The 144,179-nt window shown below is 46.7% G+C and overlaps 1 protein-coding gene across 1 annotated transcript; it reads left to right on the top strand.

Annotated features, from left to right (window-relative positions):
- Positions 1–25,756: 25,756 nt before the first annotated feature.
- HEATR6 (HEAT repeat containing 6) lies at positions 25,757–142,040 on the top strand. Its single transcript, XM_069756424.1, has 20 exons — positions 25,757–26,046; positions 43,628–43,735; positions 56,911–57,051; positions 59,760–59,872; positions 78,369–78,483; positions 80,375–80,476; positions 82,595–82,729; positions 84,450–84,730; positions 101,954–102,131; positions 102,239–102,445; positions 114,714–114,813; positions 116,066–116,424; positions 116,583–116,705; positions 117,320–117,406; positions 118,833–118,967; positions 125,922–126,044; positions 126,363–126,487; positions 128,629–128,725; positions 132,500–132,704; positions 140,815–142,040. Exons 1-20 carry the CDS (start codon positions 25,780–25,782, stop codon positions 141,345–141,347), a joined length of 3,534 nt encoding a protein of 1,177 aa, XP_069612525.1. The 5' UTR covers positions 25,757–25,779; the 3' UTR covers positions 141,348–142,040.
- Positions 142,041–144,179: the final 2,139 nt, after the last annotated feature.

The raw sequence follows: 144,179 nt of genomic DNA, 5'->3' as shown, positions 1-144,179 counted from the left end.
ACATATACACACTCTAGAGGGAGTACAGGTCCCAGAACAACAATATTGCATCAGACGTACCACGCAGACTCCCTCTGCGACACATATCGGCCATTCACAACACAGCCAGTCACTGTTTCACGACGATTATCACAATAGATTTGCATCCATGCACATCCTAAGGAGCACTCACAGCGCCCCCTAGCTGTCACAGGGGTCACTGAATCACAAGGCTTATGTGGACTCCGTTCAGTCACCGTGGGAGACCCCACAGTTCATGGAACATTACAAGCACCAACAATCTGTATAGGTACCTGATGGGAGCTCCTGCTCCACCTGCTGACTCGTCAGTCCACTCCTCCGGGAAAGCTGCCTCACAGGGATCACCAACTTGCCTGGGCGGCATATCTTAGTCAGTCCAGACCCTCCGAAGGATGGGAGCTTCCCCTACATAGACCATCCAGAATCATAGTCTTTCTGTGCGCTATTCAGAGATCCAGTCCTACTCCCAGAACCTCCCAACACCCCACCATGTGCTCTTCAGGAAGCCTCCTCCCAGGTCTTCCAACACAGGTTGCCCAGTGTGCTATTCAGGAAACCTACTCCCAGGAAATCCAACACACTGGCATCTCGTCCTCACATGAACCGCACATGTGACCTGTCCAGGTGCTATTCAGGACCTCGTCCAACACCCCAGGCATATGACCTGTCCAGGTACTATTCAGGACGTCGTCCAACACCCCAGGCATATAACCTGTCCAGGTGCTATTCAGGACGTCAGTCCAATACCCCAGGCATATGACCTGTCCAGATGCTATTCAGGACATCAGACCAACACCCCAGGCCACCAGCAAGTCTAAAGCCCCACCATGTGCTCTTCAGGACTCCTACTCCCAGGAAATCCAACACAGGTTGTTCAGTGTGCTATTCAGGACTCCTACTGCCAGGAAATCCAACACACCAACATGTGACCTGTCCAGGTGCTATTCAGGACCTCTGTCCAACACCCCAGGCCACCAGGTCCAAAGCCCCACCATGTGCTCTTCAGGACTCCTACTCCCAGGAAATCCAACACAGGTTCTCCAGGACCTTCCACTGGAGCCACACAGGAACATGTGACTAACACCCTGGCCACATTATATACCCTTAACCACTCCCCTGGGTGGGAGTGTGGATGTGTGGCTAGTTTGTCCCACCCATCTCACACAACTAGTCTAGTAAGTCTCCCTTACAACTACACCATACATATACACACTCTAGAGGGAGTACAGGTCCCAGAACAACAATATTGCATCAGACGTACTACGCAGACTCCCTCTACGACACATATCGGCCATTCACAACACAGCCAGTCACTGTTTCACCACGATTATCACAATAGATTTGCATCCATGCACATCCTAAGGAGCACTCACAGCGCCCCCTAGCTGTCACAGGGGTCACTGAATCACAAGGCTTATGTGGACTCCGTTCAGTCACCGTGGGAGACCCCACAGTTCATGGAACATTACAAGCACCAACAATCTGTATAGGTACCTGATGGGAGCTCCTGCTCCACCTGCTGACTCGTCAATCCACTCCTCCGGGAAAGCTGCCTCACAGGGATCACGAACTTGCCTGGGCGGCATATCTTAGTCAGTCCAGACCCTCCGAAGGACGGGAGCTTCCCCCACATAGACCATCCAGAATCATAGTCTTTCTGTGCGCTATTCAGAGATCCAGTCCTACTCCCAGAACCTCCCAACACCCCACCATGTGATCTTCAGGAAGCCTCCTCCCAGGTCTTCCAACACAGGTTGCCCAGTGTGCTATTCAGGAAACCTACTCCCAGGAAATCCAACACACTGGCATCTCCTCCTCACATGAACCGCACATGTGACCTGTCCAGGTGCTATTCAGGACCTCGTCCAACACCACAGGCATATGACCTGTCCAGGTACTATTCAGGACGTCGTCCAACACCCCAGGCATATAACCTGTCCAGGTGCTATTCAGGACGTCAGTCCAATACCCCAGGCATATGACCTGTCCAGATGCTATTCAGGACATCAGACCAACACCCCAGGCCACCAGCAAGTCCAAAGCCCCACCATGTGCTCTTCAGGACTCTTACTCCCAGGAAATCCAACACAGGTTGTTCAGTGTGCTATTCAGGACTCCTACTCCCAGGAAATCCAACACACCAGCATGTGACCTGTCCAGGTGCTATTCAGAACCTCTGTCCAACACCCCAGGCCACCAGGTCCAAAGCCCCACCATGTGCTCTTCAGGACTCCTACTCCCAGGAAATCCAACACAGGTTCTCCAGGACCTTCCACTGGAGCCACACAGGAACATGTGACTAACACCCTGGCCACATTATATACCCTTAACCACTACACCATACATATACACACTCTAGAGGGAGTACAGGTCCCAGAACAACAATATTGCATCAGACGTACCACGCAGACTCCCTCTGCGACACATATCGGCCATTCACAACACAGCCAGTCACTGTTTCACGACGATTATCACAATAGATTTGCATCCATGCACATCCTAAGGAGCACTCACAGCGCCCCCTAGCTGTCACAGGGGTCACTGAATCACAAGGCTTATGTGGACTCCGTTCAGTCACCGTGGGAGACCCCACAGTTCATGGAACATTACAAGCACCAACAATCTGTATAGGTACCTGATGGGAGCTCCTGCTCCACCTGCTGACTCGTCAGTCCACTCCTCCGGGAAAGCTGCCTCACAGGGATCACCAACTTGCCTGGGTGGCATATCTTAGTCAGTCCAGACCCTCCGAAGGATGGGAGCTTCCCCCACATACACCATCCAGAATCATAGTCTTTCTGTGCGCTATTCAGAGATCCAGTCCTACTCCCAGAACCTCCCAACACCCCACCATGTGCTCTTCAGGAAGCCTCCTCCCAGGTCTTCCAACACAGGTTGCCCAGTGTGCTATTCAGGAAACCTACTCCCAGGAAATCCAACACACTGGCATCTCGTCCTCACATGAACCGCACATGTGACCTGTCCAGGTGCTATTCAGGACCTCGTCCAACACCCCAGGCATATGACCTGTCCAGGTACTATTCAGGACGTCGTCCAACACCCCAGGCATATAACCTGTCCAGGTGCTATTCAGGACGTCAGTCCAATACCCCAGGCATATGACCTGTCCAGATGCTATTCAGGACATCAGGCCAACACCCCAGGCCACCAGCAAGTCTAAAGCCCCACCATGTGCTCTTCAGGACTCCTACTCCCAGGAAATCCAACACAGGTTGTTCAGTGTGCTATTCAGGACTCCTACTGCCAGGAAATCCAACACACCAACATGTGACCTGTCCAGGTGCTATTCAGGACCTCTGTCCAACACCCCAGGCCACCAGGTCCAAAGCCCCACCATGTGCTCTTCAAGACTCCTACTCCCAGGAAATCCAACACAGGTTCTCCAGGACCTTCCACTGGAGCCACACAGGAACATGTGACTAACACCCTGGCCACATTATATACCCTTAACCACTCCCCTGGGTGGGAGTGTGGATGTGTGGCTAGTTTGTCCCACCCATCTCACACAACTAGTCTAGTAAGTCTCCCTTACAACTACACCATACATATACACACTCTAGAGGGAGTACAGGTCCCAGAACAACAATATTACATCAGACGTACTACGCAGACTCCCTCTACGACACATATCGGCCATTCACAACACAGCCAGTCACTGTTTCACCACGATTATCACAATAGATTTGCATCCATGCACATCCTAAGGAGCACTAACAGCGCCCCCTAGCTGTCACAGGGGTCACTGAATCACAAGGCTTATGTGGACTCCGTTCAGTCACCGTGGGAGACCCCACAGTTCATGGAACATTACAAGCACCAACAATCTGTATAGGTACCTGATGGGAGCTCCTGCTCCACCTGCTGACTCGTCAATCCACTCCTCCGGGAAAGCTGCCTCACAGGGATCACGAACTTGCCTGGGCGGCATATCTTAGTCAGTCCAGACCCTCCGAAGGACGGGAGCTTCCCCCACATAGACCATCCAGAATCATAGTCTTTCTGTGCGCTATTCAGAGATCCAGTCCTACTCCCAGAACCTCCCAACACCCCACCATGTGATCTTCAGGAAGCCTCCTCCCAGGTCTTCCAACACAGGTTGCCCAGTGTGCTATTCAGGAAACCTACTCCCAGGAAATCCAACACACTGGCATCTCCTCCTCACATGAACCGCACATGTGACCTGTCCAGGTGCTATTCAGGACCTCGTCCAACACCACAGGCATATGACCTGTCCAGGTACTATTCAGGACGTCGTCCAACACCCCAGGCATATAACCTGTCCAGGTGCTATTCAGGACGTCAGTCCAATACCCCAGGCATATGACCTGTCCAGATGCTATTCAGGACATCAGACCAACACCCCAGGCCACCAGCAAGTCCAAAGCCCCACCATGTGCTCTTCAGGACTCTTACTCCCAGGAAATCCAACACAGGTTGTTCAGTGTGCTATTCAGGACTCCTACTCCCAGGAAATCCAACACACCAGCATGTGACCTGTCCAGGTGCTATTCAGAACCTCTGTCCAACACCCCAGGCCACCAGGTCCAAAGCCCCACCATGTGCTCTTCAGGACTCCTACTCCCAGGAAATCCAACACAGGTTCTCCAGGACCTTCCACTGGAGCCACACAGGAACATGTGACTAACACCCTGGCCACATTATATACCCTTAACCACTACACCATACATATACACACTCTAGAGGGAGTACAGGTCCCAGAACAACAATATTGCATCAGACGTACCACGCAGACTCCCTCTGCGACACATATCGGCCATTCACAACACAGCCAGTCACTGTTTCACGACGATTATCACAATAGATTTGCATCCATGCACATCCTAAGGAGCACTCACAGCGCCCCCTAGCTGTCACAGGGGTCACTGAATCACAAGGCTTATGTGGACTCCGTTCAGTCACCGTGGGAGACCCCACAGTTCATGGAACATTACAAGCACCAACAATCTGTATAGGTACCTGATGGGAGCTCCTGCTCCACCTGCTGACTCGTCAGTCCACTCCTCCGGGAAAGCTGCCTCACAGGGATCACCAACTTGCCTGGGTGGCATATCTTAGTCAGTCCAGACCCTCCGAAGGATGGGAGCTTCCCCCACATACACCATCCAGAATCATAGTCTTTCTGTGCGCTATTCAGAGATCCAGTCCTACTCCCAGAACCTCCCAACACCCCACCATGTGCTCTTCAGGAAGCCTCCTCCCAGGTCTTCCAACACAGGTTGCCCAGTGTGCTATTCAGGAAACCTACTCCCAGGAAATCCAACACACTGGCACCTCGTCCTCACATGAACCGCACATGTGACCTGTCCAGGTGCTATTCAGGACCTCGTCCAACACCCCAGGCATATGACCTGTCCAGGTACTATTCAGGACGTCGTCCAACACCCCAGGCATATAACCTGTCCAGGTGCTATTCAGGATGTCAGTCCAATACCCCAGGCATATGACCTGTCCAGATGCTATTCAGGACATCAGACCAACACCCCAGGCCACCAGCAAGTCCAAAGCCCCACCATGTGCTCTTCAGGACTCCTACTCCCAGGAAATCCAACACAGGTTGTTCAGTGTGCTATTCAGGACTCCTACTCACAGGAAATCCAACACACCAACATGTGACCTGTCCAGGTGCTATTCAGGACCTCTGTCCAACACCCCAGGCCACCAGGTCCAAAGCCCCACCATGTGCTCTTCAGGACTCCTACTCCCAGGAAATCCAACACAGGTTCTCCAGGACCTTCCACTGGAGCCACACAGGAACATGTGACTAACACCCTGGCCACATTATATAGCCTTAACCACTCCCCTGGGTGGGAGTGTGGATGTGTGGCTAGTTTGTCCCACCCATCTCACACAACTAGTCTAGTAAGTCTCCCTTACAACTACACCATACATATACACACTCTAGAGGGAGTACAGGTCCCAGAACAACAATATTACATCAGACGTACTACGCAGACTCCCTCTACGACACATATCGGCCATTCACAACACAGCCAGTCACTGTTTCACCATGATTATCACAATAGATTTGCATCCATGCACATCCTAAGGAGCACTCACAGCGCCCCCTAACTGTCACAGGGGTCACTGAATCACAAGACTTATGTGGACTCGGGTGCAGTGGGAAATTTTATTAGGTTAGAGGAGGTTATTAAGTTTTCTGTCCCTGTTAGGTCTTTAGAGAATCCTCTTTTTCTCGCTTCCGTAGACGGAAGACCTCTGCAAGAGACTGTAACTCAAGTTACGCAGTTAGTAGAGCTTCAGGTAGGGGTTCTTCATAGGGAGAGAATTTCTTTTTGTTTTAGCCAACATCTCTCATTCTATTCTTCTCGGCCTTTCGTGTTTGCGGGTCCACAAACCCTTCTTAGATTAGCATAGGGGCAACATTCTTCGTTGGGGAGATTCCTGTCGGACTCGTTTTCTGCTGCCGGTGCGTCCTGTGGGTGTTCCCTGTTCCTCTCCCATTCCTTCCGGGTTGCCCTCTGTTTATTCTTCCTTCGCTGATGTTTTTGCCAAAAAGGAGGCGGAGACTCTTCTGCCACATCGACCCTACGACTGACCTATAGACCTCGTTGCTGGTACCACTCCTCCTAGAGGAAGAATCTATCCTCTCTCTCCTGCAGAGACTCAAGCTATGTCAGACTATGTTCAGGAGAACCTCGCCAGAGGCTTCATTCGAAAATCTTCGTCTCCAGCTGGGGCAGGTTTCTTTTTTGTGAAGAAGAAGGATGGTACTCTCTGTCCTTGTATTGACTACAGAGGGTTAAACAACATTCCTGTAAAAAATAAATACCCATTGCCTCTTATTTCAGAACTCTTTGACCGCCTGAGTGGAGCACTAATTTTTAGCAAACTTGATCTTCAGGGAGCCTACAACTTGGTTTGAATATGTGCGGGGGACGAGTGGATGACCGCATTCAACACTCGGGACAGTCACTATGAGTATTTGGTTATGCCATTTGGACTTTGTAATGCTCCCGCTGTGTTCCAAGAGTTCGTCAATGATATCTTTCGTGATTGCCTCTATACTAGAAAACACAAAAAAGCACAGTAAAACCAAAAACACACTGTTGCAAAAAAATCACAGTGGACAGCAAGTGCTAGTAAAAAGATGGAAAAAAAACAGGGTATTTGGTTGATACGTTTTTTGCAAAAAATGTATATTAAGCCGCTCTACCAAACGTCAAGGTATACCCATATCAGAGCAGTCCTAACTAATGTATGTAATCGCTATCTGATGTATTTAAAACCTGGTCATATGTACAATACCTGTATGAGCAGGATTCAGAAAAAGAATGTACATGTGGACACGCTGGACAGAACGGCTCCTGTGCGCACAGCTCAAAAAAATAGGGGTGGAGGCCTCCCCAGTCTTGTGGACACAATAAAACAATTCTATGAAACCAGAACAAATGAGCTGCGCGTACAGTGAACAAGCCCGTAGAGACATGTTCACACTACCAAGAGACTTGAAAACACAAAAAAGCACAGTAAAACCAAAAACACACTGTTGCAAAAAAATCACAGTGGACAGCAAGTGCTAGTAAAAAGATGGAAAAAAACAGGGTATTTGGTTGATACGTTTTTTGCAAAAAATGTATATTAAGCCGCTCTACCAAACGTCAAGGTATACCCATATCAGAGCAGTCCTAACTAATGTATGGAATCCCTATCTGATGTATTTAAAACCTGGTCATATGTACAATACCTGTATGAGCAGGATTCAGAAAAAGAATGTACATGTGGACACGCTGGACAGAACGGCTCCTGTGCGCACAGCTCAAAAAAATAGGGGTGGAGGCCTCCCCAGTCTTGTGGACACAATAAAACAATTCTATGAAACCAGAACAAATGAGCTGCGCGTACAGTGAACAAGCCCGTAGAGACATGTTCACACTACCAAGAGACTTGAAAACACAAAAAAGCACAGTAAAACCAAAAACACACTGTTGCAAAAAAATCACAGTGGACAGCAAGTGCTAGTAAAAAGATGGAAAAAAACAGGGTATTTGGTTGATACGTTTTTTGCAAAAAATGTATATTAAGCCGCTCTACCAAATGTCAAGGTATACCCATATCAGAGCAGTCCTAACTAATGTATGGAATCCCTATCTGATGTATTTAAAACCTGGTCATATGTACAATACCTGTATGAGCAGGATTCAGAAAAAGAATGTCCATGTGGACACTCTGGACAGAACGTGCAAAAAAATCACAGTGGACAGCAAGTGCTAGTAAAAACAGTGTGTTTTTGGTTTTACTGTGCTTTTTTGTGTTTTCAAGTCTCTTGGTGGTGTGAACATGTCTCTACGGGCTTGTTCACTGTGCGCGCAGCTCATTTGTTCTGGTTTCATATAATTGCCTCTATACTAGTATCGTGGTCTACTTGGACACATCCTCATCTTCTCTCCAGATTTATCTTCTCATCGACGAGACGTTCGCCAAGTCTTACTACGTTTAAGGAAGAATCATCTCTTCGCGAAGATTGAGAAATGTGTCTTTGAACAGTCTTCCGTACCTTTCCTGGGTTATATTTTCTCTAAGGATGGCCTGAAGATGGATCCTGAGAATGTGTCTGCTGTTCTAAGTTGGCCACGTCCTTCGGGAGTAAAGGCTATTCAGCGATTTCTTGGCTTTGCTAATTACTATAGACAATTTATCCCTCATTTCTCCTCTTTGACTAAACCAATTTCTGCTCTGGTCCGCAAGGGAGTCGACCCTAATCTCTGGCCTCCGGAGGCAGAAGCTGCCTTCAAAACCCTCAGGCAAGAATTTGCTTCAGTACCGGTGCTCCATCGACCGGATACCAATAGACCATTTATTCTTGAAGTGGATGCGTCCTCTATTGGAGCTGGAGCAGTACTTTTACAGAAGTCTAACTCGGGTCGATTAGTCTTCTGTGGGTTTTTCTCTAAGGCATTTTCTCTTCCTGAGCGTAATTATGCCATTGGTGACAAGGAATTATTGGCCATAAAATTGGCCTTGGAGGAGTGGCGGTACCTCCTTGAAGGGGCTGTACTTCCTTTCATTATTTTTACGGATCACAAATTCTGGCCTATGTCCAGTCCGCCCAAAGGCTGAACCCTTGACAAGCCAGATGGTCCGTGTTTTTCGGACGTTTCGACTTCGAGCTACATTTCTGACCTGGAAATAAGAACATCAAAGCTGATGCTCTGTCAAGATCATTTCAACCTCTGGATGAAGAGAAGAGACCAGCGCATATTCCTGATTCTGCTAAGATCGTTTCTTTAGCTCCCCTGGATGTGATCACTCCTCCTCCGGGAAAAACCTTTGTGTCAAATCATCATGACAAGATGAAAGTTTTACGTTGGGGTCATTCTTCCTGGTTCGCTGGACACATTGGGGGCAAGAAGACTCTCTCCCTGATTTCTCGCCATTATTGGTGGCTGTAACAACCCTGCTGGCGTCACTGCATGGCCTCCCATCCCCCACCTGCATTACACTCAAACTCACTTCTCTGGGCCTTGTGGCGACTTCTCTCTGCGGCCAGCTCCATGCTGTGTGCCTCATGTCTGCTGTTTGCTCTGTGCATGCTCTGTCTGTGTGCATAGAGGGGCGGCGCCAGCAACTCCTATTTCTTATAGAGACTGTGTGCACCTTGCTAAGGTGTCCCTGGCCAATTGCCATGAGGCTTCCTGTATTTAAGACATCCCCACCCATTGGTGGGGGCCTGTGCAACTTACTCCTTCAGTCAGTTCTTAGCTGCTGAAGTGCCAGGCCATGTCTCTGTGACTCTTGTGTTCCGCCACCCAGGAGGGCGTTGTACCCTGGTCTGTGTCCTGTGTAGCCACCGAGTGGGGCTTAGTACCCTGGCCTATGTCCTTGTATAGCCACCCAGTGGGGTTTCGTACCCTGGCCCATGTCCGCCACCCAGAGTGGCGTCGTATCCTGGCTTGTGTCCATGTCTCTGTGCCTTGTCTCGTTCCTGACTCTGTCTTAGTCTAGTCCTGTTCCTGTGTACGTTTATATCCCAGTCTTGATTTCCTTTCCCTGCTGTGCGTTCTCTGTGTCTTGCTTTGCTCCGCTTTCGGCTCCGCTCTCTGCGACCTTGCTTTGCTCCTTGCTCTGCATTCTCTTACCTAGCTCTGCACTCTGTGTCTTGCTCTGCACTCTGACCGTGCTCTGCACTCTGTGGCTTCGCTCTGCGGCTCCACTCCTTGCGGTTCTCCCTGGCTCCGCTCTTTGCGGTTCTACTTCTCCTGCTCTTGGCTCCGCCTCCAGCTCTTGGCTCTGCCTCGTGTTTCTACACTTGGCTCCGCCACCAGCTATTGGCTCCACCTCCTGCGTTTCTGCACTTGGCTCTGCCTCCTGCTTTTGGCTCCGCCTCCGGCATCTCTGTTATTGGCTCTAGCTCCTGTGCTTTCGCTCTGCATCCGCTCTTGCGGTCTTCCTCTACCTTTTCTTAAGTCCTCCTGTCTGAACAGGTTCTTACCTGTTTTACATACCTGTCTGCAGACCGGTCCGTACCGGTTCTTCCAGTGTACCAGCCTTGTCCGCCTGTCCTGCCAGAGAGCCAGCTGTACCTGCCTGCCTACCAGAGAGTCAGCCGTGCTCGCCTGCCTGTGTCTCTGTTGTACCCGTCTGTCTGCCTGTGTCCCAGCTGTGCCTGCCTGTCTGCCAGAGTGCCAGCCGTGCCCGCTTGCCTGTCTATGTTCCATTCCCCAGTGGGATCAGCAGCCACAGCCAGACACCACCCTGGAGTGGTACCTGGTAGCTTCCTATTGCACAAGTCTGACATCACCATCAGAGGCTCCAGCCAACACCAAGGAAGCTACTTAGTCACGCCCCTTCCAGGGAAGTTTGGTCTGTGGTCCAGTGGGGACACCCCCCCCCACATGCCCGCGCCAACCAGTCTGGGCGCGAGCGTGACAGTGGCCTTCGCTGCGCCAAGATGTCCTGGATTTCGTTGCTTCCTGTTCCTCGTGTGCTAGGAACAAAGTTCCTCGACAGCTTCCTTCGGGATCACTGCATCCACTTCCTGTGCCTTTTGTTCCCTGGAGTCATATTGCGATGGACTTCGTCACCGATTTACCGAAGTCTTCTAATTGCACTGTAATTTTCCAAAATGGCTCACTTCATCTCTTTACCTGGTTTACCTTCTGCTCCTGATCTAGCGAAGATCTTTTTACATCAAGTATTTCGACTTCATGGATTCCCTCAGCATATCGTGTCCGACCGAGGAGTTCAGTTTACCTCTCGTTTTTGGAGAGGTCTTTGTGGACTTATGATGGTATCGTTGGATTTTTCTTCTGCATACCATCCCCAGTCCAACGGTCAAGTGGAGCGGGTAAACCAAATTCTCACATCTTATCTCCGCCATTTTACCAATGCTCATCATGATGACTGGGTGTCTCTTCTTCCCTGGGCAGAATTCGTCTATAATAATCACACTAGTGAATCTTCGTCTAAATCTCATTTTTTATTGTTTTTGGGCAACATTCCGGCATTCCTCTCCCTGTTCTCCCCACCTCAGGTGTACTGGCGGTGGATTCCTTGACCTTGGAATTTTGCAAGATTTGGCAGGAGGCTAAGGAGGCGCTTGAGAGGGCTAGTAGCAGAATGAAAAGGTATGCTGACAAGAGGCGTTTAGATGTCCCTCCGTATCGTCCTGGCGATAAGGTCTGGCTATCCTCTCGCTACATTAGACTCAAGATTCCCTCTCAAAAGTTAGGTCCACGTTACATCGGTCCCTTTCAGATTTCTAGTCAAATTAAGGCTGCCGTCACACTAGCAGTATTTGGTCAGTATTTTACGTCAGTATTTATAAGCCAAAACCAGGAGTGGAACAATTAGAGGAAAATTATAATAGAAACATATGCACAACTTCTACATTTATCACCCACTCCTGGTTTTGGCTTACAAATACTGATGTCAAATACTGACCAAATACTGCTAGTGTGACGGCAGCCTTAATGATGTAGCTTACAAGTTTATGTTACCCGCCTCATTACGCATTCCTAACACTTTTCATGTATCGCTCCTCAAACCCGCTATTTTTAATCATTTTCATTCTGCTCCGTCGCGTTCTCATCTACCCATTTCTTCCGATGCCTCTTTTGAAGTTAAGGATATTCTCGCTAAGTAAACTGTTAGGCTATGTTCACACATTGCGGTTTTTACCGCGGAACCGCGGCGATTTTGCAGCTGCGGGTCCACAGCAGTTTCCATAGCGTTTACAGTAATATCTAAACCCTATGGAAACCGCTAACCGCTGTGCACATGCTGCGGGAAAAACCGCACGGGAATGCAGCGGTTTACAACCCGCAGCATGTCACTTCTTTGTGCAGAATCACAGCGATTCTGCACCCGTTGAAATACATTGATCCGCTTACTTCCTGCATGGGGCTGTGCACACCATGCGGGAAGTAAGCGGATAATGTGCGGGTGGTACCCGGGGTGGAGGAGAGGAGACTCTCCTCCAGGCTCCGGGAACCATATTTGAGTAAAAAAAAAAAAGGAAAAAAAAAAAATCATGATATACTCACCTCTGAAGTCTCAGCGCTGCATGCGGCCGTCCGGTCTCAGGTTTGCTATGCGACCAGGACCTGCGGTGACGTCGCGGTCACATGACGGGTGACGTCACGAAGGTCCTTCTCGCACAGCATCTTTGGAACCGGACCGCCGCCTGCAGCGCCGAGGAGATCGGGACGTCAGAGGGTGAGTATATGATGATTTTATTATTTTTAACATTACTAATGATGCTGCATATTACTGCATATGCAGCATCAATAGTAGGGGTAAATCCTGCAGCGGAACCCGCAGGACAAACCGCGATAAATCTGCAGGGATAACCGCAGCGGGTTTGCCCTGCAGATTTATCAAATCCGCTGCGGGAGAACCCGCAGGGACAGGACGCTATGTGTGAACATAGCCTTAAAGGTAGGACTTTTCATTTAATTGATTGGAAGGAGTTTGGTCCCGAAGAAAGGTCTTGGGAACCCCTAGAGAATATCAATGCTCCTGTAATCTTGAAAAGGTTCCTTTCCAGTTTTAACCCCTTTACCCCCAAGGGTGGTTTGCACGTTAATGACCGGGCCAATATTTACAATTCTGACCACTGTCCTTTTGTGAGGTTATAACTCTGGAACGCTTCAACAGATCTTGGCGATTCTGACATTGTTTTCTCGAGACATATTGTACTTCATGATAGTGGTAACATTTCTTCGATATAACTTGTTTTTATTTGTGAAAAAAACGGAAATTTGGCAAAAATTTTGAAAATTTTGCAATTTTCCAACTTTGAATTTTTATGCCCTTAAATTACAGAGATATGTCACACAAAATAATTAATAAGTAACATTTCCCACATGTCTACTTTACATCAGCACAATTTTGGAACCAAAAATTTTTTTGTTAGGGAGTTATAAGGGTTAAAAGTTGACCAGCAATTTCTCATTTTTACAACACAAGTTGTTGTGCCATTTGTTCTGAGCACGCCGATACCCCACATGTGGGGGTAAACCACTGTTTGAGCGCATGGCAGATCTCGGAAGAGAAGGAGCGCCGTTTGACTTTTCAATGCAAAATTGACTGGAATTGAGATGGGACGCCATGTTGCGTTTGGAGAGCCCCTGATGTGCCTAAACATTGAACCCCCCCACAAGTGACACCATTTTGGAAAGTAGACCCCCTAAGGAACTTATCTAGATGTGTGGTGAGCACTTTAACCCACCAAGTGCTTCACAGAAGTGTATAATGCAGAGTCGTAAAAATAAAAAAACATATTTTTTCACAAATATGATCTTTTCGCCCCCAATTTTTTATTTTCCCAAGGGTGAGAGAAGAAATTGGACCCCAAAAGTTGTTCTGCCATTTGTTCTGAGTATGCCGATACCCCACATGTGGGAGTAAACCACTGTGTGGTGAGCACTTTAACCCACCAAGTGCTTTACAGAAGTTTATAATGCAGAGCCGTAAAAATAAAAAATCATATTTTTTCACAAATATGATCTTTTCGCCCCAATCCAGTTTTTTATTTTCCCAAGGGTGAGAGAAGAAATTAGACCTCAAAAGTTATTGTGCCATTTGTTCTGAGTATGCCGATACCCCACATGTGGGAGTAAACCACTGTTTGGGCGCACGGCAGAGCTCGGAAGGGAAAGAGCGCCGTTTGACTTTTCAATGCAAAATTGACTGGAATTGAGATGGGACAACATGTTGTGTTTGGAGAGCCCCTGATGTGCCTAAACATTGAAACCCCCCACAAGTGACACCATTTTGGAAAGTAGACCCCCTAAGGAACTTATCTAGCTGTGTTTTGACAGCTTTGAACCCCCAAGTGTTTCACTACAGTTTATAATGCAGAGCCGTGAAAATAAAAAAAATTTTTTTTCACAAACATTATTTTTTAGCCCCCAGTTTTGTATTTTCCCAAGGGTAACAGGAGAAATTCGACCCCAAAAGTTGTTATCCAATTTGTCCTGAGTACGCTGATACCCCATATGTGGGGGGAAACCACCGTTTGGGCGCATGGCAGAGCTTGGAAGGGAAGGAGCGCCATTTGGAATGCAGACTTAGATGGATTGGTCTGCAGGCGTCACATTGCATTTGCAAAGCCCCTGATGCACCTAAACAGTAGAAACCCCCCAGAAGTGACACCATTTTGGAAACAACCCCCTAAGGAACTTATCTAGATGTGTTGTGAGAACTTTGAGCCCCCAAGTGTTTCACTACAGTTTTTAGCGCAGAGTCATGAAAATAAAAATTTATTTTTTTCCCACAAAAATATTTGTTTAGCCCCCAATTTTTTTTCCCAAGGGTAACAAGAGAAATTGGACCCCAATAGTTATTGTCCAATTTGTCCTGAGTATGCTGATACCCCATATGTTGAGGTAAACCCCTGTTTGGGCGCATGGGAGAGCTCGGAAGGGAAGGACCACTGTTTTACTTTTTCAACGCAGAATTGGCTGGAATTGAGATTGGACGCCATGTCGCGTTTGGAGAGCCCTGATGTGCTTAAACAGTGGAAACCCCCAATTCTAACTGGAACCCTATCCCAAACACACCCCTAACACTAATCCCAACCATAGCCCTAACCACATCCCTAACCCTAATCCCAACCGTAAATGTAATCGAATCCCTAACCCTAACTTTAGCCCCAACCCTAACTTTAGCCCCAACCCTAACCCTAACTTTAGCCCCAACCTTAACTTTGGCCCCAACCCTGACCCTAACTTTAGCTGTATGATTTACATCTGTCAGCCAGCATAAGTACATGTGGGGGTTGCCTGGTTGCTAGGGAACCCCCACATGTAATCAAGCTGGCTAACAGATGTAAATCATTCAGCTGTGGTAAGGAAAACTAAATCTCCGAGCACTAAAAAACACTCAGAGGTCACCCGAGCGTGCTCGGGTGACCCGAGCACCGAATATATTCGCTCATCACTAGTGATGTCCTTCCTAGGCACTGCAGGGTACTATAGGCCCTTCGTACAGAACTATAGTAGCCTGACAAAACCCTTGACGTACCTCACCATGAAGAGGCTACCCCAGTCGACTGGACAGACAGCTGTGAGGTGGCCTTCCAGGCTTTGAAAACAGCCCTGTGCAACTCTCCTGTGCTAAAAGCAGTCGACAGCAGTCGACTGTTCCAGGTGCAGACCCACGCCAGGGAGTTTGACCTCGGTGCTGTGCTCAGCCAGGTCGACTCGGGGAACCAAGAGCACCCCGTGTTGTACCTGAGTCGGAAGCTTTTGCTGAGGGAAGTGGCCTATTTCACCATCAAGAAAAAGTGACTGGCCATTCCTCCGTAGCGCAGTCCAAAAGGGGGATGTGTCAGGAAATAAAAAGAATTTCTTATTACTTCAATTACACATACAGTGCGCTCAGCTGCAGTTTCCTCTGCCTGCATGTGCCTGTGTGCGATTTCCCCTTTCCCCCTCCCTCCCCCCTGCTATATAGCTGTAATGTGAGACCAGCGTGCCAGCAACCTTCACTGAGCAGTTTATGGCTTTAAGCTGAGAAAGGCAGCCATAGTATCATGTCTTCTTTTGTTCCTGTAGAAACTTAATAGTAAGGCATATCTCGACCCCAATTAGTGACAGAGATGTGAAAGTTATATATTTGGTATGTGCGACAATAGGGATACACGCCGGTGCGTTTTCTGAGCCCAGCGCCTCGCAGGGACCAAGAGACGGATTGCAGTTTAAGCGGGTTATATATCTACAGTGGGGCAAAAAAGTATTTAGTCAGTCAGCAATAGTGCAAGTTCCACCACTTAAAAAGATGAGAGGCGTCTGTAATTTACATCATAGGTAGACCTCAACTATGGGAGACAAACTGAGAAAAAAAAATCCAGAAAATCACATTGTCTGTTTTTTTAACATTTTATTTGCATATTATGGTGGAAAATAAGTATTTGGTCAGAAACAAAATTTCATCTCAATACTTTGTAATATATCCTTTGTTGGCAATGACAGAGGTCAAACGTTTTCTGTAAGTCTTCACAAGGTTGCCACACACTGTTGTTGGTATGTTGGCCCATTCCTCCATGCAGATCTCCTCTAGAGCAGTGATGTTTTTGGCTTTTCGCTTGGCAACACGGACTTTCAACTCCCTCCAAAGGTTTTCTATAGGGTTGAGATCTGGAGACTGGCTAGGCCACTCCAGGACCTTGAAATGCTTCTTACGAAGCCACTCCTTCGTTGACCTGGCGGTGTGCTTTGGATCATTGTCATGTTGAAAGACCCAGCCACGTTTCATCTTCAATGCCCTTGCTGATGGAAGGAGGTTTGCACTCAAAATCTCATGATACATGGCCCCATTCATTCTTTCATGTACCCGGATCAGTCATCCTGGCCCCTTTGCAGAGAAACAGCCCCAAAGCATGATGTTTTCACCACCATGCTTTACAGTAGGTATGGTGTTTGATGGATGCAACTCAGTATTCTTTTTCCTCCAAACACGACAAGTTGTGTTTCTACCAAACAGTTCCAGTTTGGTTTCATCAGACCATAGGACATTCTCCCAAAACTCCTATGGATCATCCAAATGCTCTCTAGCAAACTTCAGACGGGCCCGGACATGTACTGGCTTAAGCAGTGGGACACGTCTGGCACTGCAGGATCTGAGTCCATGGTGGCGTAGTGTGTTACTTATGGTAGGCCTTGTTACATTGGTCCCAGCTCTCTGCAGTTCATTCACTAGGTCCCCCGTGTGGTTCTGGGATTTTTGCTCACCGTTCTTGTGATCATTCTGACCCCACGGGGTGGGATTTTGCGTGGAGCCCCAGATCGAGGGAGATTATCAGTGGTCTTGTATGTCTTCCATTTTCTAATTATTGCTCCCACTGTTGATTTCTTCACTCCAAGCTGCTTGGCTATTGCAGATTCAGTCTTCCCAGCCTGGTGCAGGGCTACAATTTTGTTTCTGGTGTCCTTTGACAGCTCTTTGGTCTTCACCATAGTGGAGTTTGGAGCCAGACTGTTTGAGGGTGTGCACAGGTGTCTTTTTATACTGATAACAAGTTTAAACAGGAGCCATTACTACAGGTAATGAGTGGAGGAAAGAGGAGACTCTTAAAGAAGAAGTTACAGGTCTGTGAGAGCCAGAAATCTTGATTGTTTGTTTCTGACCAAATACTTATTTTCCACCATAATATGCAAATAAAATGTTAAAAAAACAGACAATGTGATTTTCTGGATTTTTTTTTCTCAGTTTGTCTCCCATAGTTGAGGTCTACCTATGATGTAAATTACAGACGCCTCTCATCTTTTTAAGTGGTGGAACTTGCACTATTGCTGACTGACTAAATACTTTTTTGCCCCACTGTACATCGTGTTTACACTTAAAGGAAAACCCATGATGTGGGGAGCATCATGATCATTGTGTCGTCTTTCTACGAGGTTTATACGCCAAGATATGCGGGATGATGGTTTTTCATATCCTCAAGAAAGAGGAGTGCATTCTATAGCTCTGCCCACCTCATGAGTTTATCCATGGGGAGAGACCCTTAGTTTTGGGCAAAGGTATAAAACTATATTTGGGTCAGCGGGGTGGGATGATAAAGATATCCTCCTTTTGATCCGTGACATATTGGTGTGAGCGGTGGGGATGATAAAGTTATCCTCCCTGTGATCTGTGAATCCTATAGAATTTACTTTGTGCGAAACATACTGAAGCATTATGAAATATATAGAGGAGTTGAGGAATAAGTATCATTTGATCAGATTGACTCTACCTGCGACCGACAGAAATAGCCTCTTCCAGAACCCAATCTTCTGTTGAAATTTCCCAAGCAAAGGAGTCAGGTTGAGCCGCACATAATCTTCTATTTTAGCCGAAATCACAATACCCAAATATTTAAACTCATGAACCACCCGTAAAAGAATCACAGAGTCTAGTGTCAGAGGAACTGCCACATCCAGGGGCAGCAACACAGACTTGTCCCAGTTAACCCCTTCCCGACCCATGACGCCACATAGGCGTCATGAAAGTCGGTGCCTATGTGGCGTCATGGAAAGATCGCGTCCCTGCAGATCGGGTGAAAGGGTTAACTCCCATTTCACCCGATCTGCAGGGACAGGGGGAGTGGTAGTTTAGCCCAGGGGGCTTCACCCCCCCCCGTGGCTACGATCGCTCTGATTGGCTGTTGAAAGTGAAACTGCCAATCAGAGCGATTTGTAATATTTCACCTAAAAAACTGGTGAAATATTACAATCCAGCCATGGCCGATGCTGCAATATCATCGGCCATGGCTGGAAACACTTATGTGCACCCACCCCACCCCACCGATCGCCCCCCCCAGCCCCCCGATCTGTGCTCCACTCCCCTCCGTCCTGTGCTCCGCTCCCCCGTCCTCCTGTCCGCTCCCCCCGTGCTCCAATCACACCCCCCGTGCTCCAATCAAACCCCCCCGCACTCCGATCACCCCCCCCGCAGAGCGATCCCCCCCGTGCTCCGATCCACCCCCCCGCACAGCGATCCCCCTACCCCGTGCTCCAATCCACCCCCCGTGTTCCGATCCACGCCCCCATGCTCCGATCCACCCCCCCGTGCTCCGACACCCCCCCGTGCCCTGATCTCCCCCCCCCTTATACTTACCTAGCCTCCCGGGGTCCGTCCGTCTTCTTTCCTGGGCGCCGCCATCTTCCAAAATGGCGGGCGCATGTGCAGTGTGCCCCCCGAATCTGCCGGCCGGCAGATTCGTTCCAGAGTGAATTTTGATCACTGAGATATAACCTATCTCAGTGATCAAAATAAAAAAAAATAGTAAATGACCCCCCCCCCCCTTTGTCACCCCCATAGGTAGGGACAATAAAAAAAATAAAGGATTTTTTTTTTTTTCCACTAAGGTTGGGGCAAGAACTAGGGTTAGGGTTAGGGCTAGGGTTAGGGGTAGGGTTAGGGGTAGGGTTAGGGTTCGGGATGTGCACACGTATTCTAGTCCTCTGCGGATTTTTCCGCAGAGGATTTGATAAATCCGCAGTGCTAAACCGCTGTGGATTTACCGCGGTTTTTCTGTGCATTTCACTGCGGTTTTACAACTGCGATTTTCTATTGGAGCAGTTGTAAAACCGCTGCGGAATCCGCAGAAAGAAGTGACATGCTGCGGAATGTAAACCCCTGCGTTTCCGTGCAGTTTTTCCACAGCATGTGTACAGCGGTTTTTGTTTCCCATAGGTTTACATTGAACTGTAAACTCATGGGAAACTGCTGCGGATCCGCAGCGTTTTCCGCAGCGTGTGCACATACCTTTAGAATTAGGCTATGTGCACACGGTGCGGATTTGGCTGCAGATCCGCAGCAGAGTTCCATCAGGTTTACAGTACCATGTAAACATATGGAAAACCAAATCCGCTGTGCCCATGGTGTGGAAATTACCACGCGGAAACGCTGCGTTGTATTTTCCGCAGCATGTCAATTCTTTGTGCGGATTCCACAGCGTTTTACACCTGTTCCTCAATAGGAATCCGCAGGTGAAATCCGCACAAAAAATACTGGCAATCCGCGGTAAATCCGCAGGTAAAACGCAGTGCCTTTTACCCGCGGATTTTTCAAAAATGGTGCTGAAAAATCTTATTCGAATCCGCAACGTGGGCACATAGCCTTAGGGTTAGGGTTGGGTTGGAATTAGGGTTGTGGTTAGGGTTAGGGGTGTGTTGGGGTTAGGGGTGTGTTGGGGTTAGGGTTGTGATTAGGGTTACGGCTACAGTTGGGATAAGGGTTAGGGGTGTGTTGGAGTTAGAATTGAGGGGTTTCCACTGTTTAGGCACATCAGGGGGTCTCCAAACGCAACATGGCGCCACCATTGATTCCAGCCAATCTTGTATTCAAAAAGTCAAATGGTGCTCCCTCACTTCCGACGTGTGCCCAAACAGTGGTTTACCCCCACATATGGGGTACCAGCATACTCAGGACAAACTGCGCAACAATTACTGGGGTCCAATTTCTCCTGTTACCCTTGAGAAAATAAAAAATTGCTTGCTAAAACATCATTTTTGAGGAAAGAAAAATGATTTTTTATTTTCACGGCTCTGCGTTGTAAACGTCTGTGAAGCACTTGGGGGTTCAAAGTGCTCACCACATATCTAGATAAGTTCCTTGGGGGGTCTAGTTTCCAAAATGGGGTCACTTGTGGGGGGTTTCTACTGTTTAGGCACACCAGGGGCTCTGCAAACGCAACGTGACGTCCGCAGACCATTCCATCAAAGTCTGCATTTCAAAAGTCACTACTTCCCTTCTGAGCCCCGACGTGTGCCCAAACAGTGGTTTACCCCCACACATGGGGTATCAGCTTACTCAGGAGAAACTGGACAACAACTTTTGGGGTCCAATTTCTCCTGTAACCCTTGGGAAAATAAAAAATTCTGGGCTAAAAATTTATTTTTGAGGAAAGAAAACGTATTTATTATTTTCACGGCTCTGCGTTATAAACTTCTGTGAAGCACTTGGGGGTTGAAAGTGCTCACCACATATCTAGATAATTTCATTTCGGGGTCTAGTTTCCGAAATGGGGTCACTTGTGGGGGGTTTCTACTGTTTAGTCACATCAGGGGCTCTGCAAACGCAAGGTGATGCCCATAGAGCATTCCATCAAAGTCTGTATTTCAAAACGTCACTACTTCACTTCCGAGCCCCGGCATGTGCCTAAACAGTGGTTTACCCCCACATATGGGGTATCAGCGTACTCAGGAGAAACTGGACAACAACTTTTGGGGTCAAATTTCTCCTGTTACCCTTGGAAAAATAAAAAATTGCGGGCTAAAAAATCATTTTTGAGAAAATAAATTTTTTTTTTTATTTTCATGGCTCTGCGTTATAAACTTCTGTGAAGCACTTGAGGGTTCAAAGTGCTCACCACACATCTAGATTAGTTCCTTTGGGGGTCTAGTTTCCAAAATGGGGTCATTTGTGGGGGGATCTCCAATGTTTAGGCACACAGGGGCTCTCCAAACGCGACATGGTGTCCGCTAATGATTGGAGCTAATTTTCCATTTAAAAAGTCAAATGGCGTGCCTTCCCTTCTGAGCCCTGCCGTGCGCCCAAACAGTGGTTTACCCCCACATATGGGGTATCTGCGTACTCAGGACAAACTGGACAACAGCATTTGTGGTCCAATTTCTCCTATTACCATTGGCAAAATAGGAAATTCCAGGCTAAAGGATCATTTTTGAGAAAAGAAAAATTGTTTTTTATTTTCATGGCTCTGCATTATAAACTTCTGTGAAGCACCTGGGGGTTTAAAGTGCTCAATATGCATCTAGATAAGTTCCTTGGGGGGTCTAGTTTCCAAAATGGGGTCACTTGTGGGGGAGCTCCAATGCATAGGCACACAGGGGCTCTCCAAACGCGACATGGTGTCCGCTAACAATTGGAGCTAATTTTCCATTCAAAAAGTCAAAAGGCGCGCCTTCCCTTCCGAGCCCTGCCGTGTGCCCAAACAGTTGTTTACCCCCACATATGAGGTATCGGCGTACTCGGGAGAAATTGCTCAACAAATTTTAGGATCCATTTTATCCTATTGCCCATGTGAAAATGAAAAAATTGAGGCGAAAAGAAATTTTTTGTGAAAAAAAAACATACTTTTTCATTTTTACGGATCAATTTGTGAAGCACCTGAGGGTTTAAAGTGCTCACTAGGCATCTAGATAAGTTCCTTGGGGGGTCCAGTTTCCAAAATGGGGTCACTTGTGGGGGAGCTCCAATGTTTAGGCACACAGGGGCTCTCCAAACGCGACATGGTGTCCGCTAACGATGGAGATAATTTTTCATTCAAAAAGTCAAATGGCGCTCCTTCCCTTCCGAGCCTTACCATGTGCCCAAACAGTGGTTTACCCCCACATGTGAGGTATCGGTGTACTCAGGAGAAATTGCCCAACAAATTTTAGGATCCATTTTATCCTGTTGTCCATGTGAAAATGAAAAAATTGAGGCTAAAAGAATTTATTTTTGAAAAAAAAGTACTTTTTCATTTTTACGGATCAATTTGTGAAGCACCTGGGGGTTTAAAGGGCTCACTATGCATCTAGATAAGTTCCTTGGGGCGTCTAGTTTCCAAAATGCGGTCACTTGTGGGGGAGCTCCAATTTTTAGGCAGACGGGGGCTCTCCAAACATGACATGGTGTCCGCTAAAGCAGGGGTCCCCAACTCCAGTCCTCAAGGCCCACCAACAGGTCATGTTTTCAGGATTTCCTTTGCATTGCACAGGTGATGCAATTATTACCTGGGCAAGACTAAGGAAATCCTGAAAACATGACATGTTGGTGGGCCTTGAGGACTGGAGTTGGGGACCCCTGCGCTAAAGAGTGCAGCCAATTTTTCATTCAAAAAGTCAAATGACGCTCCTTCCCTTCCAAGCCCTGCCGTGCGCCCAAACAGTGGTTTACCCCCACATATGAGGTATCAGCGTACTCAGGACAAATTGGACAACAACTTTCGTTGTTCAGTTTCTCCTTTTACCATTGGGAAAATAAAAAAATTGTTGCTGAAAAATCATTTTTGTGACTAAAAAGTTAAATGTTCATTTTTTCCTTCCATGTTGCTTCTGCTGCTGTGAAGCACCTGAAGGGTTAATAAACTTCTTGAATGTGGTTTTGTGCACCTTGAGGGGTGCAGTTTTTAGAATGGTGTCACTTTTGGGTATTTTCACCCATATAGACCCCTCAAACTGACTTCAAATGTGAGGTGGTCCCTAAAAAAAATGGTTTTGTAAATTTCGTTGTAAAAATGAGAAATCGCTGGTCAAATTTTAACCCTTATAACTTCCTAGAAAAAAAAAATTTTGTTTCCAAAATTGTGCTGATGTAAAGTAGACGTGTGGGAAATGTTATTTATTAACTATTTTGTGTCACATAACTCTCTGGTCTAACAGAATAAAAATTCAAAATGTGAAAATTGCGAAATTTTCAAAATTTTCGCCAAATTTCCGTTTTTATCACAAATAAACACAGAATTTATTGACCTAAATTTACCACTAACATGAAGCCCAATATGTCACGAAAAAACAATCTCAGAACCGCTAAGATCCATTGAAGCGTTCCTGAGTTATTACCTCATAAAGGGACACTGGTCAGAATTGCAAAAAACGGCAAGGTCTTTAAGGTCAAAATAGGCTGGGTCATGAAGGGGTTAATAGATAGTCCCAAAAGAGCCCCAAATTTAGTAATATTATGTATAGCCCCCCTCAAAGACTCCTGCGCATCTTTCAGAAACAATAATACATTGTCCATGTACAGGGCTACCTTCTCTTCATGACTTCCATATCTATATCCCTTTATACCGCTATCCCTCCGTACTGCCACTGCCAGAGGCTCTATTGGAATCGCAAACAACAGAGGAGGGAAAGGGCACCCCTGTCGCGTTCCCCTATACAAGGAAAAAGCCCCAGACAAAAGGCAGCTGCACCCAACGTATACATTTCTCGCCAAAACCCATAGCCCTCAGGGCCGCCCACAAATAACACCACTCCACACTATCAAACGCCTTAGCAGCGTCCAAAAACACCACTACCTTCCGACCCACATTATCCCCCTTTGCCTGCATATTGAGAAATGATCGCTTGAGGTTATGCGCTGTAGAACTATTAGGCATGAACCTGAATTGATCCCGGTATTATTATCACCTTATTAAGGCGGTTAGCCAACATCTTAGCCAGGATTTTAACATCCGTCGTCAATAGCGAGATTGGACGATATAGATGATGGATCTACTGGATCCTTAACTAGTGTTTTTAAAGGGTTAAATGACTTTGTTCCACTGATCTAACACTAAGAATACACAGATAGTGATGTTATGCATCAAACCCGGGTCCCTCTAGCCTGTCCCAAATGGGTTCTGGGCATCAGAATTGGCATCAAAGTGGGCAAACAGTCCATTTTCACAGATCTGAATAAGTATCTGATGTTTTCAAGGAGTTAAATGATTTGGGGCCACTGATCTCACACCACCATTACATACATAGTGATATAATCAAACCCAGGTGGCGTTAGCCTGGCCCAAATGGGTTCTGGCCATCAGAATTGGCATCAAATTGGGCAGAAAATGTAACTAGTGATTTTAAGGGGTTAAATGATTTGGGGCCACTGATCTAACGCCATTATTACATGCTTATTGATGCCCTGCATGAAATTCAGGTCACTCAAGGTTTCCCAAATGGGTTCTGGGCATTGGAACTGGCATCAAAGTGGGCAGTCGATTTTGATGATTTGAATAAGTAACTGGTGTTTTTAAGGGGTTAATGACCTTGGGCCACTGATCTCACACCACCCTTACATCCCTCATAATGGCTGTGTGGTCCCCCGCCAATGACATTATGCCACTTTGTGCCAGCTGCTGGCTGGTGGACAGGAGTTACTGGGTTCGATGCCTGACAAACGCTGTATGGGGGGCTGGAAAGTGACCAGATCATCTGGCAGTCAGAACTTCAATTTTACTCGCGTCTTACAGACTTGATGTCCAAAACCCGTTTGGGCCAGGCCGGAGGGACCTGAATTTGATGTGTAGAATTACTGTATGTAACGGTACAGGAAAGATAAATATCTTGGTACCGTGTTAGCCAGTAGATAGAAAAATATTTAGACTTGAGAGTCCTCAGTGGTTGATACCTTTTAATGGCTAATTTGTTACCATCTTTTCAGTTATTATTATTTATATAGCACCATTGATTCCATGGTGCTGTACATGAGAAGGGTTACATACAAGTGTGTCCATTAAAAGGTATCAACCACTGAGGATACCGAGGTGAGATCAGTGGCCCAAAGTCATTTAACCCCTGACAAACACCAGTTACTTATGCAAATCTGTGAAAATCGACTGCCCACTTTGATGCCAGTTCTGAGAGATCTGGGTTTGACGTGGGGCACCCTGTTCTATATGTCTGCAGTGTGATATCTGTGGCCCCACGTTATTTAACCCTTTGATTAACGCCCTTCGGTGCCCACTTTGATGCCCATTGTTGTGCCAGTTTTATCATTTTTGTAGCTGTTGTTAAGTGTATTCACATCAGGGCACCTCGCTGCATTGTATCTTATTATTGAGATGATTGTTTTTTGTTGTTAAACTTATAACAAAAAAAAAGAAAAGAAAAAAATTGCCGAATAAGAAACCAACTTCAGCCTCGTCCTCGCACCATTATTCGGACGGAGATCACCTCCCCCTCCTGTCCGCGTACAGCGCAGAATGATGACGTCATCTGACGGCGCCTGGCGATCGCGGAAGTGACTGTTGGTTGTCATAGCAAAAAGGCGTCTGTGGGAAACATGGCGTCCGATGAAAGCGGCGGGCACACGGGAGGGGCGCCGCATGGCAGACGGGCCCCGGGAGCTCCGCACCTCTCATCCCCGGCACCCATGGGTGCGCCGCCGGATGCCTACGCTCAGGCAGACCCGGTGCACGATTTCCACCGGCATCTGAACAAGCTGTACAGCCTGCAGCCGTGTGACTCCGAGAGCTTCCGCACGGAGGTGCACCTACTGCTGGACCTGCTCATCTCCCAGGAGTACACGCAGGGGGGCATCACCGAGGAGGTGAGACGGCACCGTGTGCTGGGAGACACCGCAACATGGCGGCGGGCAGGAGTCTAGGCTGCTGCGTGGCTGCGCTCATAGGCCGGTCATGTAGGGGTTAATGCCGACCAGAGGTGGCCAGCTGTAACCTAGAGAAGCAGCCGGTGGTGTGATAAGTGGGGGCTTATTAGTCAGACACTGGGGGGGTGCAGTGCCAGTGCTCAGCTGTGAGGAGAAGGGGCAGCGTCTGTGCCCTGGGGGGGGGGCAGCGTCTGTGCCCAAGGGGGGGGGGGCAGCGTCTGTGCCCGGGGGAGGGGGGGGGCAGCGTCTGTGCCCGGGGGAGGGGGGGGCGGCGTCTGTGCCCGGGGGAGGGGGGGGGCGGCGTCTGTGCCCGGGGGAGGGGGGGGGCGGCGTCTGTGCCCTTGGGGCGGTGTCTGTGCCCTGCGGGGGAGGGCAGCGTCTGTGCCCGGGGGGGGGGGGGGCGGCGTCTGTGCCCGGGGGGGGGGGGTCTGTGCCCTGCGGGGGGGGGGCGCGTCTGTGCCCTGCAGGGGGGGGGGCAGCGTCCGTGCCCTGCAGGGGGGGGGGGCAGCGTCCGTGCCCTGCGGGGGGGGGGCAGCGTCTGTGCCGGGGGGGGGGGCAGCGTCTGTGCTCTGCGGAAGGGGGGGGGGGCAGCGTCTGTGCCCTGCGGGGGGGGGGCAGCGTCTGTGCCCTGCGGGGGGGGGCGGCGTCTGTGCCCGGGGGGGGGGGGCGTCTGTGCCCTGCGGGGGGGGGGGGCAGCGTCTGTGCCCTGCGGGGGGGGGCAGCGTCTGTGCCCTGCGGGGGGGGGGGGGCAGCGTCTGTGCCCTGCGGGGGGGGGGGCAGCGTCTGTGCCCTGCGGGGGGGGGGGCAGCGTCTGTGCCCTGCGCGGGGGGGGGGCAGCGTCTGTGCCCGGGGGGGGGGGCAGCGTCTGTGCCCGGGGGGGGGGCAGCGTCTGTGCCCGGGGGGGGGGGGCAGCGTCTGTGCCCTGCGGGGGGGGGGGGCAGCGTCTGTGCCCTGCGGGGGGGGGGGGGCAGCGTCTGTGCCCGGGGGGGGGCAGCGTCTGTGCCCTGCGGGGGGGGGGCAGCGTCTGTGCCCGGGGGGGGGCAGCGTCTGTGCCCGGGGGGGGCGGCGTCTGTGCCCTGCGGGGGGGGGGGGGGCGGCGTCTGTGCCCTGCGGGGGAGGGCGGCGTCTGTGCCCGGGGGGGGGGGGGCGGCGTCTGTGCCCGAGGGGGGGGGGGGCGGCGTCTGTGCCCGGGGGGGGGGGCGGCGTCTGTGCCCGGGGGGGGGGGGCGGCGTCTGTGCCCTGGGGGGGGGGGCGGCGTCTGTGCCCTGCGGGGGAGGGCGGCGTCTGTGCCCGGGGGGGGGGGGGGCGGCGTCTGTGCCCTGGGGGGGGGGCGGCGTCTGTGCCCTGCGGGGGGTGGGCGGCGTCTGTGCCCTGCGGGGGGGGGCGGCGTCTGTGCCCGGGGGGGGGGGCGGCATCTGTGCCCGGGGGGGGGGGCGGCGTCTGTGCCCGGGGGGGGGCGGCGTCTGTGCCCGGGGGGGGGGGGCAGCGTCTGTGCCCTGCGGGGGGGGGGGGGGGCAGCGTCTGTGCCCGGGGGGGGGGCAGCGTCTGTGCCCTGCGGGGGGGGCAGCGTCTGTGCCCGGGGGGGGCAGCGTCTGTGCCCGGGGGGGGGGGGGCGGCGTCTGTGCCCTGCGGGGGGGGGGCGGCGTCTGTGCCCTGCGGGGGAGGGCGGCGTCTGTGCCCGGGGGGGGGCGGCGTCTGTGCCCGGGGGGGGGGCGGCGTCTGTGCCCGGGGGGGGGGGGGGGGCGGCGTCTGTGCCCGGGGGGGGGGGGGGGGCGGCGTCTGTGCCCGGGGGGGGGGGGGGGCGGCGTCTGTGCCCGGGGGGGGGGGGGGGCGGCGTCTGTGCCCGGGGGGGGGGGGGGGCGGCGTCTGTGCCCGGGGGGGGGGGCGGCGTCTGTGCCCGGGGGGGGGGGGCGGCGTCTGTGCCCGGGGGGGGGGGGCGGCGTCTGTGCCCGGGGGGGGGGGGGGCGGCGTCTGTGCCCTGGGGGGGGGGGGGCGGCATCTGTGCCCTGCGCGGGAGGGCGGCGTCTGTGCCCGGGGGGGGGGGGGGGGGGGCGGCGTCTGTGCCCTGGGGGGGGGCCGGCGTCTGTGCCCTGCGGGGGGTGGGCGGCGTCTGTGCCCTGCGGGGGGGGGCGGCGTCTGTGCCCGGGGGGGGGGGGCGGCGTCTGTGCCCGGGGGGGGGGGCGGCGTCTGTGCCCGGGGGGGGGGGGGCGGCGTCTGTGCCCGGGGGGGGGGCGGCGTCTGTGCCCGGGGGGGGGGGGGGGCGGCGTCTGTGCCCTGCGGGGGGGGGGGGCGGCGTCTGTGCCCGGGGGGGGGGGGCGGCGTCTGTGCCCGGGGGAGGGCTGCGTCTGTGCCCTGGGGGGGGGGGCGGCGTCTGTGCCCTGCGGGGGAGGGCGGCGTCTGTGCCCTGGGGGGGGGGGGGGGCAGCGTCTGTGCCCTGCGGGGGAGGGCAGCGTCTGTGCCCGGGGGGGTGGCAGCGTCTGTGCCGGGGGGGGGGGGGGCAGCGTCTGTGCCCGGGGGGGTGGAGGGCAGCGTCTGTGCCCTGCGGGGGAGAAGGGGCAGCGTCTGTGCCCTGCGGGGGAGAAGGGGCAGTGTCTGTGCTTATTTTTTGCATTTTGTTGTGTTTTTTTTCTCTCACGGGTATTGGAGTTGTATGTGGGACAAAATCTTTTGTCTATCTCTTTATTTTGGGATTGTATGGGACCCTAGGGTCAGCCTTCGTTGAGTGTGGGCGCCTACCGCAGTAAATTAGGGTGCCAACCTCCACTGACAGGTAGTTGTTAATTTGCAGGTTCATATAGGGATCACCAGCCTTTTTCCTCATTATAGGTAATTCCTAGGGCATGGTAGGGTGAGCCGTCGAGGAGTGGGGGCGCCTACCGCGGTAAATTAGGGTGCCAACCTCCACTGCCAGGCAGGACTCATTGCAGTTTGACGTAGGGTCTTAATAGGTACATTTAATACTATTTATCTTAAATTTTGATAAAGAATGGTCTTTTTAGATGTATTATTAAAAGTTATTTTTTAGGGATCCTTGTTTCTTTTTGGTTTATGCTCTGCGGGGGAGGGGCAGCGTCTGTGCCCTGCGGGGGAGGGGCAGCGTCTGTGCCCTGCGGGGGAGGGGCAGCGTCTGTGCCCTGCGGGGGAGGGGCAGCGTCTGTGCCCTGCGGGGGAGGGGCAGCGTCTGTGCCCTGCGGGGGAGGGGCAGCGTCTGTGCCCTGCGGGGGAGGGGCAGCGTCTGTGCCCTGCGGGGGAGGGGCAGCGTCTGTGCCCTGCGGGGGAGGGGCAGCGTCTGTGCCCTGCGGGGGAGGGGCAGCGTCTGTGCCCTGCGGGGGAGGGGCAGCGTCTGTGCCCTGCGGGGGAGGGGCAGCGTCTGTGCCCTGCGGGGGAGGGGCAGCGTCTGTGCCCTGCGGGGGAGGGGCAGCGTCTGTGCCCTGCGGGGGAGGGGCAGCGTCTGTGCCCTGCGGGGGAGGGGCAGCGTCTGTGCCCTGCGGGGGAGGGGCAGCGTCTGTGCCCTGCGGGGGAGGGGCAGCGTCTGTGCCCTGCGGGGGAGGGGCAGCGTCTGTGCCCTGCGGGGGAGGGGCAGCGTCTGTGCCCTGCGGGGGAGGGGCAGCGTCTGTGCCCTGCGGGGGAGGGGCAGCGTCTGTGCCCTGCGGGGGAGGGGCAGCGTCTGTGCCCTGCGGGGGAGGGGCAGCGTCAGTGCTCAGCTGGGAGAGGGGGTGCAGTGTCAGTGCTTTTCCTCTGGGGGGGGCAGTGCCATTGCTCCATGAACAGATCATTGATTGTAATTTATCCGGCACCATTGTCTTTCTTCCTGCAGACATTGTATTCCTGTTGGCCTAAGGCCGGCGTCACACTACCGTGTTTTACGGACGTAAGAGAGGTGCTGAAAATACGGATTGCATACGGTACAATGCTTCTCTATGCCCCAGCTCCTATCAGCCGTATTTCACTGATCCGTATAATACGGTCTTCTACGGCCGTAGAAAATCACAGCATGCTGCGTTTGTCACCATATTGCGCAAAAGATACGCCAATGAAAGTCTATGGGATCGAGAAAAATACGGATTACACACGGACCAGCAGTGTGACTTGCGAGAAATACGCAGCGGTGTTAGAGAGAAAAGCCGGTAATTCAGTGCGGTGTACAGTAAAATCACACTGACAGCTTACAATAGAATAGGTAGAATAAATGTGTACACATAGAATATACATATATATATATAATTTCATACAGCGCGAGATAGCTTAAAAGCCGGTAATTCAATTGCCGGCTTTTGCTATCTCCTTCCTAAACCCGACATGATATGAGACATGGTTTACATACAGTAAACCATCTCATATCCCCTTTTTTTTTGCATATTCCACACTACTAATGTTAGTAGTTTGTATGTGCAAAATTTGGCCGCTCTAGCTATTAAAGGGTTAAATGGTGGAAAAAATTGGCGTGGGCTCCCGCGCAATTTTCTCCGCCAGAGTAGTAAAGCCAGTGACTGAGGGCAGATATTAATAGCCTGGAGAGGGTCCATGGTTATTGCCCCCCCCCCCCCCCCGGCTAAAAACATCTGCCCCCAGCCACCCCAGAAAAGGCACATCTGGAAGATGCGCCTATTCTGACACTTGGCCACTCTCTTCCCATTCCCGTGTAGAGGTGGGATATGGGGTAATGAAGGGTTAATGTCACCTTTCTATTGTGAAGTGACATTAAGCCAGATTAATAATGGAGAGGCGTCAATTATGATACCTATCCATTATTAATCCAATAGCATGAAATGGTTAAAAACACACACAATATTGCTAAGTATTTTAATGAAATAAACACAGGTTGTTGTAATATTTTATTCCACTCTCAATCCACCTGAAGACCCTCGATCTGTAACAAATTAAAAATAATAAACCAACAATATCTCATACCTTCCGTCGATATGTCCCACGATGTAAATCCATCTGAAGAGGTTAAATTATTTTACAGGCAGGAGCTCTGCTATGATGCAGCTGTGCTCGTGCCTGTAAAACCCCGGGGAATGAATGGAAAGTAGGTCAATGACCTGTAGTTACCTTCATTTGCGGTGATGCGCCCTCTGCTGGATGTCCTCATATGACCTCCAGCGTGGGAACTTTTCTGAATATTTTCCCAGCCTCGAGGTCATATGAGGACATCCAGCAGAGGACGCTAGCGCTGTGCAAACGTCGGCACTTGCGTTAGTGCAGTCCGTTTAACGGATGTGTTGAACGGACTGCACTAACGCAGGGTGAACTTAGCCTAATGACGAATATGAGGGCCATTGTCAGAGAGGAGGTGCAGGCCTCAATATCTGGCTTAACATTTCCCCAGCCCATCCAGTCTGACCCCCAGGATCCACAGAGATCCAAGAAAAGGCAGAGCGAATCGGATCTGTCGTCCGAGGACAGCTCTTTTGAATCAGATCTGGAGGAGGAAGAGTTAAGCAGAGATCATCCAGAGAGAGGGAAGAAATATTTGTTTTCGTCTAATGAAATAGAAGAGCTCCTGGGAGCAGTTAGGCAGACTATGCAGATGGAGGAATCCGCATCTACTCCGACGGTTCAGGACGAAATGTTTGGGGGGCTACGTTCTCAGACCTCAAAAGTCTTTCCTGTTAATGCCAATTTTACCCTTCGCCATGACAGCACCCTACTGGAGAGAGGGATCCGCCCCACAGGAACAGGAAACCTACAGAAAGATAAAAGGGGGCGGTCCGCCTATCCTCAGTTTAGGTTTCCTGTTCCTGCGGGAACGACAGGATTTTCGACTATGGAAGAATACCTGGGCTAAGTACGCTGCCTGTGCAGTGTCTCCGGAACGGCAGGGGCTGCAGTCTGGAAGCAGCGTCGGGGGGAGTACCGTTTGACGGCTCCCTCCTCGTCTGGAGAAGTATTCAGATGGCCAGGTCCGGGGGAAGTCCGCCCAGCATTATCTGCATTACGCGGCAGTAGCGGCGCTGGAGAAACCCTGGCCGACAGGAGTCGGGTAAGATAAGAGCAGCGTTCCAATTGCGGTCCGGTACTAAAATCCCGGACCATGCATGCGCCGATCGCCATAAATCCATTAGCCCCGTCATAAAATACCCGTTCAGTGATGATGAGCTACTTACATGGACCAAAATTCCTAAGGTTGACGCAGCCGTTGCCTCTACCTCTAAGCAGTCTACATTACCCGTAGAAGATGCGGGACTACTTTCTGACCCTCTTGATCGGAAAGCTGAGTTATCCCTTAAAAAGTCTTGGGAGGCAACTACAGGCATATTCAAACCAGCAGTAGCTAGTACTTGCACCGCCAGGTTACTGATCTGGATTGACCAGTTAGACCAATAAATTGAAAATAAAATCTCAAGGGAAAAATTGCGGGCTGCTATCCCCTTAATACAAGGAGCAGCAGCTTTTATGGCGGACGCTTCCGCAGATTCTCTCCGCTTGGCAGCAAGATCTGCAGGTCTCGTAAACAACGCCAGATGGGCGTTATGGATGAAAAGCTGGAAAGGGGACGCACAATCAAAATCTAAAATATGCGCAATCCCATGTGAGGGTGAGTTCCTCTTTGGTAAAACCTTAGATGAAATACTCAAAAAGGCAAAAGACAGGAAAAAAAGCTTTTCCTGACTCCTCCATTCCCTTTTATAGGAGAGCCTTTAAGAGAAGGCCGTTCGGCAAAAGAAGGCAGACTGAGAGGTCGACAGCATGGGCCACTAAAGAAGACAGAGAGGTACCATGTTCGGAAGACCCAACCCCCCCCAAAAGAAAACAAATACTGATGATATAACCACTCCAGTAGGGGGCAAACTAAAATTTTTCGCCCCTCAGTGGGAAAAAATAACAACTAGTTCGTGGATTTTAAATATAATCAGAGATGGAATAAAATTACAATTCTCTCACTTTCCCCACGAATCATATATTATAACATCCCTCAGCTCGCCTATACAACAAGAGGCCCTTGAGGTTGAAATTCAAACCCTATTATAAAAACGAGTTTTAGTCCAGGTTCCTGAGGGGCCGGAAGGTAGGGGATTCTATTCTCCCTTATTCTTCATTTCCAAACCCGATGGTTCATTCAGGACAATCATAAACCTTTAAAAGCTTAATTCATTTATTAAAAATTTATACGTTTAAAATGGAGTCTGTTATGGACCTGGTGGTTAGGAGCACCAGGAAAGACCTGATGGTTAAACTCACAGGACAAGCTCTGGGAAGTGGGGACTCTGCTGACCGCAATCCCTAATCCTATCACACACACTAGAAATAGCCGTGGAGCGTACCTAGGGGCTAGCTACCCCTAGAGATAGAAAGTAAAGCCTACCTTGCCTCAGAGAAATTCCCCAAAGGAAAAGGCAGCCCCCCACAAATATTGACTGTGAGATAAGATGAAAGTCACAAACACAGGAATGAAAGAGGTTTCAGCAAAGGGAGGCCAGACTACCTAAACAGACAGAGGATAGAAAAGGTAACTTTGCGGTCAGCACAAAAAACTACAAAAGACCACGCAGTGTGTGCAAAAAGACCCCCGCACCGACTCACGGTGCGGAGATGCCCCTCTGCCTCCCAGAGCTTCCAACTAGCCAGACAGAATCATATTAGCAAGCTGGACAAGAAAACAAGAACAACAAAATAAACCAGCAGGGACTTAGCTTCTGCTGGAGTAGACAGGTCACCAGAAAGATCCAAGAGCGAACTGAACCAGTACTGGAACATTGACAGGTGACATGGAGTAACGATCTGGGTGGAGTTAAATAGAGCAGCCAGCCTAAGAATTAACCAGGTCACCTGTGGAAGGAACCTCAGAACCAGCAGCTCCACTCACAGCCACCAGAGGGAGCCCATGGACAGAACTCGCCGACGTACCACTCATGACCACAGGAGGGAGTTCCAAAACAGAATTCACAACAGGAGTCTGTTAGATCCACCATAAAGCTACTTTTTCCAAACTGTATGATGGGGGGCATTGATCTAAAATATGCTTATTACCATCTCCCTATCCATGACAGATACCAGAAATTCTTCAGGGTAGCGGTGACAATCGAAGGCAAGATTCATCATTTCCAATATGCAGCTATGCCCTTTGGCCTCTACAGCACCAAGGATCTTCACCAAAGTAATTCTTGAGGTGATGGCTTATCTTCACCAAAAAGAGACATTAATCGTGCCCTACCTGGATGACTTTTTTGGTCATCGGTAATTGTTACTCAATGTGCTGACCGCTTGACTCACGCAATTTCATCTCTACAGGGTCTAGGCTGGATCATCAATATCAACAAATCCAGACTTACTCCACTTTCTCTCCAAGCGTTTCTGGGGTTCCATCTAGACTCCATAACCCAAAAGTGTCTTCTCCCTCAGGTAAAAATATCACTCATCAGACATAAAGTCACAGCTGCGATGGATAACCCACACGTCCCTAAGGAAGGCTATGTCGGTACTGGGCTCTCTTATTTCGTGTACCTCTGCAGTCCAATGGGCACAATAGCATACCTGGACACCTAAATGCAAAAATAAGTTTTAACTTCCTTAACGTGGTGGCTAGATTTTAACCATTTGATGAATGGTGTCCCATGGGTCATAACACCATCCCACACTATAACCACCGATGCCAGTTCTCATGGATGGGGCGCCCATATGAGAAATAATTTGTGCCAAGGGTTATGGGACACAGAAGAATACCACAACTCATCTATCCTTAAAGAGTTAAATGCAGTAAAATACGCCTTATATCATTTTCTCCCACAGCTCTGGGGAAAAGACGTCAGAATCCTTTCCGACAACACCACCGCAGTAGCATATCTAAACCGACAAGGAGGTACTCGATCAGAGACTCTGATGTCTTCATCTGGGAAAATCTTGGATCTAGCAGAAAAATATCTATTATCCCTTACTGCGCTTCACATAAGGGGGAAAAACAACCAGCAGGCAGACTTCTTAAGTCGACACACCTTGAGGCAGGGACAATGGTGCCTAAACCATCATGTCATCCTAGAGATAGTATCCCTATGGGGTTGTCCTCAAATAGATCTCTTCACCACAAGACAAAACAGAAAAGTCCGGAAATTTGCCTCCCTATCTTTAGCGGATCATCCGGACATACTAGACGCTTTCCAAGCCCCCAAGTTCACGTTTAAGCACTAGGGGCCCTCTATGGCTATAGCATTGCGGGAAATAGATGGGTATCCTGATTTATCACAGCTTGCGAATGGATAAATCCTGTTAACATACCTAGAATTCCACCCTGGATCTAAATTTTAGTTTTACAAGCCCTAACAGACTCTCTGTTTGAACCAATAGACTCAATAGCCATTAAATACCTATCACTCAAAATGGCCCTCTCGGTAGCACTGACTTCGGCTAGAAGAGTCGGTGACATCCAAGCTCTTTCTATAGATCCACCTTTCCTACTGACTTTTCAGGATAAGTTGATTCTTAAACCGGACCCCTCCACCTTCCCAAGTTAGCAAAGAAATTTCATAGATCAGAAGAAGTACTACTGCCCACCTTTTTCAGTAATCCCTCTACTCCTGAGGAACAGAAATATCACACTCTAGATGTTAGGAGAGTAGTTTTAAAATACATTGAAAGGACCAGAAGCTGGCGACAGTGTAGGGCTTTGTTCATATCCTTCCAGGGTCACAAGAAGGGTCATGGAGTCACACAAAGAACCTTATCCTGGTGGATCAGAGAGTCTATCAGTCTGGCCTATTCCGTGAGGAAAGAGGATTCTCCGGAAGGCATAACAGCGCACTCTACCAGAGCTATGGCATCATCCTGGGCCAAAAGAGGAGACGTCCCAATTGAAACTATATGTAAGGCGCCAACTTGGTCAGATCCTTCTACCTTCTATAACCACTATAGGCTTGACCTATCTTCAACTTCTGACCTAGACTTTGGCAGGACTGTCCTCAGCATGGTGGTCCCTCCCTAGGTGATGGTTTCTCTCCAGTAGGGTGCTGTCTGTTATGATCCGGTGACCTAGGAGCTGCATGAGAACATTCACTGGAGAAAGTGGCCACTGTACTGACCGCAATCCTGAACTTAACACCGCAACTAGAAGTAGCCGTGGAGTGTACCTAACACACCTAGACACCTCGTCACAGCCGGAGAACTAAATACCCCTAAAGATGGAAATAGGAATACTATCTTGCCTCAGAGAAAATCCCCAAAGGATAGACAGCCCCCCACAAATATTGGCGATGAGTCGGAGAGGAAAAAACATACACAGGCAGAAAAACAGGATTAGCACAGGAGGCCACTCTAGCTAGATAGGACAGAGTTCTGTGCGGTCAGTATAAAAAACCCTTCAAAACAACCACAGCAGAATATACAAAAACTTCCTACATCTTTACTAAAAGATGTAGGAGCGTAAATCTGCAACTCCAGTGAATCCTACAATCAGAGCAGGAATAAAACTGAAACAAGCACACCGGCAGTGTGCCACAGAAACAAAAACCAAACACTTATCTTTGCTGAAATAGGCAGCGAGCAGGAGAAGCCAGAAAGTGATCCAACACTTCACAAGTAACATTGCCTGCTGGCAAGGGCTAAAGGATCCTGCCCACTTAAATATCCCAGTCAAAATTGTAATCATCCGATACACCTGGACTCAAAGACAACTGCATTCCCACCTACAACCACTGGAGGGAACCCAAGAGCAGAATTCACAACAGCTGTCGTGGCGAAGGGTAAAAAGTCGGATTACTCACCGGTAATTCTCTTTTAGCAAGTCCACGACAGCACCCTCACATCCCTCCCTAGGCTAATATAGCCTATACAGATGAATACAATTCTTTTAACCAAACATAGAGCAAATAAGTTTGAATTTAAATAATGATATTTGCCTAATACTGGCGGTCCTCCGGGTACTCTGAAATCAAAATTGAGGAGCGGTGGACCGCCCCCTTTTATCTTTCTGTAGGTTTCCTGTTCCTGTGGGGCGGATCCCTCTCTGCAGTAGGGTGCTGTCGTGGACTCACTAAAAGAGCATTACCAGTGAGTTATCCGGCTTATTTGTTCTATGATTTTAGAAGAAAGTGAAGAAGCGGAAAGGAGGTTATCAATTCCTTGAGACTTCAGACGTCGCCTCCCTTTCGATCATGAAGAAGTCAAGGACTGGGAGGATATCCCAAAAATTGACATTCCTCTTGCAAAAGTTTCTAAGAGAACCGCCATTCCATTTGAGGACACCTCTAACTTAAAGGAGCCGATGGATCGCAAGGCGGATGTGCTCTTAAAGAGAGCCTGGGAAAGCTCAGCGGCTGTAATCTGCACAAATATAGCGGCAACATCTGTGGCACGGGCTATGCATTTGTGGGTAGATGACTTGAAGGATCAGTTGTCAGCTAGAACCCCTAGAGAGACCATTATTAAGTCAATTCCTCTACTAAAACTAGCAACCGGCTTTCTAGCAGATGCTACTGCAGAGTCAGTTAGGTTCACAGCTAGAGGCCAGTCTTTATCAAATGCAGCCAGGAAAGCTATATGGTTGAAGAACTGGTCAAGTCATTTTCATTCTAAAAATAAGCTGTGCTCCATCCCTTTCTTAGGGGGTAGAGTCTTTGGACCCATTCTTGATGATATTCCGGAAAAAAACTTTAGATGAAAAAAAGGGGTTTCCAGAGGAAACACGTAGAAAATATCAGCCCTTTCGCAGGCCCTATTATAGTCAAAGATCAGACTATAGGGGTAAGGGAAAGCAGGGGAGATGGAGCTAGCAAAAAGGGGGAGAAAATAGGAACAAAAATAGGGATTCAGGTCCCTCGACCTCTAGGTCAGAATTTCAAAGGAAATGACGCCATGAGAATAGGGAGGCGGCTGTTGAACTTCTGGATAGAGTGGGGGAAGATTACCAGAAGTCCTTGGGTTCTCCACGTTATCTCTCGGGTACAGAATAGAATTCGACTCCTTTCCCCCAGAAAATTTTTTTTGTGTCCAACGTCCATCTCTCTTCAGTCTCCCCTATGTGGTTGGACATCCAGGATCTTCTGCGGATGGCAGCAATATCCCCAGTTCCTCCTCAGCAGAAAGGAAGGGTTCATTACTCGGGCCTTTTCTCTATAAAGAAGCCTTCTGGGGAATCCAGAACTATAATAAACCTCAAACCCCTAAACAAATGGCTAGAATACAAAAGGTTCAAAATAGAATCTATACACTCTACAATTCCCCTGTTAGGAAAAGACGTGGTAATGTGCACTTTAGACTTAAAGCGTGCATATTCTCACGTACCAATCTTCACAGATCACCAAAAATACCTCAGATTTGCGGTAGAAAAAGAAGGAAGTCTATCAATTTCGTTGCCTCTCATTCGGGTTGGCGACAGCGCCCAGAGTTTTTACAAAGCTTGTCATAGAAATAGTGGCTTATCCAAGAAATCGAGCTATCACGATAGTAACCTATTTAGACGATTTCCTAATAGTGGCAGCCTCTATAGGGCAGCTCAAGATCGGCTGTCAGTTGGTGATCTCCACTCTGCAGATATTAGGTTGGGTGGTGAACTGGTCAAAATCAGACCTGACGCCCAAACCAAGAATAAAGTTTCTGGGAGTTATCCTATACTCCGATGTCAGATAATCTTTTCTTCCAGACGAGAAGCGGACCAATTTAACAAAAAGAATTCGCCATTTTTTAATAAGCTGAGTCTCCATCAGGGATGCAATGAAGATCCTCGGATTAATGACAGCCTTGTGTCAACTGGAGCCAGTTTCCTTCCCGTCGGTTACAGATGGCAGTTCTCGCTTCCTGGGACAGAAGACAAGCCTCACTGGACAGGGAGTTCCGTCTATCCCATTAGGTCAGACGGTCCCTACGCTGGTGGACTGTTCCCAGAAATCTCCAGGTCGGTGTTCCGTGGATCCAGTCTCCAGCAGTTACGGTGACCACAGACGCAAGCTAACAAGGTTGGGGTGGTCAAGTCCTCGGAAGAAACTATCAGGGGCAGTGGAATTCAGAAGATAGCAAGAATTCCTCAAATCACAGAGAACTACACGCGGTTTGGAAGGTCCTGTATTCAGCACAAGTTCTACTAAAGAACAAACAGCTGAAGATTCTGTCGGAAAACACGACGACGGTAGCCTTTCTTCGGCATCAGGGTGGTCCAAGACATCCAAAATTACAACATCTAGCGGATCAGATCTGCAGTTGGGCGGAAAGATCGGTGCTCTCAAATTCAGCTGTGCATCTGGAGGGTTCGAAGAATCAGGTTGCGGATTTTCTGAGCAGAAAGAAGTTGTCAGCTACAGAGTGGGAGCTAAACAGCGAAGTTTTCAGCGAGCTATGCCAACGATGGGGAACGCCGGAGGTGGACTTATTCGCCGTCAAACGGAACGCGGAAGTCGAAGCCTTTTATTCACTGAACCCGTGGGAAAGACCAGCGGGTATAGACGCTCTCTCTCAATCATGGAGCAGGGGTCTGTTATATGCTTTCCCCTCTTGCATTAATCCCAAGAATCCTCAGGAAGATATAGGAGGACAGAGCTCAGATCATTCTAGTGGTTCCTTTCTGGCCCAAAAGGAGCTGTTCCCCTTACTAAAAAAGTTGGCGATAGAAAAACCTTTTCTCCTTCCGAAAAGAAGAGATTTACTCCTTCAGGGTCTGATTCTACATCAGAACCCAGACAGCCTCCAGCGGCTTGGATCCTGAACGCCAGATCCTGAAAGCAAAGGGGTTATCAGAAGAGGTCATCTCCATCCTCCAAGCAAGTAGGAAGCCAGTAACTTCTGCTATTTAAAAATTTGGAAAAAAATTCTGCAGTTTTTGTGGAGACACAACGGTTGATTTTGACCATCCTGCCATTCCCAAAATTCTTGATTTTTTTTGCAGCAGGGATTTAGGAAAGGTCTTAAACCTGAGTACTCTGAGAGTCCAAGTTTCAGCCCCCAGCGTATTCTATGATTCTTCCCGTAGCCTCCCACCCCTGGATAGCTAGTTTTTCCAGGGCAGTTCTGAGGCTAAAGGTACCTTCACACTGAGCAACTTTACAACGAGAACGACAACGATCCGTGATGTTGCAGCGTCCTGGATAGCGATCTCGTTGTGTTTGACACGCAGCAGCGATCAGGATCCTGCTGTGACATCGCTGATCGTAGCTGAAAGTACAGAACTTTATTTGGTCGTCAGTTCGGCGTGATTCGTCATGTTTGACAGCAAAAGCAACGATGCCTGCAACGTTTTTTCACGGAGCTAACAACCAGCTAGAACGAGAAGTACGTCACTGGATCGCTCCTGCATCGTTCTGGAGTTGCTGTGTTTGACATCTCTACAGCTACCTAACAGCGACGCTCCAGCGATCTAGTTTAGGTCGGATCGTTGTCTATATCGCTGGAGCGTCGCTAAATGTGACGGTACCTTTAGACCCTTTAATAAGGAAAACTGTTCCCCCTTGGGATCTTAACCTGGTCCTTAATGAGTTGTGCAAAAATCCTTTTGATCTAGCAGAAGATATAGCCATTGCTAATCTTTCCCTCAAAACAGCCTTCCTAGTAGCCATTACATCGGCTAAAAGACTGGGGGAACTTCAGGCCATTTCTACTCAGCACCCCTATCTGCAAATATTTGATGATAGACTAGTCTTAAGACTTGATCCAGGGTTTCTTCCTAAAGTGGTCTCAGATTCAAATATGAATCAGGAGGTAGTGCTTCTATCATTTCCTCAGTTTCCTAAAAACCAGAAGGAGAAATTTTACCATAACTTGGATGTTAGGGAGACTGTACTTAAGTACTTGGAGGCAACTAGGGCCTGGAGACAGGATAGTAGTCTATCCTTTTTAGAGGTCCTAATAAAGGGAAAAAAGCATCGAAATCTACAATTGCGAGATGGATTAGGTTCACCATTAGCCTAGCTTTTCAGGCACAGGCAAAGAGTCCCCCAGGCAGCCTTAAAGCTCATTTATCCAGGGCTATAGCCGCTTCAGGGGCAGAGAAAGGGGGTGCTTCGGCAGATCAGATCTGCAGGGTGGCATCCTGGTCTAGTCTCAGTACCTTTTCTAAGCACTACAAACTAGACGTAGTGTCAACTCAGCTAGCCTTTGGCAGGAAAGTGCTTCATGCAGTAGTCCCATCCTAGGACCAAAAATCTCCTTCTTCATGGTGCTGTCAGGTGGTGACCTGGAAAACGGTAATTAGACCTACTAGTAATTGTATTTCCAGGCATCTATCCTGACAGCACTGTTAGTTCCCTTACTATTACAAATACGCTGCATACTTATGTGAAGTAACATTTGTATAATGATTGTTATGTTTAAATAAAATTCTCTTTTTGCATCCATCCAGGGCTGTTACTTTGGATAATCACTGAAGGGTGGTAGGGGGAGGGTTCTTATAAACTCTAGTGGTTTCCTGTCCCACTATGGATAAGAAGGACGTCCTCCATGGTGCTGTCAAGATGGATTCCTGGAAATACAATTACTGGTAGGTCTAATTACCGTTTTTATGCCAGTTCTGATGCCCAGAACCCATTTGGGCCAGGCTGGAGTGACCTGGTTTTGCTGTGGGGCTCCCTGTTCTGTATGTCTTCATTGTGATACCAGTTGCACACTGTGCATTTAACCCTGTCATTAACACCCTTCGCTGCCCCCTTTGATGCCCATTTTTGTGCCAGTTTTATAATTTTTGTTGCTATTTGTAAGTGTATTCACATCAGGGCACCTCGCTGCATTGTATGTTATTGTGATGCTTTTTTTTTTGTTTTTGTTAAACCTATAAAAAAATAGAAAAGAAAAAAATTTCCAAAGAAGAAACTGAACGAATAAGAAACCAACTTCAGCCTCGTCTATCACTGGGCAACACAGACTTTCATCTTCCTCCAAAGTTTTTCTATGGGGTTGAGATCTAGAGACTGGCTGGGCCACTCCAGGACCTTCATATGCTTCTTACGAAGCCACTCCCTCGTTGCCCTGGTCGTGTGCTTGGGATCATTATCATGCTGAAAGACCCATCCACATTTCATCTTCAATGCCCTTGCTGATGGAAGGAGGTTTGCACTCAAAATCTCATGATACTTGGGCCCCATTCATTCTTTCATGTTCACGGACCAGTCTTCCTGGTCCCTTTGCAGAGAAACAGCCCCAAAGCATGATGTTGCCACCCCCATGCCTAACAGTAGGTATGGTGTTCTTTAGATGCAACTCAGCATTCTGCCTTCTCCAAACACGATGAGTTTTGTTTCTACCAAACTGTTCTACTTTGGTTTCATCAGACCATATGACATTTCCCAATACTTTCTAAATAATCCAAAAGCTCTCTCCTACAAACCTCAGACTGGCCTGGACATGTATTGGCTTAAGCAGGGGGACATGTCTTTCACTGCAGGATCTGAGTCTCTGGCGGCGTAGTGTGTTACTGATGACAGCCTTTGTTACAGGGGTCACAGCTTTATGCAGGTCATTCAAAGTGAGATTATCAGTGGTCTTGTGTGTCTTCCATTTTCTTATTATTGCTCCCACAGTTGATTTCAAGCTGCTTGCACGTTGCAGATTCAGTCTTCCCAGCCTGGTGCAGGGCTACAGTTTTGTTTCTGGTGTCCTTCGACAGCTCTTTGGTCTACACCATAGTTGAGCTTGGAGTGTGACTGAGGTTGTGGACAGGAGTCTTTAATACTGATAACAAGTTCAAACCGGTGCCATTACTACAGGTAATGAGGGAAGGACAGAGGAGCCTCATAAAGAAGTTGTTGCAGGTCTGTGAGAGCCAGAATTCTTGCATGTTTTTAGGTGACCAAATACTTATTTTCCACTATAATATGCATAATAAATCTTGCCAAATCAGACAAGGGGATTTTCTGGATTTGTTTTCTCATTTTGATTATCATAGTTGTGGTCTACCTATGATGTCAATTACAGGCCTCTCTCCTCTTTTTAAGTGGGAGATCTTGCACAATTCATGGCAGACTAAATATCTTTTTCCCCACTGTATTATTCATTAAAGGCAATCTTCACCCCGGGATGCTTTTCAGCTATTACTATGGGCATACAGGTAATAGAATGGTAAACCAGTCTTACTGTATGCCTCGTAGCCGCAGTCCAGTTGTTGAGAAAAACTGAGTTTTAATGATTTCTTCCAGTTTCCGGGGTGTGCGGTGCATGGAAGAAATCTCTGCCTCTTGTCGTCATTATCATAGCACCCCCCCTCCCCTCCTATGCTCATGACAGTGCCCCACGCCTTCACTCACGTTATTATCCATACCTTATCTGCCCTTCTGTGGGCAGTGTCTTCATCCTTCCTCTGTGCCGGCAAGTCATTGTGCTTTGGCAGTGCAGGGTGCAGGAGCAGGATTATGGCGCCACTATAAAAAGAAGCAGTTTTGACAGACCACCAGAAAAGTACATTGTTAAATGAATTTGTTAACATTGCAATGGTTATTCAGACAGACGATCAATAATTTTCTTAAGGGCAAAAAGCTGCACATCATTCTGTAATCTCAGATCTAGCTCTAGTATACAGATCCTGCAAATATAATTCAATATCGCATTGTTGTCATGTTATCAGTGTGATGTGTATGAGATTTGTGATGGTCTTGTGTTCTTATTCTTTTAGGAGGTCTGTGCCTTACTGGTTCAAGCTTGTCGCCTGGTTCAGCTTAGTCAAGAACACCTTGTCAGTAAAGTGTGCCAGCTTATACATTATTTGCTCAACAGACTTCAGGTAGGAATCTTATTGTAACTACATTCTGTCATGTCACTTGCTTTTCACGTCCGAAAAAATGTGCTATTCTCCAATTAGGATGTGAAACTCGTTGAATCTTCACACTAGGATTGTGATCCCCAGATTACGGCTTCCCATTGTCATTCAAATGCCTTTGCTGGAAAAGGCAGAGGGGACTGAGCACTCTTTACATGCCTGTTATGAACAGGTGATTCAGAACCACAATGGACCTAGTGGTTAAGAGCACACAAAGTGACCTGATAGTTACTAACATAGGACGAGCTCTGAGACGTGGGAACTCTGCTGACCGCAATCCCTAATCCTATCATACCACACTAGAGGTAGCCGTGGATTGCGCCTAACGCTCCCTATGCAACTCGGCACAGCCTGAGAAACTAGCTAGCCCTGAAGATAGAAAAATAAGCCTACCTTGCCTCAGAGAAATTCCCCAAAGGAAAAGGCAGCCCCCCACATATAATGACTGTGAGTTAAGATGAAAATACAAACACAGAGATGAAATAGATTTAGCAAAGTGAGGCCCGACTTACTGAATAGACCGAGGATAGGAAAGATAGCTTTGCGGTCAACACAAAAACCTACAAACAACCACGCAGAGGGGCAAAAAGACCCTCCGCACCGACTAACGGTACGGAGGTGCTCCCTCTGCGTCTCAGAGCTTCCAGCAAGCAAGAAAAACCAATATAGCAAGCTGGACAGAAAATATAGCAAACAAAAGTAACACAAGCAAAACTTAGCTTATGCAGGGCAGACAGGCCACAAGAACGATCCAGGAGAGAGCAAGACCAATACTGGAACATAGACTGGAGGCCAGGAACAAAGAACTAGGTGGAGTTAAATAGAGCAGCACCTAACGACTTAACCTCGTCACCTGAGGAAGGAAACTCAGAAGTCGCAGCCCCACTCACATCCACCAGAGGAAGCTCATAGACAGAACCAGCCGAAGTACCACTCATGACCACAGGAGGGAGCTTGACCACAGAATTCACAACACATGCCACAGTCAAGCCTGACCACTACACATAAGGAATGTGACAGCGGGAGATCGTTCCATCTGACACACCATTGGCTACACACAGCATAATCGTGGGGTGCCAATGTTTGCTATGGCAACTGTGGGTCTAACAATGGTCTTTGGGTTGGTCATATATCAAAGCCCAATAGACATTGTCTGACGCTTGGTCTATTAAGTTGCCTGTTAGTATAACTCTAGGACTGTATAGTGACTTTGGCTGTAACACAGGTTGTGGAGCTAAAGGTCACTGTGTCGCTGCAGGGCTGTGGAGTCAGAGTTGGTGTCATGGAAATTGAGGAGTTGGAGGTTTGGTTTACGGACTCCACAGCCCTGACAGGGCTGTGGAGTCGGAGTCGTAGTCAGAGCCCATTTTGGTGGATTCAGTGTCATGGAATTTGAGGAGTCTGAGTCAGAGGTCCAGCTTACCAACTTCACAGCCCTGTCTGCTACATCGCAGTGCAATCCAAATGAGTGGGTCCTATTGAGAGCACACTCCCCTCCCCCCTCCAGGGTACCTCAACAAGCAAGTCGCGAAAATCCAGCTATCTTTTTTTTTTTTGTGTGTGTGAGCCTACCCCTTTAACTTGTATTGCACTGCAATGTATGAGAGAAACATCTCAATATTTGACTGCACAACCTTAACCTTTTTACTGCCGAAGTCCCTATGTAGCCCTAGCCTAAAGGTACCTTCACACTAAACAACTTCACAACGATATCGCTAGCGATCCGTGACGTTGCAGCGTCCTGGCTATCGATATCGTTGTGTTTGACACGCAGCAGCGATCAGGATCCTGCTGTGATGTCGTTGGTCGCTGCAGAAAGTCCAGAACTTTATTTCGTCGCTGGACTCCCTGCAGACATCGCTGAATCGGCGTGTGTGACGCCGATTCAGCGATGTCTTCACTGGTAACCAGGGTAAACATCGGGTTACTAAGCGCAGGGCCGCGCTTAGTAACCCGATGTTTACCCTGGTTACCAGCCTAAACGTAAAAAAAACTAACTACATACTTGCCTTCAGCTGTCTGTCCCCAGCGCTGTGCTTCTCTGCACTCCTCCTGCATCCTGTGTCAGCGTCGGCCAGCCGGAAAGCACAGCGGTGACGTCACCGCTCTGCTTTCCGGCCGCTGTGCTCAGTCAGTGCAGGAAAGCAGAGCGCCGGGGACAGACAGCGGAAGGTAAGTATGTAGTGTTTGTTTTTTTTACTTTTACGATGGTAACCATTGTAAACATCAGGTTACTAAGCGCGGCCCTGCGCTTAGTAACCCGATGTTTACCCTGGTTACCGGCATCGTTGGTCGCTGGAGAGCTGTCTGTGTGACAGCTCTCCAGCGACCAAACAGCGACGCTGCAGCGATCCACATCGTTGTCGGTATCGCTGCAGCGTCGCTTAGTGTGAAGGTACCTTAACACTTTCATGCTAGATAGTGCTTTGCACTACATAAGTAGGTTGATGTATTAATGAGATATAGGGATCAAGTGTTTAGGTTCCCTGGGAGACAAATGTGTATTGTAAAAAACGAAAAACAAGTAAATATTTTTAACTCCTCTGAAAACCAATTGTCACATTCCATACCAGGCCAAACTTTAAAATTTTCAAGTGTCACTGTTGTAATAACTCTGGAATTATTAGTTGTAAATTTGTCCAAGTTTTGCATTTATTTATGAATATCAAACATTTTGTAAAAATTCACAATGTTTGAACTTTGAATTTGTATTGCCTAAATATAATAATAATAATAATCATGCCACTCAAAATACAAAGAGTATTTACCTCATGTGTATGTTACGTCAGCATCATTTTTCTGTCATCCATATCAGCACCACGAGGGAGTAGATCCAACCTTCAAGAACAGGAAACCTTCAGCCGGTTTCCTGTCCTTGACGGGGGACCCTTGTTAACACTCTTGTTAGGACTGCCAGAAGAAAAGAGATTCAAAGACCTGGGATAGTAGATTCCTGGCAGGGCACAGTCTCTGTTGCGGCCAGAGCCTGGAACACCGCGGGGGGGCCCAAGGGATCTCATCCATCGGACGAGGGTTTGCAGCTGCACCATCACCGCTTTGGTTGCCTGGTGGCCGTGCCGTCCCGGGCTCCCAACCTAATGACTCACACAGGTGACATTTAACCTGGAAAGTACTTCTGGTGGCAGTTTCCAGAAGCTGCAGTGAACGCGCCGGCCTGCAGATCCCTTTTTTCACTATATAAGGGCTGACCACCCTCCAGGCTGGGCTCCGGTGCTCCATCATGGATGCATCTGCAGGGGATGCTGCATGTCCAAATGATAATCTTACTTAGTCAGAAGGGAAGGTTAAGTACAAGTCCTCATCAAGGTCCACCTGAATGGAGAGTGACACGTGAAGTGGACATTTGTTTTCCTCTAGAAGAGGTGGAGAATTTAGTAAAGGCAGTAAGGTCCACAATTGGGTTAATAGCCCAGAAGACCCCAAAAAATAAAGTTTCAGGACATAATGTTTGGGACCCTGGTTCAGAAGAGTCATAATACCTTCCCCATTAACGAAAAAGGGCTTATTGATAGAGAATAGGAAAAAACAGAGAAGAGAGGCCCTTTTCCTTCTTCATTTCAAGAGGAAATATCCCTTTGAGGAAGAGGCTACCACATACTGGAACATCTCCTAAACTTGACGTAGCAATTTCAAAGGCCTCAAGAAAATCTTTACTTCCCTTTGAAGATATGGGATTATTAAAAGACCCCTTAGATAAGGAAAGTTTTCCTAACGGTGCATGGGAATCTTCAGCGTGAGCTTTAAAACCGTCCATAGCAGCAACGTATAGAGCTGGGTCCCTTTTATAGTCTGGTTAGAAACAAGGTAGCAAGAGATTCCATCCTAGCCACACTCCCAGTAATGAAAGGGGCTGCTGCCTTCCTGTCAGATGTCTCTGTGGACTCTGCAAGGCTAGCAGCCAAGTCAGCAGCAATGTCCAATGCAGTCCACAGAGCCGTCTGGTTAAAATGTTGGCCAGGAGATGTGCATGCGCAAGTGAAGTTGTGCTTTCTTCCATGCAAGGGAGAATATTTGCTCTGTAGAGCCCTGGATGATTTCCTAGAGAAAGCAGGGGATAATAAAAAAGGGTTCCCAAAATTTCTCTTTTCATCCTTTAATCCCTCTCCCACCTGAGACGTATCCTTACGTCCCTGTGACCTGGGTCTTTTTGACCTATGCCGTATGGATACATCTCGGTGATCGTGTGCGCACACAATCTGCTCTGGGTGTCAGCTGATTCTGACACCTGGCACTCTGTGCCAGTAGAGGTCCTGCACCACTCCCAGCACTTTAACCCCCTAAATGCTGCAATTGAACGCTATCGCAACATTTCGGGAGCAGGCAGAGGGAAGACGGCCACTCTACCTTTTGGATCGGAGACCCCGCGATGTCATCACGGGGTCCTGATCGTTGCCATGGTGACACGATGTCGTCATGATGACATCCGGGTCATCAGAGCTAGTAAAGTTGCTAGATCATGCTCAGAGCATGATCAACAACTTGTCAATGCAGCACTGACAGTTTGCATAGCATAGGGATGCTGCGGTATGCCCATTCTATACAAGTGATCATCCTGCATTAAATGATAGTCCCATAGGGGGACAAAGTAAGAAAGTAAAAAAAAAAAAAATATATATATATAATATATTGTCCTGTCCCACTAGTTAACCCCTTTAGTGAGCACCTTAAAAAACAAGGCTTTATCATACTGCCAAACAAAAAGTAAAATAAAATTAGATAAAAATATGAATATAAATAAACATGGAACCGCGAAAAACGCCATCTTGTCCCACAAAAACAAGCTGCTATACAGCTCCATGAGCAGAAAAACGGTAATTAGACCTACCGGTAATTGTATTTCCAGGAATCCATCCTGACAGCACCATTGGAGGACGTCCTTCTTGCCCTCAGTGGGACAGGAACAACAAGCGGTTAAAAGGACCCTCCCCACTCCACCCACCAGTGAATTTCTAAGTACCACATCTAGATGGATGCAAAAAAGAGAGTTTATTAACAGTCATACACCAATGTTACATCCCATTAGTCAATAGTATAAACTTGCAGTGGGAGGGAACTAGTAGTGCTGTCAGGATGGATTCCTGGAAATACAATTACCGGTAGGTCTAATTACCGTTTTCCAGTTCACCACCTGACAGCACCATTGGAGGAATATCAAAGGATGGTAAACTAGGGTGGGACTACTGCATGTAATACTTTTCTACCAAAAGCTAACTGATCTGATGAGACATCTAATTTATAGTGTCTAGCAAAGGTAAAAAGACTGGTCCAAGTCCCCGCCCTACAAATTTGTTCTGCTCAGGGCCCCCCCCCCCCCCCCCCCATTCTCTGCCCATGATGTAGAGATAGCTCGAGTTGAGTGGGCTCTAAGAATATCCGGGGGATCTTTCCCTTTGTCTGTATACGCTAGGTTTATCGTGGTTTTGATCCACCTAGCAATGGTTGATTTTGCTGCCTTATAACCTCTATTTGGACCCCCGTACTGTATGAACAAGTAAGTGTCCCATCTCCAACCTTTCGTCGCCACCAGATATTTAGAACAGTCTCCCTAACGTCAAGGTTATGGTAGACCCCTTCCTTTGTGTTTCTAGGGTGGGTGTTGGCAGAATGAGGGAAGGATTATCTCTTGATTTTATATTTGTTGAGGACACTACCTTGGGGAGGAAGGCTGGGTTAAGTCTTAAGACTATTCTGTCGTCTGAAGATATGGATCCTGAGTGGATAGAGCCTGCATCTCCCCCAATCTTTTAGCTGACATGATGGCAATCAGAAAGGCTGTTTTAAAGGAGAGATTGGCTATGCCCATATCTTCTGATAACAAGTACGGGGTTTTACACAGGGCATTAAGGACCAAGTTTAGGTCCCAAGGAGGAGTTGATTTTCTTACAAGCGGTCTCATTCTCTGTGTGGCCCTGGAAAATCTTGCTATCCAAGGATGGGAGGCTAGTGACATATCAAAAAAGACACTAAGCGTTGCAATCTGTACTTTTAAAGTACTAGGCCGGAGGCCCTTCTCAAAACCGAGTTGCAGGAAGTCGAGGATTCTGGGAATGTCAGGTTTTGAAGTATCCATAGGAACCTCCCCGAGGAAGGAACAATAACGCTGATCGCTGAGGTCACCGGCTTTCTGCTTGCCTGGGGTGTGGTAATGACATCCTCTGACAGGCCTCTGGATCTTGCGGTTCACCGTTCAGGATCCAAGCAGATAGGTGTAGAGAGTCTGGGTCTTTGTGGAACACCAGTCCCTGTAGTAGACGGTCTTGCCTGTTCGGTAGTAAGATTGGTTTCTCTGTTGACATTCTGGATAGTAGAGAGAACCAGCTCCTTTTTGGCCAAAAAGGAACCACCAAGATTACGGTTGCTCTCTCGATCCGTATCTTCCTGAGTGTCTTCAGTATCAGAGGAAGAGGCGGAAATGCGTACAGAAGACCTTCTCCCCAATACTGAGACAAGGCATCTACTCCTGTGGCTCCATCTAGAGGATTGAGAGAGAAAAATGCTCTGGTCTTTGCATTCAACCTGGTGGCAAAAAGGATCCACCTGAGGTGTTCCCCACTGCTGGCACAGACTGCTGAATATTTCTGGGTTTAGTTCCCATTCTCCGGGATGTACAGGCGTTCTGCTCAAGAAGTCTGCTACCTGATTTTTGGCGCCTTCCAGGTGAACTGCTGAGAACGATTTGACAGATTTCTCCGCCCATCTGAAGATCTGGTCTGCTAGGTGTTGCAGCGGTGGATGTTCCGGACCTCCTGGATGTCTTAGAAATGCCACTGCTGTCACATTGTTGGACAGTATTCTAAGGCTACGTTCACACTAGCGTTGTGCGCCGCTGCGACGCGACGCACAACGCACCGAAAAACGCATGCAAACGCACGCAAAAACGCTGCGTTTTTCGTCGCGTGCGTCATTTTTTGACGAAAATCGGACGCAAGAAAAATGCAACTTGTTGCGTTTTCTTGGTCCGACGCTAGCGTAAAAAAAGACGCACGTGTCGGAAAACGCAACAAGCAAAAACGCATGCGTCCCCCATGTTAAACATAGGGGCGCATGACGCGTGCGTCGCCGCTGCGTCGCCCGACGCTAGCGCGACGCACACTAGCCGAACGCTAGTGTGAACGTAGCCTTACATGTCTGTCTCTGACCTGTGACTGGGCCTGTTATAGCACCTTTCAGATCGCATACAGCTCCCTGAAATTTGACGACCTTGCGGCAATCTGAGGACTCCATGCTCCCTGGTAGTATGTCCTTTCTATATGTCCGCCCCATCCGAATTGACTGGCGTCTGTGGTAACAGTGACATAGGGACCGAGGACCCATGGAACCCCCACTTTTAGGTTCTTCGGTGTGGTCCACCAGGGTAGGGATTTCTTTCCTGACGGAGAAACAATCATCTTCTTGTTCACAGAGTCCTGTCTCCTGTTCCAAGATTTCAAAATATCTTTCAGTAACCCTCACGAGTGGAATTGGCTCCATTTCACACAGGGTATACATGCCGTCATTAAGCCCAGAATCCTCATTGCCTCTCTTATGGAGGGGTTACTCCTTCTGAATTGGTGTATGTGCCTGATCAATGCCTTCTGTCTGTCTTCTGGTAAGAAAGATGTTCTGGCGTTGGAATCTAATATGACCCCCAAAAATTTCATTCTGGAATTTGGGACCAGGCATGATTTTTTACAATTCACAATCCACCCCAGGTCCTGTAGAATGGAGAATGTGAAGCTGCAGTCTATTTTGAGAAGTTTCTCTGACCTCGCCATTATCAAAAAGTCGTCCAGATAACTAACCACATATTCTGGTTCCTTAGATAGGCTACTACCTCTGACATTGGTTTGGTAAATATTCTTGGTGCTGAAGCAAGACCGAAGGGGAGACATCTGAACTGGAAGTGATACATTACTCCTTTTGTTCATCAGGGCGAATCTCTGAAACTTTTGGTAGGAAGCGTGTATTGGGACATGTAGTATGCATTGCTTAGATCTAAGGTGCACATCACCATGTCTTTGTCTATGAGAGGCGTGGTGGACCTTATAGATTCCATTTTGAATCTTTTGTACCTGACCCACCTGTTCAAGGGTTTTAAATTTATGATAGTTCGGGAGTCTCCTGAAGGTTTTTTTTTATTGAGAACAAGTGAGAATAATGGCCCTTGCTTCTTCCTGAGACGGTTACCGGGATGATTGCCTCTAACTCTAACAACTCCTGGATGTTTGTCCACATAGAGGAGTCTAAGAGCGGACAGGGTCTGGTTACTACAAATCTTTCTGGGGAACTGTTGGAGAACTCTAGTTTGTACCCCTGAGCAATTACCTGCAGAATCCAAGGATTTTGGGATATTTTCTGCCAACCCCCTAGAAATTTCTGTAACCGACCTCCCACATTGATGTCATTTATTTGGCTTTCCTGCACCTGTACTTGGGAAGATGGAGTCTCTACCCTTTCCACCCTTGGGATAAAACGACCTCCCCGATTTTCCTTTCCCTTTGTAGTCTGTCTTCTCACCAGGTCGGGATCTACGAAAGGGCTGGAAATTTTTTGTTCTCCTCAGGGAACCCTTTCTTTTTATTTGAGGCTTTTTCTAAAATGTCATCTAGAATAGGCCCAAATACTTTATTCCCTGAGAATGGGATTCCGCACAGTTTATTTTTTGATTGGATATCCCCTGACCAAGTCTTTAGCCAGATAGCCCTTCTGGCCGCGTTGGACAAAGACTCGCTTCTGGCAGCGAAGCGTACAGATTCTTCTGAAGCGTCCGCCATAAAGCCTGTTGCGAGTTTAAGTAACGGAAGAGATTTGAGAATAACATCTCTGGAGGTCTTAGCTTTGAGATGTTCCTCCAAATCGTCAATCCATAAATGCATGGAGTGGGCTACTGATGTTGCAGCTATATTGGCCCATATTATTGCTGCCGAGGATTCCCAGGTTCTCCTGAGCAGTCCATCTGCTTTGTGATCCATTGGATCCTTTAAGGCGTTGGAATCTCAAAATGGAATTTAGGTCTTCTTTGCCAGTGGAACATCAATCTTGGGAACTTCATCCCACACGTTAATATCCTCTGGATTATAAGGTAAATGGAGTCTGAAGTCTCTTGGTAATACTAGTCTATTCTCCGCTTCCTGCCATTCTTCCAGAATCATGGAACGAATATGATTGTTGACTGGAAAAACCTTTGTGACTTGAGCATGTAAACCGCCAAACATTTCATCCTGGATCGAGGTTTCCTCTGGCGTGTCCTGTAACTGCATGGTGTTACGAACTGCATGAAGAAGCTCATCTGTATCTGCCACCGAGAAGAGATATCTTTTCCCTCTGCCCAATGATTCGTCTCTTCTTCCTGGTCTGATTCTTCCGAATTCTCTTCTTCGGAAGAAGGACTAGACTCTTTTGGTCTTTTTCGTGATGTTTGCGGTTCTGACTGACTTGTCTTGAGAATATTGAGGCTCGAGATGGATGCCTGAACCTCCTGACGAATCATTGTTCTCATACTGGTTAATAACACAGTCTGTTCATCACCCACAATCTTAGATGTGCACGACTTGCATAGTGGCTTCCGCCAATTTTCCGGGAATTTAGCAGCACATATCAGGCATTTATTTTTCCCGGATTTTTTCCTGTCAGGTGCGGGGATGGGAGGCTCTGCGTGCCCCTGTAGTTTAGCTGAGTGCTCCTTGTCAGGATGGTCAGCGGCATAAAGATCCCCCTGTGACATTTATATTGGTTTTACCTGGTTGATCCTGCCCTCCTTACCGCGTCCCTGCGGCTGACCGTGCTCCAAGGCCTCTCCTAAGTCTGGCGCTGCTGCTGGCGTCCCGTGGCTGCCTCATCGGTTATGCTGCACCTGTGTAGTCTCCATCTTAACCACATGAGTCCACTGCATCCTGATAGTGCATTTGTTTAGAGGCCTAGGCAGGTAAGCATGTCTGCCTCGTTTTGCTGTTTTTTTCTGGCATCCCGCGCTCCAGCGCTCGCTGCGACCGGAAGTGTCGCGGCCAGAAGTGACGCGGCCGCTGGACCCGGAAGTGGCCGCTTGATGGAAGCGGTCTCTGGAGAAGGATGCGGCCGCATGCTGGGAATCGGTCGCAGCTGGAAGCGACCGCCACATTCACCCCCCAGCAGCCAAGCGAACCCGACCCCAGGAGCAGAGCTACACTGTTGAGCCTGTGGGATCCCCCATGGCAGGTATCAGCCGCAGATATCTTGTGGCAGGGAAGGGAAAGGCTGGGCCCCCGAACCCCACCATCTGCACTGCACCGTCGGAGGAAAAGCTTGCCGTTCATATCCACAGTGGGACAGGAAAAACACTGGTGGGTGGAGTGGGGAGGGTCCTTTTAACCACTTGTTGTTCCTGTCCCACTGAGGGTAAGAAGGACGTCCTCCAATGGTGCTGTCAGGTGGTGAACTGGAAAATAAAGTTATAGCTCTCAGAATAAAGTGATGCAAAAATAATTATTTTTTTCTATAGATATAGTTTTTGTGTAAAAGCGCCAATACATAAGAAAAAATATATAAATGAGATATTGCTGTAATATTACTGACCCAAAGGATAAAACTGCCATATCAATTTTGCCACAAGCGGAACCGCATAAACCCCCCCGCACCCACAAAAGAAATTCCTGAATTGCTGTTTTTTGTTCAGTCAGTTTTGTTGGATTGGAAAGTGATCTGAAAATGGTACCAATAAAAACGTCAACTATCCCGCAAAATATAAGCCCTCACATGACTCTGTGGGCCGAAATACGGAAAAATTAAAGCTCTCAAAATTTGGTGATGCCAATAAAAAGCGTCTTTTGTGTGACAGCAGCCAAACCTAAACCGATATAAATCTGGTATCACTGTAGTTGCACTGACCTGAAGAATAAATTTGTCTAATCACTTTTACTGCACTAGGAACGGCGTAAAAAATAAATAAAACCAATTCTTCACCTGCTGTTTTGTTCATTCTACCTTCCAAAGATCACTTTAAGGCTTGGTGCATATTTATCCTTCACTCGTCTCTGAGCACTTACACTGGGGTTTAAATATCTGAAATACGTGATTCAGACAGAACCACCCCCCCTACAGAAAATTCCCTATAATGAGGCAGATGGAGGCACTATGGACGCCATAGGACCTGTGATCCGGCGGTGTCCGTCTTTTTAGGATTGCATAAAAGTCCTATTGACACAGTTTTGTGCACTTCTGAAAAGGACACCGCTGAACAGAGGCCCGACAAAGTCCATTGTAACTCTGCTTCCTCATTATAGTGAATGGATCCCTCAGGGGTTTCATCTGAATCACGTCACTCAGAGATTTAGATGGAAACCTCAAAGTGCTCAGCATAGAGCGCCGGATAAATGTAATCCCAAACCTTATATACAATGTTCCCAATAAAAACTTCAAACTCAATCCACAAAAAGAGAAAGCCCTCACTAAGGTCTGTCATCTGTTAACGGAAATATAGGGGGCTTCCACATTACTGGTAGCACAAAGGCTCTGGAATTTTAATCTAAGGGTATGATTTACTAATTATTTTGATCACTGTGATGGGGTCTGTCAAAACCAATAGGAAAATTCCCTTCTGTTGCCAGGTGCTGGTTGTCAGGTCTCGGCGGGCGCACTGCGCATGCGCCTGCCATTTTGTTTTCATTGATAGCAGGCAGAGGGCCGGGTGACGGAGCAGGAGGGCCCAGGTGATGGCAGAGGTATAGAGGGTTGCTTTGAGACATCGTTTTTCTCTCTCTCTCTGGCATGATATATAATAACAGAACAGAGAGAAATGATTTTTATAGAAGGGGTTAGAAGTAAACAAAAATGGATCAGTTCTACAAAGAAATATTCTTAGTCTGTTTAAATTTTACCCAACAATAGTTTTCACCACCTCATGACAGATTGTCATAATTTAGAAAAAAGGTCAACTGTGGTTACATTTAACCAGATGGTCCACAAATGAACAGTCTGTGGAGAAATGTTAAAATGAGACCCCTTGACCTTTTTTTTATTGTATTCAAATTTTTAACCTGACAGAGTCAGAAGAGGCGGAAGAGACCGGGCCTGCAGAGAAACAGGGAGAGGTAAGTATTTCAAACAGTTTAAAGACGCACAGAGAGTCAAAAGACACTGGAGCTGCGGGGGACGAGGAGAGGTGAGTATTTTTCGGGGGGTCGGTGCCAGAGCTGGCCCTGGCTCCCCCGACTCATAACGTGCTGGTGTCCAGTGGCAAGTGGGCCCAAGCAATTGACGGGTGGTGACGCCGGCCCTGTCCACCTGCAAGGGCCACCCTCCACGTCCTGGCCCCTCTGCAGCTGCATCAACGATATGTCCTCCTCTGAAAGATCATGTAGCAGACTGTAATCCAAAGGAGACTTGAGTTATAAACGAAGAGCTGAGTGGTTGGCAGCGCTCCCAAAGTCGTCAGACCAAGGAACCCTACTTGGTTATAGGTTATGTATTGTTCTGTATAAATATTGCGTCGTTTTGACCTAGTGGAGGTCTTTATCAAGAAAGCCAAGCGGCCTGGCTGTATCATCTGTGACTTCAGTGGCTCTATGGAGCTGAATTTAGGCCACCAGAGGGTCTTATAGAGATCAGAGGGAAAGTGGGAGAATTAGAGTATTGTGGCGGCATTATAACAATCTACAAATCTAGAACTGGTTTATGGCAGTATTTTCCATAGCTCAGAGCTTTATCTTGTATTTTTCCCCACGCTGCAGATCCAAGTACAGATCTGTGTGGATCCCATAGCCACGTAGAATGCAAACCCATGCTTTTCTCCACTGGGGAAAGTAAAGCCATCATATGGCGTCCAGGGAAGCTTGCTGCATATTGGGAAATACTAAATGCATAGAAGACTACAGTGATTGAAAAATCAAGTCCACGTTATCCCGGCAAAATACAAAGGTGTGAATGAGACCTTAACCTTATTAACAGTGTCTCTGGATAGATTACTTGCCTTATTTTGTGGGTCAGCGTAATTCTCGTTTAGGAAAGCAGCACATACCCGGTAGAGCAGCAGATTGCCATCTCTTATTTATCTAACATGAATAATTTACCCCTTAACTATTTAATGAGCAGCCTAATTATGTGTTTCTTTATCAGGAACTGTTTGATCCAGGATAACCTTTGATGATTTTTGCCTTTGGTGACAGGTGATTGTCGATGAGAAGAATTTGGATTTTCTCCTCGGGTTTTCGATTTCTGCCTTAAAACAATGTAGCTCCTGGACACACGTGGAGATTCTCCATGCGCTAGCTGCATTAGTGTACACCAATGGGCATAAATGCCAGAAGGTAAGAATTATATAGTGTGTTACTTATTAGGCTTTATATGTGCTCATTATTATCATAACATATTATAAAGCTACAACCTGAATAATGTACATGGATTTCTATCATATGATGCTTTGCATATTTGTAGCCAAAGGTTGTTTAGTAAGCATGCTTGCCTTATGTAGGCTTGTGTGGGGAGAAGAATGAACTGCAATTAGTCTGTGTACTCAAGTGCATATAGTACTTTGCTTGGAAAGGAGAAGGTGCATTATATGGGTCAGATTACCTTTTAAGAGAATGTCAGCAGGTTTTTGCTACCTCATCTGAGAGCAGCATTATGTAGGAAAAGAGAAGCTGAATCCAACAATGTATCACTTAGGTTTCTGGGTGCAGCCGTTCTGACACAATCTGAGCTTTTGGGTTTAGAATGAAGCAGAGCTGAGAAAGCTAACTCCGCCCACACCAGGCTTTCTGTATACTAAGTCCATAGTCAGTGAGGTGCTTATCACAGGAGGGGAGTGCCAGACTAGTACAGCAATGCTAATCTCTTTGTGATAAAGCCTTCACCGTTGGTAAACAACAGCACACACTTTGACAAGTGACACAGCCCTGAATTCTATGCTTCAGCCTCTATTTCCGGCAGTCTTCAGTTTAATTAGCAAAGCCTGCTGACAGATTCCCTTTAAAGGGAATGTATCACTAGGTTTTTGCTATGTAATACCAGTGATGTGTCACTTACTGGGCTGCTTGCTGTCATTTTGATACAATCACTGTGTAATGACACACGCGGTGTGTGTTGTGACGGACACACAGATTGTGTCCAGGGAATGAACGCTAGGGGGAGTGAATGGGGAGACAGCAGTAACTAATAGAAGTGTATGGCTGCTGCAGAGAGTGCGCTGCACTACCAGGACCTGAGACATGTGATCACAGGGGAGTGGCTGGAGAAGGAGCTATGCTCCGTGCAAGGGAGAGAGAGGTTAGACAAGCTGGGTACAGTAGCCAGAGGGCAACTCAGTATGAAAGGCCACAGACTAAAGAATGGTCAAATACAAGCTGAAGTCAGAAAAGCCAGACAGGAGCGCAGTAACCAAGGGCACAGACAAGGAGGGCAGTCAGAGAGCAAGCCAGAGATCAGAACCAGAGAATAGCAGAGGTACAGAATCAGAGCACAGAACCAAAACGAGGGACAAGCCGGATCATACACTAGACAAGCGCACGGGAACAAAGGGTATACACAGGTATAGCAAGGTCAGCTGCTCACAGCCCAGGACGGGGAAAGGAATTCCCGTCCACAGCCATGACACGCTCTTTTCTCTGCTGCAGATTATTCAGCAGTGCTCAGAATGTTGAGCTCTGTATAACCCACTCCACATATCGGCTGCTGTCTGTGTGCACTGTACAATACATTGACCGGAAGCTGCTAATCAGTAGTGGGGCGAGGTTTAACAGGTCTACTAAGAAGCACACGACACTTAGGCTACTTTCACACTGGCGTTTTTTTTAATTACGGCGCAATGCGTCGTTTAGGGGAAAAAACGCATCCTGCAAAGTTGTTTGCAGGATGCGTTTTTGCTCCATAGAGTAACATTTCCGACGCATTGCGACGTATTAACACACGTCGCAACAGTCGTGCGACGGTTGCGCCGTGTTGTGGCGGACCGCCGGGAGCAAAAAACGTTAAATGTAGCGTTTTTTGCTCCAGACGGACCGCTTTTTCCGACCGCGCATGCGCGGCCGGAACTCCGCCCCCACCTCCCCGCACCTCACAATGGGGCAGCGGATGCGCCGGAGAATGCATCCACTGCACCCGTTGTGTGGCGCTAACAACGCTAGCGTCGGAATCTCTGCCTGACGCATTGCGACGGGCCGAATTCCGACGCTAGTGTGAAAGTAGCCTTAGGGGTGCTTCACACTAAGCGAGATCGCTAGCGAGATCGCTGCTGAGTCACAAGTTTTGTGACGCAACAGCGACCTCAGTAGCGATCTCGCTATGTTTGACACGTAGCAGCGACCAGGCCCCTGCTGTGAGATCGCTGGTCGTGTCGGAATGGCCTGGACCTTTTTTTGATCGTTGAGGTCCCGCTGGGTAGCACACATCGCTGTGTTTGACACCTTACCAACGACCTCGTTGACAGGACGTCCCTCATTGAGGTCTGAATCGTCATGAAATAGCTGCCATGTGACATCGTTGTACAGGTCGCTACAGGTCGCCGCATCGCTGCTGCGTCGTTGGGGGAGATCTCACTGTTTGACATCTTACCAGCGACCACATAGCGACGCAGCAACGATCCCTGACAGGTCGGGATCGCTTTAGCGTCGCTAAGTGTGACGGGGCCTGTAGTGATAAACTGCTGACGATTTTATTGAAACAGTCTATCTAGTGACAGTTTGCTGGAATAAGGCTCTCAACCTCTTCATCACGATGTTTTCATATTACATAGCAAAAACCTGTTGATGAACTCCCTTTAAATGTCTCCATAGCTTCTTATTAGGGCGACTTTAGAGAGTCCTAATATTATATGTATATAGTAAATGAATTTCACTGACATCGCTTTACATAGCTCTTGATGTATGCAGAGGACTGCGGTTATTGCAACTATACAAAATCACATTTTGTGCTGGATGTTGGGATATGAGCATGACATGCACAAATGTTTACAGTTATAGAAAAGTGCTCCCAACTTCTGCTTTTATGGGTATTTTGATTTAATTTTGTTTTGCTTCAGTATCTTCCAGATTTATTAGGGCCAACTGGAATCCTGGTGCAATTAAGTCAGCCGGAGTCAGATCCTGAGTTATTGAGAGCTGCTGTTCATTGTATGGCCAACTTATGTCTCAGGTGATCCATGTTTTATTTTATTATCCATGCAAACAAAGGTAGAGAAGACTACCACACACACACACACACACACACACACACACCCACACCTGAAGACACACACACACCTGAAGACACACACACACACCTGAAGACACACACACACACCTGAAGACACACACACACCCCTGAAGACACACACACACCCCTGAAGACACACACACACCCCTGAAGACACACACACACACACACACACCTGAAGACACACACACACACCTGAAGACACACACACACCTGAAGACACACACACACACACACACACCTGAAGACACACACACACACACACACACACACCTGAAGACACACACACACACACACACCTGAAGACACACACACACACACACACCTGAAGACACACACACACACCTGAAGACACACACACACACACACACACACACACACACACCTGAAGACACACACACACACCTGAAGACACACACACCCCTGAAGACACACACACCCCTGAAGACACACACACACCCCTGAAGAAACACACACACACACACACCCCTGAAGACACGCACACACACACCTGAAGTCACACACACACACACACACACACACACCCCTGAAGACATACACACACACACACACACACACACACACACACCCCTGAAGACACGCACGCACACACACACACACACACACACACACACACACACACACCCCTGAAGACACGCACACACACACCTGAAGTCACACACACACACACCTGAAGTCACACACACACACACACACACACACACACACACACACACACACACACACACACACCCCTGAAGACACGCACACACACACCTGAAGTCACACACACACACACACACACACACACCCCTGAAGACATACACACACACACACACACACACACACACACACACACACACACACACACACACACACACACACCTGAAGACATACACACACACACACACACCTGAAGTCACACACACACACACGTACAGTACAGATCAAAAGTTTGGACACACCTCATTTAAAGATTTTTCTGTATTTTCATGACTATGAAAATTGTACATTCACACTGAAGGCATCAAAACTATGAATGAACACATGTGGAATTATATACTTAACAAAAAAGTGTGAAACAACTGAAAATGTCTTATATTCTAGGTTCTTCAAAGTAGCCACCTTTTGCTCTGACTGCTTTGCACACTCTTGGCATTCTTTTGATGAGCTTCAAGAGGTAGTCACTGGGATTGGTTTTCACTTCACAGGTGTGACCTGTCACGTTTAATAAGTGGGATTTCTTGCCTTATAAATGGGGTTGGGACCATCAGTTGTATTGTGTAGAAGTCTGGTGGATACACAGTTGATTATCCTACTGAATAGACTGTTAGAATTTGTATTATGGCAAGAAAAAAGCAGCTAAGCAAAGAAAAACGAGTGGCCATCATTACTTTAAGAAATGAAGGTCAGTCAGTCCGAAAAATTGGGCAAACTTTGAAAGTGTCCCCAAGTGCAGTGGCAAAAACCATCAAGCGCTACAAAGAAACTGGCTCACATGAGGACCGCCCCAGGAAAGGAAGACCAAGAGTCACCTCTACTTCTGAGGATAAGCTTATCCGAGTCACCAGCCTCAGAAATCGCAGGTTAACAGCAGCTCAGATTAGAGACCAGGTCAAGGTCACACAGAGTTTTAGCAGCAGACACATCTCTATAACAGCTGTTAAGAGGAGACTTTGTGCAGCAGGCCTTCATGGTAAAATAGCTGTTAGGAAACCACAGCTAAGGACAGGCAACAAGCAGAAGAGACTTGTTTGGGCTAAAGAACACAAGGAATGGACACTAGACCAGTGGAAATCTGTGCTTTGGTCTGAGGAGTCCAAATTTGAGATCTTTGGTTCCAACCACCGTGTCTTTGTACGATGCAGAAAAGGTAAACGGATGGACTCTACATGCCTGGTTCCCACCGTGAAGCATGGTGGAGGATATGTGATGGTGTGGGGGGTGCTTTGCTGGTTACACTGTTGAGGATTTATTCAAAATTGAAGGCATACTGAACCAGCATGGCTACCACAGCATCTTGCAGCGGCATGCTATTCCATCTGGTTTGCGTTTAGTTGGACCATAATTTATTTTTCAACAAGACAATGACCCCAAACACACCTCCAGGCTCTGTAAGGGCTATTTGACCAAGAAGGAGAGTGATGGGGTGCTACGCCAGATGACCTGGCCTCCACAGTCACCAGACCTGAACCCAATCGAGATGGTATGGGGTGAGCTGGACCACAGAGTGAAGGCAAAAGGGCCAACAAGTGCTAAGCATCTCTGGGAGCCCCTTCAAGATTGTTGGAAGACCATTTCCGGTGACTACCTCTTGAAGCTCATCAAGGGAATGCCAAGAGTGTGCAAAGCAGTCATCAAAGCAAAAGGTGGCTACTTTGAAGAACCTAGAATATAAGACACATTTTCAGTTGTTTCACACTTTTTTTGTTAAGTATATAATTCCACATGTGTTAATTCATAGTTTTGATGCCTTCAGTTTGTTTGAATTTACAATTTTCATAGTCATGAAAATACAGAAAAATCTTTAAATGAGGTGTCCAAACTTTTGGTCTGTACTGTACACACTCCTACACCAGAAGTCTTGCACGCGCGCGCACACACACACCTAAAGTACCTTATAAGAATATATTAGGTAAGGTTATAGACACCTTCGGGGACATTTTTGTTTCTGCAATGCATATATTTTGGGCTAAACATAATCTTTGCATTCAGGCATTATTAAACATTTTTCACATGCTGTTTCCCTGCATATTGCTGGCTGCAGAATGAGTGAGCTAAGAATACATCAGTGAGTTCATTCTGATGAGTAGTTTGTAACTCCACTATCACTCTTTTTCTGATCTATTCTGTACTGATTTTTGGCCACAAATTACGTGAAAGTTGAACTGAATTTTGAAGTAATAAATTAGAGAATTACAGATAAGTTACCAGCTCTTTGTAAAAATAGCTCTTTAGCACATTCTCAAATAACTCATTCAATATGCTGCAAAGGGTCAGTAAAAGCCAAATGGTGCTAAATATTTAATGACGCTGGACTTCAAAAATTATTTTTAGCCTGAAATACATGCATTTAATTAAAGCGGTATACACATCTTCAAGGTCCTATTCCAAAGTGTAGTAGGACTAATAATAATATTGGCAAATAACTCCAATTAGAAATATAGTTTAGTTTTTCTGATTAGTTATGTTTCTTTCCCCATGTGCAGGGAATTCCAGTAGCTTACTGTTGTAACCATGGATATTTAACAACTGTCTATTACTATGAGCGTTCGTAACCATGGAAACCTAAGCTACTGCAATGCCCTGCACATGGGGTAAGCAACATATTTGGAGGTATTTGCTAATAATAATAATAATTATTACAGCTTCTACGTATTGTCATAAGATATTGGAGATGGGGAAAACACCTTTTTTAGTTAAAAAAAAAAAAAAAAAGTCTTGGATGAGTCAATTGTCCTTAACCCCTTTCTGACATCAGACGTACTATCCCGTCGAGGTTGGGTGGGCCCCTATGACCACCGACGGGGTAGTACGTCATACGCGATCGGCCGCGCTCACGGGGGGAGCGCGGCCGGGTGTCAGCTGCCTATCGCAGCTGACATCCGGCACTATGTGCCAGGAGCGGTCACGGACCGCTCCCGGCACATTAACCCCCGGCACACCGCGATCAAACATGATTGCGATGTGCAGGGAAGCATCGTGCAGGGAGGGGGCTCCCTGCGGGCTTCCCTGAGCCCCCCGCAGCAACGCGATGTGATCGCGTTGCTGCGAGGGTCTCTCTACCTCCCTCCCTGCTCCAGGGAGGGAGGTGGCTTCACAGAGCCTGCTCAGAGCAGGCACTGTGAAGCCTGCAGTGCTGTAAGTCAGATCGGTGATCTGACAGAGTGCTGTGCAAACTGTCAGATCACCGATCTGTGATGTCCCCCCGCTGGGGCAAAGTAAAAAAGTTAAAAAATTTTTTTTCCAAATGTGTAAAAAAATAAAAAATAAAAAAAAAATATTCCTAAATAATGAAAAAAAAAAAATATTATTCCCATAAATACATTTCTTTATCTAAATAAAAAAAACAAAACAATAAAAGTACACATATTAAGTATCGCCGCGTCCGTAACGGCCCGACCTATAAAACTGGCCCACTAGTTAACCCCTTCAGTAAACACCGTTAAAAAAAAAAAAAAAAAAAAGTGGCAAAAAACAACGCTTTATTATCATACCGCCGAACAAAAAGTGGAATAACAAGCGATCAAAAAGACAGATATAAATAACCATGGTACCGCTGAAAGCGTCATCTTGTCCCGCAAAAAACGAGCCCCCACACAGCATCATCAGTAAAAAAATAAAAAGTTATAGTCCTGAGAATAAAGCGATGCAAAAATAATTATTTTTTCTATAAAATAGTTTTTATCGTATAAAAGCGCCAAAACATAAAAAAATGATATCAATGAGGTATCTCTGTAATCGTACTGACCCGACGAATAAAACTGTTTTATCAATTTTACCAAACGCGGAACGGTATAAACGCCTCCCCCAAAAGAAATTCATGAATAGCTGGTTTTTGGTCATTCTTCCTCACAAAAATCGGAATAAAAAGCGATCAAAAAAAGTCATGTGCCCGAAAATGTTGCCAATAAAAAGTCAACTCGTACCGCAAAAAACAAGACCTCACATGACTCTGTGGACCAAATTGTGGAAAAATTATAGCTCTCAAAATGTGGTAACGCAAAAAATATTTTTCTCCTTCGCCACATTGGGGGACACAGGACCATGGGTGTTATGCTGCTGTCACTAGGAGGCTGACACTAAGCTGAGACAAAAAAAGGTTAGCTCCTCCCCTGCAGTATACACCCTGATGCTGGCTTCCAGAGACCCAGTTCAAGCTTAGTGTCCGTAGGAGGCACACTGATTTTTACTTTCTAACCGGACGAAGGGGGCGACTGATTCTTTCATGTTCCGATCTCCCCCGAACCTACAACAGGCGAGCACGGGAGTTCACCTCTCCGTATCCTCTCCTGCGACGTGGGAGCCACTGCCTGAGCTGACCCTTTTGGGCGACGGTCCCTTTCACGGGCGCCGATCTCCCCTCTAAGTACAGACGAGCACTGGTGTTTGACCTCCAGTATACACCTCTGCAGCCAGGCCTTTTTATTGCCGGACATCTGCCCTGTCCACCAGGTTTCACCCTCGGCTGTACAGAGGCTCTATTACCTGTGGCGTCCGTGCAGCCCACACTGCATCACCACTGTCTATGCGGCTGATTCAGGTGGTGGACGGTTCCTCTCCACCCCCCTTTCCGGGGTCGGTGGATAGAGGCTTCCCAACCCCTGCACCGTCCCTGTTCTCTCACTCCAGGCACTCCTTCAGCCCCCTGTGCAGCAGCTGCTTCCTCGGGGTAAGTGTCTTGGTGGGGGGGGGGGGGGGTCGCCGGTTCTGCGGTCCGTAGGGCTCCCTTAGCGGTGGCACACATTTTTTTTCTGGCCCCCTTTTATTCCGACCATCAGCGGCCGCTCGCCGGGCCGAGGCCGCAAATTTAGCTCCCGGCTTCGGCCTAGCCGCAGGCTGCATCCCGAGGCTCCGCCCCCTCTTTTGCATCATCTTGCGGCGCCGCCCCCAGGTCCTGGCGCTTCTCGCTGCCTGCGAGATCTCTCTTCCTGATCTCGGCGGCCATCTTGGATTCCTCCCTGCACGCCGCAGTTCCAGCTCTCTGGCCGCAGCTCCAGCTCTCTGGCCGCAGCTTTCCATGTGCAGCGCTGTTATCGCCACACTTCTTCTGCGGGACACAGGACCTCGGTAAGGAGACTACGTCAGCCTCTCCTCTGCAGTGCCGCCCTCACTTCTGTAGTTTACAGACCCTGTGGTCTATTTTACATTAGGTACACCATGTCCCAGTCAAGGTCTAAAAAATCCTCTAAGGTGCATACGACCTTTTTTTCTGCGTGTACCACCTGTCAGGCTCCACTTCCTCGGCCTCAAAGTTCCCCCCTCTGCTCAGCCTGCGATGCCCCATGTGCCCAGGAGCCCTCCACCGCCACCGACTCCGGCGTACCTAGTCCCCCCGCGTGGGTCGCGTCACTCTCGCAGTCCGTGGATTTTTAGCCAATGCCATCAAATCCATTCAGAACCCTCCTGGGGAACGGGACAATCCGTTACAAGTATTAAGAGATCCCTCCGTAGCAGGGGAATCGTCGGCCAGCAGGGGCCGCTCTCTCCGGAAAGCGGCACGGTCATCCAGAAAACGGATCCGTACTACCTCTCCTGAGCGCTCATCTCGCCACTCAGCTTCCGGCAGCTCCACCTCTCGCTCACCCTCTTTGGGGGCTCGCAGCGTTCACGACTCCGAATATGAGTCTGATGTATCCTTAGACCCGGAGGCTCCGTAATTTAGATCTACGGTTGACTCCCTCATCGTAGCAGTCAATCACGCACTTAAAGTGGACGATGACTCTAATTCTGCTCTGGACCACGCAATCTCCTTTACTAGAACCAAGCGTTCTCATAAGACCTTCGCCTCTCACCCAGATTTTCTGGAGATAGTCAGGCGACACAGGGAGCGTCCGGATAAACGTTTCACGGGAAAAAAGGACCTCGTATCGAAGTATCCCTTTTCAGCAGATCTCGTGAAAGACTGGACGGATCCCCCACTAGTAGATCCCCCAGTTTCGCGCCTTGCTTCCAAAACGCTCCTTTCCGTTCCGGAAGGCGCGTCGATTAAGAGTCCCACTGAACGCCAGCTATATTCCCTAGCTCGCTCAGTGTACGAAGCCTCAGGTTCTTCCCTATCTCCCTCCTTCGCCGCGGCTTGGGTGGCCAAGGCAATGGTTTCCTGGGCGGACGCTCTAGCGAAATCTATTCATGAACAGGATCTCCCGGCTGAGATGGCGGACCTTGCTAAACAGATGGCCATGGCCGGGGATTACGTGATGTACGCATCTCTCGATGCAGCATCGGCGGCCTCAAACGCCATTACTATCAGAAGGGCTATTTGGCTCAGAGAGTGGCGCGCAGATTCCTCCTCTAAAATATCTCTGATTTCTCTCCCTTTTCAGAGCGGGCGTCTCTTTGGTGAAAAGCTAGACCAGCTTATTTCTGACGCTACAGGGAGAAAGAGCAAGTTCCTTCCCCAACAGAGGCCCAAGGCGGCCTTCCAGCGCCAGCCATTTTTTCGTTTTCGGCCCTTTTGTACCAGCCCAGCGTGGTCCAATCCTGCCCGCGACCCATTCGGTTTGCCATGAAAATCCTGGGAAAGATGGTTGCAGCAATCGAAGCGGTTCCTTTCGCTCAACTCCATCTCCGCCCTTTGCAACAGGCTCTGCTGGACAACTGGGACAGGAGTCTCACATCTCTCGACCGTTCTTGCCCGTTGTCTCCCCGGATCAGACAATCTCTCGTTTGGTGGACCCTGGGTCCATCTCTTCTCCAGGGGAAGTCCTTTCTCCCGATCCGCTGGTTAGTGGTTACTACCGACGCCAGTCTCCTCGGCTGGGGTGCTGTGTTTCTTCACCACTCTGCCCAGGGCCGTTGGACTGTTCGGGAGTCGAGGCTCCCTATCAACATTCTGGAGGTTCGTGCGATCAGGCTTGCCCTGAATCACTTTCACGCCCTGCTTGCGGGCCACCCGATTCGAGTCCAATCGGACAACGTCACAGCGGTGGCTTACATAAATCACCAAGGGGGTACCCGCAGCAGGGCGGCGATACAGGAAGTCTCCCACATTCTTCGTTGGGCCGAAACCAACCATTCCACCATCTCCGCGGTGCACATTCCGGGAGTCGAAAACTCAGACTTTCTGAGCCGCCAGGGCCTTGCCTCGAGGGAGTGGGAACTCCATCCAGAGGTTTTTCGACAGATCTGCCTTCGCTGGGGGACCCCGGACGTGGATCTGATGGCGTCCAGATTGAACGCCAAGGTCCACCTCTTCATTGCGCGTTCTCGGGATCCCCAGGCCATCAGAGTGGACGCGCTGATATTCCCCTGGAATCAGTTTCAGCTCCCATATGTGTTTCCTCCACTTCCCTTACTGCCGAAGGTGATCCGAAAAATCAAGACGGAGGGTGTTACGGTCATTCTGGTCGCCCCAGATTGGCCACGTCGCGCTTGGTACGCGGAGCTCGTTCAGCTTGTAGCCGACGTCCCCTGGCGGTTACCAGACCGCCCAGACCTGCTTCGCTAAGGACCGATCTGCCACCAGAGCTCAGGGGCCCTACGTTTAACGGCGTGGCTGTTGAAACCTGGATTCTAACTCGAGCTGGTTTCTCTCAGCAGGTCATTCCCACCATGCTAAGCGCTCGCAAGGCGTCTTCCGCTTCCATTTACCACTGCGCTTGGAAGACCTTCTTCTCATGGTGCAGGCTCCGAGGTCACCCTCCGCTACTAGTCTTCTCAATCCCTTGCATCTTGGATTTCCTTCAGTCCGGGTTGGATTCCAGCTTGGCTCTGAGTTCCCTCAAAGGTCAGATCTCAGCGTTATCCGTGTTGTTTCAACGCAGGATCGCTGCCAACCTTCAAGTCAAGACTTTCATTCAGGGGGTCTCCCATGTGGTACCCCCCTACAAAATGCCGTTGGAGACCTGGGATCTCAACTTGGTCTTGGGGGTTCTCCAGGAACCTCCATTTGAACCCCTTCAGGACGTTCCGCTTTCTGTCCTCTCCTGGAAGGTTGCCTTCCTCGTAGCCGTAACGTCTATCAGACGGGTCTCAGAATTAGCCGCTTTATCCTGCCGGGCTCCTTTCCTTGCCTTCCATCAGGACAAGGTAGTCCTACGCCCTTCTCCGGCCTTTCTTCCTAAGGTGGTCTCATCTTTTCACCTTAACGAGGACATCATTCTTCCCTCTTTTTGCCCGCAGCCAAAACAGAGTTGAAAAAGCCCTTCATACCCTGGACGTGGTACGGGCTCTTAGGAGGTACATTTCCAGAACGGCTCATTTAAGAAAATCGGACGCCCTTTTCGTGCTCCCGGAGGGTCACAGAAAGGGTTTGGCTGCGTCTAAAGCCACGATAGCCAGATGGATAGGATTCCTGGATGGCAGATCGAATCCATCGGGTCAGGGGCAGTCCTTTCCCGGCGGGGATTAGAGCACACTCCACTCGGTCGATGGGTGCTTCCTGGGCCTTCCGGCACCAGGCTACAGCGGAGCAAGTGTGCAAGGCTGCAACGTGGTCCAGCCTGCATACTTTCACAAAGCACTACAATGTCCACATTCACTCCTCTGCGGACGCGGCCCTTGGCAGACGTATTCTGCAAGCGGCCGTTGCGCATTTGTAGTCAGATGGTACTCGGAGTAGTCAGATGGTACACGGAGTTATTTGGTTGTATTGTTTCCCTCCCAGGGACTGCTTTTGGACTTCCCATGGTCCTGTGTCCCCCAATGTGGCGAAGGAGAAATAGGGATTTTTGTGTGTACTCACCGTAAAATCCTTTTCTCCGAGCCACTCATTGGGGGACACAGCACCCACCCTGGTAGCCTTACGGCTCGTTGCCTTTTTTAGTTTTGACTTTCGTTGACATGTTATACTCTAATGTTACTTGATATTTTGTTGTTATTATCCTACTGCTTTTGCACTGAACTGGGTCTCTGGAAGCCAGCATGAGGGTGTATACTGCAGGGGAGGAGCTAACCTTTTTTTGTCTCAGCTTAGTGTCAGCCTCCTAGTGACAGCAGCATAACACCCATGGTCCTGTGTCCCCCAATGAGTGGCTCGGAGAAAAGGATTTTACGGTGAGTACACACAAAAATCCCTATTTTGCAATAAAAAGCGTCTTTCAGTGTGTGATGGCTGCCAATCATAAAAATCCGCTAAAAAACCCGCTATAAAAGTAAATTAAACCCCCTTCATCACCCCCTTAGTTAGGGAAAAATTTAAAAAAAGTATTTATTTCCATTTTCCCATTAGAGTTAGGGCTAGGGTTAGGGTTAGGGCCAGGGTTAGGGTTAGTGCTATAGTTAGGGTTGGGGCTAAAGTTAGGGTTAGGTTTGGGGCTAAAGTTACGGTTAGGGTTTAGAGTTGGGAATAGGGTTGGGATTAGGGTTAGGGGTGTGGTTAGGGTTACTGTTGGGATTAGGGTTAGGGGTGTGTTTGGATTAGGGTTTCAGTTAGAATTGGGTTGTTTCCACTGTTTAGGCACATCAGGGGCTCTCCAAACGCAACCTGGCGATCGATCTCAATTCCAGCCAATTCTGCGTTGAAAAAGTAAAACAGTGCTTCCCTTCCAAGCTCTCCCGTGCGCCCAAACAGGGGTTTACCCCAACATATGCAGTATCAGCGTACTCAGGACAAATAGGACAACAACTTTTGGGGTCGAATTTCTCCTCTTACCCCCGGGAAAATACAAAACTGGGGGCTAAAAAATAATTTTGGGGGGAAAGTTTTTTTTATTTTTTATTTTCACGGCTCTGCGTTACAAACTGTAGTGAAACACTTGAGGGTTCAAAGCTCTCACAACACATCTAGATAAGTTCCTTAGGGGGTCTAGTTTCCAAAATGGTGTCACTTGTGGGGGGTTCTACTGTTTAGGTACATTAGGGGCTCTGCAAACGCAATGTGACACCTGCAGACCATTCCATCTAAGTCTGCATTCCAAATGGAGCTCCTTCCCTTCCGAGCCCTCCCATGCGCCCAATCAGTGGTTCCCCCCACATATGGTGTATCATCGCACTCGGGACAAATTGGGCAACAAATTTTGGGGTCCAATTTCTCCTGTTACCCTCGGGAAAATGCAAAACTGGGGGCTAAAAAAATAATTTTTGTTGGAAAAAATTTTTGTTTTATTTTTACGGCTCTGCATTATAAACTTCTGTGAAGCACTTGGTGGGTCAAAGTGCTCACCACACATCCAGATAAGTTCCTTAGGGGGTCTACTTTCCAAAATGGTGTCACTTGTGGGGGGGTTTCAATGTTTAGGCACATCAGGGGCTCTCCAAACGCAACATGGTGTCCCATCTCGATTCCAGTCAATTTTGCATTGAAAAGTCAGGTGCTCCTTCGCTTCCGAGCTCTGTCATGTGCCCAAACAGTGGTTTTACCCCCACATATGGGGTATCGGTGTACTCAGGACAAATTGTACAACTTTTCGGGTCCATTTTCTCCTGTTACCCTTGGTAAAATAAAACAAATTGGAGCTGAAGTAAATTTTTTGTGAAAAAAAGTTAAATGTTAATTTTTATTTAAACATTCCAAAAATTCCTGTGAAGCACCAGTAGGGTTAATAAACTTCTTGAATATGGTTTTGAGCACCTTGAGGGGTGCAGTTTTTAGAGTGGTGTCACACTTGGGTATTTTCTATCATATAGACCCCTCAAAATGACTTCAAATGAGATGTGGTCCCTAAAAAAAAAAAAATGGTGTTGTAAAAACGAGAAATTGCGGTCAACTTTTAACCCTTATAACTCCCTAACAAAAAAAATTTTGGTTCCAAAATTGTGCTGATGTAAAGTAGACATGTGGGAAATGTTACTTATTAAGTATTTTGTGTGACATATCGCTGTGATTTAATTGCATAAAAATTCAAAGTTGGAAAATTGCGAAATTTTCATAATTTTCGCCAAATTTCCGTTTTTTTTCACAAATAAACGCAGGTACTATCAAAGAATTTTTACCACTATCATGAAGTACAATATGTCACGAGAAAACAATGTCAGAATCGCTGGGATCCGTTGGAGCGTTCCAGAGTTATAACCTCATAAAGGGACAGTGGTCAGAATTGTAAAAATTGGCCCGGTCATTAACTTGCAAACCACCCTTGGGGGTAAAGGGGTTAAACCCCTTTCCGAGATCGGGCATAATAGTATGCCAATGTCGGACTCCCCTGTTTGGTGTGGGTTCTGGCGCTAAGCCCTCACCTTTCCGGGCACATGACAGCTGATATATACAGCTGACATGTGCCCGCAACAGCCGCAGGTGGAATCGCGATCCACCCACGGCTGTTAACTCGCGCTTACCGGAAGCGCGTCACTAAACCCGCCCATCGGTGACCCCATCACACGATCGCGGGTCACCAATGGGTCGGCATGACAACCAGAGGTCTCCCGCAGACTTCTATGGTTGTCATTGCTGGATTGCTATGAGCACTATCCAGTGGTCATAGCAAGTGAGCATTTCTACTTCACACAGGCGATCTGATCATCACCTGTATGCAGCAGAGCCGATCAGACAACTGCTTCTTCTAATCTCCCATGGAGACTATATTAAAGCATGCAAAAAAGTAAAAAAAAATAGTAAAAGTTCAAATCACCCCCCTTTCGCTCCATTCAAAATAAAACGATACAAAAATCAAACATACACATATTTGGTATCGCCAAGTTCAGAATCACCCGATTAACCCGGTCGCTAAACAGCGTAACAAGAAACGTAAAAACTCCAGAATTGCGTTTTTTTTTTGGTCACCGCAACATTGCATTAAAATGTAATAACGCGCGATCAAAAGATCATATCTGCACCAAAATGATATCATTGACATTGTCAGCTCAGCGCACAAAAAATAATCCCTCAACCAATCCGAGATCACGAAAAATGGAGACACTATGGGTATCGAAAAATGGTGCTTTTTAAAAAAAAAATAAAAAAATGTTTTAAACAAACTTTGGAATTTTTTTTGTCACCACCTAAATAAAAAAAGAACCTAGACATGTTTGGTGTCTATGAAATCGTAATGACCTGGAGAATCATAATGGCTGGTCGGTTTTAGCATTTAGTGAATAGGATTAAAAAAAACAACCCAAAAAACTGTGGGATTGCACTTTTTTTGCAATTTCACAGCACTTGGAATTTTTTTTCCCATTTTTTTTATCCAGTACATAATATGTTAAAACCAATGGAGTCATTCAAAAGTACAACTCGTCTCGCAAAACAACAAGTTCTCACATGGCCATTTTGACCAAAACATAAAAAAAGTTATGGCTCTGGGAAGTAGGGGAACAAAAAAAGAAAATGCAAAAACAAATATCCTTCTGGTCGTTAAGGGGTTAAAAGGTTATTGCAGAATTAAAAAAAAAAAAAAACATTTTATCACCCATTTGTTAAATATCACTAGGACCCCAGCAAATTCTGAGCTCGGGGCTTTAGGACCCAGAGACCAGCATTCAGCAGCTCCATTCTAAATAGAATGAAGATGTTCATGTGCGGCCTTGATCTTAGGATGACTGGGGGTTCCATCAGTCAGACCTTCAGTAATCAGCAATTTTTTCCCTGTGCCATGGATAGGAGATACTGTTTTGTTTTGAGGGGGGGGGGGGGGGGTTGGAGTATAACTTTGTAAAGGGAATTTTCGTATGTTTAACCCTTCTAAGCCATCTACAGTGGGTCAAATAAGTATTAAACATGTCCCCAATTTTCTAAGTAAATTTCTAAAGGTGCTGTTGAAGTGAAATTCTCACCAGATGTCCATAACAACCCATCCAATCCACACAGGCAAAGAAGTCAACCCGTAGATGTCCATAAATTTAGTTGTGTATTGAGCATACTTACTGAAATTAAAAATGTAATCAATTCGTAAAAGCCTTTGTTGGTGTTGACAACTTCAAGAAGCCACCTGTTTGGAGAAACTAGTCGCATACATTACTCCGATGTGATTTTGGCCCATTCTTCCACATAAAGACTCTTCAAATCCTGAAGGTCCCGTGGGCTCCTTCTTTGAACTCTGAGCTTTAGTTCCTCCCATAAATTTTCTATTGAAGTCAGATCAGATGATTGGCTGGGCCATTCTAGCAACTTTATTTTCTTTCTCTGAAACCAATTGAGTGTTTCCATGGCTGTCTGTTTGGGATCATTGTCTTGCTGAAATGTCCATTCTCGTGTCATCTTCATCTTCCTGGTAGATGGCAGCAGACTTTTTCAAGAATGTCTCAGTGGATTTGTACATTCAACCTTCCTTCAATTATATGACGTTTGCCAGTGCCGTATGCGGAAAAGGTTTCACACCATGATGTTCCAACCTCCAAACTTTCCTGTTTGTATGGTGTTTTGGGGGTAAATTGTAGTGCCTTTTGGCATCCAAATATGGTGTGTATTATGACATCGCAAGAGTTCAATTTTTGTCATTTCTGACCAAACTATATTCTCCCAGTATTTCACAGGCTTGTCTAAATGCCGTTGAGCAAACTTTAAACGCTCTTTAAGATACTTTTTGTTCAGCAATGGAGCATTGCATGGTGAGCATGCATGCAGGTCATGGAGGTTGTGTGCATTACTTAAGGTACCGTCACACTAGACGATATCGCTAGCGATCCGTGACGTTGCAGCGTCCTCGCTAGCGATATCGTCCAGTGTGACAGGCAGCAGCGATCAGGCCCCTGCTGTGCTGTCGCTGGTCGGGGAAGAAAGTCCAGAACTTTATTTGGTCGCTGGACTCCCCGCAGACATCGCTGAATCGGCGTGTGTGACACCGATTCAGCGATGTCTTCACTGGTAACCAGGGTAAACATCGGGTAACTAAGCGCAGGGCCGCGCTTAATAACCCGATGTTTACCCTGGTTACCATCCTAAAAGTAAAAAAAACCAAACACTTCATACTTACCTACCGCTGTCTGTCCTCCAGCGCTGTGCTCTGCACTCCTCCTGTACTGGCTGTGAGCGTCGGTCAGCCGGAAAGCAGAGCGGTGACGTCACCGCTCTGCTTTCCGGCCGCTGTGCTCACAGCCAGTACAGGAGGAGTGCAGAGCACAGCGCTGGAGGACAGACAGCGGTAGGTAAGTATGAAGTGTTTGTTTTTTTTTACTTTTAGGATGGTAACCAGGGTAAACATCGGGTTACTAAGCGCGGCCCTGCGCTTAGTTACCCGATGTTTACCCTGGTTACCGGCATCGTTGGTCGCTGGAGAGCTGTCTGTGTGACAGCTCTCCAGCGACCAAACAGCGACGCTGCAGCGATCCGGATCGTTGTCGGTATCGCTGCAGCGTCGCTAAGTGTGACGGTACCTTTATTGTTTTCTTTGAAGAAATTGTACCTGCTGATTCCAGGTCATTCTGTAGCTCTCCACTGGTGGTCTTTGACAACTTTTCTGATAACTCTTTTCACGTTTCTGTCTTAAATCTTGTGGGGAGCATATGGCTGTAGGCAGTTTTTGATGAAATGATGATCTTTCTACTTCCGGATTATGGCCCCAACAGTGCTCAATAGAACCTTCAAGTTTAGAAATTCTTCCGTAACCAATGCCATCAGTATGTTTTGTGACAATAACGTTGCGAAGGTCATGAGCTGGTTCTTGTGTGGCACTTTGAATGAGACACTTTATTATAGGCCATCAGTTGAACCAGCTGATAATATTTTTCGCAAAGTGGCAGGATTACTTTCCAACTACAGCTGGTGTCAGAACTTTCCATGGCTTTTTCTACCTCTTGCTTCATGTGTTCAATACATGTCCCTGTGTTATTTCTCATTATCACCCTTAACTTAATTTATGGACATCTATGGTTTTACTAGATGGTGGCCCGATTCTAACGCGTCAGGTATTCTAGAATATGTATGTAGTTTATTTATGAAGTTTTCAGAATAATGCAATTTATATACAGGATTCGGCCGGCCGGCCGCGACCAATTAGCGAAGCGTGGTTCAAATTCCTTGCCAATTCGCGGGCGGACTGCGCCTGTTGCTGATTGGTCGCGGCCAGGCGTGACCAATCTGTGAAGCCGGCTCCACGTTTTTGAGGGCCCCCGGGCGAGTCTCAGTGGGCCCCCCCTCTAACACATACCACGATTCATGATGCACAGATACAGCAGAGAAATATAGCACAGCCCACGTAGTGTATAACACAGCCCACGTAGTGTATAACACAGCCCACGTAGTGTATAACACAGCCCACGTAGTATATAACACAGCCCACGTAGTATATAACACAGCCCACGTAGTATATAACACAGCCCACGTAGTATATAACACAGCCCATGTAGTATATAGCGCAGCCCAGGTTTTTGAGGGCCCCGGGCAAAAGAGTCTCAGTGGGCCCTCCTCTTTAACACATACCACGATTCATGATGCACAGATGCAGCAGAGAAATATAGCACAGCCAAGTAGCGTATAACATAGCCCACGTAGTATATCACTGCCCACGCAGTATATAACACGCAGCCACGTAGTAGTATATTGCCCAGCCACGTAGTAGTATATTGCCCAGCCACGTAGTAGTATATTGCCCAGCCACGTAGTAGTATATTGCCCAGCCCACGTAGTATATGGCACAGCCCACGTAGTATATTGCTCAGCCACGTAGTATATTGCCCAGCCACGTAGTATATATAACACACGTAATATATTGCACAGCCAAGTAGTATATAGCACAGCCACGTAGCATATAGCACAGACGTAGTATATAACACTGCCCACGCAGTATACAACACAGGCCAAGTAATATAGAGCACAGCGATGTATGTGTATTGCCCAGCCACGTAATATATACCACAGCCACGTAGTATATAGCACAGCCCACATAGTATATAGCAGAGAGATGTAGTATATAACACAGCCCACGTAGTATATAGCAATGTGGGCACCATATCCCTGTTAAAAAAAAATAATTAAAATAAAAAATGGTTATATACTCACGCTCTGTTGGCCCCCGATCCAGCCCAGGCGTTCACCGATGCTGCTCGCGACTCTCCGGTCCCAAGAGTGCATTGTGGTCTCGCGAGATGATGAGGTAGCGGTTTCGCGAGACCGCTACGTCATCATCTCGCGAGACAGCAATGCATGGACCGGACCGTCGCGAGGAGCAGGAAAGGCGCCGGAAGGTGAGTATAAAATGATTTTTTTATTATTTTTAACATTAGATCTTTTTACTATTGATGCTGCATAGGCAGCATCAATAGTAAAAAGTTGGTCAAAACAGGGTTAATAGCAGCGTTAACGGAGTGCGTTACACCGCGGCATAACGCGGTCCGTTAACGCTGCCATTAACCCTGTGTGAGCGCCGACTGGAGGGGAGTATGGAGGGGGCACTGACTGCAGGGGAGTAGGGAGCGGCCATTTTGCCGCTGGGCTGTGCCCGTTGCTGATTGGTCGTGACAAAATCAGCGACTTGAGATTTCCATGACAGACAGACAGACAGATGGAAGTGACCCTTAGACAATTATATATATAGACTAGATGGTGACCCGATTCTAACGCATCGGATATTCTACAATATGCATGTCAACGTAGTATATTGCACAGCCCACGTAGTATATTGCCCAGCCACGTAGTATATTGCCCAGCCACGTAGTATATTGCCCAGCCACGTATGTAACAGGTTAAAAAAGAAACATATACTCACCTTCCAAGGGCGCCTTGTAGTCCTCTCGCCTGTGTGCGGTGCACTTGGCAGCTTCCGGTCTCAGGGTTGGTATGAGCGCAGGACCTGTCATGACGTCGCAGTCACATGATCGTGACGTCATGGCAGGTCCTTCTCGCATAGCATCCTTAGCACCGGAACCTGCTGCTTGCACTGCCGAGGACAGGATGTGACATGGAAGGGTGAGAATAACAGGGTTTTTATTATTATTTGTAACTTTAGAAATTTTTACTATTGATGCTGCATATGCGGCATCAATAGTAAAAAGTTAGTCACACAGGGTTAATAGCTGCGTAACCGGAGTGCGTTACACCGCGCTTCGGTAACGCTGGCATTAACCCTGTGTGAGGGCTGGCTGGAGAGGAGTACTGAGCGGGCACTGACTGCGGGGAGGAAAGAGCGGCCATATTGCTGCCAGACTGTGGCCGTCGCTGATTGGTCATGGCAATGGTCGTGGGCGTTTTGCCACGACCAGTCAGCGACTTGGATTCCATGACAGACAGAGGCCACGACCAATGAATATCCGTGACAGAAAGACAGAAAGAAGGACAGACGGAAGTGACCCTTGGACAATTATATAGTAGATGTCTTTGCCTGTGTCGATTAGATGGATTGTTAACGACATCTGATAAGAATTTCTTGTCAATATCACCTATTTACTTGGTGACTGGTTCAATACTTATTTCAGCCTCTGTATAAGGGTGTGCAGCTGATGGAAAGTTGAGTAAACTGACATCTTGTTCTCTGCGATCCGGTGTCTTGTTCCTGAAAAAAAAAATCTAAATTCTTAATATGTAACTGAGCTGTTGATCTCTATAGGCCGGACACAGATTTGCCCAACAATCTGCCTGCAGAACTTATATTAAATGAAAAGTGGTGTTACCAGTGTGAGACATGTAATGACTGACAGTCTGCTCTCCTTTGGTCAATTTGTGTCTGGCCATAGATCTGATCAGCTCAGTTACGTAATAAGAAAAAATGTGGATTTCTCAGGAATAAGACATCAAGGTATCATTGTATTCCGCTTCCCATGACCTACATGCCCATATAGACGACTGATTCTACTGCCAGATTCCCTTTAAGCATCTGAAATACCAAATGACACAGATTGCTGTCTAAATATGCATTTGCTTCCTACATTTCTGTGCTCTCACGCAGTCTATTTTATTTCTTTGCAGTGTTTCTGGGGAACCTTACTTGGAAGAACCATACCGAATGACCTGTTTTAAAATTTTTCTTACCGTTCTCCAAGCCTCAAGACTTAATGTAGCGGATGAAATATCAATATGCACTGTAAGTTCCAGGTACAGCTCAAGCACTCCTACCAGAAAATGACTAGAATTGAAAATATGGGAATAATAGCGGAAAGTAACCTCCTGTTAGAAGTTTGTGGAAGATATGGAAGGTGCATGGATTTCACGGGCTGGGCGGCGTATGCGCAGTGTGGTGCCTGAGTTAGCGCCTGTGCATATACCGCACCACAGCACCATTTTATTGAAGACACCGTGTTTGTGAATTCTCAGACAGTGTCTTCAACAAAATGGTGCCCGAGTGTATTACAGCGTATGATCTTGCCGAGTCCATGCTCCACAATGCACACTGCTGGCCAATTGGCACGCAACGGCTGACGTCGGTGTCCACGTGACTGGGCGCATGGCAGTGACGTCGTGCGCCCCCATCGCTTGGATGCTGAAGTCAGCTGCTAGCTTCAGAAGACAACGATGACGCCCTGCAGAGGTGCGGTGGGAAGTTGTGTGGGAGCGTTTGGTTTTTTTTTTTTTCTATGTATTGAAAAATAGGGAGGGATCATATCCATTTATATCTGCCGTCTAGTACCCCAGCTCCAGTCTGTGGCTGCTCTCTGTTGTCCCTGCCTGCTCTGTAGCTACATCCTTGTGTTTAAAGGGAACCTGTCACCAGACAAACTCTATTCACCTGGAGATAGAGGGTTAATCTGCTGGTTAATAGCGTTACTATCATGCCCGGGAACTTATCATGGGGGGAACTTAACTTTATATCCCGCAGCAGCGTTCGGGGTTCAGTCACCGCTCTGACGGCTGCCGCTCTGTATACTCAGAGATGACTGAACCAGCACCGAACGTTGCTGGGGAGAATAAAGTTCATTTTCTCCCCGCATTGTTCAGCGGGCGCCTGGCAGGTTGGTAACACTATTTACCTGCAGGTTAATAGCATTAGTTCTGGGTTCCCTTTAAGCCCAAAGGGGGGAGCACCTGGCTGGCAAAGCCGTGAATGGCATAAAACAGTACTGAGTTTACATGACGTGACTAGAAACTAACCCTTTAAGGACTGAGACTTTTTTTTTTCGGTTTTGTGCTTCTCCTTACAGAATAAACGTCTTTGTTTTGTTGGTGTGGACAACGCACAGCGATGGTTTTATCTTTAATGGTCTGGAGCAGTGCAGACCTTTATGGCCAAGTCTTATGAAATCAAGTAATGAAGGGGTTAAAAGTTAAATTGCTTGTTGTTTAAAGGTAGGGCCAGATGGTGAGGTAGTGGAGAAAGATCCCAGTGCTAGCTGCTATGTTACACTTCCCACTATTTTCCCAGCAGTGGTGTGGTAAGCCACAGCCACATACAGCTATATAGTGCATATCATATACAGCATTACAAAAAACATGTCTGCTTTTAAACTGTCTGGTTGTCTAGGGGGCTGCGTATCTGCTGCTAAGTGGTTTGCGCTCCAAGCTCTAGCAATGTCTTCTATCATTGTGTCTCATTGTGTTCAGCTTCTTTATCCTGTCCTGCACTGATAATACCAATTGGTAGGGACGGTAACAGAACTGGGCTGGGGTATTCTCAAGTTGTCTCTTGAGCAGCTCACAGCTCTGCAGTCTTCTTAATTCCTGGTTGGTTGTGGGGTGGACAATCCTTCTTCAGTGGTAGTTCTGGACAGGATCTTCAACACATTAATAGCCCCCCCATGTTTGTTCTGAGTCTACACTATTATCTCAGCATTTAACCAAGCGCACAGCTCAGGAAAGTGAGAGCCCTGATGAGAACTGCTCTGGAAACTGCCGGTGCTGAGATCAGAGCATTGTGAAGGGGGAGGGAGGTGAGCACTTAATTTCTGTAAAGAAATCAATGGGCTGGAGAGAGGTGATTGGGATGTTTGGAAATAAATCAATTACCGTACATGTAAAACATTTCTTGGTATCTTTTCCAGTTGTTCCAAAATTCTTTGAAAGGCATACAGTCTATTTTGAATGGTAGCAAAATGATCCTCATGGAAACCGATCTACTTGGATCCTTGTTAGCAGTGCTAAAGGTATTACATTTACTTAATTGTCAAATATTCTGACTGTGGTATATTTTGTGTGCTTAATATCTATTTTAACAGCTAACTGAAAATGCTTACAAGTCTGCCCTGAACTAATGAATAGTCAGTACACCCACTGTCTGGTAGAGTACACTTTGTCAGCCAATACAGCTTACTGTGTATAAAGTATTAAATACACATTTTCCTATGTAATAAAACTGCCTGCACATGGCATTCTCCACAGCTTTAGTTATCATTTTGTATAGTTGAGCGTGCTGCCTCGGTGTCTACTCACACATATCTTGGCCACTTTCTAAGAGTCAAAACCAGATTTAAAAAAAACCCTTTATGCACTAACTTTCCATCTTCATTTTCCCATACCCTGTATACCTATTTGTTTTGTATGCAGCCCCCAAAGAAATTATAATAATAATTTTTATTTATATAGCGCCAACATATTCCGCAGCACTTTACAATTAAGCGGGGACATGTACAAACAATAAATTCAGTACAAGTTAAGACAATTTAAACGGAGACATTAGGGGTGAGGTCCCTGCTCGCAAGCTTACAATCTACAAGGAAATGGGGGGACACAATAGGTGAAAAGTGCTTCTTATTTCAGGTCTGGCAATTATAATAAATAGGGATTTTCATATAAAGCTGCTTGATCCGGTCATCAGCCCGTGTGTTTAAGTGCAATAGTCAAGTATCAAGTGCAGTTATCGTGTGGAGACAGATGAATAGTAGGGTGCAGATTCACATGCAGATAATATTTGGAAGGAGGGAACAGGACAAAGTTAGTTTACTGAGTAGTTCATTTGGTAGGCTTGTTTGAAGAGATGGGTTTTTAAAGCGCGCTTGAATAGGTCGGGGCTAGGTATCAGTCTGATCGTCTGGGGAAGTGCATTCCAGAGAGCTGGCGCAGCACGAGAGAAGTCTTGGAGACGGAGGTGCGAGGTTCGGATTACGGGGGATGTTAGTCTTAGGTCATTTGTAGAACGGAGACCACATGTAGGGTGATAGACAGAGATGAGAGAGGAGATATAAGGCGGTGCAGAACTGTGGAGAGCTTTGTGGGTGAGAGAGATGAGTTTATACTGGACCCTGTAGCGAATGGGTAGCCAGTGTAATGACTGGCACAAGATGGAGGCATCAGTGAAGCGGCTGGACAGAAATATGACCCTGGCTGCCGCATTCAAGATGGATTGGAGAGGAGAAAGTTTGGTAAGAAGGAGACCGATCAGAAGAGAGTTGCAGTAGTCCAGACAGGAATGAATGAGAGCGACAGTAAGAATCTTAGCAGTTTCATCGGTGAGAGAAGGTCGGATTCTGGAGATGATTTTAAGATGCAGGTGACAGGAGTGAGTGAGTGATTGGATATAGGGAGTAAAGGAAAGTTCGGTGTCGAATATGACCCTAAGACAGCGGGCATGCTGCTTGGGAGTTATGGTTGAACCCTCCAGGGTAATTTCGATGTTGAGTAGAGTGAGATTAGTAGAAGGGAGAAACACAAGTAGTTCAGTTTTGGAGAGATTTAGTTTCAGATAGAGGGAGGACATGATGTTAGAGACAGCAGACAGACAATCCTTGGTATTTTGAATTAGAGTGGGGGTGATGTCAGGGGAAGAAGTGTATAAGTGGGTGTCGTCAGCATAGAGATGGTACTGGAACCCAAATGTGCTGATTATTTGTCCAATGGGGCAATTAAATAAATATAAACTAATAAGCCTTATTGGTCTGCGATATTAGATTAAGTGGTGCGAGATGTGTGGGCAGCAGATACAGGGCGCCAATGGAAGGTGCCTGCTCTAGGTCACTAGAGAGCCTGACTACATGGAAAGTATGGTGGGAAAAGTGATACATTTTAAAGAGGAATGCAAAGGGTTAAACAAAGACACATAAAATGCAGGTTAGAAACCTTTTTTCTACCTATTGAATGATAGTCTTGTTTTTTGTTTTTATTGTATTTTGTTTCAAATAGTAAGTACTCTGTGTTCGTCTGCCTTAGGGTGACATGCACAACTATTTTGGTCTGTGGGGGAGGCCCTGTGCTTAGTAGTAGTGTGTCCTTTGGGTTGTGTAACCCTAGTTGAGTTAGATGCATATTTAATTGTTAATTTATTGCAGAAGTATATGTTTCATGGACTTCCTGGGCTCAATGTAGAAATGCCTTTAGTACTCTATCCGTCACCTTTGCCTCAGTATGATGGAAGATCACCTTTGAAACCGGAGCAAAGTGAACCCACAGTTCGACCGACTTGGGTAAGAGATTTTTTTTTATTAAAGGGAATCTGACATCAGATTATTTTGCCATTTACCATTAGAGCAGCATAATGTAGAGACAGAGACCCTGATTCCAGCACTGTGTCACTTACTGGGTTGCTTGGTGCAGTTTTGTTAAAATCACCGTTTTATTAGCAGGAGATTATCGTTGGAGGACTAGTAAACCTGCTGCCATATAGTCCTCCACATTCATGAGCTCTGTGTAACCCCGCCCCCAGCACTGATTTTGTTGTACATAATGCATAATAAGTGGTGTGGGCGGAGTTATACAGAGGCCAGCAAACCAGGAACAAATCCCAAAGCAAAAAAACTGGAATACTTTTACCAACAAATCCTTTGGTAAATGTCACCGCTTTCTCCTAAGTAAAGACAATCCTGTCCGTCACGCTAAGGCTATGTGCACACTTTGCAGATTCCACTGCGGATTTTTCCGCAGCGGAATTGCAAAATCCGCAGTGAAAACCCATCGCGGTTTTTACTGCGGATTTATCGCGGTTTTTACTGCGTTTTCTTCTGCAGATTTTCAACTGCAGTTTTCTATTGGAGCAGCTGAAAATCCGCAGAAAAGAAGTGACATGCTGCGGAATGTAATCCGCAGCGTTTCCGCGCGGATTTTTCTGCAGCATGTGCACAGCGTTTTTTGTTTCCCATAGGTTTACATTGAAATGTAAACTCATGGGAAACTGCTGCGGATCCGCAGCGGTCAAATCCGCTGCGGATCCGCAGCAAAATCCGCAAAGTGTGAATATAGCCTTAATATTCAGCTCATCGGCGGGCACTCCAGGCCCGGTCGCTGTCATATCCTCAGCAACCACAGCCATTATGACTATATCTGCATAATGCAAAAATATTTAGTAAAATGAAATAGAAAATAATTCTAGCGATCATAGCAACATTTATTATTAAAAAAGGAAAAACAATGCGTTGTGTCTGCTTCCTACAGGTTAAAGGTGGCCACTTGTTGTTCTATTATTCCCGCTGCGCCCATGAGTATTCCAAGTATTGCTGCCTAGTTCCAGACATATTGGTCTTTTTATTTAGGGCTAATTTTTATGGTCTTTACTAATGGGGCGTTGCATGCAGGGTAATAATACAGAGCCGCCAAAAGACACACTGCTCCACCCCCAGAGAATCCTCTGAGCAACATCCCCTTTTAAAGACCAGAAAAATTAACACAATCAAAAGGCCTTATTTCTGGAACCTTATAGCGAATTTATTAAAGGGAACCTGTCACCTGAATTTGGCGGGACTGGTTTTGGGTCATATGGGCGGAGTTTTCGGGTGTTTGATTCACCCTTTCCTTACCCGCTGGCTGCATGCTGGCTGCAATATTGGATTGAAGTTCATTCTCTGTCCTCCATAGTACACGCCTGCACAAGGCAAGATTGCTTTGCGCAGGCGTGTACTATGGAGGACAGAGAATGAACTTCAATCCAATATTGCAGCCAGCATGCAGCCAGCGGGTAAGGAAAGGGTGAATCAAACACCCGAAAACTCCGCCCATATGACCCAAAACCAGTCCCACCAAATTCAGGTGACAGAGTCCCTTTAAGAGAAAACTGAATACTCAAGTGGGCAAAGGGCAAAAAAAGAGCAAAAATTGAACACTTTTGGCTGCTCCTCTTTTACCTAGCCCTGTACTTTTTAGCATTAAAAAGTTGTTTGTTTGTTTTTTTTATTTGTTTGTTTTATAATGCAGAATAGAAAGAAGAAATCTAGATGTAAACCTAAGAAAGGCCAGCAAGGAGAAGAAAAAAGGGAAGAAATGGAGAATGATTTGTCGGCTGGTCTTGTACCTACTCTAGACAAACTAACAATGAGTGTGAGAGATGCAAATTCAAGCGTCTACTTGGGTCCCCAAAAATCACCGATGAAAACTATTGGCAAAGATACGATAGCCTCACCTTCAAGATTTCGGAAATTCTACAGCAGTGACTCTGAATATTCAGACGCAGAAGGCAGCCTGCAGAGTAAAATAAGGTTAGGAATGTATTTTTTTTGTTATGCGACCTTAGTTGGATTGGGCTAAGCACAGTTGGTATCTTTTTGAGCTGTGCAGCAAGCCCTCTTCGAGGGAACGTATCGTTTATTGAGCCAAGAAGAAATCTGATTTCTGTATGCTAAAGCACGTACAGATTTGCTGATAAAGTGGCGCTAAAACATTATTTTTTGTGCCCAAAAAGGCTTACAGCACACACTCCATGTTCTCGGAATCTGTAGTCTGTTAGCATTTACACATATTTGGCCATTGATTCTCATTATTAAAAAAAGTGTTCTCTATCTTATTTTGCAATTTTTTTTCCTCTTATTGAAAAGTGTAGTCAGCTGCATTTTTCAATAAAGGGAAATGAAAGGTATGCCAATGTTCTTTAGTCATTGGTTCTTTATAGCATGTGCGCGCATTATAGATATACGGTAATTTAGTGAATGTGGGTATGAATATAGCCTTACTTGAGGAGTTGGCAAATACTGTATCTATTGGCAAATTTACTTGTGTTCCAGCTGTACTTTATATTGTTATATCGTTATATTTATAAACAAATTTACACTTATTACATTATTATACATGTTCAAGTGGTTATATACCACTTTCTCCTTCGCCCCATTAGGGGACACAGGACCATGGGTGTTATGATGCTGACACTAATTAGATACAAAAAAGATTAGCCCCTCCTCTGCAGTATACATCCATACACCCTGGCTCCAGCCAAACCAGTTCAAACTTGTGTGTCACAAGGAGGCACATGTGCTCTGATCTTCAGACCACATCTACAGTTTAAGCTATTTTTTTTATTTTTCATTTTTATTTTTCACCTTTTTTTCATTGGATTACAGGAGGCAACAGATCCCTTAAGGGCACCGCTCTCCCCACACCGACAACAGACAGGAATGCGGAGTGCCACCTCCACGTACCCCCTTCTGCATCCAGGCTTATTCGTTTTTACATGCCGGACCACCAGCCCTGTCCCATCCTTGGGGGAGTTAACCCCTTGGATGTCCAGACAGGGCTGTACGGGTTACGGCGATATGCGTTGGGTTGTTGTAGCGGCACCCCACTCTGGTCTCCATCTCTTCATCCCCCTTCAGGTGGTTCTCGCCTTGTTACCCTGGCAAGTTCTTCCAGCATTTCAGCATTGCTTGACTCTTTTTTTTATTTGTGGCTTATGGCATAGTGGCATTTATTCATACTTGTTCTGGCCTACTCTATTTAGTGCACATAGGCTGCGGCCCTTTGGCCACCTATATATCCTATACATGTGGGCCATAACTTTATTTTGACTTGTGCTGATTGGTGGGTTATTTTTCTTGTTTGCATTGTTTGGTTGCAGGATAACATCTGCCCTGCAAATATATAGAGGTATCTAGGGGGCCTTCACCTTATCTAATATATAATTGCCTAGAATACTACTTCCTGCAATTTGTGCCAACTTCCGTGGCTTTGTCCGGAGCTAATGTCCGGAGCTAATGTCCGGAGCTAATGTCCGGAGCTAATGTCCGGAGCTAAGTGACGTCAACAGTGTCCAGTGTCTGATTGGTTGCCGCCTGCTGTGAGCGACCAATCAGAAACGTGCCGTACTGTGACACACTCCGCCCGCCATTTTGGTGTGATTTTTGAATTTTTACCTCACAGCAAGTTTCTACTGCGTGGAGGCGGGCCCAGTGACGTTGCTCTTCAAGCTCCTGCCGAATTTCGTCAAAAAAATGATACCATTTACCAAAACTATATATATTTAGTTGTGAAGTGGTTCAGTGACATTTTCACACCAATTTTGAACTTTTGTTTGGTGTTTTCTCCATATACTGCCTATTATTTTTGTTCTTTCTTACTATTATTTATTAATTGTATTATTCTTACATTTGAATAAATAAAGTATATATGGATTCTAGACTCCCGATTCTTTAGAATCGGGCTGCCATCTAGTTATATATATTTATATATATATAATTTTTTGTCTATGGTGCATTTGGAGCTTTGACATACATACTGTTTCATACATTATAATGATTCATTGTATATTTTTTATAGATCTCCGTTAGCATTATATTCACTTTATATTGTATATGTTGGGGGTTTTTGTGAGTGGGGTGCCTATGTAATTTTACTTACGTTTTATATTCTTGTCATGGTGTACCAAATAAAGTTTGTTATATTTTTTCTTATAATTGTGTGGTGTAGTGTGCAGGCTATACGGTAGTGCTTTTTCTTCTTTTTTGCTTATATTGTAATGCTGCGTTCACATTTGCGTTGTTGGGCGCAGCGTCGTCAACGCAACCCACAACGCATATACACAACGCAGAGTTTTTTGACGCATGCGTTGTCATAAAATAGTAAAGTTCATGAATTTTGGCGCAGGGAAAACACTACAAGTAGCGTCGTCCGCGCCCTGTCTGGTGCGTCAAAATGACAACGCATACCGGCGCATGTCCATGGGCCCCCCATGTTAAAGATAGGGGCGCATGACGCATGCGTCGGTATCCGTCGACGACGCTGCGCCCAACAACGCAAATGTGAACGTAACATTACTTACTACCGGCTTTTTTGCACCTCCCTTTCATTATATCTATTTCGGTAGTGCTCCTTATTTTCATATTATACGGTGTGTGATTTATGCTCCCATTACAGCATAGGACAGAGGTTGAATGCTTGGACTGTGAGGGGAGATAGATTAGCCCTTGCAGGCACAACCCCAAGTCACGTGTGAGAGCAGGCACGTGACGAATAAGTGACTCCACGTTGTAGGGATCCGTGACAATAGGGATCCTTAAATCACAGGGACCCCGGGGTCTTATATCCACATTGTATACACATATGTTGTCCGTGGGTGCTGATTCGGCGGCATTGCCGGTCAAAGAAAAATGGAAACTCCTAGTTCCTGATCTTCAAGATGAAGACTGGGAGACAATTCTTGAATTCCCATCTGGGGTATCTCCCTTGGCCAACAATAAAATGATCCAACTGTATATAATACATCAATCGTATTTAACCCCATCACGACTATTTAAAATGGGCTGAACTAACTCTTCAGAATGTATGAGATGCCAAACAGGGGAAGCAGACTTTATACATATGGTATGGGGATGTCCAGTTGTTCAATCCTTTTGGAGCGAGGTAACATCGTTACTAACCTCCCTTGTACATATTTCTGTTCCTTTGAACCCATTAATATGCTTATTTGGGGTACTGGAAGGAGAGACATGGGGACACCATGTTCAAATTTTTTTTAGGGATTCACGAGGTGGGTGGCCGCACTTCCAGCACAGTCGCAGTCTGCAAGCCTGGCTGGGACGTCAGACCGCCAGAGCTTACTGCGCATGCCCCACAAAGTTTTACACAGCGCGGGCGCCGGTTTTGAAGAGAAAACCGCGCGGAGGGGGCGGCGCCGAAAGCCCCTGAAGATGTGAGTGATGGCAGAGTACCGTTCAAGCTGGGGATTGAGGACCCGCCTCTGTGGACAAAGATTAGGTATTTTTGAAAAGTTTCAAAGCGCTTTATTTTAGTAATACATGAACACAAAACTAAAAGAGCCACCTTGTTAGAATGCAGCATTACTGCTGCACAAGGTGGCTCTTTTAGTTTATAACGGCTGGAGGGGGGTGACAGTGGCCCTTTAATAAATGAATTTAAAAAAAAATAAAATAAATACAGCTCCTTGCCCAAGAATTCGGGCCCTGAGAATCTGCTTGGGGGCCTGATAAAAGGTCATCGAGGGCTTTAAATGGCCCTAGGGCCTGAGGTTCCCCACCCCTGCTCTGACATCCAGGAAGGCTAACAAGGCACATACAGTGTTATACTAGTGATGAGCGCATATACTCGGTACTCGAGATTTCCCGAGCATGCTCGGGTGTCATCCGAGTATTTGTAAGTACTCAGAGTTTAAGTTTTCAGTGCCGCAGCTGAATGATTTACATGTTAGCCAGCATAAGTACATGTGGGGGTTGCATGGTTGCTAGGGAATCCCCACATGTACTTATGCTGGCTAACATGTAAATCATTCAGCTGCGGCACTGAAAACTAAATCTCCGTGTACTTACAAATACTCGGAGGACACCCGAGCGTGCTCGGGAAATCTCGATTACCGAGTATGTTCGCTCATCACTATTATTTACCTCGGGTCCCCAACCTGTAGCTCGGGAGCCACATGTGGCTCGCGGTCCCATGAATTGTGGCTCACGGCTGTCTGTCAGCTTAGTGCATTAGCTCCAGTTCTAGCAAACGGGTATAAAGATCACACCTGAAAATGGTGAGCTATGTGAGCAGCCCTGCACAGAAGAGCAGATCTGCACAGAAGAGCAGATCTGGATGCACATATCCTTCTCTTAAAGGTTTTGAGATGATTTAAGTATGGTACGCTGTCCAAGATGCAGGAAAAGAAATCTCCAGTGTGAAACTCCATTTACTCGGACTCCCATGACAGCACGACAGAGAGAGGGGATCCGCCCATTAGGAACAGGAAACCTACAGATACAAAAGGGCGGTACCTCTCCCTTGCCTCAGTTGTTTTCCTGTTCCTGAGGGGACGGGTGCCTACAGACGAAGGAGCCCAGGCCGGCCCGGCCGGCCGATTACGGTAGCGGGGGGGTCTCCTACCTCGGCCGGTGCGGAGATCCCTGGAGACACCACGGTGGTCCTTGCTGGATTGCACGTCGGTGGTGTTCGCAGCAGGGAGCGGAGTCCGGAGGATTTCCTGCATCCATCAGCGTCGGCGCAGGTAAGTATTCCCATTGGTGGTGCAGCGGTGCAGCATGGCTGCGGGTGCCGGGCTCCGATGTGTGGGCGAGCTCCGGAGCGCTGCCGATCCGTCCCCGGCGTCCTGCACCCCTCTCAGCGTGTGCTGGAGCGTTTCCGGGTGCGGTGACGTGGGGGGGCGGAGTCTGGTAGCCGCTTCCGGGTCGCCGGGCGTCTGCGCATGCGCGGGCGTTCCAAGATGGCGGCGCCCATCGCATCTGAGCGCCGGTTCATCATACAGCCCTCTGCCCTCCTGGCTGTGTCCAGGAACCAATAGGGATAGCGCTGGCCTATCTGCTGACCGGATCCAAGGGGGATATAAGCAGGTCACAATTTCAGAACCATGCTTTTGGTCATAATCCGTCATGGAGAGTGGTGGTGAGCAGCAGCAGCAGCAGCTGTCAGACGAGATGCGTCAGAAGCCCAAAAAGGATAGAGGCGACCAACCTAGTCGGAAAAGCTCATCCGAACAGGGATCCAGAGCTTCGTCTAGGAAAGAACCCCCTCGGATTCCGGTATTTGACTTGGGCGCACGGGTAAGTGATCTACGTGAAAGTTCACTCTGTGACGCGGGCCCCTTATACTTTATCTTTCCAGGGGAAGAAAAGTACGGAAAAATCCAAGCATAAGGAGTGTGCCCTCTGTGGAGTCCCCTTACCCGACTCCTGTACTAAAAAGTTATGTGCCCCCTGTATACAACAGACGGTGAGGTCTACAGGAGTGGTTGGGTGGAAGTGACCTTAGGTCAGATAGTAGTTATCACCTATATTGTCCTCCCCCAGGTAGCAGAAGAGTCCGTGAGTACGGCAAATTTAAAAGAAATGATCCGGCTGGAAGTAAGGGAGTCATTACGATCCCTATCCCAAGCGGAAGGCCCGAAGCATAGGACCCCTGTGGACTCTAATTCATCAGAAGAGGAAAGAGAAGAAAATATTTCTCTCTAGTCCTTTCTCCTCTTCATCAGATGAAGAGTCTGGACGATTTTGTCTACCCTTAGATAAGATTGACAAGGTAGTCAAATCAGTTAGGGGCACGATGGGTATAGAGGAACCCAAATCACAGCCCTCCAAACAGGAGTTAATGTTTAGTGGGTTAGATCGTAAGAAACATAGGTCTTTTCCGGTAAATGAGAAGATCAAAGAATTGATACTCCGTGAATGGAAAAAACCTGAAAAAAAGGGGGCCTTACCGCCAGCTTTAAAACGAAGGTATCCCTTTGATGATCCGGTGGTGGAGACATGGGATAAAGCTCCGAGGTTGGACGCGGCCGTAGCAAAGGCGTCAAAGAAAGCCTCATTACCCTTTGAGGATATGGGGTCCCTCAAAGATCCCCTAGACAGAAAGGCGGATATCTTTCTTAAAGGTACCTGGGAGATGGCGGCTGGATCCCTCAGACCAGCAGTGGCCACAACATGCACAGCCAGATCATTAATGGTCTGGCTAGATCAATTAGAGTCTCAGCTGAAGGATGGGGCATCCAGAGATTCTATTTTGAAAGCGCTTCCGACAATTCAGAATGCTGCAGCCTTCCTATCGGATGCTTCTGTGGACTCTGTCAGAATGGCGGCCAGAGCAGCAGGTCTATCTAACGCGGCTCGCAGGGCCCTATGGTTAAAGTGCTGGTCAGGGGACATCCAGTCCAGAACTAAGCTCTGCGCCATTCCGTGCGAGGGACAGTATCTCTTCGGTCCAATGCTGGACGAGTTACTGGAAAAGGCAAGCGATGATAAAAAGAAGTTCCCAAGTCTGTACTCGGCATCCTACCGACGACCCTTCAGTCGAAGAAGATTTGGTCGTGGGAAGAAACGCGGGTCCTCTCCCACTAGAGAGAGTTTCAGATGGGAAGACAGACGCGGTAGAGGTACGGGATATATGTTTCGCCGTTCCTCAAAGGATCAGAAAAAACCAGACCAATGACTAGCAATCCCTGTGGGGGGCAGACTGTCAGCATTCTCCTCAGCATGGCTTGACATAACGAACAGTAGATGGGTCAGAGGCATTGTTACTAAAGGTCTTAAGCTGGACTTCAATCATTGGCCTCGGGATAAATTCAAAGTAACCCCTTATCGTTCCTCCCCCCTGGAGCAAGCAGCCCTAGAGGCTGAAGTCATGAACTTATGCGCCAAGAATGTATTGGTGGAAATTCCAGATTCAGAAAAAGGAAGGGGATTTTATTCTCCGCTTTTTCTGATCAAAAAGCCAGATGGATCGTTTAGAACGATCATTAATCTAAAGCGTCTTAATGAATTCCTGGTTAATGAATCCTTCAAAATGGAAACGGTTAATTCAGCAATAAAGATATTGTTTAATCACTGTTTTATGGTAGTTGTAGATCTTAAAGATGCATACTATCATGTTCCAATACATGAAGATTTCCAAAAATTCCTGAGAGTAGCGGTGTCAATGGAGGGTAGCATTCACCATTTCCAGTTCAGAGCGCTCCCCTTTGGCTTATCAGCAGCTCCTAGAGTGTTCACAAAGCTAGTGGCTGAGGTTATGGCGCACTTGCGAGAGTCCGACATCCTGATCATTCCCTACTTGGATGACTTCCTTATAGTAGGGAGCTCAGCAGACCATTGCCTGTCCCAGCTAGAAACAGCCACATCCAGACTGGAGCGTCTGGGGTGGATCATAAATTATGAGAAATCCCGTTTACAGCCTCAAAAAATACAAAGATTCTTAGGACTATCATTAAACTCAGAAACACAACAATGTTGTCTTCCACTCGACAAATCTTTACATATTCAGCAACAGGTGTCTAAGGCAATTGACAAACCATCCATGACCCTTAGACAGGCTATGTCTCTATTGGGTTCCTTAACTTCCTGCATTCCCGCTGTCCGTTGGGCCCAATTCCACACCAGACCATTACAAGCTGAGGTGCTGGTTAATGACAAAATCTTACAGGGGTCCCTGCAGAGTCAGGTTACTTTAGGTCCAAAAGCACTCTCATCTCTTAGGTGGTGGCTAGTCAGTGAAAACTTATCGGCGGGGGTTCCCTGGATGTGTCAGGTAACACGTGTGGTAACTACTGATGCTAGCCCTGCGGGTTGGGGAGCACACATGGATGACATGATGGTTCAGGGTCTATGGCCCCCTTCCCTAATATCAGCCTCCTCCAACCAGAAAGAATTAATGGCAGTAGAGCTTTCAGTAAAAAAATTCCTCTCATATCTGCAGGGTCATCATGTCAAGATCCTTTCGGACAACCGGGTGACGGTCGCGTACATAAATCATCAAGGTGGAACTCATTCCGAGTCACTGATGAGAGTGGCGGATCGTCTGTTCCAGACAGCAGAGAATCACTTTTTATCCCTATCCGCACTGCACATAAGAGGAAAGGAAAACGTCAAAGCGGACTTTCTAAGCCGCAACACCTTGAGACAAGGGGAGTGGTCCCTAAACAATTGCGTGTTCGATCAGATTGTCCACAAATGGGGACATCCAGATGTAGATCTATTTGCTACCAGGGACAACCGGAAGACAACAAAATTCTGTTCCCTAAGTCCCAGGGAAAATCCTCTAGCCGTAGACGCTTTCCTGATCAATTGGGATTTTCAGCTGGCATACGCATTTCCTCCACTAGGCCTATTACCCTTGGTAGTCAGGAAGATAAGGGAAGATCGAGCCAGGGTTATATTGATTGCCCCATTCTGGTTCACTTGGCTCAGGATCATGTCAGTGGAGGATCCCTGGGTACTTCCGGAGATTCCGGATTTGCTCTACCAGGGGCCGATCAGTCATCCGCAAGTAAAGAACCTTCATTTAACGGCATGGATTTTGAAAGGGCGTTACTGAAAAACAAAGGGTTCTCCCCGAGTTTGATTGAAACCCTTATGAAAAGTAGGAAGCAGATAACCACAACAATCTACGCTAGAACCTGGCGAAAGTTTCTGGCCTCTTCTGATTTCAATTTAGAAGAAGGAATACCTGTAAAACAAATTTTAGAATTCCTGCAAAAAGGCTTAGAACTAGGTCTATCCACTAGTACTCTAAAGGTACAGGTCTCGGCCCTAGGGGCTCTATTCTCCTGTAACATTGCCAATAATTACTGGATCTCAAGGTTCATTAAGGCATCCAGTAGATCTAGACCCATTCAGAAAGATAGATCTATGCCTTGGGATCTCAACTTAGTCCTATCAGCATTGACTAAAGAGCCATTTGAACCTTTGCAAACCGCTTCAATTAAGGCACTATCCCTTAAGACAGCATTTCTGGTAGCAATTACATCTGCCCGTAGAGTAGGAGACATACAAGCTCTCTCCAGGGTATCCCCTTATACAGAGTTTCTACCAGACAGAGTAATCCTCAGACCGGACCCAGCCTATTTACCAAAAGTATCATCACGGTTTCACAGGTCACAAGAGATAATCTTACCATCCTTCCTCCCTAATCCTGCTAACCCTAAGGAAGAACTACTCCATACATTAGACGTTAGGAGATGCCTGCTAGAATACATCTCGGTTACCGACACATGGAAGAAAGATGATGCATTATTTTTATCTTTCCAAAATCCTAGAAAGGGACTTAGGGTATCAAAATACACATTAGCAAAGTGGATTAGGGAGGCTATCTCTTTGGCTTATACTGCAGGTGGGGGTCCGGCTCCACAGAATCTGAGGGTTAATTCCACCAGGGCCATGGCTACATCCTGGGCGGAAAAATCTGGAGTATCAATCGACCAGATATGTAAGGCGGCCACATGGTCATCCCCGTCCACCTTCTTTAAGCACTATAGGTTGGATTTGGGGGCTTCCTCTGATCTCACTTTCGGGTTAAGGGTGCTACAGGCCATAGTCCCTCCCTAAGGTACCTTACATCTCTGTAATTCTCTCTGTCGTGCTGTCATGGGAGTCCGAGTAAAGCATTAAGCTACTTACTGGTAGCGGCGTTTCTCGGAGGCCCATGACAGCACCCTTAGTTCCCTCCCTATTCACTGGGGGTTGCACTTCCTATAGATGTATATATCTCACTCAGGATACCAGTTCCAAATATATAGCTGGAAATTTGTATATAATCTGTATATAATTGTATGTAGTGTATATTTTTTGTGCCACTAACCGCGGTAGTCCTCTCAAGACTCTGAAATACAACTGAGGCAAGGGAGAGGGACCGCCCTTTTGTATCTGTAGGTTTCCTGTTCCTAATGGGCGGATCCCTCTCTCTGTCGTGCTGTCATGGGCCTCCGAGAAACGCCGCTACCAGTAAGTAGCTTAATGCTTTCAGTAAAAAGTCCAATGTTTTATTGATAACAAATTTAAAAATCCAGCATCAAAATTGGAAAGACATGATGACAATGGGAAGGCAAGATGACAATACCTGTCATAGGTGTTTGAAGCTGGAAGTGACAGTGACTTGGGAATGCTTTATAGGAGAATACCGAATGGGGGTAAAGTGGGAACCCCTGGATCTTACTATACTGCTTTGGGGTGATTTTTGTGGAAAATCTTTGGTTACCATTATACCGGTTATCGGGGCTTTGGTTGCCAGTATTGTGAAGGGGCGGGAGCTGAATGTGGCTCGCGACCCTCTCTCAGAGCTGAATGTGGCTCACAAGGTCGGAAACGTTGGGGACCTCCGATTTACCTCATGTACCTCTTGCCAGACTTAATTACCTCGGGGACAGAGTATGCCACTCTGCAAAACCTGTGACCCCCAAATGCTCTCAGGAGCTATCCACCGCTACCGAACCCAGTGTACCTAGTCTCCCTGAGTGGGCTTTGTCACTGTCGCAGACAATGGCGTCTCTAGCAAAAGCCCCTACAAGATCCCTCATCTACCGGTCAGGGTCTTCGTCTGCCTGTCTTGGAAAGTTTCTCTACCTCACAGGAACGCTCAGTCAGCAGGTGCTGCTCTCAGACAAGAACACAGGTTTCTAGGAAACGGGGCCATAGCACTCCGTCACCCGGGCGTTTTCACGCCTCGACATCCGCAGCCTCCGTCCTCCATTGCCCCTTGTCTGGGGCTGGCTGTGGACAGGACTCTGACTCTGATTTTGAGATGCCCTTTGACCTAGATTCACCGAATTATCAGGCAACGGTGGACAGTCTCATTGAGGCCGTCAACCAGACTTTAAAGTGGAGGAGGACCCTACTTCTGTCCTGGATCACACGGTGTCCTTTAAAGGGAACCTGTCACCCCGAAAATCGCGGGTGAGGTAAGCCCACCGGCATCAGGGGCTTATCTACAGCATTCTGTAATGCTGTTGATAAGCCCACGATGTTACCTGAAAGAGGAGAAAAAGACGTTAGATTATACTTACCCAGGGGCGGTCCCGCTGCTGGTCAGGTCAGATGGGCGTCTCTGGTCCGCTGCGGCGCCTCCCATGTTCTTTCCATGACGTCCTCTTCTGATCTACAGCCACGGCTCCGGCGCAGGCGTACTTTGTCTGCCCTGTTGAGGGCAGAGCAAAGTACTGCAGTGCGCAGGCGCCGGGCCTCTCTGACCTTTCCGGCGCCTGCCCACTGCAGTACTTTGTTGTGCCCTCAACAGGGCAGACAAAGTACGCCTGCGCCGGAGCCGTGGCTGAAGATCAGAAGAGGACGTCATGGAAAGAACATGGGAGGCGCCGCAGCGGACCAGAGACCCCCATCTGACCTGACCAGCAGCGGGACCGCCCCTGGGTGAGTATAATCTAACGTCTTTTTCTCCTCTTTCAGGTAACATTGGGGGCTTATCTACAGCATTACAGAATGCTGTAGATAAGCCCCTGATGGCGGTGGGCTTACCTCACCCGCAATTTTCGGGGTGATAGGTTCCCTTTAAAGGACCAGAAGTCCTGATCAGGTTTTCTCCAACCATGCCGAGTTTCAGGACATAGTTCGGTGACATATGGAGTGACCAGACAAACGCTTTGCCGGTCAGAAGCCTCTTGAGACGAGATACCCTTTTTCATTGGATCTGCGGAAGGAATGGGCTGAATCCCCTCCAGTTGATCCGCCTGTCTCCCACCTGGCCACCAAAACCCTTCTATCCTTACCAGATGGGTCCTCTATTAAGGACCCCACGGACTGTCAAATAGAGAACCTTGCCCGTTCGGTTTTTGAAGCATCGAGCTCGGCACTCTCTCCCTCGTTTGCCGCGGCGTGAGTAACTAAAGCTATGGTCTCTTGGGCAGATACCCTGACTAGGACAATTCAGGATAGTGACCTTGCCCCCGGAAGCAACAGAACTAGACCAATCATATTTCCTTGGCGGGGAATATTTGTTGCATTCATCCCTAGATTCCGCTAGCTCTGCTGTGCTTGCAGCCTCAAACGCCATTACCATCCGACGGACACTGTGGCTCAGGGTATGGCGTGCGGAGTCTGCTTCCAAAAAGTCCCTGACGTCTCTGCCTTACCAGAGCGGTCGTTTATTTGGAGAGAAGCTGGATCAGCTTATCTCGGATGCCACAGGAGGAAAGATACAAAACACTAAAGAACCAGATGATAAAAAGGTCTACGTTTATGCAAAAAATACAAAATTTATTAATAAAATTACAGCAGAAAAACAAAGGAAAAGGGGGGATAAATCACAAGGGAATGTGACACAAATTGGTGCAAGAAATAGGCCGCGCAGAGACCGACTGCATTATAGTAAGTATGAACAAAATAGAAGATTTACACAGATAATCTATATTATATTCAAATGACGATACCCGAAATGTTGTAAATAAATGTGGTTAAAGAACCTACGTATAATAGAAATGAGGCATAGCCATACTAAGTGGCGCCATATGTTTGCCCACGCCGGCCACAGAGTGACCATTAGAGCCTTGCAAGCGAAATGCCGTAGACCATGCAACGTAGCAACATGCGGTATAAAGTATATATAATTACCAATAATGGCAGGGCAAACTAATGCAGCCAGGTCCCAGCGCGTCCGCCCCGACGCGCGTTTCGGACCTTCCTTCTTCGGGGGGACACAGGAGGAAAGAGTAAATTCCTTCCCCAGCAGAAGATTAAGCTCCCCTTTCGTCGTCAACAACAGGCGCACTTCCGGCCCTTTCGTAGCAATCCCGGTTGGTCTAATGCGACCACCTTTTCCGGATCGGGGTGTTCCCCTCGTGGGAACAGGAGTTCCCTGGTCTCGTATAAGTTCAACCCGTCATGGAGGGGCCAACTCAAGCAATCTACATTTAAGGGATCCCGGTCCCATAGTTTCTCTGCCCAATGACTCACGGCATTTTCCGGTTGACACCAGCAGAGTAGGCGGTCGTCTAATCCTATTTCGTCATATCTGGCTCTCCGTCGTTCACGACGAGTGGGTCAGAGACACGATACAAGATGTTTTTTTTCTTCTCGCCCTCCAGCGTGGTTCTTCCTCACCAAACCCGAAGCAAGGGCACGGGCCCGGCTTTTCTACCAAGCCATTGATTTGCTACGCCAAGACAGGGTCAACATTCCGGTCCCAGAAAGCGAGAGGTTTGAAGGAATGACCCTGGACACCTCCCGAGTGTTGGTGATTCTCACTCGAGACAAGGTCATAGTTCTTCAACAAGGAGCTCGGGCCTATTTCCTCAATCCGATTCGGCATGGGGTACCTGGGCAAGATAGTGGCAGCAATGGAAGCTGTTCCCTTTGCCCAGCTACACCTCCATCCTCTGCAGCTTGCTCTTCTTTTGGCCTGGGACAGGAATAAGGTCTCTCTCGACCGTCTGTGCCGCCTGTCTCCACGGGTCAAGCGGGTGCTCAGGTGGTGGACGTTACGGTCTTCCTTCACCCAGGGAAAATCTTTTCTCCCAGTGCACTGGATGGTGGTCATCACCGACACCAGTCTTCTGGACTTTCGTCATCACACTGCCCAGGGCGCTGGTCACCTCAGGAATCGCTTCTTCCGATCAACATCCTGGAAATCTGGACAATTTAGTTGTCCCTGCGGTGGTTTCATCAACTCCTGGTTGGTCGCCCCAACCGCATACAGTCGGACAATGCCACGGCTGTGGCGTATATCAATCATCAGGGGGGCTCCCACAGCAGGGCGGCAATGCGCAAGGTGGAACACATTCTCCGCTAGGCCGAGATGACACAGTCATCTCAGCGGTTCACATCCCAGGCGTGGAAAACTGGGCGACAGACTTCCTCAGCCATCAAGGTCTCGCCTCGGGAGAGTGGTCACTTTATCCGGAGGTATTCCAACAGATTTGTCATCGCTGGGGGACTCTGGACGTGGACCTGATGGCATCGAGGCTGAATGCCAAGGTACCCGGGGTCTTCGCCTCAGTCATAGGATCCAGAGGCCATTGGTCCTTCCGTGGCATCAATTTCACCTTCCTAATGTGTTCCCCCCCCTACTTCCGTTGCTTCTGAGGGTTATTGGGAAGATCCAGGCGGAAGGAATTCCGGTGATCCTAGTCGTTGCGGACTGGCCGGGCGTAGTACACGGAGTTGGCTCAGCTCATCGTTGACGTTCCCTGGCGACTACCGGATCAACCAGATTTACTCTCCCAGGGCCTAATTTGCCACCAGAACTCGGGGGGCCCTGTGTTTAACGGCCTAGCAGTTAAATCTTGGGTTCTGTCCCAAGCTGAGTTCTCCCGAGAAGTGGTTTCCACGATGATTAGTGCTTGGAAACCTGCATCGGGGCGCATTTCACTGCACCTGGAAAGCGGTTTTCGCATGGTGCAGGGAACACGGTCGTTCTCCACTTGCCTTCTCCATCCCAACTATTTTGCAGTTCCTTCAGACTGGTCTGGACTCAGGCCTAGCGCTTAGTTCCCTCAAAGGCCAGATCTCTGCCTTATCCGTTTTGTTCCAGCGCCGGATTGCTTCTTAGCTGGCGGTCAAAACTTTCATTCAGGGGTACCCCCCTATAGAAGGCCGTTGGATGCCTGGGATCTTAACTTGGTCCTGGGGGGTGTTCTACAGGAGGCTCCGATTGAGCCGCTGCAGGATGTCTCTCTAACTGACCTTTCATGGAAGGTCGCCTTCCTGGTTGCGGTGACATCGATTAGGCGGGTATCGGAGCTAGCTGCGCTTTCCTGTCAAGCCCCCTTTCTAATTTTTCACCAGGACATGGCTGTTCACTGTCCGTCACCGTCCTTCTTACCCAAGGTGGTCTCTTCCTTTCACCTTAACGAGGACATTGTACTGCCCTTGTTTTTGTCTGGCACCAATACACCGTTTTGAGAGGGAAGATGCATCACTCGGACAGCGTCCTTTTGCAAGACTGACACCTTATTCCTACTTCCTGAGGGTCACAGGAAGGGTCTGGCCGCTTCCAAGTCCAGGTGGATTTGCTCGGCTATTCAGGAGTGATATCGCGTCAGAGGCAAGCCTATCCCATCGGGGAATAAGGTACACTCCACTCAGTTGGTGGGCGCTTCTTGGGCCATTCGGCACCAGGTGTCGGCGGAACAGATTTGCAAGGCTGCGACCTGGTCAAGTCTGCACACCTTCTCGAAGCACTACAGCATTCACACTCAGGCTTCCGCAGATGCAGGCCTGGGAAGAAAGCTTGGTAACGCATCTCTAGGCAGCTGGTGCATGGCGGTTTGTTATGCTCTGTTGTTTCCCCACCCAGGGACTGCTTTAGGACGTCCCATGGTCCTGTGTCCCCAAATGAAGTGATGGAGAAACAGAGATTTTTGTGTACTCGATGTAAAATCCTTTTCTCCGAGCCACTCATTGGGGGACAGAGCACCCACCCTGTTGGCCTGACTGCTTGAGTAGATTCTTCAGTTTGATGTTTTTTGTACCTTTTATATGATGTTCATTTTCTCCTCCTGCTTTTTCACTGAACTGGTTTGGCTGGAGCCAGGGTGTGGGTGTATATTGCAGAGGGGGAGCTAATATTTTTTGTATATACTTAGTGTCGGCCTCCTAGTGGCAGCAGCATAAGGGGTATGTGCACACGTATTCTGGAGGACTGCGGATTTTTCCGCAGCGGATTTGGAAAAACCGCAGCGCAAAACCGCTGCGTTTTTTCCTGCGGATTTATCGTGGTTTCTACTGCGGATTCCGCTGCGGCTTTACACCTGTAGTTTTCTATTGGAGCAGGTGTAAAACCGCAGCGGAATCCGCACAAAGACTTGACATGCTGCGGAATGTAAACCGCTGCGTTTCCGCACGTTTTTTTCCGCAGCATGTACACTGCGGTTTTCGTTTCCCATAGGTTAACATGGTACTGTAAAACTCATGGGAAACCGCTGCGGATCCGCAGCAAAATCCGCAGCGTGTGCACATACGCTAACACCCATGGTCCTGTGTCCCTCAGTGAGTGGCTCGGAGAAAAGGATTTTACGGTGAGTACACAAAAATCCCTGTTTTATGCCGGGTTCAGACTAGCATATGAAAAATAACTTGATTTTCATCCTGAAAACTCAGCCATATATAACCACTGCCATCTAAAATGTCTAACTTATTTACTTTGGTCAGTGTGTTGTCTGAACGAGCCCTTATGGTGAGACCATAGAACAGATGAAGGACTCAAACGTGCGTTAAAGGAGTTGTCCACTACTAGGACAAAACCTTGTTGATCTAAATGTTTGGCCCTGACAAAAAAAAAAAAAAAAAAAGCTTATACTTGCCTCCTGCATGGGTGTCCAGTTATGAAGCAACAGCGGTTGTGAATCAATTTTATCCTGCTGTTGTGCAAATAGAACAGACAACAGGTAGAAATGATAGGCAAGACAACCCCTATAAAGGAATGATTCTGCAGGGCGTGACCACAGACCTTTTCTCTGTTCTCATCCTTTTTGGCTGTTGTTTTGGTCACTTTTGTATTTTGTCATTGCTTTCACCCCTAGAAGTACTGTACAGTATATAGCCAAACAGTATATGCAAAGTGAATTACAGTATTTACCGTATTTTCTGGTGTATAAGACGACCCCCAACTTTTCCATATAAAATATAGAATTTGGGATATGCCCGCCATATAAGACGGGGGTCATCTTATACGCCCAGTCATCTTATACAGCGTGTGGTTCCCAGGGTCTGGAGGAGAGGAGACTCTCCTTCAGGCCCTGGGATACATATTCATGTAAAAAATAAAGAATAAAAATAAAAAATATGGATATACTCACCCCTCCGATGGACCCTGGCTCTCAGCGCTGCAAGCGTCTGCCTCCGTTCCTAAGAATGCAGTGAGTGAAGGACCTTCAATGACGTCGCGGTCACGCGACCGCTCACGTGACCGCGACGTCATCGAAGGTCCTTCACTCTCTTCATTCTTAGGAACGGAGGCAGACTCTTGCACCGTTGAGAGCCAGGGTCTGTCAGAGGGGTGAGTATATCCATATTTTTTATTCTTTGTTTTTTACATGAATATGGATCCCAGGGCCTGAAGGAGAGTCTCCTCTCCTTCAGACCCTGGGAACCATCCAGGATCGCTCCATGCACCCGTACCGGGCGTATAAGACGACCCCCGACTTTTGGGACAATTTTTAGGGGTTAAAAAGTTGTCTTATACGCAGGAAAATACGGTATCTGCATTTGATCATTTATGGATTATCTTTTTGTGAAATGTGTTTTTTTTTTTTTGTCTTCTGTTCTAAGGTCATTCCAAGCCAAAGTTCGACAAGGTGCATTATCCTGCTTTCTGTCTACAATAAAGTCAATTGAAAAAAAAGTTCTTTATGGCTATTGGTCAGCATTTGTTCCAGATATTCCTGGCATAGGAAGTCCACAATCTGTGTCTCTGATGACCGTTGTGCTTAAAGATTATTCACCAAAGGTAGTGACTCATTTTGTCTTCAGAACAGTTTTGTGGGAGAAGTGAGTGAATAAAACTGTTTTTGATCGTTTGGAAAGTTAATTTTTATTTGTCATTTTCTCTTTTAGACCCGTGCCTGTGCGCTTCAAGTCCTGTCTGCTATTCTGGATGGTTCAAAGCATTTCCTTTCTGTTGCTGATGATGCAAATGATCATAAAAGAGCTTTCACTCCTTTCTCTGTCACGCTGGCTTCAAGTATACGAGAGCTTCACAGATGCCTGCTGCTAGCAGTGGTCGCTGAGTCTTCAGCACAAACGTTAACTCAAATAATTAAGGTATATTTTATTTTATGCTTTCAGTATTACAGCCTAAAATTAATAAAAGCGGTTCTCCAGTCACTATCTTTATCTTTGAAGAGTTCCTCAATGTTCGGATTAGTGATGGTCTGACACCTGGCACCCCCTGAAGTAAACATTGAGGGGAGGTGCACCGCATACCTATTATTGGGTGCTGCAGATTGGCTGCTATTCTCTTGCCATGTTCCAGGTCCTCACCAATTCAGCAATGATGAGCTATCCAAGGGATCAATCTCCTGATATATCGCTCACTTGAGATCAGCTTTAACCCATTCTGTAATAACCATACTTAAAGGGTCGTCTCAAGTTTGAAAGATATCACTTTTCCAATGGATAAGGGGACACCTTCCCGATTGCGGAGACCTCCACCGATCTTGAGATTCAAGCTTTGGAGACCTTGGTGTCAATGGAGTGGAGATTGATCACGTGCACTGCTGCTTCATTCATTATTATGGGAGTGCCGAAGACCGGCTGAGAGCAAGGCTTAACTATTTCCAGGAGTCCCATTAATAACACAGGTCTACAAAAAATATATTTTGTAAGCATCGCTGGTGACTTTGTACTTTTCTGAATCCTCTTTTTATCCTAATTTCAAAAATGTGTATAGTTTTTCTGTAACAGTAATCTACATATCAGAAAAAAATGCTTCAGCTTAGAAAACAGTTTTTATTGAACCAAAACAATTTCACATGTAAAATAAAAACCAAAATAAGAAATTAAAAGTGCTTGACATTAGACTGTCGTTAATAAGATTTTTCAGGGTTGTCCCTATATAACATCCAACAGTAATCTAACATCATGGAGTCATTCCAAAAACCCTTGTAGCAGTGTTCAATTACTTTAATGTCCTGGGAAACTGCTTGCCTTGTTCATTGCTTACATCCCCAAGATTTTGAGGGAAGAAATCTAAATGTGAATGCAAAAAGTGCATTTTATACACATGTGATATCCAAGACACTGGTATGCATTTAGCCGTTCCTCAGCACCTTCAAGATATTCTGGAGATTTTTGTTTTCCTACGAAGTTTTCACAGATCCACTTGAAGCTTTTCCAAGATCCTCAATTCCTTATCATTTAGAGTTCCTTCAAACACATCTCTCATAAGCTCTCTGATCTGAGGACCAACAAATACCCTTCAGTTTTGCTGATGAAATGCTGTGAAATGTACTGGAACCCTTTTGAATTTTTCTTTGCCATGGCTTTCACAAAGTTTTTAATTCCAACTTTATATGTAGTGGAGGAAGAAAGATTTTTGTTTGAGCAACTAAAGGATTATGCTCAACATTGTCTCTACCTGGAGCATACATGATTCTCTGTCACCAATCACAACGAACATAATGCTCTACTGTATTTTTACTGTCCCATAAACACAAGAAGCAACAATATTTTGTGAAACCTCCTTGCATTCCGATTAGCAGACCAATCACTTTCAAATCTCCACAGATATTCCATTGATGATGCTTATATTGTATGGCATCCAAAACAACTGACAGATTTTCATAACTTTCCTATAGATGACATGAGTGAGCAATAGGGATTGATGGTTTCATATTTCCATTGTGAAGCAACACTGCTTTCAAACTTCTCTGGGATGAGTCAATAAACAATCGCCAATCTGCAACAAAATACTCTTGATTCAGTTCTTCAAAGAGGCCATTCACATTGTTACAGCACACCATTGGTCCATCAACTGTGAAAAATTGTGTTAAAGTGTTACTTTTGTTTCGGTAATAACACATTTGACATCATCATGAAGAAGATTCTTCTATTTCAACCTAGATGCAAGAAGTTCAGCTTTATCTTTTGACAATGAAAGGCTCTGATGAGATCCTTTAATTCATGTTGAGTAAAGCGTTCTGACTGTTCGGCTTCTCCATCAGGTACATACTCATCTTGACTTTAGGTCTCCATGTCTTCGCCAGTACCTTCAGCTCCATAGTCTTCATACTCTACTTCATTTTCATCCAATCCAGACATCGGTGGTACGGGAACTGTCAAGGTACCATCATGTGGAACTGGCCTAATCACATATTCAAGTTCAGGGTAATTAATCTTATGTTTGTTCTTTATAGAAAAGCCCTTCAGTTTGACAAAACAAAAGTAGCAGTCATCACTATGATTTTTGGGTTCTCTCCAAATCATGGGAACAGCAAATGGCATAGCCACTTTCTCTCATTGGGGGACACAGGAACCATGGGTGTATGCTGCTGCCACTAGGAGGCTGACACTATGCATAAAAAAGAGTGCCTCCTCTGTAGTGTACACCCCACCGACTGGCATTATGAACTTCAGTTTAGCTTAGTGTCAGTAGCAGGTGGATACGGGTCTATTATTAGACCCTTATCTACATCAACGTGCGTCGTTTTCTTTCAGGTTTCCGGAGGGATACAGTGTGAATTGTCACAACTGTAGTCCCACAATGTGGACTAGGAATATGGCGTGTACTGCCACCCCGTATCCTCCTAGATCCGACAGCAAGGCCAAAGACCCCTAGCACACAAAAGTGCTCAGAAGACCGGTCCTAGCTCCGTCCTCCACCCACTCGCCCACCAGAGCCTGTCGGTTGGAGGAGACGAGGACGTCCATCACAGCTCCCTGGACGTCTGATACCTTCCCCGGTTTGAGATTAGTAACGGCACGGCGTGGGATGTTTAGGTGAGTATTCCACTTTCCCCTTCCCTCAGGTACCTGGATCCCTCCTCAAGTTGGGATGGTCATGGGGGGTTCCCGGGGGACTCCTTGTCGCAGGGCGGGGAAATATGCTTCCTTTAATGCCCTTTTCTGCGGTTGGGGAAATATGGGGTGAGAGTTATGGCTCCGTTCGCGCGGCGGCCCTTGTGGGCGGCCACGCTGTTTCCTCTGGCGGCCGCTCTGTTACAGGCAGCCGCACTGCCTTTTTTTTCCTGTGGACGCACCTTGCTCTGAGCGACACGGCAACCCTACAGGCAGCCGTGCTGCTGTTACTGCGTCTGCACCTTCCTCTGTCCTGGCGCGGCGGCCTTACAGGCAGTCGCGCCGCTTTCCCCGGCGGCCGCACCTTTTCCGGTACCGGCAGTCGCCTGACCAGAGAAAGAGAGAATCTGACCAGACACTTTCAGAGAGGAAAGCGCCTTGGCGTTTTGTATCATTTTTCTCCGGAGCTAATTGGACTGCTCCTTTGGTGGATCCTCCAGTTTCCAGCCTGTCCACCAACACTGTCCTTCCGCTATCCAGCAGAGCATCTCTGAAAGACTCTAACGATAGTCATTGAATCCTTTGCGAAGTCAGCCTTTGAAGCGGCTGCGTCTACTCTTTGCTCAGCCTTTGCTTCCACTTGGGTTTCAAAATCCATTTCCGAATGGGCCAAACAACTCCGTCGGGACATCCTGGATGGGGCCCCATCTGGACAGCTGGCAGAGCTTGCCAACCAGATTTCCCATGTGGGTGAATACCTGGTCTCCGCTTCCCTGGATGCCGCATCTTTTGCAGCTCAGGCATCCAGCAATGCTGTGGCCATCCGTCGGACCGTTTGGCTCAAGGCCTGGCAGGCGGATTTGTCTTCAAAATAGACCCTTACCAGCCTGCCTTTTCAGGGTTCACATCTCTTTGGTTCTAAGCTGGACCAAATCATTAAGGACACCACCGGGGGCACAAGTTCCCTTCTTCCCCAGTCTAAACCTTGCCGACCTCCTCCTAGGCGGCAATTTCGGTCCTTTCGGCCCTTTTGTTGTTTTGCGGCGTCGGATTCCTTTTTCCAACAGCAGAGGACACAGGCATGTCAAGAGAAGGAGGTATCCTTTAGACCCACTCCTTCCTGGCGTCCTCGCTACTCCCAAGGTAGACAGGTCTAGGTCTGGAAGGTCCACCTCAGCATGACTCACGACAAGACCCCAGCCCACTTCCCAGGCTGGGCGGCCATCTCCTCTTCTTCAGAGACGTCTGGATCTCCTCAGTAGATGACGCATGGGTCAGGGAAGTCGTATCCTCGGGATACAAAATAGCATTCATATCACGGCTCCGGGATCTTTCTTCGAATCCCGACCTCCAAGAGATCCCACTCTAGTTCCAGGTTTCTTTGCAGCCATCGCTTCTCTCTTCAAATCCGGGGTAATCGTTTCCGTCCCAGAAAAGGAACGGTTCACAGGGTTCTATTCGAATGTTTTTTTGTCGTACCGAAAAAAGATGGCAAGGTACGTCCAGTTCTGGATCTCCAAATTGCTGAACAAGAGGGTTCGTCTCAGACACTTCAGGATGGAATCCCTTCGTTTAGTAATTGCTTCCATGGAGGCTCAGGAGGCTCTGTGCTCCATAGACATCCAGGACGCCTACCTCTATGTCCCGATATTCCGCGGACATCACCAATTCCTTCGTTTTGCAGTAGTTCAGGAGCATTTTCAGTTCGTCGCCCTGCCATTCGGTCTCGCGACCGCTCCCAGGGTTTTCACGAAGATTATGGCAGCGCTGATAGCCATCTTGAGAGTCAGGGGCCTGGTACTTTTTCCGTACCTCGACGACATCCTCATCAAGGCTCCGTCCTTTTCTCAGGCTCAAGAAAGTCTGTCCATCGTCCTCGACACTCTAGCCCGTTTCGGGTGGCTTGTCAACAGGAAGAAATCCTGTCTTGTTCCCTCTCAGCCCCTCGTTTTTCTAGGCATGCTTTTCGACACTCGTCAGACCAGAGTCTTTCTTCCTGAAGACAAGAGATCCATCCTTTCTCCAGGAGGTTCGCCTGCTCCAGGGTCCTCAGCTTCCCTCCTTCTGATCAGCCATGAAGGTTCTGGGGAGTATGGTTGCAACATTGGAAGCGATTCCCTTCGCCCAATTTCACTCAATACCTCTCCAGCAGGCTATTCTATCACAGTGGGACAGGTCTGTCTTCTCCCTGGATCGTCCGATTCGACTTTCTCCATGGGTCAAACGGTCCCTCAACTGGTGTCTGACGTCACCTCTCATCTCCCAGGGCAGGTCCTTCCTTCCAGTTCACTGGCAGATGGTGACGACGGACACCAGCCCGCTCGGCTGGGTTGCGGTGTTTCGTCACCTGACTGTTCAGGGTCGTTGGTCGACGAAGGAGTCATCCCTGCCGATCAATGTCCTCAAGATTCGGGCCATCTTTCTGTCTCTTTCACTGGGAAAAGCTTCTCAGGGGTCTGCAACTTCAGATCCAGACGGACAATGCCACAGCAGTGGCATATGTCAACCACCGGGGGGGACTCGGAGTTCTCATCCGAGGTATCCAAGATCTTCCTTTGGGCGGAGGCAACAGTCCCGGTGATATCCGCGGTGCGTATCCCCGGCGTGGACAATTGAACCGCCGACTTTCTCAGCCGCGGGGGCCACGTGGCAGGGGAATGGTCCTTGCATCAGGAGGTCTTCTATCAGATTTGTCTTCGATGGGGGACTCTGGATGTGGACCTCATGGCGTCCCGAATCAACAGGAAGGTCCCTCGGTTCGTCTCCATGTCCTGCGATCCTCTCGCAGTGGGCGTCGACGCTCTGGCCATTCCTTGGTCGCAGTTCGTGCTCCCCTATCTTTTTCCACCCCTGCCCTTGCTTCCCAAGCAGTTGAAAAAGATCAAGGCGGAAGGGGTGCCAGTCATTCTGATCGCCCCGGTTTGGCCAAGGAGATCTTGGTTTGCAGAGATCGTCAATCTTCTCACGGACGCCCCCTGGCGCCTTCCAGACAGACCCGATCTGCTGTCTGTGTCCGAACTGCTACCCGAATTCTCGGTCTCTCAGTTTAATGGCGTGGCTGTTGAGATCGCAGTTCTAAGAGCGTCTGGCCTTTCGGATCAGGTGATTCATACTATGATCCAGGCTAGGAAGCCTTCGTCTTCCAGGATCTACTCTGGTACCTGGAAGGCTTACTTCCGTTGGTGCGAGTCCAACCACGTTTCACCCATGTCCTTTTCTCTTCCTTCCATTTTGGCCTTCCTTCCATTTTGGCCTTCCTTCAGGCAGGACTGGATGCGGGCCTTGCCTTTAGTTGCCTAAAGTGCCAGGTTTCTGCACTCTCCATCCTCTTCCAGAAGACATTATCTTCTCGGCCACAGGTCAAGACTTTCCTTCAGGGAGTAGCCATGCTGTCCCTCCGTCCAGGACGCCGGTGGATTCATGGGATCTCATTCTTGTGCTGGAGGTGCTGAGGGGTCCCCCCTTTGACAGGGAAGCCTCCCTGAGAGGCTCAGTCTTGTCTTGGAAGGTGGCCTTTCTTGTGACCATCACCTCTATCCGGCGCCTTTCCGAGTGGGCGGCCCTTTCAAAAACTTAATTCTGGCGTTTCAATTTTTTTTCTCCGCTATGCTGTTTAGCGATCAGGTTAATGCTTTTTTTTTTTATTGATAGATCGGGCGATTCTGAAGGCGGCAACACCAAATACGTGTAGGTTTGATTTTTTTTTGTTGTTTTATTTTGGATGGGGCGAAAGGGAGGGGATTTAAACTTTTATTTATTTATTTTTTTTTCTTATTTTTAATAACATTTTTTTTAACTTTTGCCATGCTTTAGTAGCCTCCTAGAAGCTGGCACCACTCGATCGCTTCAGCTACATCATCAGATCGCTGCTATGTAGCGGAATTGCAGGCTTGCTATGAGCGCCAACCACAGGGTGGCGCTCACAGCAGGCCGGCATCAGTAACCATAGAGGTCTCAAGGACCTCTATGGTTACCATCCTGAGGCATCATGTGACCGGGGTCGGCGATGCGCTCATTTCCGTCCATGCGGCCGGAAGCGGTAGTTAAATGCCGCTGTCAGCGCTGGACAGCGGCATTTAATAGGTTAGTAGCGGCGGGTGAATCACAATTTTACCCGCCGCTATTGCGCGCACATGTCGGCTGTACAAAACAGCTGACATGTCGCGACTTTGATGTGGGCTCACCGTTGGAGCCCACATCAAAGGGGGAGACACGACATGCGCAGTACTAGTAAGGCGCATGTCGTGAAGGGGTTAATGGTACGTATATTCTGATAAGTGTGGTAAGTGGGAGTGTCCCGGTTGAGGAGACAATTCTTGACAGAGAAGGAAAGAAGGTTGTGGTTCGAGAGCGGGAGAGGGGAGTTAGTAAAGTCATGCAGCGAGCCGGCACGGGAGAAAACCAGATCCAGAGTATTCCCATCCTCATGCATAGGAGAATTAGCAAACTGTGAGAGGCCGAATGAAGAAGTTAGAGAAAGAAGATGAGGCAGATTGGGAGAGGGGATCATTGTTGGGGATGTTAGTCTCCTATGATAAGGGCGGGGATTTCACAGGATAGAAAGTGAGTAAGCCAGGTGGCAAAGTGGTCTAGAAACTGAAAGGGAACCTGTCACTCCCAAAATTGAAGGTGAGCTAAGCCCACCAGCATCTTGGGATTATCTACAGCATTCTGGAATGCTGTAAAAAAGCCCCCGATGTATCCTAAAAGATTAGAAAAAGAGGTTAGGTTATACTCACCCAGGGGCGATCCCGATACGATGGGCAACCCGGTCCGGGGCCTTCCATATTCTTACGATGACATCCTCTTTTTGTCTTCATGCTGCGGCTCCGGGCAGAGCAAAGTACTGCAGGGTGCAGGCACCAGGAAAGGTCAGACAAAGATCGCCTGCGCCAGAGCCGCAGCGTGAAGACAAGAAGAGGACGTCATCTGATGAAGATAGGAGGCCCTGGCCAGAACGTGACACCCACCGGATCGGATCGACCCTGGGTGAGTATAATCTAACCTCTTTTTCTCATCTTTTAGGATACATCGGGGGCTTATCTACAGCATTCCAGAATGCTGAAGATAAGCCCCTGATGCTGGTGGGCTTAGCTCACCTTCGATTTTGGGAGTGACAGGTTCCCTTTAACCCCTTTCTGACCTCGGACGGGATAGTACGTCCGAGGTCAGAAGCCCCGCTTTGATGCGGGCTCCGGCGGTGAGCCCGCACCAAAGCCGGGACATGTCAGCTGTTCAAAACAGCTGACATGTGCCCGCAATAGGCGCGAGCAGAATCGCGATCTGCCCGCGCCTATTAACTAGTTAAATGCCGCTGTCAAACGCAGACAGCGGCATTTAACTACCGCATCCGGCCGGGCGGCTGGAAATGACGTCATCGCCGACCCCCGTCACATGATCGGAGGTCGGCAATGCTTCTCCATTGTAACCATAGAGGTCCTTGAGACCTCTATGGTTACTGATCGCCGGTAGCTGTGAGTGCTACCCTGTGGCCAGCGCTCACAGCACACCTGCAATTCTGCTACATAGCAGCGAACAGCAGATCGCTGCTATGTAGCAGAGGCGATCGTGCTGTGCCAGCTTCTAGCCTCCCATGGAGGCTATTGAAGCATGGCAAAAGTAAAAAAAAAAAAATTAAAAAAAATGTGAAAAAAATAAAAAAAATATAAAAGTTTAAATCATCCCCCTTTCGCCCCAATCAAAATAAATCAATAAAAAAAAAATCAAATCTACACATTTGGTATCGCCGCGCTCAGAATCGCCCAATCTATCAATTAAAATAAAGCATTAACCTGATCGCTAAACAGCGTAGCGAGAAAAAAATTCGAAACGCCAGAATTACGTTTTTTTGGTCGCTGCGACATTGCATTAAAATGCAATAACGGGCGATCAAAAGAACTTATCTGCACCAAAATGCTATCATTAAAAACGTCATCTCGGCACGCAAAAAATAAGCCCTCAACCGACCCCAGATCATGAAAAATGGAGACGCTACGAGTATCGGAAAATGGCGCAATTTTTATTTTTTTTATTTTTTTTTTAGCAAAGTTTGGAATTTTTTTTCGCCACTTAGGAAACAAATAACCTAGTCATGTTAGGTGTCTATGAACTCGTACTGACCTGGAGAATCATAATTAAAAGCCAAACAAAAAACAAGTGTGGGATTGCACTTTTTTTGCAATTTCACCGCACTTGGAATTTTTTTCCCGTTTTCTAGTACACGACATGCTAAAACCAATGATGTCGTTCAAAAGTACAGCTCGTCCCGCAAAAAATAATCCCTCACATGGCCAAATTGACGGAAAAATAAAAAAGTTATGGCTCTGGGAAGGAGAGGAGTGAAAAACGAACATGGAAAAACGAAAAATCCCAAGGTCATGAAGGGGTTAATATATTTCAGCCATCATAGTATATGGCGCTCTGTACTTATAATTGCTCATTTTGCCTTTCTACCCAGCTAATTCCTTTTAAGCTCTATGTAGAAAGAGGAGAACTCTTTTTCCCTTCATGAGTCATAACTCATTGTAAAAGTCCCTGGCGGTGGGGGGGACAGAGGGGGCGACCAGAAGTTGAAGAGGGAAATGATCTAGTCCACATTCACACTTTCAGTATTTGGTCAGTATTTCACATCAGTATTTGTAAGAAAAAAAACAAGGAGTGTAACAGAGGAAAAGTATAATAGAAACACGTCAACACTTCTGTATTTATCACCCCATCCTAGTTTTGTCTTACAAATACTGATGTAAGATACTGATCAAATACTGAACGTGGCCTTATGCAGGAAAGGGACTGCCTGTTTCTACATGGAGCAGAGAAAAGAGAAGAATTTACAGGGTAGAAAGGCAAAATTAGCAATTGTAAGTACACAGCACTATATAATCTGATGACTGCATTATAATGGGGTGCATTAAAAGAGGTCTGGATACACATGATGAGAGCATTATACTGCCTCTGTACAAATCCCTAGTTAGACCGCACATGGAGTACTGTGTCCAGTTTTGGGCACCGGTGCTCAGGAAGGATATAATGGAACTAGAGAGAGTACAAAGGAGGGCAACAAAATTAATAAAGGGGATGGGAGAACTACAATACCCAGATAGATTAGCGAAATTAGGATTATTTAGTCTAGAAAAAAGACGACTGAGGGGCGATCTAATAACCATGTACAGTTAGGGCCAAAAATATTTGGACAGTGACACAATCTTCGCGATTTGGGCTCTGCATGCCACCACATTGGATTTGAAATGAAACCTCTACAACAGAATTCAAGTGCAGATTGTAACGTTTAATTTGAAGGGTTGAACAAAAATATCTGATAGAAAATGTAGGAATTGTACACATTTCTTTACAAACACTCCACATTTTAGGAGGTCAAAAGTAATTGGACAAATAAACATAACCCAAACAAAATATTTTTATTTTCAATATTTTGTTGCAAATCCTTTGGAGGCAATCACTACCTTAAGTCTGGAACCCATGGACATCACCAAACGCTGGGTTTCCTCCTTCTTAATGCTTTGAAAGGCCTTTACAGCCGCAGCCTTCAGGTCTTGCTTGTTTGTGGGTCTTTCCGTCTTAAGTCTGGATTTGAGCAAGTGAAATGCATGCTCAATTGGGTTTAGATCTGGAGATTGACTTGGCCATTGCAGAATGTTCGACTTTTTGGCACTCATGAACTCCTGGGTAGCTTTGGCTGTATGCTTGGGGTCATTGTCCATCTGTACTATGAAGCGCCGTCCAATCAACTTTGCAGTATTTGGCTGAATCTGGGCTGAAAGTATATCCCGGTACACTTCAGAATTCATCCGGCTACTCTTGTCTGCTCTTATGTCATCAATAAACACAAGTGACCCAGTTCCATTGAAAGCCATGCATGCCCATGCCATCACGTTGCCTCCACCATGTTTTACAGAGGATGTGGTGTGCCTTGGATCATGTGCCGTTCCCTTTCTTCTCCAAACTTTTTTCTTCCCATCATTCTGGTACAGGTTGATCTTTGTCTCATCTGTCCATAGAATACTTTTCCAGAACTGAGCTGGCTTCTTGAGGTGTTTTTCTGCAAATTTAACTCTGGCCTGTCTATTTTTGGTATTGATGAATGGTTTGCATCTAGATGTGAACCCTTTGTATTTACTGTCATGGAGTCTTCTCTTTACTGTTGACTTAGAGACAGATACACCTACTTCACTGAGAGTGTTCTGGACTTCAGTTGATGTTGTGAACGGGTTCTTCTTCACCCAATTAAGTATGCGGCGATCATCCACCACTGTTGTCATCCGTGGACGCCCAGGCCTTTTTGAGTTCCCAAGCTCACCAGTCAATTCCTTTTTTCTCAGAATGTACCCAACTGTTGATTTTGCTACTCCAAGCATGTCTGCTATCTCTCTGATGGATTTTTTCTTTTTTTTTCAGCCTCAGGATGTTCTGCTTCACCTCAATTGAGAGTTCCTTTGACCGCATGTTGTCTGCTCACAGCAACAGCTTCCAAATGCAAAACCACACACCTGGAATCCACCCCTTACCTTTTAACTACTTCATTGATTACAGGTTAACGAGGGAGACGCCTTCAGAGTTAATTGCAGCCCTTAGAGTCCATTGTCCAATTACTTTTGGTCCCTTGAAAAAGAGGACGCTATGCATTACAGAGCTATGATTCCTAAACCCTTTCTCCGATTTGGATGTGGAAACTATCATATTGCAGCTGGGAGTGTGCACTTTCAGCCCATATTATATATATAATTGTATTTCTGAACATGTTTTTGTAAACAGCTAAAATAACAAAACTTGTGTCACTGTCCAAATATTTCTGGCCCTAACTGTATAAGTATATAAGGGGACAATACAAATATCTCGCTGAGGATCTGTTTATACCAAGGAAGGTGACGGGCACAAGGGGGCATTCTTTGCGTCTGGAGGAGAGAAGGTTTTTCCACCAACATAGAAGAGGATTCTTTACTGTTAGGGCAGTGAGAATCTGGAATTGCTTGCCTGAGGAGGTGGTGATGGCGAACTCAGTCGAGGGGTTCAAGAGAGGCCTGGATGTCTTCCTGGAGCAGAACAATATTGTATCATACAATTAGGTTCTGTAGAAGGACGTAGATCTGGGGATTTATTATGATGGAATATAGGCTGAACTGGATGGACAAATGTCTTTTTTCGGCCTTACTAACTATGTTACTATGTTACTTTTCATCATATTACAAAGATAAAAGCTTTGATGGCCATGCTTGTTTAATAAATGGATAAATAAAGCGACCGTGCACATAATCGACCACTGCTTTACAGCCCCAGTTCTCTGGATCTTTAGCAGTCCCAGTGGCTGGAATGCCAGTGATTATTAAGTTATCCCCTATCCAAGTGAAAGTGGGTAACACTTCTGATATGATACGACTTTTCTGACTACCTTGAAAGGTTCAACAATTAAAGGGAGAGGTAGCTGATCTTGGGCTGCCCTTAACATGGTGGGCATTTGAGTTGCTATACATTTTTTGCAACCATTATATAATAATGAACCCAAGAAGTGGAGTGTGTATAACATATGTACCTTTTAATTTATTCTCAATTTCTTTTCCAGTGCCTTGCAACTTTGGTGTCCAATGCACCATATCATCGGTTGAAAGTTGGCCTACTTACCAGAGTCTGGAACCATATTAAACCTTACATTCGTAATAAAGGTGTGTGCGTCTTAAGTCTGAGATATATAAATGCATGTTGGGCTAAATTCACACATCCATATGAGTGTTAACATCCTAGAGGAGCAACCCACTTTTTATTTTCCTCGGGTTTCATTCTAGTAGCATCTGTTTTATACGTTACCTACTTCAATGAAAAAAGGATGACTGAACTTTTTTTTTTCTTTTTTAATCCATTGACTCTTCACAATATATCAGTTAAAAATGGATGAAACTTGGATGGAGCTCTGAAGTTTAAAGTATATGTTCAGTGTGTCATCCGTTATAGAGTGTTGTACGAATCTCTATAGACTTTGACCGATTCTGAGCTACTGGATGACAATAGGACATCTTTTGAGTCTCACAGACCGTAGCGATGGACTCATTTTTTAAAATCGATAAATGTATGTGTCCATGTGGTGTCCAGGATAAAAATGGCCTGCACAAAGAGGTGTCACACAGATTTGTTAGTGTTCCCTATAAAGGCAAATGACAGCGGATATATAATCACAGGCAACATATATCAGACATGTATGTTTTAACTCGCTTTAACAATCGCTGAGGACCAAGCTGCACGGGTGACTAGTCACCAAGTCCTGTCCCTGGTTGCTTCTCCCTGCACGCTGACAAAGACTGGTAGGTTTCTACCTACGCATGCAAGCAGGGAGAGACCCGTCACTCAAGGAAAGTGGGCAGGAAGAAACCACCAGAGACCTTTCTGACTAGTCAATGTGCGGCTCAGTCTCTGGCAGACTTATAAAGTAGGTTTTTCTTAGAAATGATGAAGTGTTCCAGAAAAAAACATGCTTTTGAAAACGGACCATTGACAAAACCACATGAGTAACTAGTGGAAAAGATCCCCAGTGGTTTCTCCCCGCCCACTCTCCTTGAGTGACAGGTTTCTCCCTGTGTGTAGGAAGAGATCTGTCAGTTGTTAGCAGCGGGCAGGATGAAGCCATCTGGAACCAGCCTTAGAGTAGTCTACCGTACGGCTTGGTCTAAGGCAACTTGTAAAGTATGTTTTTCTCTGAAAGCGTTTTTGAGTCAAACATTACCTGGCTGAGATCATACAGTCAGTGTCTGATACTTGCTGCCTGTGGTTTGGGTATGTATCCATGGTCAGGTTCCCTTTACTCTGAATTAAACTGTCATCATGAATTTGTCATTATTGGCTTTATCATGTGTGTGACTACATATGTAGGGCATATCTTTGTCATTTATTTCATTCATATCCCATCACATTTTTTGTCTCTAGATGTGAACGTTCGTGTCTCAAGCCTGACATTACTGGGCGCTATTGTATCTGCACAGACTCCTTTACCGGAGGTGAAAGTTCTTCTGCAGCAGCCAAGTGTTTCACTGCTGCCAAATGCCGGGCCTGCAGTCATTACTCGACTCGGTGACCCCGACTGGTGGAGGAACGAGACCCTTCAGGAAGCAGAAGGGAGAGCGAGCCTTTATAGTGAGCAGCCACAGGCCGAGTCCTGCTGGCTAATACGGCTGTGCATCTCGCTGGTGGTTAATCCAAGGGAAGACTCCTATTCTGACAGTGATGTCGGCTCCGCAGCGAATATTCAGTACGAGCCCTCTCCTGTCCGACTTGAAGCCTTGCAGGTGCAAATGTCAATTACTTGCTCCTCAGTACTAAATAGAGAGTTATGAGCCATGTTAGCTCTGTTTTTTCCACTAAACTTTATGGTGGGGTTGCAGTTTAATCTGGATATATTATATAAAAACTCCCTTACAAAATGTATTTTGATCGTGTTCTATAGGTTCTTGCCCGTCTCGTTAAGGGTTACTTCAGTATGGCCCAGAGTTATCTAATGGAGCTGGGAGAGGTGGCATGCAAGTGTATGCAAGAAACGGATGCTTCTATACAGCTCCACGGTGCAAAGGTAAGCCCAGCTCTATTCTCTTCAATGGGGTCGTCCAGCAGCCCTGTGTACAGCGAGTGGTCAGGAGCGCTGCTGTGCAGGGAAAAATAGTGGCCATAGTGTTCGACAAGTGATGTAGCCTCTTTTTCCCTGACAATACTGATAAGTTATTACTATGTGAGATGTGAAAACCCATTTAAGCAACCTAGCTACCTGTGGCATAGCTGCCCATTTTATCCATTTTATAGTAGTTGTCGTTCCTTCATTTTGCAGGTCCATTAACATACAATGTATTAACAGGTCTCTAAAAACTGGTGGATTACACCATCATGTAGAAGACATAAGACTGTAATAGTCGCCTAATTTGTGGTGTCTGATCTGGATATGTGTGTCAATGAAAGAGGAAAAATCATCTTGCGGCTGACACTTTGAAGATGTATGTAATGGTTAGATTAGAATACCTGATCCTGTGCAAATTTGTCTAAAAATGTTGTACAAGGAAAGCTCATGTCCAATAACATAGGAGTCATTCATCTGTTGTCCCTCACCATGGCAGCTATTGGATAAAGTAGTTGTGTGATTCTCCTGTGATCTGTAGCCCAGTATACAATGTGGCTGCTCGATTTCTTTTCCAGTTGTTAGAAGAATTGGGAACAGGTATAGTCCAACAGCAAAAACCCGATTCGTCGGTCCCGATTTCTCAGAGGGTGACTGTTTGTGAGGTATGTTCATAATCTGTTTTTTTTTATGTATATACCGTATATACTCATGTATAATCCGACCCGAGTATAAGCCGAGGCACCTAATTTTGCCTCGAAAAACTGGGAAAACGTATTTACTCGAGTATAAGCCGAGTATGCATTGTCCCCTGATCACTATTCTGGTATGCATGGGCTCCTTATCCCCATCCTTGTATGCATGGGCTCCTTATCCCCATCCTTGTCTGCGTGGCTCCTTATTCCCATCCTTGTCTGCGTGGATCCTTATTCCCATCCTTGTCTGCGTGGCTCCTTATTCCCATACTTGTCTGCATGGCACCTTATCCCCATCCTTGTCTGCATGGCACCTTATCCCCATCCTTGTCTGCATAGCTCCTTATCCCCATCCTTGTCTGCATGGCTCCATATTTCCATCCTTGTCTGTATGGCTCCATATTCCCATCCTTGTCTGCATGGCTCCTTATCCCCATCCTTGTCTGCATGGCACCTTATCCCCATCCTTGTCTGCATGGCACCTTATCCCCATCCTTGTCTGCATGGCACCTTATCCCCATCCTTGTCTGCATGGCACCTTATCCCCATCCTTGTCTGCATGGCACCTTATCCCCATCCTTGTCTGCATAGCTCCTTATCCCCATCCTTGTCTGCATAGCTCCTTATCCCCATCCTTGTCTGCATGGCTCCATATTTCCATCCTTGTCTGTATGGCTCCATATTCCCATCCTTGTCTGCATGGCTCCTTATCCCCATCCTTGTCTGCATGGCACCTTATCCCCATCCTTGTCTGCATGGCACCTTATCCCCATCCTTGTCTGCATGGCACCTTATCCCCATCCTTGTCTGCATGGCACCTTATCCCCATCCTTGTCTGCATGGCACCTTATCCCCATCCTTGTCTGCATGGCACCTTATCCCCATCCTTGTCTGCATGGCACCTTATCCCCATCCTTGTCTGCATGGCACCTTATCCACATCCTTGTCTGCATGGCACCTTATCCCCATCCTTGTCTGCATGGCACCTTATTCCCATCCCTGTCTGTCTGCATGGCTCCTTACTCCCATCCTTGTATGTCTACATGACTCCTTATTTCCATCCTTGTCTGTATGGCTCCTTATTCCCATCCTTGTCTGCATGGCTTCTTATTTTCATTCTTGTCTGCATGACTCCTTATTCTCATCCTTGTATGTATGGCCCCCATTAGAAAAGCATAAAAAAACCATCCTACTTACCTTCCCTGTGCACCCTTGCAGCATCTCTTTCCGGTGCCGCTGCGGATCCTCAGCAAAATCCGCATCGTGTGCACATAGCCTGACTCGTGTATAAGCCTAGGGGGACATTATACACGAGTATATATGGTATCTTGTAAGCTATATAACATGTTAATTCATTACAACCGACAAATTGTAACGTCTCTTTTCTGTTGAACAGGCTGCCACATTTTGGAACATGATCTTGAGTGGTCCTTTGCCTGGAGCGTTACAGAACGAGCAGCATCCTACTCTTCAGACGAGTGCTTGTGATGCCCTTTCATCTGTGTTGCCAGATGCTTTCACCAGTTTACCTGTAAGCAGATATACATACATAGATAGATATATATATATATATATATGTCGTCTTGGGAATGATGCAACAAGTTTTTCACACGTGGATTTGGGGATCCTCTGCCATTCTTCCTTGCAGATCCTCTCCAGTTCCATCAGGTTGGATGGTGAATGTTGGTGGACAGCCATTTTCAGGTTTCTCCAGAGATGCTCAATTGGGTTTAGGTCAGGGCTCTGGCTGGGCCAGTCAAGAATGGTCACAGAGTTGTTCTGAAGCCACTCCTTTGTTATTTTAGCTGTGTGCTTAGGGTCATTGTCTTGTTGACGACCTTCGGCCAAGTATGAGGTCCAGAGCACTATGGAAGAGGTTTTCATCCAGGATATCTCTGTACTTGGCCGCATTCATGTTTCCTTCAATGGCAACCAGTCGTCCTGCCCCTGCAGCTGAAAAACACCCCCATAGCATGATGCTGCCACCACCATGTTTCACTGTTGGGATTGTATTGGGCGGGTGATGAGCTGTGCCAGGTTTTCTCCACACGTACCGCTTAGAATTATCACCAAATCTATCTTCGTCTCATCAGACCAGAGAATCTTATTTCTCATGGTCTGGGACTCCTTTGTGTGTTTTTTAGCAAACTCTGTGAGGGCTTTCAAATGTCTTACACTGAGGAGAGGCTTTCATCAGGCCACTCTGCCATAAAGGCTCAACTGCTGGAGGGCTGCAGTGATAGTTGACTTTGCAGAACTTTCTTCTTCTCCCTACTGCATCTCTGGAGGTCAGCCACAGTGATCTTGGGGTTCTTCTTCACCTCTCTCACCAAGGCTCTTCTCCCACGATTGTTCAGTTTGGCTGGACGGCGGCCAGGTCTAGGAAGACTTTTGGTGGTCCCAAACTTCTTCCATTTAAGGATTATAAAAGCCACTGTAGAACAGTCTCAAGGAGGATCACAAGGAAATGAACAGCATGTGACGTAAATATGAGTGTCTGAGCAAAGGGTCTGAATACTTATAACCATGGGATATTTCAGTTTTTCCTTTTTATTAAGTTTGCAAAAATTTCTACATTTTGTTTTTTAGTCAAGATGGGGTGCAGAGTGTACATTTATGAGAAAAAATGAACTTTTTTGATTTTACCAAATGGCTGCAATGAAACAGAGTGGAAAATTTAAAGGGGTCTGAATACTTTCCATACCCACTGTATATAAACCACAAATACAGTACAAGATCAGCTGTTGGGACTGTCTTGGCAAATAGGATGATCACCTGAGTAACAAATATATCTCAGAAAAATATACATAATAAGAATCAGCCAAAATTGTGAGTCCCCATATTTGGTATAATCGCCAGGGCAGTCTGGTAAATCACATAGGCTAGCCCCCTAAGGCACATGCATATATGCGAAAAGGTGCTCCCAATAGGCAACAGTGTTTTCTGTGATTTCAGTATTTTGGGAAGGTGTGGGGATGTAATCCCTCATTGTTCCATTGTTCAATTAGACTGCATATATGTCCTCCAAGTTGTGCAGACTAGTGCACCGCAGGGAGCTAATGTAATACATAATCAGCAGGCATTTCACAAATTAACATATGACAAGAGTCAAAGGACAGTCCCCATGAAACAATGGCTCATGTCCCTTGACCTACTGAACAAAAGAACAGTACATCTAGTAAAAATAAGAATTCACCCCTGCACCAGTGGTCAGATTGACTCTTGTGTTGTTCTCGGACATATTATGACAAATACTCAGAAAAAAAAATACATATTTCTCTTATATTTAAACAACATGTTTCTTGTGATACATCGTCTGCAAAGTCACATTCTAGCTTTTTGTGAGTGGTATTTTTAGTGGCAAATCAGAATTACTGAAGTTGTGTATATATACTACACAATCATGCTTGTTAACCCCTTAGCGACCGCCGATACGCCTTTTAACGTCGGCCGCTAAGGGTACTTAAACCACAGCGCCGTTAATTAACGGCGCTGTGGAAAAAGTCCATAGCGCCCCCCAGAGGCCGATTTTCTCCGGGGTCTCGGCTGCCGAGGGTAGCCGAGACCCCAGAGAACATGATTCGGGGGGGGTTTTTAACCCACCCCGCATTTGCGATCGCCGGTAATTAACCGTTTACCGGCGATCGCAAAAAAAGAAAAAAAAACGCGATCTCTTTTTAATTTCTCTGTCCTCCGATGTGATCGCACATCGGAGGACAGAGAAAAGGGGTCCCAGGTGGCCCCCCAATACTCACCTAGCTCCCCCGATGCTCCTCGTGTCTCCCGGTGGGCGCCGCCATCTTCAAAATGGCGGGCGCATGCGCAGTGCGCCCGCCGGCCGGCACCGGGAGAGTCTTTGGGGTCTCGGCTGCCGGGGGTAGCCGAGACCCCAAAGAGCATGATCGGGGTCGGTATTACCGACCCCTGTTTTGCGATCGCCGGTAATTAACTGTTTACCGCCGACCGCAAAAAAAAAAAAAAAAAGTAAAGTGTAATTTTCTGTCCTCTGATGTGATCGCACATCAGAGGACAGAGAAATAGGGGGATTCGGGGACCCTAGCATACTCACCTAGGTCCCTGGATCCTCTTGCTGCTCCTCCTGGCCGCCGGCAGAAGAACATGGCGGACGCATGCCCAGTGCGCCCGCCATCTGTCTCCATCTGCCGGCCGGCAGGAGAACAGCAGTTGGGGCTAAAATTAGGGGTAGGGTTAGGGGTAGGGCTAGGGTTGGGGCTAAATTTAGGGTTGGGGCTAAATTTAGGGTTAGGGTTGGGGCTAAATTTAGGGTTAGGCTTCTTTCACACTTACGTCGGTACGGGGCCGTCGCAATGCGTCGGCCCGACATACCGACGCACGTTGTGAAAATTGTGCACAACGTGGGCAGCAGCTGTAGTTTTTCAACGCATCCGCTGCCCAATCTATGTCCTGGGGAGGAGGGGGCGGAGTTACGGCCACGCATGCGCGGTCAGAAATGGCGGATGCGACGTACAAAAAAACGTTTCATTGAACGTTTTTTTGTGCCGACGCTCCACCAAAACACAACTGATCCAGTGCACGACGGACGCGACGTGTGGCCATCCGTCACGATCCGTCGGCAATACAAGTCTATGGGCAAAAAACGCATCCTGCGGGCACATTTGCAGGATCCGTTTCTTGTCCAAAACGACGGATTGCGACGGAATGCCAAACGACGCAAGTGTGAAAGTAGCCTTAGGGCTAGGGTTAGGGTTGGGGCTAAAGTTAGGGCTAGGGTTGGGGCTAAAGATAGGGTTAGAGCTGGGATTAGGGTTAGGGTTTGGATTAGGGTTGGTATTAGGGTTAGGGTTGGCATTAGGGTTACGCTTGGGGTTAGGTTTGGGATTAGGGTTAAGGTTAGGGTTGTGATTAGGGGTGTATTGGGATTAGGGTTAGGTTTGAGGTTAGGGTTGAGATTACGATTAGGGGTGTGTTGGATTTAGGGTTTTGATTAGGGTTAGGGTTGACATTAGGGTTGTTTTGGGGTAAGGGTTGTGATTATGGTTAGGGTTAGTGATTAGGATTATGGATGAGGTTGGGATTAGGGTTAGGGGTGTGTTGGGGTTAGGGTTGGAGCTAGAATTGGGGGGTTTCCACTGTTTAGGTACATCAGGGGGTCTCCAAACACGACAGCCAATTTTGCGCTCAAAAAGTCAAATGGTGCTCCCTCCCTTCTGAGCTCTGCCGTGCGCCCCAAACAGTGGGTTACCCCCACATATGGGGCATCAGCGTACTCGGGATAAATTTGACAACAACTATTGCAGTCCAATTTCTCCTGTTACCCTTGTGAAAATAAAAACTTGGGGGCTACAATATCTTTTTTGTGAAAAAAAAATAAATTTTTTTTTATTTTCACGGCTCTGCATTATAAACTTCTGTGAAGCACTTGGGCATTCAAGGTTCTCACCACACATCTAGATAAGTTCCATGGGGTGTCTAGTTTCCAAAATGGGGTCACTTGTGGGGGATTTCTACTGTTTAGGCACATCAGGGGCTCTCCAAACGCGACATGGCGTCCGATCTCAATTCCAGCCAATTCTACATTGAAAAAGTAAAACGGCACTCTTTCTCTTCCAAGCTCTGCGGTGCGCCCAAACAGTGGTTTACCCTCACATATTTGGTATCGACGTACTCAGGAGAAATTGCACAACAACTTTAGTGGTCTAATTTCTCCTGTTACCCTTGTGAAAATAAAAATTTGTGGGCGAAAAGATCATTTTTGTGTAAACAATAGCGATTTTTTTATTTTCACGGCTCTACGTTATAAACTTCTGTGAAGCACTTGGGGGTTCAAAGTGCTCGCCACACATCTAGATAAGTTCCTTAAGGGGTCTAGTTTCCAAAATGGTGTCACTTGTGGGGAGTTTCCACTGTTTAGGCACATCAGGGGCTCTCTAAACGTGACATGGCGTCCGATCTCAATTCCAGCCAATTCTGCATTGAAAAAGTCAAACGGCGCTCCTTCACTTCTAAGTTCTGCGGTGCGCCCTAACAGTGGTTTACCCCCACATATGGGGTATTGGCGTATTCAGGAGAAATTGCATAACAAAATTTATGGTTACATTTCTGTTTTTACACTTGTGAAAATAAAAAAAATGGTTCTGAATTAAGATGTTTGCAAAAAAAAGTTAAATGTTCATTTTTTCCTTCCACATTGTTTCAGTTCCTGTGAAGCACGTAAAGGGTTAATAAACTTCTTGAATGTGGTTTTGAGAACCTTGAGGGGTGTAGTTTTTAGAATGGTGTCACACTTCATTATTTTCTATCATATAGACCCCTCAAAATGACTTCAAATGTGATGTGGTCCCTAAAAAAAAATGGTGTTGTAAAAATGAGAAATTGCTGGTCAACTTTTAACCCTTATAACTCCCTAACAAAAAAAAATTTTGTTTCCAAAATTGTGCTGATGTAAAGTAGACATGTGGGAAATGTTATTTATTAACTATTTTTCATGACATATCTCTCTGATTTAAGGGCATAAAAATACAAAGTTTGAAAATTGCAAAATTTTAAAAATTTTCGCCATGTTTCCGTTTTTTTCATAATCGCAAGTAATATCGAAGAAATGTTACCACTAACATGAAGTACAATATGTCACGAAAAAACAATCTCAGAATCAGCGGGATCCGTTGAAGCTTTCCAGAGTTATAACCTCATAAAGTGACAGTGGTCAGAATTGCAAAAATTGGCCTGGTCATTAAGTACCAAATTGGCTCTGTCACTAAGGGGTTAAGCAACCACTCATCAGCTGCTTGCAAGCTGTTTATAGCCTGTACCAACATGTTGACTGCGCACACATTGTTCTCGGCAGCACATGTCCTTTTTACACAGGATGATGTGTTGTCAAGAACAATTATTTTTAAGCAGGCTTAAAAACCATTTCACCCACGAACTAGAGGGTTTTTTTGTTTATTCATTGGGTGTTTGGCAGCCTGTTTACACTGTATGATTATTAGGAAGTCTACACTCCTAGCAACACTCCTTCATGATTTTCGGCCAGTGTAACTGCACCATTACTCTTTTAGCGTAAATATGAATGTAAGTGAAAGGATCTGACCTTATACTGAACTTATTGCCTTTGGAAAAATCTGGCCATATAAATCAGAGCCTAGCTGCAATTGTGGTTTGGCAAAAAGAAGAACCAACCAAAAAAGGTCTCAGTACAGAAGATGGTGATTACTAATAATACTTTATTAAAACCAGGTAATAACAGGGGTGACATAACAATGATAAAAATTATTTTAAAAAAATGTATATAAAAACAGGGACGCACACTCAGGGTAGTGAATTCGTCCTGGAAGGAGAATCAGTAAGGCTAGCATAGTATAATCATAATCATCATAGGAGAAAGCACAATAAAGTGCATAGCCAGATAAGAACAATTATATATGGATTCTATAGGAATTGATAAAGTGCAGGTGCTGTAGGTGATGGTGTAAATCAATGTATATTAGACAACTGAAGAGCTGTCCATATGCTGTAGTAAGTACAGAGGTAGCAAGAGAAATGTATATAAGACGGTGCTCATATTGTGCTATGGACCTGTTGTAAATCACCTAGCAGTGTAAGCCATGAGATGGTCAAATAATAGAATTAGTAGATTTACACAAGCAGAGGAGCTCCTTCATCCGAGTGGCGTCCACCCCAACGCGCGTTTCGGGTTCTGCCTTCGTCATTGTGGTGTGGGCAGCATGAATCACTTGATAGATTCCATTTTAAAGTTGTGGTGATTGGTAGTGTATGATAGATGCTGTGATATTATGCTATTACCTTAAAGGGAATCTGTCAGCAGGTTTTTGCTACCTGAGAGCAGCATCATGTAGGGGAAGAGACCCTGATTCCGTTAATGTATCACTTACTGGGCTATGTTTTTCTGTTTCAAGAAATCTGTGTTTTTTCAGAGGAGATTATCACTGCACGTTTTATACTTCCTGGTCCAACCGCACCCCCCACCATTGATTAGTAGCTTTCTGTCAATATACTGTGTATACAGAAGGCTGCCAATCAGTAGTGTAGGCGGGGTTATACACAGATCAAAATTCTGATCAGTGCTACATCTACAGCAGAGAACACGAAGTCTATTACTAGTGCTGCACCCAGTAAACGAAGTGATAAATCCCTGGAATCAGGGTCTCTGTCCCTACATCATGCAGCTGTTAGATTACATATCAAAAACCTGATGACCAATTCCTTTTATCTCAACGCTTACATCTTGTAAGCTTGCCATAAACTCAATGTGCAATTTTATTTTTAAGAGTGGTGAAATATTTTAAAATCCTTAGTATGTTATGGGCAAGTCCTACATTTGGAACTAAAGAATTGCCAAAAAAAATGTAATGGAGAATTGTGTAAAGTGAAATTTGCCAATACAGGTAGGGCGAATAATCTCCTGGAAGACATTTGTTTCCTGTAGGAATAGTTAGACAGATTTTTCCCTTTTAAATGAGTATTTACATTCTTATAATTTTAGGACAAGTGTCAAATCCTGTGTATAACACTGCTGCTTGGTCTGAATCACAGTGAAAATCCGCTGGTAAAAGCTGCAGCTGCCCGAGCCCTTGGCGTATACATCCTATTTCCTTGTCTTCGACAGGTTAGTCCTCGTGGTCTCTCTGGATGAGTGTTGTACAGAAGTCAAGTGCAGTTCTACATTGTGGAGCTGCCAGCAAAATAGAAAGTGAAGGGTCTAATTAAGGTTTTTGCAATAGAAATGAAACATATTTTTTTTAATGTGATTTCTGCTACATTTTATGAAGCAATGCACTACCCACAGACTCTGCATTTTACTTCCTATTATTCCTCGTAGTTGATTCTAAACTGTTATTGCATGATTCAAGATAAGATTTAAGATTAAAAACAAAAGAAATCCTGGTATATTTAGTGAATTAATGTGTTTCTTTATCATTTGTAGGACGTCCTGTTTGTAGCAGATACAGCAAATGCTATATTGATGTCTCTCAATGACAAATCCCCAAATGTGCGTGCCAAAGCAGCTTGGTCACTGGGCAATCTGACGGACACTCTAATCGTTAATATGTAAGTATTATACACTCCCCAATATTGCTATTGCAACACCAAGAAAGAAAAATCAGATTAATAGACATATTAATGATATGAAAATTATGAAAAAATTGAAACTAAATTTTCAACACATCTCGATTTGTTTGGTATAGAGTATCGGCACCAAGCGCAGAAATACAAGCACTTACACGCCTTGGTATAATATTAATGTGGTTATGGCTGACCAATGATGAACTCGATGGGAGACAAGTCCGGAGACGCTGCCGGCTATGGTAACACATTTAGGCCATGCAGGCTGCTCACAGTAGCATGAGCAACATTGTCATGTTGATAAATGGCTTTCGAGACACTTTGAAGAAATGACAGTTTCCACGATTGATCCATTCTGTACTGCCAGTGAAATTGGACATCACATACCAAGCTTAAGCTGTTAAACCGGGTCTACGCAAACCATCAGCAGCCATTTGCATGACTTTGGCTATGTTCCAGATGTCCAGCTACTTTTGTTCCATGCCACCACTCTTCAATGGGTTGTCCTACAAAAAAGTTCATTTTAATCAATAGATCTTGGAACACTAATAACTTCCACAATTGCATGTGTTAAATATGCTGAGACATGCTGTAATGTCTGTCTGTATACTCCTTTGCTTCCTCCCCTGCCCAGGAGGATGTGGTATGATCAGACCATGTCCCTGTACAGTTAGACACGGCCGTTACGCAGTATACAGCAGGGGCACATTTATAAGATTATCTCAGCACAGGGACATTTTATTTAACTAATCCAATTTTGGAACTTGTTTGTATTCCAAGATCTAGTAATTAAAATCTACCGTACTTTGTTCATATAACAACCTCTTTAATAAACATATTGCCTCCACAGCCTCCCACTCACCATGATGGCTCCTACAGCCCACCCTTTATTCAGTATAATGGTCTTTAAGCCCACCTCCCACTCAGGATGATGGCCACACACTCAGTATAATGTCCCCCAAAGCCCATTTCCCACTCACAATGATGACCCCCAATCCGTAAGATGGCTGTCAGTCTCTCACTCTGTATGTCTGTATGATGTCCCCCAGTGCCCCTCACGCAGTATGATGGCCCCTATAGACAACCCTTCTCTCAGTATGATGGCCTCTATGGACAGCCTCTCTCTCAGTATGATGGCCTCTATAGACAACCCCTTAATATTATGACTACCACAGCCTACCCATCTCGGTAAGATGACTCGCTCAGCCCCAACCCACACTTGGTATGTTGGCTCCCACAGCCCCTCACACAGTATTATGGCTCCCCATAGCCCATCCTCTCATTCAGTGTGATGCTCCACCAAGTACTGACATTTAAAGGAAACACTATTCTAGCTCAGTTTCCTCGATGCCCTGCGAATACTGAAGCTCCTTACAGCAGGGACGATGTAGTGACCTCATCATGCCTGCCGTGTACCGAGTCTCACAGGTGCAGGCTCAATAGCGCCAACAGCTTCATGATCCACCACTCTATTTGATGGTATCTGCATCCCGAGGATGAGGGTACTGCTGATATTTTTGCTGAGAAGAGAGGCCATGCTCCCCCGACTCACGGACTCCATAGCAGCAGCGTTGTCTGGCTGGAGATTGGTTCTGGAAACCTTATGGGCAATGCCGTGTAGAGGTCTTCACGAGGGAATGTCCCACATGTGCTACTACGGGCATTATGGTGTGGGATGGAATAATGTAGGGCATCCTGACCCCTCTTGTCATTATTCCAGGTATTCCAACGGCTCAGTGTTACATTGATTTGGTGGTGGAACGAGTGGGTATTACCGTGGCCGTTTTTCATTACCACAACGCCAGGCCACTTGTTGCTCGTGCTACTGTGAGCATTCCATAATGGAATACCATGGTCTCCAGCTTCTCCGGACCTGTCTCCTATCAAGGAGGTCATTGGATAACATTTGCAAAGTTTGCTGCCAGCAGCAGATCTTGATGATTTGCCTGCCCAAGTGCATTAAGCCTAGCAGAGCATTCTTCAGACAACCATTAATAACCTCATAGATAACATGCAGAGCATGTATTTCTGCTTGTGGCACTCATACTTGATACTGACTATATCAAGATGTCTTGAAAATGTTGTTTTCCTATATTTATTTATGTTTCTTTAACAAATTATTTCAGGGAGTCTATGGGACATACTTTTCAGGAAGAATTTTCAGACCTGTTACTTCTAAAAATGCTGAAATCAGCAACTGAAGCATCAAAAGACAAAGATAAGGTACGCACCTACATGTACAAGAGTTGTTGGTCCAGCAGGAGTTGTTAAAATCATAAAGAAGCTATACTCTTCAGCTTCAACCATTGGGGTCCAGTGGTGTCTGCCAAGGCAGGAAGTGATCACATCGGACCTTCAGTAACATGACTGCTGATGCAGCAGTGGGTCAGTATTACAAATATCAAGACTGTCCGTCGCTGCCAAACAGAAAGACAAATGTGAACAGGTGCAACTCTGTATGTAACTAACAAATTGAAGATGCACTCTGAAACGCTGTAGTATGTAAACATTGAATATATGAAATTGGAACAGCATTACTGCTGAAGAAAAAAAAAACTTAAAAATGAAGGTACTTTCAATTCATGTGAGCCCAATAGCCAGTGACAAGGCATATCCCTGTTGAGACCCTAACCTAACATGAGACCTTGCCCTGGCTAAAAGCCTACAGTCATATGGCCAGGTAGGATCAAGCTCTATTTAAAACTGCCATAGGTTGATGGATAGAGTGCTTAGTCAGAAGGCATGTATTACAAGTATCAAAAGACTGGGCACACATGAATTGACAAATTTATGCGCTCTCTTAGGCTAAGTACACATTTGCGTTTGGCTGGTCTGCGTATGGCTGCGTACTTCCTCCCTCAAGCTCCGCCTGCGTGCCTACTTCCACATGCGTCCTGCGTACCCATCTCTAACATTGGGTACGCAGGGACATGCGTTGTATGCGAATGCGTCCGCATGCGGTGTTTTGACGTGCCCGCCGACCACTCGGGAACGCAACTTTAGACGAGCTGAAGACTGCTATCAAAGCAACCTGGGCTTCCATAACACCTCAGCAGTGTCACAGGCTGATTGCCTCCATGCCACGCTGCATTGATGCAGTAATTGATGCAAAAGGAGCCACAACCATCTTTTCTAGCGTATAAGACTACTTTTTAACCCCTGAAAATCATCTCAAAAGTCGGGGGTCGTCTTATACGCCGGGTACAGCGTGTGCAGGGAGCGATCCTGGATGGTTCCCAGGGTCTGGAGGAGAGGAGACTCTCCTTCAGGCCCTGGGATCCATATTCATGTGAAAAAAAAGAATAAAAATAAAAAAAATATGGGATATACTTGCCCTCCGACGGCCCAAGGCTCTTAGTGGTGCAAGGGGCGGCCTCCGTTCCTAAGGATGCATTGAGCGAAGGACCTTCGATGACGTCACGGTCATCCTTAGGAACGGAGGCCGCCGCTTGCACGGCTGAGAGCCGCGGGCTGTCGGAGGGTTAATATATCTCATATTTTTTATTTTTATTCTTTTTTTTTTTTTTACATGAATATGGATCCCAGGGCCTGAAGGAGAGTCTCCTCTCCTCCAGACCCTGGGAACCATCCGCACCGCACACGCTGTATAAGATGACTGGGCGTATAAGATGACCCCCGTCTTATACGGCGAGTATATATATATATATTATTTACACTAGATGGTGGCCCGATTCTAACGCATCGGGTATTCTAGAATATGTATGTATGTATATAGCAGCCACATAGTGTATATAGCACAGGCCATGTAGTATATAGCAGACAAATACTACGTGCCCTGTGCTATATACTGTGTGGCTGCTATATACATACAGTGCCGGCAAAAAAATCTTTACATGTAAAATCCACATCATAATTTCACTTTTTAAAAGTGTACACAATGGGGGAGATAATAAAAAACTGTCTAATATTAAAGCTGGCTTTGTTGCAAATATCAACCAATCAACGCTCCGTTTTCACATCTCTGGTAAAGCGAAAGCTGCACTCTGATTGGTTGTTATGTGCAGCTCAGCCAGTTTTGCTATTATGCAGTCTTTTATTATCTCCCTCAGTTTTTTATTATCTCCCACAATGGGTCGAAAGAAGCTTAAAATGGAAGAGAAATCCTGTGCCTTGACTCTGCTCAAGAAGGGGGATTCGGTGATTGCTGTAGCTAGAGATCTGGGAGTGTCAAGAGAAGCAATTTATCAACTGAAGCGGTCGGCGGCATCATTGCCTCCTGGGATTGTACCGCAGAGGAAGTCAGGCTCTGGCGCACCTAAGAAGACTTCACCAAGGACTGATAAGCTTCTGAAGCGTGAAGTGATGTCACAGCCTTCTATAACTGCTGTTGAACTAAAAAACAAGTACCCTATGCTCCTCCAGAACATCGCAACTAGGACAATTCGTCCCCGACTGCAGAAGGACCTGGGTCTACCAAGTTGCCGTGCCACAAAGAAACCCCTGCTCACAGCAGCAATGAAGAAGAAAAGGCTTGCCTTATGTAAGAAATATCAAGATTGGACATCTGAAGAGTGGAAGAAAGTGATGTTTAGTGATGAGAGCACTTTCAGGCTGGTCAGGGGAGGCTCAAAGGTCGTGAGTCGTCCGAGTACCGTGTCACGGTATGACCCAAAATATACAGTACTAAAGGAGGTGCTGAAGACACTGTGGGTAAACATGGACCCCACATACTTAGCCAGCCTTGCTGAATCCATGCCTAAATGACTGCAGATGGTGATAAAATGTAAGGGTGACATGACAAAATACTAATTATAATAAAATATCCACAATAAAACACTTGAATCCACTTAAATATTAAGATTTTGTGGTTTCATTGAACTTGTAAGGATTTTTTTTGCCGGCACTGTACTAATTGTAGAATACCCGATGTGTTAATACAGGCCACGTAGTATATAACACAGTCCAAATAGTATATAACACAGCCCACGCAGTATGTAGCAGCCACACAGTATATAACACAGGCGATGCAGTATATAACACAGGCCATGCAGTATATAAGTGGCCACGTAATATATAGCACAGGCTACGCAGTACATAACACAGCCCACATAGTATCTAACACTGGCCACGTAGTATATAGCAGCCACGCGGTATATAACACTGCCCACATAGTATATAACACTGGCCACGTAGTATATAGCAGCCACGCTGTATATAACGCAGTCCACGCGCTATATAACACTGCCCACGTAGTATATAGCAGTGTGGGCACATATCAGTGTTAAAGAAAGATAATTAAAATAAAAAATAGTTATATACTCACCCGCCGGGATCCAGCGAAGCTAAGTGAGACCGCTAAGTCTTCTGGGTGATTTCGCAAAGCATCTCTGGGAACGGAAGATGGCGGCAGCCGTGGGCACATCGTCGGACTACGGAAGGTGAGCATAGCAGGTTTTTTTTATTATTTTTAACATTAGATCTTTTTACTATTGATGCTGCATAGGCAGCATCAATAGTAAAAACTTGGTCACACAGGGTTAATAGCAGCGGTTACGGAGTGCGTTACCCGCGGCCCGTTACCGCTGGCATTAACCCTGTGTGAGCGGTGAGTGGAAGGGAGTATGCGGGCGCCGGGCACTGACTGCAGGGGAGTAGGGAGGGACTAATCGGACTGTGCCCGTCGCTGATTGGTCGCGGCAGCCATGACGGGCAGCTCGCGAGACCAATCAGCGACGCGGGATTTCCATGACCGAGCACATGAATCATATATGATTTACATAGAAAATGCCATTCTGCTTATGTGCGATATTAGGACCTTTCATATTGATGTCATGGTCATGCGATTTTGTTTGGGATTGATTTATCGGTCACATAATGGGTATTGAGTATTTGTAGGCTTTGTAACGTGTCTCCTTTCTTCTCATATGAGTTATCTATAGTTTTATATGGACTAAATAAACCTCAAATAAACTAATCTTGCTTTTCCTCTTAGTGTGTGTATTTAATATATATTTTGCAATTTTTACTTTATTACAGGTTAAAAGCAACGCTGTTCGAGCATTGGGAAACCTACTGCACTTTTTGCAGCCATACCATATTGTGAAACCAAGGTTCAGTGAAAGCATTGAAAGCTCAATTCAGGCCCTGATTGCTACAGTACTTGGGGATGGAACGATGAAAGTGAAATGGAACGCATGCTACGCCCTCGGTAATGTGTTCAAAAACACAGCTCTTCCACTTGGTGAGTGGCACGCAGAACCGGCAGTGTATGTGTGTGGTAGCGAAATGGTTTAAGACTGGTTATAGAAAATGTAGTGACACAGAATGTACAGTTGGTGGAGAAAGGTTGAACTTGATGGACCTAGGTCTTTTTTTTTCAACCCATGTAATGGTGGCAGCCCTATCCTGACATTCGACTTGCATGTATACCGCATGTTAGAGACGTCTATGGTGCTTCATATGTTGTGGGAGAACGGAGCAGCGTCATGGAGTCTGTGCTGGAACAGGGGAAAGTACCCACACAGTTTATTAAAATGCCAGAATTGCTGCTTTCTGCCTCACAAAAATACAGAATAAAAATTAATCAGTTGCATTACCACTATTACCCTCTTTTATGGAGCGAGAAAACAAGTTTACTCCAAGTATATGGCAACATAAACTATAAAACTGAATGCAAAAATACATTTTTGTTCCATCCCACAAAGATTGTTCTCCCAACGTTGTATATACCAGTACATCCACTGTCGAGTCCCCATGTGTGATGCAGGCTCAGGAGCTGAGACTGCATCATACCCGTGCAATGCTGGCTGTGTTACACAGCCAGCATCGGCCTCTAACAGTAGCGAGCAGAGCTGAGCTCCACACACTGCTGTTAACTTCTTAAATGTTGCTGTCATTCTTTGGCAGCCGCATTTCCAGTGCACGGTCCAGGGAGAGTACCGTTTCTCGTGCTATCGCGCTCTCCTATTGTGACTTGTTTGTGGTCTGTCTGAGTTGCCATGGCAGCCAGGGGGCTGCGTGTGGTTGGGCTTCATGGGAGATTGCAAGCTTTACTACATACTGTAATACTACGGTATTGCAGTATATAAGTGATGGCATGATCACAGGTTCCAGTCCTTCAGGGGGATTAAAAAATAAAGTAAAAAAAAAATTCTAATCACCCCCACATTCCCATTTCTTCACTAAAAATAAAAAGTATTTAGTACTGATGCCTCTAACGGTTTGGTCTATTTTAAAATCTATTATTAATTAAACTGATCAGTGAATGCTAGAAAGAGAAAATCTAATTGCATTTTTTCGGTCACCGAGATCCTTCCAATAAGAAGTGATCAAAAAGTTTTATCTACCCCAAAATGCTATCAATAAACGTCAGCGTGCCATGCAAAAACATGCCTTCAAACTGCCTAATTGCCAAAAAGAAAAACATTACAAGTTTCGGAGAATGGCAACACAGTTATTTATTTTTATTTTTTTATTAGTCTTTTATTTCACTATTTAAACAAAAAAAAAAAAAAAATTGGTATTGCCGTAATTGTACTGAACGAGAGATTTATGCTGCTGGGTAATTTTTATAAAACAAAACCCCAAAACTGCAATAATTTTAGAATGTTTTTTCTTCAATTTCACTGCACTGTTATTTTTTTTTTCTTGTGTTCCAGTACAGTGAATGGTAAAATAAATTATGACATTCAAAACTACAACTTGTCCCTCATCTGGATGTAAAATAAAAAAGTTATGGCTGAAGGAAGAAGTGTAGGGGTGGGGGGGATACACAATTGCCCAGTTGAGAAGGGATTAAAAAATGACTTGTCCTGCAAAAATCATACAGGTATATTGGCATGGGTCTCTATTCATCAAAACCATTACACCAGAATTATGGTGTAAATCGCTTTGATAAATCTTTTGGTGTATTCACGCCAGTTCTCCCATCTCCGCCAAACTAGACTGAGCAAGGGTGCAACAGGGGCGCGGTGGGGACATCACACCAAAGTTCATCTAATTCATCACTAGTGTTGAGCATTCCGATACCGCAAGTATCGGGTATCGGCCGATATTTGCGGTATCGGAATTCCGATACCGAGATCCGATATTTTTGTGATATCGGGTATCGGTATTGAATCAATAGGGATGTGGAAAATAAAGAATTAAAATAAAAAATATTGATATGCTCACCTCTCCGGCGGCCCCTGGACTTCACGCTGCTATCCGGGAGGCTTCTTTGTTTAAAAAGCGCGCCTTTCGGACCGGTGAATGACGTCCCGGCTTCTGATTGGTCGCGTGCCGCCCATGTGACCGGCACGCGACCAATCAGAGGCTGCGACGTCATTCGCAGGTCCTCAATTCCTAGAATTAGCAGTTTTGTGAATGAGAATGACGTCGCGGCTTCTGATTGGCACGCGACCAATCAGAAGCCGGGACGTCATTCACAGGTCCGAAAGGCGCGCTTTTTAAACAAAGAAGCCTCCCGGTTAGCAGTGTGAAGTCCAGGGGCCGCCGGAGAGGTGAGCATATCAATATTTTTTATTTTAATTCTTTATTTTACACATCCCTATGGATCCCAGGGCCTGAAGGAGAGTTTCCTCTACTTCAGACCCTGGGAACCATGAGAATACCTTCCGATACTTGATGTCCCATTGACTTGTATTGGTATCGGATATCGGTATCGGCGATATCCGATATTTTTCGGGTATCGGCCGATACTATCCGATACCGATACTTTCAAGTATCGGACGGTATCGCTCAACACTATTCATCACACAATGTGACCTACCTTACGCCAAATCATCTTTATTCCAGTCCTTTTTTTTTAATCAGATAATTTTTATTTATATTCAAATTGACAACTACCCACAATTGTGTCAGCAAAGGAGAATAAACATGTTTACAAACATTTTGAAACAATCCCCCAGTTCCCTCCCTCCTCCCTTTAAAGCCTTTATAAACAAGAATAGGACAATAGCATACATTGCTTACATAATAGAACAACATCCCACTGGAATCTGTTCCTCTCCATCCAAGGTTTCCAAAGTGTTTCAAAAGTCTTCATACTTTTCCTTTTTTCATAAATACCCTTTTCCATATTAATAACCATATCAGACTGTCTATAAAATTCCTGCAGAGTCGGCGGTACCTCACTCAACCAGTGCCTGGCAATTAGCTTTCGTTGCAACATACAATAATCTAGCTATGGACACTTTATGACGATTTGGAACTCGGATCTCCTCCACATATCCCAAAATATTTATCACAGGATCGCTTGCGATTGTACAGCCATACGATTTCCCAATTGCTTCTCCCACCTCCAACCAATATGAATTCAGTCTCGTATATTGCCATAACATGTGTAGAATCCCTGCCCCCTCGGACTAGCACCTAGGACACTCTGAGGTCTGTCTCAGCCCTGCCTTATATAGTCTATCTGGAGTTCTATATACTCTGTGAAGCACATATATTTGTGAAAGTCTACCCGGCTCACTTAATGATAATTGGGGAATATATTCCATGATATCCTCCCATTTATCCTCCCCTATCCTTCCCAACTCTTCCTCCCATTTCTCTTTTGCCTTAATAGGGAATCTATTATGAAAGGTATATAACAAATCCCTATAAACATCCAAGACTACCCCTTTCGTTCCTCCCGTCGCACAGACATAGTCCACCAGAATGTCTCCATAAATTCCAATATCCATCGTTTTACTCTGCGCAAGATAGGCATGTCTCAACTGTCCATATTGCAGGTGTCCTGCAATGCAGTACCTCAAAGGATAACAGTCCTTGTGCGTCCTGAATCTGAGCCACATATTGAATACCCAATGATATCCAATTTTTGAATTCCCCCATTTTAATAAATTCAGGTAGTATTTAATTATGCCATATTGGGGAGAGATTTGTTAAAAGTCCCACTTCTCTTGTCTTTTTAATTGCCTCCCATACTTTTTGAACCGGTATCAAAGTAGGATAGGCCGTTCCAAACTTCCCAAATCCCCCTGCCTCCAATCCCTGAACCAATGGGTCCCTTCCCACCAACCAAACCAAAATCTGCTGAACCAACCTCTCATCTGCTGACCCTGCGCTTTAGGCCTCTGAAGCAATTCCAGCCTAATTCTTGGCTGTTTCTTCCCCCAAACAAGGTCTCGAAATAGAGTTAATGGTATGAAACCACTTTCAGGGCAACAAAATGGGGGAATTATGCAATATATACAATAATTTGGGCATAAGAATCATTTTAATTAAGTTTATCCTTCCCACCACGGAGAGATATAACTTGCACCACGCCCCCATTTTCTTCTTAAACCTCTGCAACAATGGGGACAGATTTGGATTGACGTAGCTCGAGAGAGAGGAAAAGACACTAATACACATAAATATTTGAACTGAGAAACCACTGTCAGCTTACTATCTTCCCCTGATATTGGGATGTCAATGCCCCCTTTATCCACTATCAAGATATTTGACTTCACCCAATTGATTTCAAGACCCGATATATCACCAAATGGCCTAAGAATATGCATCACACCCTCCAAGGCCTCTCCAGAATTTTCTAAAAAGAGTAACATGTCATCTGCATATAGGGCTATTTTCTCCTCTATCATGCCATACCGGAACCCCCTAACCAAAGTCGAGCTCCTAATTGTCTGTGCCAGGGGCTCCACTGCCAACGCAAATAGCAGCGGAGACAGCGGACACCCCTACCTAGTCCCCCTATATAAACCAAAGCTTCCAGATAACGCTCCATTAACTCTCACCCTAGCAATCGGAGAAGAATACAATAACCTCACCCACGAGATAAGTCGGCCCAAAACCAAAAGATCTCAAAACCTCCCAAAGATGGCACCATTCAACACTATCAAACGCTTTACGCGCATCCAGTGAGACTACAACTCTATTACACTCGTTGTCCGACAGCAGCTGCAAGTTCAGAAATAATCTACGTAAGTTTATCGCTGTAGACTTATTTGACATAAAACCAGATTGATCAGGATGGACGAGATTCTGGACCACACTTGCCAAACGGTTAGCCACTACTTTAGCCAAAATCTTAACATCCACCGTCAGCAACGAAATTTGCCTATAGGATTCCGCCAATTCCGGGTCCTTACCTTCCTTTAAAATAACTACAACTGTCGCCTCTCTCATGGACACCAGCAGCTCTCCCTCCGTACCGCCTCATCAAAAATTATCTTTAATATCTCAACCTGGAGTCCATCAGCTCCAGGGGCCTTGTTGTTAGTCATTGACATGACAGCAAGTCTAATTTCCTCTTCAGTTATAGGTTCATCCAACCTCCTCCTATCGCAATCCCCAATCCTAGGAAGTTTCGCCTCACCCAAGAAGTTTACAATGTCCCCAATGTAGCCCTCAACCCAGATGAATACAACTGTTCATAAAAACTTCTAAACTCACCCAAAATATCCACTACATCTGTCAACACAGTCCCTTCATCTCTCCTTAGTTTACAAACACATACGATGATTCTTTCTGTGCCGCCGTTACCACCGAGAGCAAGTTCCCCACTCTTTCTCCTTCCTCAAAAAACTGTAATTGCTGAAAAGCTCTTCTTCTCTCTGCTTTTTCATATACAACTTATTAACCGCTTCCTTGGCTTCCCCTAGTCTACATTGAGATATCTCTGATGGGTCCAACACCATATCCCTTTCTGCTCTTTCTAATTTCTCTATGATCTCTTTATCTTCCATCCTAGTCTTGGATTTACATCTAGAAATCTCCCTAAAAAGAAGGCCCCTCAGAAAAAGCTTTCATTGCGTCCCAGACTACCCGCTTATCAGCGCTATCTTCATTAAACTGCCAGTACTCTGTGATCTCCTTAATGCTATCCATATTAATATGTTCAAGCCACAGGGGGTGAAATTTCCACCCACCTCCCCGTCCAGTCCTCCCACTAGTCTGTCTAATCAAGAGCTCCATAGGCTTGTAGTCCGAAATCCCTCTCAGGAGATATTCTATCCCACAGATCATGCGCGTCATTAAATCATTTCCTAGTGCTAGGTCAATCCCGGAAAGGGAACCGTGGGTTGCAGAATAACAGGAGTAACAGACTACATTCTCATTCCTTACTCTCCAGAGGTCCACCATCCCCAATTCTGTCATATAATTCCCAAACATCGATGGTTTTTTAGTGCCTTTGCTTAAACCTTTCTTATACCTGTCCCACCCTTCATCCATCACATTATTGACATCTCCAATAATTAACATTGGTAATCCCATACCCTGTTTATACAATTCAAATATTTCTTGTACCTTTTTCCCAGAATATGGGGGTGGGAAGTGAACAGCCGCTAGACATAATGGTTGCCCATAAATTTTGAAGAATAACAGAACATATTGCCCATCTCTATCTACATGGCTCTCAATTTCTTCAAAAAACGTGGATGCCCCAATCAGTACCGAGATCCCCCTAGCATATGAAGAATACGTAGAGTGATAAGACCTTCCTATACACCTCCTTTTTAACACTTCTACCTTTTCTGCAAGTAAATGTATCTCCTGGAGACAAATGACATCTGGGCCCTGTTTTCTCACATATTCCATAATTGCCGTTCTCCGAGTTCCCTCCGACAGTCCTCTTATATTCCAACTAACAACTTTAATTGTGTCTCCCACCATGAAACCGCACACATACAAATTCCAGACCCCTTGAAATAGGATGTTGTTCCCAGCAAACTATAAGTCTCAATTTCCAGCAATAGATCTCACACCCCTCCCTCCTCCCTCCCCAATGTTCATTAACACAATAACCCATAACTAATCCGCTTCTGTTTTCACCTCTCTAATCAGAGAGTAGGTTGTCCAGCGTCTAGCTACCCTTCCCTCAGTACCTGTAATCCGCTGTAACTAGAACACCTCCCCAACCCCTCAGCATATAAACAACATTATTACAATAAGTCCTCTGAAAACCGCAATAAACTATTAAACCAAAGTCCGGAGGTAACAATAAGGCAGCATCATCTTCATCTCCAGAATCTTCCTTTCACTTCCCTCCTTCTTTGTCATCTGTAAGCTTCTGCTTATTTAAGTCAAGCCACTTAGTGGCTTCTTCTGGTGTTGGAAAAAAGTGAACTGCCTCCAGGCCTGCAACCCTTAATTTCGCCGGGTAGAGAGTAAAATAAATCAATTTCAAGTCTCAATCTCCTTTTAACTGCTCCATAACTCATCCTCTGTTTTTGCACCTCAGACGAGTAATCTGGGTAAATGGAGATATTCTGGCCATTAATGCACATGTCCTCAGCTGCACGAGCACTCCTCAATATGGAATCTCTGTCCCTATAGTTCAGAATCCTAGCAAGGATAGTATGAGGGGGGGACCCCGGCGGGAGAGGTTTCATAGGACCGTGGTGCGCCCTTTCCACCGAAAATAACTTGGGACAGGTTATTATTATTATTATTATTATTATTATTATACATTTTTATAGCGCCATTTATTCCATGGCGCTTTACATGTGAATGCGGGGCAAATATAGACAAATACATTAAACATGAGCAGATAACAAGGCACACGAGTACATAAGGAGGGAGGACCCTGCCCGCGAGGGCTCACAGTCTGCAGGAGATGGGTGAGGATACACTATCAGCTCCCATCTTGTCCTGGAGCCATTTTTTTTATAAATTTTGTAGGGTAATTTCCTTCAGTCTTCTCAGGGATACCCACTAGTCTCACATTATTCCTCCGTGAGCGATTCTCCAGATCATCATTCTTATTAATCAAAGCAGTACATTTTTGTAGACACTGAGTTTGGGACCTCTGCATTTTAGAGAGTTGATCCTCTGAAACTTCTCCATGCACTTTCATTTTCTCTCCAGCCTGTTCCTCCTCCTCTTCAGCCAGCTCTTTCCCTGCCCCGTCCACCCAGGCATACTTTTCAAGCTTAGCAGCCACTTCTAGCCTCTTTGCATATGAGGCATTTGCAGTGTCTGCTCTCTCAGCTCTCTCCACACTGTCGGCGCCATCTTGGTTCCGGGTGACTGCTCCTGCCTTGGAGTCTTGCTGCCTTTTCCGGATCATATCTTCAGCTCTGCACAGCTTCACACGTCGGGGCTGACCTCCGGTAACCTCCCTCAGCCACACAACACGTTATCGGCTCCCAGAGAGAGCTTATCTTCAGGATAAATGCAGGGTCACAGCGGAGGAGCTCCAGAAGCTGACCGCGCACATCCGGTGCTAGGCCACGCCCCTTATTCCAGTTTTTAAGCGAAGTAAGATTTGTTGAGGCACCACCACTTGTCATATGATATATAGATGTGTGTGTATATAATATATGTGTGTATGATCGTGTATAATAATCTCACAATCATTCTCCTGAGATACTAAAAGCTAAAATTTCTTTGATTTTCAGGTAAAGCGACCTGGAGCACTGATTCCTATAATGCCCTCACTACTGTTGTCAAATCCTGTAAGAACTTTAAAGTCAGGATCAAATCAGCGATGGCGCTATCTACACCTTCAAGTAGGCAACAGTACGGAAGTATTGAACAGTTTGGCAAGATCTGGAATTCTTTGATTACAGCATTGCAAAAAAGTGAAGACACCGAAGATTTTTTAGAGTTTAAATATTGTTCTAGTTTACGAGCACAGATCTGCCAGGCTTTGATACACATGCTGAACATGGCAACCCTAGAAGACATGCCCTGCATTCACAATAGCTTGATAGAGGAAGGAGAGCGAATCAAGACTTACATGTTGCAGTATTTAAAGTCTGGTGTAGATGAGGAAGAAACGCAGGAAATACAGGAACACAGAGATCAGATGCTCAAACATGCGATAGATCATGTACGTAGTATACAGGAGACCTCAGTGGGCATGAAGATTACTGAGGTGACTTTTTTTGAAGACCTTCTACTGAGCTGTGAAAATGAAATAAAAGCTTAGTCAAACCAAATCCACCGATGATCACTATGCATTTTCTTTCTGCATTTTTGTATGCAGTTTTTCCGAATTACATCAAGGCCATCTCTTTTTTTTTTTTCCCCCAGAGCCAACGTTTATTTGTATGCCCAGTGTAAGCTGCGCACAAATAAAAATAACAATGGGTCATCTACACGCCTTTTTTTTTTTTTTTTATTCGCTCTATGGCCCTGATGGTCTTAGTTTTCTACATCAATTGCGTTCCACACTAAACGCGTGATAGTGACAACCATTGACCACAGTTGTGGTTGTAAAGTGGACGCTAGATGTTTTCACAGATATTATGCTTAGGGTGCAGCCAGGCAGCCGTATTACTTAAGTGAGGCTCGCAACACAATCCTTGGACTGGCTGTCGGCTCTCCTGACCGGAGCGTGACAGCTGCGTAGAAATACATTCTGTCACGCTCAGGTCAGGAGAGGATTGTGATGCAATCCTTGCAAGAGTAATGCGTCAGTCTGACTGCACACTTACACACAGGCATTTCTTAAAATGTCACCCCTAAATTATATATACAAAATTAACGTAAACCTGTCATGAGGTATATGTAATAGCAATACTGTCCCAAAAATAGAAAGCAGAAACTGTTTTTTTAAGGCGACGTTTTTACTGAGACTGTAATGCTGACCATATGAGACCCAATAAATCTTTACTTCTTAGTACACGGTTTATTCTTAAATGTTTGTTTGTTTTTTTTTTGGGGGGGGAGGGGGGTTTATCTACATTTCTGTACTGTGACTGCTCAATCTTGATAGTGTGCATAATAGACACTGCCAGTATTCGCCAATCCGCAGTCACATAAATTGATTGCAAAAATTGAGCTGAAATATGGAAAACACATTTCATTACATTTTAGGCAACTGTGAGCACTTATGTGTTTACTGACATTTATTATTATACTTGATTTATTAATTCTTGAACAACTGATTTAATTCTCTTTACTTAATAGTGCTGAAAATGTACTTACCTGGTATTGTAAACTCCACGATCTTAATTTATATTGTGTGTACTCTAAAATACAGAGGTGTATCTAGGGTTTCTGGCACCCGGGGCAAGAATACATTTTGGCGCCCCCCTCCTCTCCCCCCCCATCCTGGACATGTGCGATTTGCACACTTAGTCATGTACCGACTAGCCGCTCTCCCTAATGCTCTCAATATTCAGTGAAAAACTGAGAGAAGCAGAAGAGAAGCTCGTTGTCACAGGACCATAAGTATGAAAATCGCATATGAGTGAAGTGTCCATGTGACGACTACTGGTACCTGCAGAGCTGAATCCTGACATCACAGCTTCTGAATTCTCACAACTAATTGACTGCACACTTTTAGGATTCTCCCTTGCCAGTGGACAGTAATGTCAGCACAAGTATGTGATTTGTATACTTCTGACCACATTCCGACTAGACTCTCTCAGTTCATTTTCATTGACTGAGGTCACACATATCTAGTCAGCATGTGACCGCATTAATGTAAATCGCCAGCATGAGAGAATCCTGACAGTGTGCAGGGCGCACTGTGAGAAATCAGAAGTCTGCAGTCACAAAGAATGACTGCAGACTCATTACAAACCTGGACATCCCCTTTAATGCTCCTAACATAAATAAAAACATGAGTTAGTCAGTATCACAAATAACATTTACATCCAGGTACCTTTATAGATGACATAGTCTCTGGAGTCGTTCTCCTTTTCTTCATCTTGTCCAGACCCCATGAGGAGTTTTCTCATCCACAGCCCTCTCTGCAGACTTCCATCTTCTCCGCTCTTTTGCAGAAAATCTCCACATGACGCCCTTAAAGATACAAGTGTCATTATAATGCTCCTGAATAAAAAATTGCCCCTCACTATATTGTCTGCACAAAATATGACCCCCACACTGTCCTTCTTATGGTACATGCTCTTCACACTGACCTCTCCTTTCCATACCGGCCCCCCTCTTCACACTGTCCTCTTGCACTGTGTCCCCCCTATAGGGCCCAGTATTTATACTGTACTCTCTCATCACATTCCCCCTCCTTGGTATACTGTCCCTTCCTGGCTGTGCCCTTACACTGTCCCCCCATGCTACGCCCCCACTACTGTTTCTATTTTGTGCCCACTCACTTTTCTCCCCCATACTGTCTCCTCACACTATTCCCCTCCCTCCTCATACTGTCTCCTCTCACAACCCCCCTGTTCACCATACTGTCTCCTCATATATTTACCCTTTCACTTTCTATACTGCCTGCTCACCTGACTCCCCATACTGTGACTGCACACATCCCATCACCCTCACTCCCCGTACTCTGTCAACATACATTTTTAACATCGCTACTCATACTGTCCACATACATGCCCCCGTTTGCTCCTCATACTGTCTGCACCCATCCCCCATTCTCCTGTACTGTTTCCTCATATATGCCTTTTATTTTCCTCCACCCCACCCCATCATTGCTCTCTTCACCACCTCCATCTTTGCCTTCTCCCCCACCACCCCATAATTTCCCATTCCACCACCTCCATCATTTCCTCCTTTGCCTTTTCCACCATAACCATCATTTTCTCTTTCCCCACCATCCCCAACATTGCTCTTTCCACCACCATCATCATTGTCCTTTACGCCGCCATCACCATCCTTGCCCATTCCACCACCTCCATCTTTTTCTCCCCCTCCAATATCATCAGTGTGCTTTCCACCACCACCATCCTTGTCCATTCTACCACCTCCATCATTTCTTCCCCCCTTCATTATTGCCCTTTCCACCACCTCCATGATTTCCTCCTCCCCACCATCATTGCATTCTCCCCCCACCAACATCATT

Source organism: Ranitomeya imitator, chromosome 3, assembly GCF_032444005.1.
Source record: "Ranitomeya imitator isolate aRanImi1 chromosome 3, aRanImi1.pri, whole genome shotgun sequence".
Classification (NCBI taxonomy): Eukaryota; Metazoa; Chordata; class Amphibia; order Anura; family Dendrobatidae; genus Ranitomeya; species Ranitomeya imitator.
Note: the sequence above shows the minus strand (reverse complement) of the source record. Positions and strands in the feature narration are given on the sequence as shown.

Coding starts and splice junctions, on each gene's coding strand:
- HEATR6 (XM_069756424.1), top strand. CDS start 25,780: ATGGCGTCCGATGAAAGCGGCGGGCACACGGGAGGGGCGCCGCATGGC. Junction 84,731..101,953: donor AGCCTGCAGAGTAAAATAAG/GTTAGGAATGTA, acceptor TTCTGTTCTAAG/GTCATTCCAAGCCAAAGTTC. Junction 117,407..118,832: donor AGAGGGTGACTGTTTGTGAG/GTATGTTCATAA, acceptor TCTGTTGAACAG/GCTGCCACATTTTGGAACAT.